Raw genomic sequence first — 144,179 nt, 5'->3', positions numbered from 1 at the left:
CCAAAGAAACAAACATACTATGCACCCTAAACATAAGGTTGGTATCTTAGCACAGATAAAATAGTATCAAGCATACATAATCATAAATTATTAGCTACCAGTACATAAGAGATAAATTAAATTACTAACCCCAAGGGAGGAAGAAAAAAAAAATGGAAAAAGTAGTTATGAAAGGTTCTTACTGGAGAGGAAATTCATTCCACTCCCAAAAGTTCGATATCCACATGACATGTGGCACATACTTGAGCATTATCCATCAATCTTCTCACAATCTGATTCTTCGAATCCATCGATCACCTCCAAGCTTTCCCAAAAATAGAGCAATTCTTCTATCTGAAAGCATCATATATCCAATTGATATTCCAATCACCATTCCACATCCATAGCCCATCACTACGATCTTCCAGAGGCCAAACTCATTTGTTTGCTCATACTCATCACCTCCTTGTTGTGCCTTATCAACATTGCTGCATGCTTCATTCAATGGTTTCCACTGTATGAGGTATTGTTGAACGTCTCAAATTGCTTCCCACGAGGAATTGGTCCAACCAATCTATTTGTAGAAAGGTTTAACACTGCAAGCGATGTTATATCTATCGAGGAATCCCACCAACAAGCTGATTTGAGGAGAGGTCTAACCATTCAAGTCCACTTAGGTTTCCAAATGATTAAGGAATAGAACCCGTCAGTTTATTATGAGAAAAGTTAAGCCCTTTGAGTGATCTGACGTTCCCAAGCATTTTCGGAATCTCTCCTTTGAAATTATTTCTTGAAAAATCAATGGCACTGAAAATTTTTTGAATTTTCCATAGTCCAAAGTAATTACCTTTCATCGTTATGCTCCCATATATTCCAATTTGCAGGTATTTGTTTCAATCATTGACACAAAACTTTCAAAATATTTTGCTAGCAAATTACCATCGAACTCATTCTGTGAGATGTCCAAGATCCGCAACATTCTGAAAGGAAATCTAACCAATGGATCATTATTAGCAATGGAACCATAAAATTTGTTAGATCTCAAAATGAGAACCTGCAGCAATGGAAGAGATTCCAACCAATAGGGGAAGGTACCATTTATCCTATTATTGTTTCCAATGTCTAAAATTTCAACTTCTTACAATCGAGCAAAGAATGTGGCAAGAAGCCTTCCAATTGATTTCCATTCAAGTTTAGATTCTTCAATGAGCATTGCTTTGCAAACAACGTTGTAGGAATCATTCCATCAAACTTATTCATCCAAATATCCAAAATCACAAGATTTCCACTAAGATCTCCAATGCATGGAGGGAGATTGCCATTCAGACTATTATGAGCCAAACCAAGAGCCTGAAGGGATTTGAGGTTGCAAATGGATATTGGTACCTCTCCAGTAAGTTGATTGTTTGATACCAAAAAAATTTCAATGGAAGCTGGTGGAATTGGATCATGTCCTCGAAGGTTGAAGCGAAGATCAAGAACTTGCAGGTTTTGTTTGGAATTTGGTCTATAGATGTGAAAAAGTTGTTACAAAAATGAAGATAATACATAGAATCACTACCCACATACCATAGCCATTTTGGGACATTGCCTCGAATTTGGTTGTGTGAAAGATCAAGACTACTTAAACTAGGCAAAACTGTAAGACTGGCTAAGAAAAGATCAATACTAGGTACAAAACCACTCAATAAATTCCATGAAAGATTTAACCAAGCGAGATTAACCTGCTGGAAGATTGATACTGGAATGGACCCATGTAGTTTGTTATCACTTAAAGAAAGATGAAACAAAGAAGATGTTTGGAATTCTGGGACGTGACCAGTGAATTCGTTTTTGCCAAGGTCTAAATACTGCAAAGATGGGAGAGAAAATAACCAATTGGATAGTGATCCATTTAGCAAGTTATCAAATAAGTCAAGAAATTCTAAATATCATGAATAAGGACTCGACGAAAAAGAAATTTGGGTGGAATTATAAGGATAAAATTTAGGAAGCTCACCCATAAAATTGTTACCTAAAAGATGTAAATAAGTGAGACGATTTGGATTAAAAGACGACCATGGGATCTGGTATTATTGTAGGAAAGGCCTATGGAAGTAAGTTGTGTAAGGTTACCAAACAAAACAGGATATGATCCTATGAACCTGCAGTTGCTAAGGTACAATCCATCCAATGACTTCCAATTTCTAGTTAAATCAAGTATATCTATTGAGAAATTTGTTCCAGAAAGACCCAATTCCCTGAGTGAACTGCTCCAGTTATATTTAGGCAGAGAACCGGTCAGATTTTCATCACCACTTAAGTAAAGGAATTCGAGTTTTGGTAGGTGGCAAATGGCATTGGGTGAATTTCGCAACCCACAATCCCAAAGATAAAGAGATGTCAAAGAAGATGACAAATTCATCAAAGAAGCAAGATCAACACAAGACATATCAACAAAATCTAGAGTGAGGTTTTGGAGGTTGGTCAGGTTTGTGATGATTCTTTTGAAGGTAGATGCGTTTAGTCTCAATTGTTGATTTTCATCATGAACTTCAAGTGTTTGAAGCTTAGATAGGTAGGATATTTCCAGTGGTATATCCCCCGCAAAATTAGCAAACCAAATTTCAAGGTGCAGCAAATCTTCAAACTTACCAAATTCAGGGGGAATGGTGGAGCCTCTGAAATCATTTTTTGATGAGAGGATTAGAATTTGGAGATGGCGAAGGAGGAAAAGGCTGCTGTTGGAATGAATAATTCCCCGAAGCATGCCGCAAGTAAGATCGAGGCCGATCACATGACCTGTTATGTTATTGCAGGTGATTCCGCTCCATCCACAACAATCTGTGCCACTCGTCCAGGAGATTGTTGTAGAAGGCAAATCAAGACCACAAGATAGGGTATGATCCAAGGAAAATGAGTTCTTGAATTGGAGCAAAGCTTTGCTGTCGTCAATGTGACATGATGGAATGGAAGGAAACGGAGAAGGAGCAATGGATAGAGGTACTGATGAAGAAGAGACAGAGGAAGAAATAAAAAAGAAGAGGAGCATATAATAAAGCCTTGAAAACCAACACATGATGATTATTTTTGCTGACAAGTGTAGCTGAGACATAATGCCTTTTAGGACAAGCAATAGTGGGCTTAAACGTTAACCATAGGCTCTGACATTGGAAATATGTGGGTATTTATAAGAATGCAAGTCTATGTAACCGTATGACTTTTATGTCCATGTAATGTAAGAAACGAGCAATCTGGTTTCCATATTTCTGTCGGCCAAAAAAAAAAAAAAAAAAAAAATCTGGTTTCCATATTTCCACAACTTTTTGATATCTCTTACTATTGGTGACCAATTTTCCAAATGACTTTTTGACTTTTCAATTTATTATATTTTCCTAAGGTTGCTTTATGGAATGAATATGGTCATAAACATGCTTGTAAAATTAATTCACCAAATAACACGTTATGACCATTACAGTGATGGTCAGTCAGACAACTCCATTGTAATTAATAGATGGTTCATAAAGCTTACATGTATAACATTATAATGTGAACAAAATATATTACAATACCGCTTCTTCTTTTTTTATTTTTTAACTGAAAAATAAATCTACTGCATATGTTTAATTGTCGTGTGTGTATATATATTCACTATGTGCTGTTGTCGTCCCGTCATCTAAAACGATTTTGTTCATGATTTGGTGTACATTATGCTAGACTTTTAAATTTTTTTTTTTTTCATTTTCCAAATGTCAGTATTCAAGTAGTCCATAATCTAATTAACAAATCAAGCAATTTTGAATTATTAGTTAACTTGACCAAAAACTGGAGTGACAGATGGGTTTAATGAAGTGATATATATGAATAATTTTTGGATAGTAAATAACAAAGGAAAGATTAAAATATTAAAAAAACAAACAAAGAAAACATGGAAAATAAAATAATAAAATGTATTTGTTTGTATACAAGAATAAGTTAGAAAGTGTTATTTCGAAAACATTTTCAAGGGTTTACTAATACGTAAAAAAGTTTTTGGATAACATAAGTGAATGAATTGCAACAAAACTGAAATATAAGGATGATAAAATTAAATATCCACAGACAAAATGACTGATGTGAAAAAATATAAAATAGGGAAGACTATATTTTGTAATTTGCCATATATTTTCTGTTTTTCTGTGTGTCTTAAAGTTGGTGAATACGAGTACTGTTTACACTGAATTAGTGGAATATTATAGTAGATACTGAAACAGTTATTGATATACATGTAGTATGTACCATTGAAGTAAAACCCTCTAAATTATTGTAAATGAACTATAATGTGTGTTACTTTTTAAGCTTGATTTCAAAATTAAATGAAAAATTCTCTTATCTGCATTAATTTATTTATACTAATTCTTGCTCGATAATGCAAGCTAAACCAACTCTACTAACTAGGGAGACATCTGCAATTTGCCTTCATCTAAATTATTTGGTCAATCTTTTTTTTTTTTTTTTTTTTGTGGGTTTAGTCTGCCACTTCAACCTGGGCAGAAAAGGTAGATAGCGGCCTTGCCGCTCTGCCACTTCGAACTTGGGCAGGGACAGTAAAGAAGCCAGGCCTCAGCCAACTCGGATGCGACCGCAGCCGCTAAAGCATCTGGTCATTGGTGTTACATTATGCAGGACTTCAAATGATTCATTTTTTCCATTTTCCAAGTGTCAATAATCTGGTTGGTTATCGATAATCTAATCAACAAACTAAATGATCAGAAGAACATACATCATCCTGGATAGTCAATAGGCCAAGTAGGTCCTTTCTATTGCCAAGTCTCAAACGTACATGCATGAATGAATACTTTGCACCAATTATATATAAGTCTTTAGTTTTTTGCAAAGTTACTTTCCAATTGTGTCCTGATTAGTAGAGAACCGCAAACTTTAATGGATTTGTACCAATTTTGCAATGGCTGGCTTGCATGTATATGTTATGATAGGTTTTTCCCAGTTATATCTACCTATAACTGGGTGGAAATTAATAACATAGATACGTTAATTATTTACATAAAAAAAATACTAAATTTAAAACCATTTCAAACTATTTACAAACTTCTAATATGGGTGGAAATTGGTAAAATATATACGTTAATTGTAAAGGCTTAAAACATAAAGGATGCTGGAATATGGCAAATCCTTTGCGATTGATTAAGCACAATTAAAAAATAAATAAATAAATAAAAATAATAATAATAATAATTAAAGAAAAAAAAAAAGGCCTTTCCGTTCGATAGACAGGACAACGACAAGACAAGACTCACGTAGTTCCAAACTTTATTATTACTTCCGATGATTTTATGACGCAATACATATATGGTATAATGTTATAAAGCTAACGCCTAACAGAAAGCATTTTTCCAAAGAAAAATAAAAAAAACCAAAAATTAAAAGTTTGCTGAATATATATATATGTACACAATTGAAGTCCTCAATCCTACCATTAAGATGTAAATTTTATTTAAAGAGATATCAATGTGAAAAAAATATTATTAATAATAGTAAATTTGACTTTTTCCAACTTTAAAAAGTGAAATTTTATTGTGGCATCCTGATTGTTCACTGTTAGTTAGTGTTATTCCTGTTTTGCATTAAATTAGGATCAGAAATCGCCAAAATTTGACACTCTTTCGAAAAGCTCATTAATGAATCCACTATTTGTATTTAACACATTCAATTCATTTCATGTAATTTAATATTGAACGCACTGTATAAAATGTCTAGTTTATCAATTTGTGTTAAAATAAGAATTACATCTCATGTGTCAAAATACTAAATTGAAAACTATTTCAAACATTTATTTATTTATTTATTTTTGTATGTTTAATCTCTTAAATAAAAAAGAACAAGATATTACCTAAAACACCAAACAAAGGTTCATATTTATACAACCAACTTTTTTATCAGGGGTTACCAGTGGGTTAAGTACTTCACACCTATAAGATTAAAATTGATTTCACTTTACCCAATTAACCATCCCCCCTTGCAAACGAGCAATTAGTGAGCTATTGATCAAACTTCCAATATTAGTGTTCATTGGTAAATATGTACGTTATAGGCTTAGGAACATGAATGATAATATTGCTGGAATAGAGCTGAACAGACTGAACTGATATTTAGTTGATTACACTGAGGTTGAACTACTTCCAACACCGTTAGTTTCACTTTTCAGAGTAAACATTACTCAATTCTAGATGCCCATGAAAAATTTCGATAAAGTAAAAGCTATATATACAACAAATGTTCATGGTTTTGAATTGGAAAGAGGGCTACTTGTGCTTTTGTGAAGCATTGTTTTAGTTGTATGCCCACTTAACAAATTATTAATTTTATTATTTCTTTTATCATGACCACCAAATAAGTTTGAGTTTATGTCTTTCCAATCAATAGATAAATAAAAACAAAAATAAAACAAAATGTATATCCTGTAAGTATTTACAATTTGACTGGTTGAAACATACAAAATGTAACAGAATAAAAGATGTTTAGTATAATACTATTTCCTTTGCAATAATTGTTATTCTTTCCTTTGCAAAAATAAAATTTTAAAAAATATTTATTCTTTAGTATAATTCTATTTATTTATTATTCTTTTTTTTTTTCTGAAAAAAGTTCATGTCGTACGGTTTACTTCCTTTTGAATAAACATGTTTAATTACCGAATTTACAATTAAGAACAAACGGCATGTCGTAAACTATGCGAACTACGATGCCAAGTTCAGTGGAGACCATGACCATCCATGTTCCGTGGCATCTCTGAGACCACGTTTACGGAGACATTGTCTCTGAACCAGCTTCTTTGGCAGGACTTCGTGGACTTCCTTTCGACATGGCCGAGAAGTTTCACCTTCTTGATCAGTTGACCGTCTTTCCTTTTACCATCAGTGCTTTCCAAGCTCATTTCTCACCCGTGAGTGATTTTGTATGCTCTTAGTTTATCAAAATTTGGTTCCTGTCTGTGAAAAATAAAAATGATAGGACTTCGTATAAAATGTACAAAGTTGGTAAGAAAATGGTGGTTTGAATGCTAAAGCTAATGAAAGGGTACGTACCCTTACACATGGAAACCGTGGATGGTTGAATGTTTTGTTGCATTTATTGGGTCTGTTAGCGTATTTGTAATTTTTATTTTTTATTTTTTAATTTTTATTGAATATCTGGGAAGCCTTGGTTGATGTTGAAGCGACTTATAAATTTAAGTCCTTTGTTTTATGACAGTATTTAATCTGTTTTCTTATACAACGTTTTAATTATATCAAAAATCACAAATTCAAAGTCTACTCGTAACAAAATAATAATTATATCCTTGGTTACTCTATGTGGAGACTTAATTTGTACCATGTTCACGGTCTGAACTCCAGAAAAAAAATCTAAATGGGGAAAAAAAGAAAAGTTGAGTGAAGTTGAGTGGAAAAAGAAACAGAAAATAACACAAAAAGTGAAAATTCTTGTTGTGTTTGGTTATTCAAATATTTGAGAAAGAAAAATAGACGAGATATACAAATTTGAATAGAAACAAATTAAAGAAAATAAAAGAGAGGCTAAGATTTACCAAAACTTGAAAGAACGGGGTAGTTTCCTTCTGTTTCAATTTTCTAATTTTTATTTTTACGCCACAATTTTTTGTTTTTCCCCATCTTTTCATTTTCCATACGTCGGTGACCAATATGGATTCTTAGTCCTTGCAAAGTTGATTTTAGTCACTGTCTTTGTTAATTGATGCGGAAAAGTGTTTGGTCATTATTTTGGTGTATATACGTTATCCAATGATTCCTTTCCTTTTAATTTTTCCAAGGGGACGTAATGAATTCGTCCATAAACTAATTAATAAATTTGGATGTAAATAATGTGCACCACCTCTCTAGATTGACTTCCACACCAACTACCTTTCACTAAGTGATAGTTAAGATGACCTAGTGATCAGCATAAAACTAGGATAGGTGTGCTAGGATTTTGGCTCGGCAAGGGCAAATTAAAAATTTAGCATATACTTTAGAAAAATTATAAAATGTAAATACACTATTGTCATTCAGTTTCAATCATGCACCAATAATTATACAGTAAATTCTTTAAAAAAAATTATATATTAACTATATAATTCAATTTATAAACTATTATATATTAACTATATAATTCAATTTATGACAACAAAATGTATATATAACTTAGCTTACATGAAGCAAATGCTTAATAGCGACATGAAAAACCATATCTTAATTAAATAAATAAGATTACACAACAAATGAACTTAAAATTTAAGGATTATGCTGTCGAGATTTCAGGAATATAATAATAAACTAAATATGGTTTAAATTCAAAATAAATGTACGTTATTCTACTAGTGTTGTTTGGTAACGCATTGGTTTAAAATCTATTTAACACTGTTGATCTATGGAGGCAAAAAATGTAAGGCAAAAATATATTAATTTCTCTAATTGAACAATAATCTATTAAAAGGAAAATGGAAAATCAAGATTCCCCCGTGTGCAAAAAAGAAACAAAAAACCAAATGATTAAATAAAACTTGAAAGTAAACAAGTAAAAATTTGAAAAAATATCAAAGGTGATTAACACTTAAAAATACTTTTTTTTTTTTTCGTTTACAAACAATAAAGATGAATCGCAACGAAACTAAAATGTGACAAGAAAAAATTGATTTCCACAGCCGAACAGGCAGAACTAATGGGGGAGTTGTAGGTGCCATTGATAAAAAATGTACAGCTAATTTCCACACGCACTTTTTTTTAACCAAATTCCTTCCCCTTTCCTTGGGAGGCAATTGGAGGACGATTAGTACAAAGGTTGGACTTATAAGATCACATCAACGTGGAATTAATCGATCAGCTGAGCTGAACTGAGGATGAGGTGGTTTTCCAACACCCCACGGTTTCAAAGAATATTGAACATTACTCCTTCCAATGTCTATGTATGTACTAAAAGTTTAGAAATAGTTGCTTCTTTTGAATGTGGTGAGTGAAATGCTATAAATATACAAGCTCAGTACATTAGCAATTTTGTGAGCCCTAGGGGCTGCGAATTAAAATATTGACTACCAAACATTAGAAACTTGCTTGGAAAACAATTTTTCCTATTATCGAGGATATTTTTGTCGGCGAAATGCCCAACCACATCTGTTGTGTTGTGTAAAATTTTTCACAATGCTACACAACCTGTGGTAGGACGTTTTCCGAAACAAATCACAGAAAAAATTAATGGATGATAGAAAAGTTATTTGGAAAACTATTATAATCAACAAAAAATTTGGTTCCACAACCAAGGACTTACTCAGTAGATCCAGTTCAATTACCATTTTTTTTTTTTCCAAAAAACTTAAAATTATTGGGAGATGGTCATTATCACATTTAGATATTCTTTGTCAGGTCCATTCTATAGAGACCTTCTAACAAACACATTGAAGAACCTAATCGAAGCTCATCAAGATTTATTATATAGTCACTATAGACCAGCAACTTGCATCACATGTTCTGCAATTTGCCTGATTCTTATGTAATAAGTTGATGACTAGTTTTCCAATTTTGTTTATTTTATCCAAAGTTGATGACGCTTAGCATTCTTTACTCGTTGATCTGCTTGACTACCTGATCATTAAATATTGTTTTTCACAGATCTTTTGTATTACTCTGTCTGCGCAATCATGTTAGTATTATGCTTGAGATGTTTCATTTCTGTATTTTAGTCCTTGCCCTGTTTCAACTTTTTAGATTTATATTGTGCCACAAAGTTGTAAATTCTGTACAGGGAAAAAGATGGTGACCATACAACTCGATGTTACATATGCAAAAGCATAAAGAATCAGATAGCATGTGATTTTTTGCTGTTGCAGCATTTCTTTTCTTCTTGATCAGAAGAAAGATTAAAATGACCAAGATTCATGGGCCAAGTTTGTTCTTTGAAGCTAACTTGTTTGTATGGTCTCTTTAAGGGACTCGCATGGGGTGTTTTCCTAAATTTTTTCATCTGGGCATATCAAAGGCTTATGCATGAAGAATTTACAAAAGCTATCCATTTAAAAGATAATAAGAACAACAAGAAACTAAGCAAAAACTGTACAATTGCATTAAGTGATTGAACTGACACATGTAGAGAAGATTGTTACACGAGGTAGATTTACAAGTAACAATACACACTCATCTACATAACACAACAGTTAGAGATAATTACAAGAATTACAAATGCTATACCTTATAATGCCCCTCGAGATTAGTGGTGGTTTTCAAACGGTAATCTTGGACCGATTAGTAAGAAAAGGCTGCTTTGACAAAGGCTTAGTAAGAATATCGGCCAATTGATCGCCACTGCTACCTGGACCACACATAAAACACTAGATGCTACTCTTTCACGGACAAAATGAAAATCTACTCCTACATGCTTCATTTTGGAGTGGAAAACAGGACTTGAACAAGGACAAGTAGCACCATATTGTCATAATAAACCAGCGGTGGAGCTTGAAGGTAGATACCAAGTTCCTTAAGTTAGGACCCAACACAATTCAGCAGTAACATTAGCTACCGCCCTGTATTCTACCTCAGTAGATGACCTTGGAACTGATATTTGCTTTCCTTTGATCAAATGACCTGTTATGTTATTATAGGTGACTCCGCTCCATCCACAAAAATCTGTGTTGCTCTCCCAAGAGCTTGTCTTTCGAACAGGAATGATCACAATTGTAATCATAGCTATAATCAATACTGGAAAATGAGTTCTTGAGTTGGATCAAAGCATTGCTTTCATGAATCTGACACAATGGGAAGGAAGGAAACAGAGAAGGAGCAGAGGATAGAGATGTTGATGAAGAGACAGAGGAAGAAAAAGAAAGAGAAAGAGGAGCATAAAAAGCCTTGAAAGCCAACCTATACCTGAAAGTTTCTTTAAGGGAATCAAAATTCACAAGCACTAACAGGTGACCACCCTGTCATGCAGGTAAACATCAGATCAACTATGGTTCTTGCTTTCTGAACTATGTGACAAGAAACACACAGAAAACACACAGAAAATCCACATTATTTGCCTACATATTTTCATGTCACTGATGACTCGATCCTGTGCAAGGGTCAAGTTCAAAAGTGATATATCTCAACCCTTTGTTACCAATGAGTCACAAAGTAAAGGGAAAATAAACGATAGAAAGCAGAAGAGAACAGAAAATGGAGTTCACAGTTCATAGTTCATACAATACTAGGAAGCAAAAAATAATTTTAAATATATATATATATAGTTTAATTAAAAAGACTCTAATAAAGTGTTTATGTCTCCTACTGTAGCACACAGTTTTACCTAACTTCCCTTAACTATAACCAAAGTTTGGTGGACTTTGGCCCAAAGTTTCCAGTGTTTATCAGTTTTTTCCTCTACTCAACCATAGATAATCCTTACTTCCCTCAACTCTAACCAAAGGAGTGAAAAAAAACATTATGTGTTCAGAAGAAGAAAATCAAGCAATCTTAATACATGTAAGAATAAATCACAACACATCGCAGATTAGGACCTTTCTAGGTTTTACAGGGACATCCAGCAGAAATTCTGATTTCTCTAAACAGGTCATGCATCAGAGACCCACTCCAACAACCGGTTTCAAAAACAATGGCTTTCTTACCGTACAAGGTGTTGCTAGAAATCTTAATAGCTATTACCTCCCCACTGCTACGTGACCTGGCCATACAGATCTATAACAGTCGCTCAAAAATGCAGAAGCACGTGGAGCATCCAATTGACAGTAACCAAGTACAAATGCAGCCTCACCATCTTCGCCAACCAGGAGATCAGGTTCCTAGGAAAGCAAATCACCACCAGACAGATACTCTACTCTCAACCCCGCATCGTGTATCAAAGTCATCCTCCTTTTTAATTTGCATCCAACTCTTCAAGGCTTGTACCAATTTTCATGCTTCCAGCAGAAGAGAAAGAAAAAAGAAAACGCAACTTTTACAAAAACACATCATCATTATTATTATTTTTTCCTTAAACACCATTCATAAGCAAACTTTAGAAGCTCATATGTGCAAAATCTATTTACCTTCACCACTAATTCAACAAGTAAAATCTCTATTAGTCTACTCATCTGGGCACTTCTTCGTCAATCCGATATTATAGTATAATTGCTTGGTGAACTTTAAATTCTAGTGAACTATGCTATCTGAGTAATGTAATCAATCAGAGTGAAACTGAGACAAACAATAGCAACCAAGTGGCATTCATATATACATAAAAATAAAATAAAATAAAATAAAAAACAAAAATTTCTTTTTTATGCCCATAAAAGAATCAGAATTCACCAAATGTACACTTCCATCAAACTCAGTTGATTCACAAATTTTTTTTATTCTTTTTTTAACTACGTTTTCTTAGAAACCAAACAGAAAAAATACAAGTAGAACAACAACATACCAGCAGCGCTAGCACCAGAGCAACGCATGGCTTTGTGGACTACCGCGTCGGATAGGTCCGACCCGATATGGAACTGCTGGTCTACGCGATCATTCCATCTCCGATGATGATGACGTCAAAGTGTGATGCGAATTCAAACCGGGTCGTGCAAATGGGCCAGCTCGATTCTGTGGAGCTTTCCGGATTGACAACAGAACCGGTTTTCATGGGAACTTGGACCGGAGGAAGCCCGACTTTAAGGCATAGCTTGAGATCCGAGTTCTGGGCAATGAAACAGCGTCGTATCTATGTATGTTAAGGCTCCGTATTCTATTTTTTTTATTTTTTATTTTTTTGTTTTTAAGGGTGCGGAAGTGTGAGATGCTAATAAACCAATTGACGTTGATTCTGGCACACCACAACGCTCAATTACGAAGAGGTCGTCGTTCCTAAATTCCTATATCTTATATTTAAACATTTTTCTTTAATTTTTAGAGTTATTAACTTATGATTTCAGTTCATGGTAACACAATTTTGTAAGACTTTTGCTAAAACATTCTTTTCTAATCATAATTAGAGATTTCACATTGAAAAAAAAACCAAAATTAACATGTAATTTAAAACATTAAAACAAATTATATTTTTATTAGAGAACAAAAGTAGATTAATTGTCGTGTGGAACAGCTCTACTGGAACAAAAGTAGATTAATGACTTTTAATATTTGAGGTTGAATAACTTCACCTCAGACCAAAAATAAATAAATTAATTAATTAGTAAGAAATTAATGTTAACATTCTTTGAAAATGCAATTAATTATATATATGGCAAAATTTACAATTCTAATCGAAAACAAGGATCAAAATTCAATTAGCATTGTAGATATGAAATAAAATTTCGGCAGATGCCCGATTCCATGAAGTATATCGAATACGTTTTCATCTATTACTATTTGCCGCTATTTGTTCTTTTTTTTTTCTTTTTTCTTTTTTGGTAAATTATTAATTTATGACTGTTTGGTTCAATTATATACAACGAGCTATTACACATTGTTTCGGGAATTCTAAAATTTATTTCCTTACCTATTATTATTATTCTTAATAATTAATAAAAAGGATGATTTTTCACTTTTCATATTTCCATTGTTGATTATATGTAGAGGTATATTGTAATGTTGAATCTTCACAGAGGCAACAACAACAAATTTAAGAGCATTGTGCTATATATAATCTGCAACAACATGCCAACAAAAAAGGTGATTACAAAAAAAAAAAAAAAAAACAAACAAACAAAGGGAGAAAAAAAAAGTTATATATGCACCCAATCTAACAGTTATGGAATGACAAATGAGTTTCATGAACAGAGGTTTTTTTGCCATATTTCATGAACAGATAACGTCAGCTATATATATATGTCTATTCTCTTTGAAGATGGAACCGTGACACATGCCTATCCAATTAAGATATGCATATAAATCAATTCAACGCCTATCCAAAAGAAAAAGGATATGTTGGAAAGATCATTTCTTAATAATTATTAGGTTTTTATTGTTTGGACCATTGATTTTTAATCTAATAATTATCAAGTGTGGACTTTAATTTAACAAAATAAAATTAAATAAATTTTACTTAAAATTGATTATACATATACAGTGAAGCTCAAACAAAATCAACCTTCCTTTATAACTAAGATCCATCATTAATCATCATTGGATTTTTATTTAAAAGTTAAACCTTAATAAATTGATATAGTTTAATATCATTAATTGTAAAGTTTAGTTTAATAAAATAAAATGGATTTTGCTTGAGATTTATTATATATAGGTTCAAATAAAATTTATCTTATTTTATTAAATTAAGATCAACCATTACTGATAATTGATTTTTTATTTAAAAGTTAAGATCCTACCTATTGATATATATAATCTAAAGTCGTTAAACATGGATATTAATTTAGTAAAATAAAATAAATTTTATTTAAAACTTTCTCTCTCTCTCTCTCTCTCTATATATATATATATATATATATTGGCCCAAAATGTTGTAGCAATACGCCTATCTTTTGTTGCATACTCATTCAAATAACTTTAAAGCATATCCAAGGATGCCTATATTGTCATTTAACACAGTAAACTTATCATGTCTATATATGAATAATTTATCAAGTATTTTTATATACAAGTCGTTTTAGTTTTTGTCTTTGCAAAGTCTTTTTGATGGAATTTTTTTTAAAAAAATTTTAATGGAAATCACTAAGTCATTTTAGTCACCAATTAAATATAATACAACTCCTTCATTGACTCAAAATATAAAATATTAAAAATAAAATTTTCTTCAAAACATATATCTTGCCATCCTAAGGTGAATTGCAACGAAACTAAAATGTGAAAAGAATAAACTATGATTTCCTTGTATCTTTATTTTATTTTTTTTTAATATTCCTTGTGTCTTGATTGATAGAGAAATTTTCCTTTAATCGAGTTCCACCAAACACAGTTCATGATAATTTCTTTCTCTCTCTCTCTCTCTCCTCTGGATTTATATTCATTGTGCAGCTTCCATATATCCAATTCAAAATGCTTAGATTAACTATTATTGATGCAAAAATCAATGGTAAAAAATTGTACACCCTACCATCGAAAATCCTCTAGATACGCAAAATAGGTTACACCATTAGAATACCTTTGGGGCACTAGTGAAGCACTAGCCAAAGACGCTCCGATAGTTAAGTCAATAGAGGGAATTCAAATGCCAAAAGTTATTAGGATTGTAGTTGTTATGTACCTTGGTTGAAATGGATTATGATGTATTTATAGCTTAAGCATGAGGTTTTCCTTAGGAACAAGGAAACTGACCCCAATCCTAATGGGCTGGACCACAAGGTAAAATAAAGAAACTAATGGAGTGATTTAATTTACCTCCACGGTTAGTCCCCCACTTCCGAGTTGATATTTGAGTTGAAAAATAGGTCATTGTTGAGAAATATGTTTTGTTGATATCTTTAAACTTCTCCTTTTGGTGCTTTAATGGCTTTCTTTGCTTTATTTTCATGTCAATACTACATTTGACATATCTAGTCTAGGACTAATCGATAGTCCAAGACAAGTTTGCAGTTTTTGTTTGTCATTGCCATTATTTTTTTCTGAGTCGAACTAGTTCAAGACTAGTTTGATGATTTGTTTCCACCAGCTACCCACTTGAAGTAATGCCATGGTTCGAAGCTTCATTGGTCTGAAAATAGGTTATAGTCATTACTAGTTGGAAGAGTTTATACTGATCGTCTTAGTTTGTAGTCCTTCCAGTTCAAGATTGGCTTGTAGTTATTTTAATCCGAGATCCGCTAGTAATCTTACCGTAATGCATATGGTTTGTAACCTTCTTAAATTGTAGGACAATAGTCCCCACTACTAAGTTGTTCTTGCTTGATGCTTATAAGTTTAGAGATGTGCATACAAAATATAAAGCGATATGAATGAATATGAATGACTAATGAGATCGATACCTAATGAATATGAATGATAAATGAAATTAACATCTAATTAATGAATGCTTATACATGCATCAAAAGGAGTTGGTTTGATAGGTACTTGCAATCGAAGTACGTCAAGTCTGAGGGATCACAATGACCCGATAAGAGTCCTCCTAGTTTGGTCCGAGCTTTTCAATATTGACCTCTTTTGAAACGAGATTGCTGATCTAAAGTTGTCTAATTATACATCAAAAAGCTTCCATTTTTTTTTCCACCTTGCTTCGTATAGAGTTTGTCTCATAATTTGATTATTTAACAGGCCAGTAACTCTGCTTGTTTGCAATGTGATCTTTGTAGGTTTAGAAAGATATTTTGATAACTTTGAATGAGCTTTATGATGACTTTGGGATGAACTATTAAGCATATTTTTTATGAGACTTTCGTGATAGAAGTAGGGATGTCAACCGGGGGGGGGGGGCGGGGCCGGTTTTTAAAATCCCGTCCCTGTCTCCGCGGGGAATTTTACATCCCATCCCCGCGATTTTCCCCGTTTCTTTAGGTGCGGGGTGGAATCGGGGATTTTACGGGGCGGGGACGGGGCGGGACGGTTTTCCCCATTTTGTTTTTTAATTGATATTTTTTAAAAAAATTTATATAAAAAAATTATTTTATGATTAAAATATAAAGAAAATGACTACAATGCAATAAAAATATAATAAAATACATCAAGGAACAAATTTACAATTATAATAAAATACATATTTAGAAAAATAAATAAAAAAAAGAAGAAAATGATTTTACATAAATAAAATTCTATAAAAAAAATAATAAATAAATATATATATATATATATATCGGGGCGGGGTTATTATTCCCCGTCCCTGGCCCGTCCCCGACTCGGTTTTTAGGCATTTGCCCTGAGCCCGCCCCGCATTCCCGAATTTTTGGAGAAAAACTATCCCGTTAGGGGCGGTGTGTAACACCCCGTCCCAAATCGCACCGGAATCCGTGCACGTTGACCGAGGTTGATCGTTGACCGTTGACCAAGAGGTCAAAATTTGACTTTTTGATCCAGTTGGAATTTCGAGTTGACCAGGGTACCGTGGCGAAGTGCACGATGCCACGAGTTCGTAGACTGGTAGCACGTCAAAACGGAGCTACGGTTTGAAGGTTTTGAGCAAAACAAGTTGAGGTCCAAACTGTCCAAGGGGTGCCCGAGTTGACTTTTTATTCATGCAAGGTTGAGCGTTGACTCATGCATGGTTGTGAAGTGCTCGTCGATACGAGTCCGTAGACTAGCGGCACGTCCGATTTGGACATATGGTTTGGAAGTTATGGACCTGCAGAGTTTTTCAAATATCGTATTATTTTAATATTATTTTTAACGCGTAACGATGTGCCACGTGTGACTTAATGAAGGTGGCCATGTGTCACCATGGTGAAATGCCACATGTCAACCATGTGTAAAATCAAATTATTTTTATTTTTATTATTAATATTATTTAATTATTTGTATTATTTTATTTTTATTTTATTTTATTTTTTATTTTTTTTGTAACACCCCGTCCCGAACCATGTCGGAATTTTTGCACGTTGACCGAGGTTAACTGTTGACCGTTGACCGAAGGGGTCAAAAGTTGACTTTTTGACCCGATTGGAATTCTAGGTTGACTGAGGTACCGTTACGAAGTATACGTTGGCACGAGTTCGTAGATTGGTAGCACGTTGAAAACGGAGCTACGGTTTGAAAGTTACGAGCAAAACAAGTTGGGGTCCAAACTGTCCAAAGGGTGCCAGAGTTGACTTGTATTCATGCAAGGTTGAGCGTTGACTCATGCATGGTTGTGAAGTGCTCGTCGATATGAGTCCGTAGACTAGCGACACGTCCGATTTGGACATGTGGTTTGAAAGTTATGGACCTGTAAAGTTTTTCAAATATTGTATTATTTTAATATTATTTTTACACGCGTAACGATGTATCACGTGTGACTCAATGAAGGTGACCATGTGTCACCATGGTGAAATGCCACATGTCAACCATGTGTAAAAATCAAATTGTTTTATTATTATTTTAAATAATAATATTATTATTAATATTATTTAATCATTTTTATTTTATTTCTATTTCCTTTTTCTTTTTCTTTTTCTTTTTCTTTTCTTTTCCCCACGTGGGAAAACACTTTCCTTTTTTTCTTTTTTTCTTTTTTTTCCTTTCCCTTTCCTTCCCTTCTTCCCCGAGCCCGTGAGACAAAATGCAGAAAATTTTTTCTCCCTTTCTCTCTCCTTTGACTCCCTCCCTCTCCCTGTTTGACCGGCGTTTCGCCGGATTTCAGTCGCCGGAATGCTACACGCGCTGGCTATCGTCCAAGCCCGCCACCTCGCGACCTCGGCCACCAAGTTTCCCGGCCATCCGCCGCCGGACGCGCCCAGATCGGGTCGGCGAAGTCACGGCCGCGAGGTAAAATATTTCCGGCGATTCTCGCCGTTTCTGACCAATCCAGCCTGTGCCATACCTCTATCCCACTATTTTCGACCCCTCTGAGTCCATTTCCGGGGTTAGTTTGCCCAAAATCCCCACCGTTTGAAAGATCCCTCAAAATCAAAACCGGCCGAAGCTTCCCGACCAAATTCCGGCCATCTCAGGGGAATTGGGGTCGATGGAGACCGGATTTGTGATCCTCGTTCCACGAGCTTCGATTCGGTATATTATTCGACCATTTTGGTTAAAGTTTGCGTTTGACCCCCCGGGTACCGGGTATTATTTACCCGATTAAAATATTAATTTATTTGACTGTCTGTGAATTTTGTTCTAGGAGCACCGGTGAGTCGTGAAATTGATCCCATGGTGGATCTTAGGATTATTGCGTGCTCCAGGTGAGTGACCCACCTTTAAAAATATTTTTGGGGTAATTAATTGTATTTATGTGGTATTAATTTGATATCTGTAATTTGTGCTCATGTGGTGTATTTTAAATACAATCGGGAAAAAATATTATTTTATATATATATTTACCCATTGGTAATAAATGGAAATTTTTGGGTCATTAAGAAATTCCCGATTATTATTTTATTGTGGTTTAATTTATTATTATGCATGAACAAGGTATGTTTCGGTATTAATTGTACGTGGTTTTCAGTATTAATTTTCCGGGCATAATTGGGTTAAATATTTTACGAAAATATTGGTTTAAATTTTATAAATTATGCCCGCGGTATTTTTATGGTTGCATTTCGTATTTCGAGGAAATTGTGGTTTGTTGGTTATCAATTGTTTCGTACCGGGTTGTTAAATAAAAATATGTGGGATGGTGTTTTGTGAAAATCTGGTATACTTCCCACGGTAATTTTGGAAAACGGTACGGTTGGTTATTATTGTTTATTTTTAGACTCACTCATACAGTATTGGTGTTCTGGTGTATGGTGTATGGACACGTGGTAGCACGCGGTTATTATGTGGTTTAGCGTGCGGTTATTACTTCACCCGTGAGTTGCCATTGGACCGTGGGCAGGCAAGGTTATTGTTGTGCACAGCCGCCCCCCTCCTTGGCCGGGTTGATGGTTTTAGCAGCGGTACTGTCGGGACGCCGAAGTGACCGTTACAGGTTTCTCTCTTTAACCCCCCCGCCAGTCGGTGCTCAGGACGCTGGGTATCGGAGGGCATCACCGGTATATGGTGTGGTGCGTCAGGTGTAATTGTCGGTGTAAATTGCAAATAATGTTTTAAACCCCAAAGGTGTTCTAAAATTATTTATTATAATTTATTGCAGTTTATTTATATTTGGGGTATTTATTTGTTTATTTGTTGTTATTAATTTGTTTGGTTCCTTGGTTTTTGGGAAGTACGTACAAGGGTTTTGTGAAAATGTTTTAAAAGGGGAACTTTTCCAACTGAGAGAATTGTAAGGGTTTTGAGAGAAATTATTATTTTCCAATTAATTATTATCTATCTACTGTACTACCGTGGTATTATATTGTATAGTAGATAGGGTCACTCACTGAGATGATTAGCATCTCACACTCTTAAATTCCGTTCCCCTAGGTCCAGGTTGGAGATGTTGGTTGTCCGGGGCGAGCCCAACGTCTCAGTTCGTTGCCGAAGGTTCAAGAAGTTTTTCTTCCCTTTTTCCTCTCTATCTTGTATTGCTTCTTTATCTGTCATTTTATAAATTCCACATTATTGTATAATGCTCTGTATACTGTATTGGACGTGTAGTTGTTTTTATGCACTGGGTTGCCGCTGTTTTCTTTTGAAGTGCTGCAATTTGTGGAATCAATCTGTAGTAACGTGGGAGGAATAAGGGGATGTTTTTAGAAGTGTGTTTTCAGTGCAGGTAATTTGTGGTAAGTAAATCCCTTAGGGGAGGCTCTGCCGGATTTTCCGTTGGAGGGTTCGGTAGGGTTTCCCTGGGATCAGGGCTGTCTAGGGTTCCGGGGAAGGAATTCTGGACGGGTCCTGACATTTTTTTTCTTTTCATTTTCTTTTTCTTTTTCTTTTCTTTTCCCCACGTGGGAAAAAAGGGCCAAGGGGCCCGATCCTGTTCCTCTCCTTCTTCTTCTTCTTCTTCTTCTTCTTCTTCTTCTTCTTCTTCTTCTTCTTTCTTTCTTTCTTTCTTTCTTTCTTTCTCTCCCGTCCGTCTCTCTCTCTCCCGTGTTTTTAAATTCCGGCCACCCATACAGTACACGCGCCGGCCAATGACGAGCGGAGGGAGGAGACGAGCTCAGCCGCCAATTTTCACGGTCACCGGCCGCCGGACGCGTGTCGATCGGGCCGGAGAAGCCGCCGACCGGCAAAATTTCTCTCTCCTCTTTTCTTGTGTTTTCCGGCCAGCCCAGTCCGAATTAAGCCTCCTCTCCCCCTATTTTGGGTCCCCTGAGTTCAAAAATGGCCTCCAATCCCAAAACTTCGAAGCGGTTTGCGAGATACGAGGAAGTGAAAACCGGCCGAAGCTTCCCGATCAAATTCCGGCCACCTCCGGCGGAATTGGGGTCGATGGAGACCGGATTTGTGATCCTCGTTCCACGAGCTTCGATTCGGTATATCATTCGCCTATTTTGGTTAACGTTTGTGTTTGACCCCCGGGTACCGGGTATTATTTACCCGATTAAAATATTAATTTATTTGACTGTCTGTGAATTTTGTTCTAGGAGCACCGGTGAGTCGTAGAATTGATCCCGTAGTGGATCATGGGTTAACTGCGTGCTCCAGGTGAGTGACCCACCTTCAAATTAATTTTGGGAATTTAATTGTTGAATATATTATGTGTGATTTAAATATTTAGAATTTAATTTCTATGCCAAATATTTATTGGATTTATTGTGGGATTATTTATGAATTTATTGGATTTAAGAAAATGTGCATTTTACAAATTTATGCCATGTGAAATTATTTTATGGTTTTGAGGATTTTGAAATTGGTGTGGTTTTAATGGTAAATTGGGCACGATTTGATTTTCAAATATTTTAAGGAAAATATTTGGTTATGTTGGTGATTTCAATTTTTATAAAATATGCCCATGGAATATTATGAGATTTGATTATTATATTTCGAGAATTATTTATGCTATTGGGAAAATGTGGATATTTGAATTGATGGATTTGGGAGTTGGTGGATTTGAAAATCATGGGATTTATGGTATTGATTATAAAGAAATTGTGGAGAATTTTCCGGTTCAAGCGGATGGACTATGCCCGCTGTGTTTATGCAAAATGTGCAAATTGTTATATAAATTAAATTTGTGAGTTTTATGATTTTTAGATGCACCGTGCACGTACTGGTGTTCTGTTTATATGTGATATGGTTAGTGTGCATACGGTTGTGATTAGCGCGCAGGTGGGTGTGATTAGTGCGCAGGTGATGTGATTAGCGCGCAGGTGGGTGTGATTAGCGCGCAGGTGATATTATGAGGTTGTCCTGTGGTTGCCATCGGATGAGGGTAGGCCACCCCCATGACCGGGACACCAGGTTAGCAGCGGCGCAGTGGGATGCCACATGACCGTATGCCGGTTTCTTTCTATAACCTCCTGTCTGGCGGTACCTTGGGACGCTGGGTACTGTTGGCGCCACTGGTATATAGTGGGTGCATCAAATGATTTTCAGAATTGTGTTTTAAAAATAAAACGTTTTGAAACTGTATTGGAATTAAAATTAATTATTACTGTTTCTGGTATTTATTTGATGTCTTGGTTTTCGGGGAATACGAACAAAAGGTTTTGTGAAAAGGTTTTAAAAGGGGAACTTTTCCAACTGAGAGAATTGTAAGGGTTTTGAGAGAAATTATTATTTTCCAATTGATTATTATTTATATACCTATTACCGTGGTATTATATTATATAGTAGATAAGGTCGCTCACTGAGATGATTAGCATCTAACACTCTTAAATTCCGTTCCCCTAGGGCCAGGTTGGAGACGTTGATTGTCCGGGGCGAGCCCGACGTCTCAGTTCGTTGCCGAAGTCCAAGAAGTATTTCTTCCCTTTTTCCTCTCTATCTTGTATTACATTCTTATCTGTCATTTTATAAATTTCACGTTTATCTGTATAATGCTCTGTATACTGTATTGGACGTGTAGTTGTTCTTTATGCACTGGGTTGCTGCTGTTGTTTTCTTTTGAAGTGCTAAAATTTGTGGAACCAACTTGTAGTACTGTGGGAGGAATAAGGGGACAATTTTAGAAGTGCGTTTTCAGTGCAGGTAAATTTTTGGCTAGTCCTACCCTTAGGGGAGGTGCTACCGGATTTTCCGTTGGAAGGTTCGGTGGTATTTTCCTGGGATCAGGGCTTGTCTAGGGTTCCGGGGAAGGAATTCTGGACGGGTCCTGATACGATACACCACGGTTTTAGGGATGGACGGGACAAATTGACATCCCTAGATAGAAGCATATAAATAGACCCCTCTGTCATCGTAAAAATTTTCCGCGTATGTACATAATATTTTTATTTAATTAAAAAGACATACTAAAATGGGAACTGTTGATCCTCCTGTAATAATCATACCTGCCTCATTGTTAGTTTCAATAATTACCTCATAAAATGGAGCGGAAATCCAAGGTAGAAGCATGTTGGGGTTAGTGAAGCCTGCTAGTCTTGCTTACATGTAAATACATATATTATATTATATATTAATAATATATATATAATCTGTATTATTCAGAGACTCGGAATTGCTAGCATAGAGGGAGATATTTTCCATTAAAATTTTAGATAGCTTAAATATATAAACATAAATACTCAAAGAATGTGTAGTACAAAATATGTTTAGCACTAATCATATAATTGAATAGAAGTACAGACAAAATAAGCTTTTTATTTTTTTTTGAAGACATGATAAAAAAAGATTTATGCTAATCAATATATTAATATGCATTTATATATGAATTTTAAAATCAATAAGCATTACAAGAATTAAAATTATACTTATCTTTCACCCGTGCCCAAGCTTTTGAATCTATGAGAAGTGATGATTAATTTCCATCATGAAATACGGGGCCGAAATCTTTTGTTATTGATCATCTCACATATATATTTACAGATGGTCTTATCTTGAAATTGATGGTGGGATGACTCAATGAATTCTGATGATCAGCTGGTGACTGACAGTTTGATATTACAAAGCTTCAACTATGACAATTGCACAAAAATCTTGGTTCCCATTCGGTTTCTATCCTTATTAGGATTTGACCAGCCGATTGTAATCCTTTTTATTTATTTTTTTATTTTTTTTTAATGCAATCATTTTATAGAGCCCTTTTTTTTCCTTGAAATGTGAATATACATTATCGACAGGAATTTCATTTTGGTTGCGGAATATTTAACCTAAAAAAAGAACATGATAATAAACTGAGGATCAAAACTAACTAATATTACAAAGGAAATCTTTCTGCAATTATAAGAAGGAAAGCATATTATCCAATGTAATCCGTGGATGCCCATCATCCTAGAAAGCAAATTATGTCCTAAGTACTGAAATAATGTCATTTAAAATTTTTTCTTTTTTCTTTTGATGTGATTTAAAAATTTAAAAAGATGTAATTCAAAAGTTCAAAAAAGAAAAGTTCATATCGATTCTCCTATTAGAAATTTTATTTAAATCTGATTATATATATATATATATATATAGGTTTAAGCTATTTGATTCCAATATTCAAAAAGATTATTACAATTTATGTGTTGTCTAACATTCTGTAATTATTTTCCTCTCCTAAGTATTAATAAAAAAATAAAAACCGATTGATAATTTCCCACATTTCACATTTGCATTTTGATGTTATAATGCTGTCTTTTCACACAAAGCGATGAGACAGAACAATTGCAAGACACAACTAGATAACGGGGCGACCTTATAATTGCTGTATTCGCAATTAATGCGATACCCTGCTTTATAGCAGTACGAACACCAAAAGGCACATTGTGCAAAAGGTCAAAGTTTAGAGGTCTTGGCAAAGGAAAAATAGTATCAAAAGTTGCTATTCATAACTTATTAGCAAACTGTAAATACAGGTGAGATTTATTAATACTAAAAGACACCAACTTCCTCTTGCACTTAAATGATCATTATCCTCCAATCTTTTCAGCGTCTTACTCTACGCATCCGTTTTCCTCCTCCAAACATTCCCATAAATAAAGCAATTTTTCTACCTGAAAGCACTATGTATCCCAGTAATATTTCAAGTACCATTCCACATTCATACCCCAGCACAACGATCTCCCAGCAATCAAACCCGTTTGTTTATTTATCTGCATATCCAAAACCGAAAGATTGCAGCTAAAATTTCCAATGCCTGGAGGAAGATTATCGTTTAGACTATCGTCAGCCAAACCAAGAACTTCAATGGAATTAAGGCTGCAAATCAATGAAGGCACCTCTCCGGTCAGTTGATTGTGTGCTATCAAAAAGATTTCAATAGAAGATGGTGGAATTGAAAGATGCCCTCGAAGGAGGATGGAGCAAAGATCAAGAATTTGCAGGTTTTTTCCCATGGAGTTTGCTTTATATTTGTCAAAAAGTTGTATGAAAGTAGTAGCAGGTTTTTGCATGGAATTGGGTCTATATATGTCAGAAAGTTGTGAGAAAGATCAAGAAGCAAATTCATAGAATCACTACCAACATTCCATAGCCATTTGGGAACACTGCCTAGAATTTTGTTATATAAAAGGCCTAAGAACTATAAATTAGGCAAAATCCTAAGACTAACCAAGGAGTGGTTGGTATTAGAACAAAATAAAGGTGTATTTAGTGAAAGATCAATGGGTACAAAACCACTGAATGAATTCCGTGAAAGATCTACCCGAATGAGATCCATTCCATTCCCCTGCTTTTTTTGGAAAAGATTTGAGGAGTTTAATAAAGAGCTAAAACAGATAGAGAAAAGAATCACAGAGAGGAATAGAAATCCCAATCTTAATAGCAGAAGAGGCCCTTCTGGTGTGCCTGACACACTTTTGTACCCTGATTCCTCCATTGTTGAACTCAGAGGGGCTATCACAGGAAAAGGAAATCCTAATAATATTTCCATTTAACATGTTTTCACACTTGTTTTAAATCACAATACTGTTAAAAAAAAAAAAAAAAAAAAAAACAGAAACAAAACGAAACACACACACCCAAAAAACAAAAACAAAAACAAAAACAAAAAAAAAACAAAAAACAAAAAAAAAAAAAAAAGGATTGGATTCAAATGAATTTCTAAATTTTGTGCATCTATAGTTATGAGACAAGCTAACCATTATAGTTTACTTAAATAATTCTTTCGTTTTGTCACTTAATTGCATATGTACTTGTTCATACTTGTTAGTTTACAGACTTGAATAAAGAATACGGAGTTGTTCTTACTTGTTAGTTCATTTTGTCACTTAATTGCATATTTAGTAAGAACAACTAAATGAAATACAACAATTATATGTGCGGTTACTCTTGTACGCACTTGAATGTGTCTTATTTACAACATCAGCCTTGACAGCAAAAGATGCAGAATCACTTCTTCCGAATTGCCCGGCACCATATCAGCAACCATTTCGGCAGTCCCCAGAGCCTACAAATTTGTACCACAATAACCAGCAACAGTTACAACATTTGCTGAAACCATATAAACCCATGAGAAGCAATCCTCCATTCTAGCTTAGCCAGTAAAACAGTATGAACAGAATCATGGGTTAACGGTAAAACTAGCTAATATTAGGGACATTGTTATTATAGAAACTTGAGATTGCTTTATATCTTAGGAAAGATAACAAAGAATATTACCACAGAAAGTCCTCCTCCATGAACGGTTGCAAGAGACACATTTGGCAAACCTGGCACCTGCCCAATTACTTGCTTCCTATCAGGCACTGAGACACCAAAGATTATAGAAATTCCTTAATTTCACATTAAAAGACAAACTTCTTATGTAGGCACAAATAAAATATCTATCCAAGAAATCCATTAATCTACATCTGCCTCTTGTTACTTAGGTTCCAAAGAAGATTGGGATTTAGGACTCACTGAAAGGTCACAATCCTGTTCACACTCTTCTGTTCTTGATAAAATCTGAAAAGGGTTGTTCTCTTTGTTTGGGAAAGAATTCTGTGGCTCTATTCCATATGCTATTCAAAATGTATTCTTCAACTTCACTGCTCAATCCAGCAAACTGGCTGCTGCTCCCTAGAAAGAAAAATGATCATTCTTATGGTCAGATATAAACTGTTAGGAAGAGATGGAGTAGATCAAGGATTGAAGCTGAACAAGTATGTGAGACAATCAAGAAGAGAAAGATATGAAGAAAATATAGCACAAAGCCGGCAAATAAAGCCTAAAAATACTTCGAGCTTAATTGCTTGGTCCAGTGAAAGCATGTATTAGGTACTCTGCCGAATTATCTGATACAAAAGACACATAAACATTCATGTTGAATAAACCAAATCATTAGAGAGAGTGTGGAAAAACGCAAGGAAACAATTCTATTCCAGCCAATGTAACAGTATTCTCGGTAACAAATTGAAATATTGGAACAGAGATAGTATATTATTGTAAGGAATAGGCTGCATTTCATGAACTAAAGACACGAAATCATGTATTTCAGTGCATAGAACACAAGTCATTACTGAAGAGAAAACAGTTTTTTTGTCAACCATATTGACATATTGTCCAGAAAATAATTATTAAACTATACCAAGAACAAGGTTCCCCATTGCATCCATAGTGGCTGTCATTGCAATATACAATGTTTGCCCATGATCAAATGCTTCTGAAGTCAAGGTTCTGGGAACTGTAGTTGCAGTTTGACGGTTGACATATCCAGCCTCCATCAGACCATGATTAACTTTAAAAGAATCAAAATTTTCAAGTACTAACAGGTGACCCTGTCATGTAGAACACTATCAATTAGCTATTGCTCTTGCTTTCTGAACTATACTATAAGAAATACACAGAAAATCCACATGATATGCTGGCATATTTTCACAGCAATAGATGACACACTCCTATGACCCTATGTATCTCAACCCTTTGTTACCAATGAGTCAGAAAGCACAAAACTATGCCTAAAAGAAAAGATAGTAAAGGAGTGCAAAAGAAAAGATGGAAAGCAAGGAAACCAGAAAGGTGAGTTCACTATAAATCAACATTAAAATTAAAATATTAAAAAAAAAAAAACTGTAGTAATGTTTTTTATCTTGCATTGTTTGCTTTACCTAAATTGTTTATGAGGAGTTTCACATGAAATTTGACCCAATTTGAAATAAAATTTTGGTGGACCTGGGACCAAAAGAATCAAGTGCTTATCCCCTATTTTTTCTACTCAATAAGGATACTCATTCAGTTCTCTTATAAATCCACACTTTAAGTCATGCAAGAATAAGTCAAGGACACCTTATAGATTCACACCTTTCGAGGTTTTACAGCGGCATCCAGCACATTTTCAGCTTCCCTAAACAGGTCATGCATCAGTGACCCACTCCAGCAACCAGCTGCCACAACAATGGCCTTCTTACTATGTAAGGTGTTCTTGGACGTCTTAACAGCTACAACCTCCTCACTGCTATCACATCTGGCAATTAGGATCAACTGTCACTCCAACAATGCATATCAAAACCTTGACACACTTTCCATTTTTATATTTGGCCAGTCATTGCAGCTTCTAGCACAACCAAAAAGGTTGAGAACGAACCTAAACAAACTTGTCACTGGATCATAAAAGAATTCAACATGTCTGCCTTCAGATGAAAAATGCATGTTAACCTACACATGAACAGTAACTACATTAACTATGTAAAATGTGTAAGTTTGTGTGTCTTTGTATGGATGTGTACGCATATATAAGACCCTCTTGAATATATGCAGTAGCACATTGAACATCCTATTGACGGTCACCAGGTACAAATGCAGCCCCACGATCTTCATCAACCAGGAGAGCAGGTTCCTTTAAAAGCAGTTCACCACCAGACAGATACTGCTCTTAACCCAGCATCCTGACAGATACTCTGCTCTTAACCCAGAATCCCGTAGAAAATTCACTCTCCCTTGGAATGCATCCAACTCTTCAGGGCTTCCACCAATTAAGATGCTTCCTGCAGAAGAGAATACCATATCATAACACGGTTTTAACAATTAGTTTATCCTATAAATAAAGAGAAACAGCAACTTTTATCCTCTAAATAAAAAGAAACAACTTCTAGAGGATCACATCATTTTTTATTTTTTTGCCCTTAAGCAGCATTCATAAGAAAAATTTATAAGCTCATACTTATGTGCATAAACTTTATTCCTTCACCACTTATTCTCCAAGTATAATCTTCTATTAGTCTACTCATCTGGGCAATTTTTCCACAACCCACTATTAACTTATTATTGTTCGATGAACTTTTTGGAGGTTTTAAGCAAAAATAACACACTCTTTAATCTTTATCAAAACAATGTAATCAATAAGAGAAAATAAGCCAAAGAAGTAAAAGTTTTGTGGGATACCTTTATTCTTCCAAACCAAATGTTGAAGAGGATCCAAGCCCTGCTCAGCCAACATCACCCAAAGCCTGTGACCTCTGATTGCCAAATCACAAATATGTGTGCTAGGGGTTTTATGTAACATCCATAAGTGTCCCTGTCCACGAATTACAACCACCTCAAAATTACAAACCACAAAAGGAGAAAACTTTCCTCTAGACATTCAAACTTAACCAAGAGAAGAAGACCCAAAATTAAACCCACTATGTTGTAATTTTCCCTTTTTTTCACTACATTTTCTTAGCAACCAAACAGAGAAATCGAGTAGAACATACGCAACAGCACCAGTGGCACCAGAACAAGGTACGGCTTTGTAGACCACAGCCACGGATAGGTCCGACCCCATCAAGAACTGCCAGGCAACGGTCAACCCGATGATGACGACATTGAAAGTGTGATGCTATTGCGATGCGGATAATCGAATTCGAACTGGGTCGTGGAAATGGACCGGTCCAATTCTGTGGAGCTTTCTGGATTGACAATGGAAATGATTTTCCGGAGAAGCCCGATTGGTAGGCTCGCAGAGAACCGAATTCTAGGACTTAAGACGCCGTCGTTTCTATGAATGTTAAGCTCAGAACAAAACGTTGAAGCTGAAGCCACTGCTTGCTTTCAGTTCCTCCAAGCCTCAGTTTTTTCCGAGAAGTGTGAGTAGCTGTTAAACGAAACATGCAGACATTGAGACGGCGAAGTTACGACGTCGTTTGACCGTAGGCAAATTATAAAAATGTCTCCTCTATATTATTATTTATAATATTTTACTATTATTATTATTTTTTATAATTTTGCAAATTATTAGGTAACTTCATTATATTTAATTTTTTTTTTTTGGGCTTTCATTAGAGTTATCAACTTATAGTGTCAGTGATCATAGAAAACAATTTTGTAAAACTTTTGCTAAAACCTTTAATCTTGTATAAACAGTATTAGAGATATTAAAAAAAAAAAAAATGAAAGAAAAACATAATAGTGAACCTCATTGAATTACTAAAAAATTTTAAAAATATATTTTTATTCGATAACAAAGTTTTATTTATAAATAATGTTAGGAGAAAATATAACTTAAAACTTTTACTTGTTTATATATAATTAGTAGTTGTCAAGAATTAAAATGTACAGGGAATATACAATCGATTGCATTCTCATACAAAATTAAAATGTAAATTTAAAATAGGAACAGAATTTCGATTTCATTCAAAAATATAAAATTCTATAATAAAACAGTATTGTATATTGTGTTGACCATAAACCAAAAAAAAGAAAAAAATGTTTTTTTCTTCTTAATGAATAATTATTCAAGGAATTAGAGTTAGGTGCAATGATTTGTGAATTATAAAATTCTTTAATTAAAAGTTCTTACCAGAGAGGAGATTGAAACCTTACGCAGAAGTTCCACATCCACATCCACATGACATTCGACATCCACATTCACATGACATGTTCAACATGCTTGAACATCATCCATCAACCTTTCCAACGTCTGATCCTTCTAATCCATCGTTCTCCTCCAAGCTTTTTCATAAAAAACAGGGCAATTCTTCTATCTGAAAGCACCATGTATCCAATTGATATTCCAACCACCACTCCACATCCATAGCCAATCACTATAATCTTCCAGATGTCAAACCCATTTGTTTGCTCATACTCATCACCTTCTTTTTGTACCTCGTCAACATCATTGCTACATGTTTTGGTCAATGGAAGTCCACATAACCCCAAGTTTCCACTGTACGAAGTATTCTCAAACGTATCAAATTGCTTGCCACTTGGAATGGGTCCATCCAAACTGTTATTGGACAGGTTTAATACTTCAAGAAACGTTATATCTGTCAACTGTTGAGGAATCCTACCAACAAGCTGATTTGAAGAAAGGTCTAACCATTCAAGACTGCTTAAGTTTCCCAATGATGGAGGAATAGAACCCGTCAATTTGTTATGAGAAAAGTTAAGCCCTTTGAGTGATCTGAGGTTCCCAAGCAATTTTGGAATCTCTCCTTCAAAATTATTTTTGGAGAGATCAATGGTAGTGAAAATAGTTTGAATTTTCACTAGCTCAATAAGGATGCCTTTCATCTCCATCAATACAGAATCTTGGTAATAGTCTTCTCCCATATATTCCAATTTAGTGGTATTTGCTTCCATCATTGCCATCAAACTTTCAAAATATTTTGTTGGCAATTTCCCACTAAACTCATTGTCGGCAAGGTCCAATATCCGCAACTTTTTGAAAGGAAATCTGGCCATGGGACTAGCAACGGAGCCATAAAATTTGTTGGATCTCAAAATAAGAACCTGCAACATTGGAAGAGACTCCAACCAGTACGGAAACGTACCATTTATCTGGTTATTTCCAATGTCTAAAACCTCCAACTTCTTACAGTTGAGCAAAGATTGTGGCAATGAACCTTCAAATTCATTTCCATTCTAGTTCAGATTTCTTAGTATGTTTTCCTTTGCTAACAATTTTGTAGGAATTGTTCCCTGAAACTTATTCATTCTTAGATCCAAAACTGAGAGATTGCCACTTAAATTTCCCATACATGGAGGGAATTTCCCACTCAAACTATTATTAGCTAAATCCAGAACTTTAAGGGAACTAAGGTTGCAAATCAGTGAAGGTACCTCTCCAATCAATTGATTGTGTGATATAGAAAAGACTTCAATAGATGGTGGTGGAATTGGAAGATGTCCATGAAGGATGTTGGAGCCAAGATCAAGATACTGCAAGTTTTTCCATGGAATTCGGTCGATATTTGTCAGAAAATTGTGAGAAAGATTAAGATAATACAAAGAATCTGTATCCGCATTCCATATCCATTTGGGAATATTGCCTCGAATTTGGTTGTGTGAAAGACTTAGATATTGTAAATTTCCAATGCATGGTGGAAGATGTCCGTCAAGGAAGTTGGAGCTAAGATCAAGAACTTGCAAGTTTTTCCATGGAATTCGCTCTATATTTGTCAGAAAATTGTATGAAAGATCAAGCCATTTCAAAGAATCTCTACCCACGTTGAATAGCCATTTAGGAACATTTCCTTGAATTTTATTGTGTGAAAGTCTTAGATCTTCTAAATTAGGCAAAATGCTGTGGCTGGCCGAGTGTTTGGAGGAGGTAGAACTGAATGATGAAAGTGTATTTAATGAAAGATCTAAAGAAGTGAGATTCACTAGCTGAAAGATTGATATTGGAATGGACCCATTTAGTTTGTTATTATTTAAAGAAAGGAAAATCAAAGAAGTTGTCTCGAATTTCGGAATGTGGCCAGTGAATTCGTTATTCCCAAGGTCTAAAGACTTCAAAGATGGAAGAGCAAATAACCAATTTGGAATTGTTCCATTTAGGAAGTTATTATATAAGTCAAGCGATTCTAAATTCCATGGAACAGGACCGAGTGATTTGTTTTTTGAAGAATGAGGTGAGAGAGAAATTTGGCTAGAATTATAACTATCAATTTTAGGAAGCTCACCTATAAAATTGTTACCTATAAGATATAAAAAGGTGAGACCTTTTAGATTAAAAGACGACCATGGGATCTGGCCACTGATATTATTGTAGGAGAGGTCTATGGAAGTAAGTTGTGTAAGGTTTCCAAACAAAACCGGATATGATCCTATGAACCTGCAGTTGCTAAGGTACAATCCGTCCAATGACTTCAAATTTTTAGTTAGATAAAGTATATCTATTGAGAAATTTGATCCAGAAAGACCCAATTCCCTGAGTGAACTGCTCCAGTTATATTTAGGTAGAGAACCTGTAAGATTTTCATTGCTGAATAAGGAAAGGATTTCGAGTTTTGGTAGGTAGAAAATGGTATTGGGTGAATTCCCTCGCAACCCACAATCCCAGAGATCAAGAGATGTCAAAGAAGATGACAAATTCATCAAAGAAGCAGGATCGACACGAGACATATCAACAGAATCCAGAGTGAGGTTTTGGAGGTTGGTTAGGTTTGTGACAATTCTGTTAAAGGTAGATGTGTTTAGTCTCAGTTGTTGATTTTCATCATAAACTTCAAATGTTTGAAGCTTAGATAGGTAGGATATTTCGAGTGGTATATCCCCTGTAAATTTAGCAAACAAGATTCTAAGGTGTAGCAAATCTGCAAACTTACCAAATTCAGGGGGAATGGTGGAGCCTCTGAAATCATTCTGTGAGAGGATCAGAGTCTGGAGATGGCGAAGGAGGAAAAGGCTGCTGTTGGAATGAATAATTCCCCGAAGCATGCCGCAAGTAAGATCGAGGCCGATCACATGACCTGTTATGTTATTACAGGTGACTCCGCTCCATCCACAACAATCTGTGCCACTCTCCCAAGAGATTGTCGGAGAAGGAAAATCAGGACCACAAGATAGGGTATGATCAATGGAAAATGAGTTCTTGAATTGGAGCAAAGCTTTGCTGTTGTCAATGTGACACGATGGAAAGGAAGGAAACCGAGGAGGATCAGAGGATAGAGGTATTGATGAAGAAGAAACAGAGGAAGAAATAAAAAGGACAAGGAGCATATAATAAAGCCATGAAAACCAACCCATGATCATTATTATTACTCACAAGTGTTGCTGGGAAATAATGCTTTTAGGACCTAGGACCTAGGAATAAGGAATAGTGGGCTTAAACATTAATTAATACTCTGACATTGGAAATATGTGGGTATTTATAAGAATGCAAGACTATGTTACCGTATGATTCACCCAAAAAAAAAAAAAAAAGTCTATGTAACCGTATGACTTCTCTGTCCATACATGTATAGTAAGAAATTAGAAATTTGATTTCCATATTTCTGCAACAACTTTTTGATATCACTTTCTATGGGTGACCAATTTTCCAAATTACCTTTTGACTTTTCAATTTTTTTTCTTTTCCTAAGACTGCTTTATAGGAATTAATATGGCTTGAGAAATTAATTCACCAAATTAACACGTTAAGACCATTACAGTGATAGTCACAAATTGACACTAATTAATAGATGGTTCATAAAACTTATATGTATAACATTATCATGTGAACAAAATATATTACAATACCATTTTTGTTTTTTTACTGAAAAATGAATCTACTGCATATGTTTAAACGTGTGTGTGTATTCACTATGTGCCGTTGTCGTCCCCGTCATCGTAAGCGTTTTGTTCATGATTTGGTTACGGTAGACCTTTAATGATACTTTTTTTTTTTTTTTTCGTTTTCCAAATGTCAGAATTCAAGTAGTCCATAATGTAATTAACAAATCAAGCAATTTTGAATTATAAGTTAACTTGACCAAAAACTGGAGTAACAGATGGTTTTAATGAAGTGATATATATGAATAGTTTTTGGATAGTAAATAAGGAAAGAAAAGATTAAAATATTAAAAAATAAACCAAGAAAACATGGAAAATAAAATAACAAAAGGTATTTGTTTGTATACAAGAATAAGTTAGAAAGTGGTATTTTGAAAAAATTTTCAATGGTTGACTAATACGTAAAAACATTTTTGGATAACATGTGGGATTGAATTGCAACAAAACTGAAATATAAGGGGGATAAAATTATAATGTCCACAAACAAAATGATTGATGTGAAAAAATGTAAATAGGGGAGACTATATTTTATAATTTATCCTATATTCCCTGTTTCTCCGTGTGTCAACGTGAGAGTGCTGTTTACACTGAATTAGTGGAATATTATAGTAGATACTGAAACAGTTATTGATATGCCCATAGTATGTACAAAGGAAAACCCTCCAAATCTTTATAAATGGACTATAATGTGTTACTTTAAGCTTGATTTCAAAATTAAATGAAAAATTCTTTTATTTACACTTGTTTATTTATACTAATACTAGCTTGCTCGATAATCCAAGCTAAACCAACTCTACTACTAACTAGGGAGACATCTACAATGTGTCTTCATCAAAAGCATTTGGTCATTTGGTGTTACATTAGGCAGGACTTCAAATGATTCATTTTTTCGGTTTTCCAATTGTCAAAAATCTGGTTAGTTATCGATAATCTAATCAACAAAATAAATTACCAGAAGAACATATATCATCCTAGATAGAGTCAAGAAACCAGGTAGGTCCCTCCTCTTGCCAAGTCTCAAAAGTATATGCATGAATGAATACTTTGCACCAATTATATTTAGGTCTTTTAGTCTTTTGCAAAGTTGCTTTCCAATTGTGCCCTGATTAGTAGAGAACAACCAACTTTTATGGATTCATACCAATTTTGCAGTGGTTGGCTTGCATGTACATGTTATGATAGGCTTTGCCCAGTTATATCTGCCTGTAACAATTATAACTGAGGGACATTCATTTTTATTTTCTGTTTATATAAACAGAGTATTATTCCATTTTTCCATGTGTCAGTTATCATATGGACCAAAATTCTAATCAATATTTAAGACGATAAGAAATCAATGCAATTTGGAAGATAACTATGAAGACCTACGAGTCAACTCAAGTTATTTATGTACAAGTATATTTGGTCTTCGCAAAGTCCATTTCCATGTGTCCTGATCAGTATGTTATTGTTTTGTTACCTCTAATTGACCAACTACTATAGTCAAAGTTGCCCCAATTTGACGGCATTGCTGGACTCCATAATCAACTAACACTGCTGCCTAGTTTTTGTTATTAATTATTTGATTAACATTTATGTTTTTTGGCTTCTTTTATTTTTTTTCGCCCTTCAAATTAAGTTTTTACGTTACTTGAATAGGATTGGATTATGTTTCCTGTGATATATTGTTAGGTATTTCATCTAACTACAAAGTTTAAAAAAAAAAAAAAAAAAAAAAAAAAAAAGGCTACAAGAAGATTATAGGGGCAAAAAAATAAAAAAAAATAAAAATACTAAACTGAAAACCATTTCAAACCATTTACAAAGTAAGGCTTGTTATTTATGCTAAACATTTTTTTTTAATCATAATAGTATTATTTATATATGTATGTTTAACGTCTTGAATAAAAAAGAAAAGCAGATTACCAAAAACACTAAACAAAGGGTTAATGGGTTAATTTCACTCTATAAGATTAAGATTGATTTCACTTTACTCAATTAACCATCCCCTCCTGAGAAAAATTGGAGCAATTAGTAAGCTATTGATCCAACTTTCAATATTGGTGGAAGTTGGTAAATATATACGTTATAGGCTTAAATTATGAATAACATGGCTGCACTAGGGCTGAGCTGACTGAAATGATATTCAGTTCAACTGAGGTTGAACTACTTCCAACACCCTTGGTTTCACGTTTCAAGGAGTAAACATTACTCAATTATAGGGGCCGGTGTGGAAAAAATTTGATAAAGTGAAAGCTGTACAACAAATTAAAGTCCGTGGAAACAGAGCTACTTATGCTTTTGTGAAGCATAGTTTAAGTTGTAGTGACCACTTGACAAATTTTGAGCTTATGTCTTTCCAATAAAAAAACAAATAAATATTTGTGATTATTTACAGTGTGACTGGTTGGAAACATACAAAATGTAACAAACTAAAAGATAAAGAAGGCCTATGTCAATAATCTATGGTGTCAACTTTTAAATCCTGATTATAATGCCATCAGCCTTTTATGTTTGTAATAAACTGATTAATTTAAAAGTTGGTGGAAAATAATTTAAAATATTTGGGTACGTATGAAACAAATTTTTATTGGGTACGTATGAAACAAATCTTTATTGTTTCCTTTGTAAAAATAAAACAAAGAAAAAGTAAAAAATATCTATTCTTTAATGCAGAAACAATTATTTATTTATTTACCTTTTTTTTATAAAATAATTTTCTATTTATCTCTATCCTCCATGATATTGTCTTACCACAATATGTGTATAAGGATAATTGGAGCAAAGCAGTGCTCTCGTCGATGTGACACACCTGAAAGAAATTAGGAAATTGAGGAGGATAGAGATCATATCGATGAAGAAGAGACACGGAGAAATAAAAAGGAAGAGGAGCGTATAAAGCCATGAAAACCAACCCATGATCAATATATTTATTTATAGAATGCATACTGAGATTAATGCCTTTAGAACCTAATAGCAGGCTTAATTAATTAATTAATACTCTAACAGTGGAAATATTTGGGTACTTATAAGAATGTAAGTCGGTGTAATATTTGTTTAATTTAAAAAACAGATGTCAGTGTAACCTGTGTGAGTTCTGTGTGTCCATGCTTGTGGAGTAAGAAACAAGAGAGCTGCTTGCCCTTTCTATTAATTAACATACCAAATTTCTGCAAGAACCGTTTGATGTGATCTCTTTCTAAGGGGACGCACCTCCATATGACTTATTGTAACCTTTGATTTTTTTTTTTTTTTTTTTTTTTGGGGGGGGGTACTACTTCATTGATTGATTAACTATGGTCATTCTTAACAATATGGTCAAAACTCCAAAATAGATAATTCGTTAAACCGTATACCAAGTTATAGAATGTATTTCACATGCATTTTATTATAATGGACAGGTATACACCATTTTCATTTGTTTATGATATACATATATATATATATATATCCAAATATATGTCAAACATGTTTATCTTAAATTTAATTATTAATCTATTAATTTTTTTAAGATAATATGAATTATTTTTTGGGTTACTATTGATAATATGACTTGATTTGATATTAATAAAAATAAACCGATGGAGGATCTAATCTTATTTATATACGAAATGGTAAACAGAATCACAAATAAAAACTTCAATTTAAAAAGAAAATTAGAAGGAATTTGTGAACTCCCATATAAATCATGTCACCAAAACAATATTATATTACACAATCATCTTTCATTTTCCAAACAAACGAATCTAGTGCATGAATAATAACGCAAGCTAGCCGACTTTTAAAAGCATTTGGTCATTTGCAGTCTTCGTCTAAAGCGTGAATATCGGGCAAGACTTTTAACGATTCCTTTTTGCATTTTCCATTTTCCAAGTGTCAGTATTCAGGCGGTCTATTCAACAAATGAATCAATTTTAAAGTAGCTACTTGACCAGTATATAGAATTGACAGATGTGTCTGATGAAGAGATGTTTAGCACCAATTATATAAACCAATAATATTTTATAAATATATATATATATATATATTATATGCGTGTGTATATGCACCAATTATATAAAAGTCTTTTAGTCTTTTGCAAAATTGGTTTATCAGAAAAAAAACAAAAAAAAAAAAAAAGTTGATTTCCAATTGTCTTTCTTTTGTTTTTGGTAATAGATTTCCAATTGTCTTTCTGATTGGCAGAGATGAGACGTCTTTAATTGACGTCCTCCAATTACCCTTCACCAATGTCAGTCAAGTTGCCTAAAAGTGATAATCAGACAATAGAATGTGTGTTCTGTACGTATATGAGGACAAGAAAATGTTATTTTGAAAAAACTTATATATATATATATATCTCAATGATTGACCAACACTTGAAAAAGACAATCTTGTATATATTAAGATACAAAAATGTTTAAAATGATATCTTGTTTTTGAATGTAGAGAGTAAATTGATATGAACACACAGACTCTATACATTAGCAACACTCTAGAGAGCCCTTGGGGGCTGCAAACAAGTGAACTACCCAGCATAACAAGTTACATAGAAAAACCATTTTTAATGAATAAAGAATTTGATCAACACAGCTTATGTTGTATGACTTTACTTTGGCAATATAAAACTAATAAAATTTACTTTTTATTTCTTTCATGAAGTCATGAACAGTCCAGTAAATTTTTTTGATTTTGTTATACGGACCAGTATATCTATACATAGATAGATATGGATATAAATATATTACTCGTGGAATCATGACTAGACCAATATATCTATTTATATATATATAAAATCTATATAGATATATATATATATATATATATAGTAGACTTGTGAACATTTGTTACCGTAGATTTTGCATTCTGTTCATAGACAGAGCATTACTTCATTTTTCCATGTGTCACGTAATTATCAAGTGGTCCGAAATCTAATCAATAAGATGATAAGTAATCAATTTCCATGTGTCCTGATCTCTGTATGTTACTGCCACCTTCAATTGATCTGCCCCATTTACCCATTCACCAACTGCTATACACAAAGTTGCCCCAGTTTGACGGCAATGCTTGACTTCACAATCAACTAATAATGCTAACTAGAAAAAGAAAATTAAAAAAAAAAAAACAAAAAAACAAAATGGAAAGAAATAAGAGAGAGTTTTAGTTATCGTTTTGTTAATATTTATGTAACACCCCGTCCCGAATCGCACCGGAATCCGTGCACGTTGATCGAGGTTGACCGTTGACCGTTGACCGAAGGGGTCAAAGTTGACTTTTTGACTCGGTGGGAATTTCGAGTTGACCAGGGTACCGTGGCGAAGTGCATGACGCCCTGAGTTCGTAGACTAGTAGCACGTCGAAAACGGAGCTACGGTTTGAAAGTTATGGGCAAAACAAGTTGAAGTGTAAACTGTCTAAAAGGTGCCGGGAGTTGACTTTTTCTTGTGATGTAATTGTGAGTTGACTCTTGTATGGTTGTAAAGTACTCGTCGATACGAGTTCATAGACTAGCGGCACGCTTAAATCGGACATCCGGTTAAAAAGTTATGGACGTTTGAAGTTTACCGGATACCGTATTATTTTAATGTTTTTGGGTCGTGAACAGTGAAATGCCACGTGTCAGCTTCTGAGTGGTCCACGTGGCATGAACAGTGTCACGCAGGGTTTTAATTTTGAAAAAACTCTCGGGGAAGAGAGAGAAAGAGAGAGAAGAGAGAGAAAGAGAGAGAGGAGAGAGAAAGAGAGAAAGAGGACCCGCCAGCCGTCGGTCATTTTCACGTTTTTCCGGCCTAGTTACTATACACGCGCCGGCCAGCCAGATTGCCCACCTCATTTCCGGCAAAACCTCCAAATTTCACGGCGAACGGCCGCCGGACGCGCCCGGATCGGACGTCCGAAGTTTGGCGGCGATTTTTCCCCTCCACCGCCGGCCACCGCGAATCGGCACTGTTCCGGCCATTTTCCGGCCACACGCGCCTGACAGCCTTGATCCTCTCCTCAAGTCCGGCCTACCCACCAAAAATCACGACCATCGGACCACCGACGCGCCGGGATCGGAGCGTTTTCCGGCGAGGGGTCGAAAATCTTCAAACGGTGATTTCTCCGCCGTCCGACCTCCGTTTTGCTCACCGTCGGTCCCGTTGGATTGCTCTCCTCACGATCTACAAATCTGCAAAATTTCACAGCAAACGGCCACCGTCGGAAATTACTGTTCCGGCGACGGTTGCCGGTGACGTGGCGGCCCGCTGGAAAGTACTGTTCCGGCGAGTACCCCGAAAATTCCGGCCAGCTCCAGTCCGCAGTGTTCGACCTCCTGAACCCAAATCCGACTTCCGTTTCCACCAATTCGCGACGGTTTGGGAGAATTGCGGAGCCGAAACCCGAAAAGCTTCCCGATAAAATTCCGACCCCGTCGGGTACGATCATCGGAAATTAAGACCGGATCTGTGATTAGCATCACTCGAGCTTCGATTCGGTATATAATTCGTAAATTTTAGTTATCGTTTGGTGTTCGCTCCCCGGGTACCCATTTGGGGATTACCCGAATAAAATATTAATATTTGTGGTTTTGGTACTGTGGATGTTTTAGGTGCACGTGCAAGTAGCGGAGTCGATCCTGCGGAGGATCTTGATTGAGATACGTGCACAAGGTGAGTGACCCACCTTCAAATTAATTTTGGGAATTTAATTGGTGAATATATAATGTGTGATTTAAATAATTGGAATTTAATTTCTATGTGCCAAATATTTATTTGAATTATTGTGGAATTATTTGTGAATTTATCGGATTTAAGAAAATGTGTATTTCACCAATTTATGCCATGTGGAATTATTTTATGGTTTTGAGGATTTTGAAATTGGTGTGGTTTTAATGGTAAATTGGGCACGATTCGATTTTCAAATATTTCAAGGAAAATATTTGGTTATGTTGGTGATTTCAATTTTTATGAAATATGCCCATAAAATATTATGGGATTTGATTATGATATTTCGAGAAATTATTTATGCTTGGAAAAAATGTGGATATTTGAATTGATGGATTTGGGAGTTGGTGGATTTGAAAATCATGGGATTTATGGTATTAATTATAAGGAAATTGTGGAGAATTTCCCGGTTCAAGCGGATGGATTATGCCCGCTATGTTTATGAAAAATGTGAAATTTGTTTTATAATTTAAATTGTGGATTTTATGATTTTTAGATGCACCGTGCACGTACTGGTGTTCTGATTATGTGATATGGTATATGTGATATGGATATTGTGCACACGGATATGATTAGCGCGCAGGTGGGTGTGAGTAGCGCGCGGTTGATATTATGAGGGTGTCCTGTGGATGCCATCGGAGAGGGCGGCCACCCCCCATTGGCCGGGACACCAGGTTAGCAGCGGCGCAGTGGGACGCCACGCGACCGTATGCCGGTTTCTTTCTATAACCTCCTGTCTGGCGGTACCTTGGGACGCTGGGTACTGTTGGCGCCACTGGTATATAGTGGGTGCATCAAATGATTTTCAGAACTGTGTTTTAAAAATAAAATGTTTGGAAACTGAATTAGAATTAAAAATATAATTGTTACCGCTTCTGGTATTTAATTGATGTCTTGGTTTTCGGGAAATATGAATAAAGGGTTTTGTGGAAATGTTTTAAAAGGGGAACCTTTCCAACTGAGAGAATTGTAAGGGTTTTGAGAGACATTATTATTTCCAAATAATTATTATTTATATACCTATTACCGTGGTATGATAGTGTAGAGTAGTAGGGTCGCTCACTGAGATGATTAGCATCTCACACTCTTAAATTCCGTTCCTCTAGGTACCAGGTTGTCGGTGTTCACTCGGAGCGGACTTGATCTTCCTCGCTGTATTTGTTCGTGCAGTACCTTGTTCTTCTTTTACTGCAGTTGTACTATTTCTTTCACTTTTACTGTATTCTGTATTTTGTAGTACTTCATAAAGCTCTGTATACTGTATGGGACACTTAAGTATTTGTATTGCACTGGATTACTGTATTTTTATTTTGGAATGCTGAAATTTGTGGAACCAGTTCGTAGTACTGTGGGAGGAATAAGGGAACAATTATAGAAGTGTGTTTTCAGTGCAGGAACTTTTGTGGTAAGTCCATCCCTTAGGGGAGGTTCTGCCGGATCTTCCACAGAAGGGTCCGGTAGGGTTTCCCTGGGATCAGGGCTTGTCTAGGGTTCCGGTGGGGAACTTTGGACGGGTCCTGACAATTTATGTGTTTGGTTTCTTTCATTTTTTTCTCCTTCAAATTTTTACTTTAGTTGAATAGGATTGCTTTATAGTTTATATTATAGTTACGTTTTTCATTAAACTACATACAAAGTTTTAGAAAACTAGCTATAAGGAGATTAAAGGGGAAAAAAAAAAAATACTAAACTGACAAGCATTTCAAACCATTTATAAAATAAGACTTATTAATTATGATAAACGTTTGTTTTTTATCATCATAGTATATTTACTTACGTGTGTTTAATCTTTTAAATAAAATAGAAAAACAGACTACCTAAAACACCAAATGTATAGGGTTATACAACCAATTTTTGGATTAGGGGTTACTAATGGGTTAACTTCACCCTATAAGATTAAGATTGATTTCACTTTACCCTGTTAACCATACCCTCCTTAGCAATGGGGCAGTGAGTGAGCTATTTATCAAACTACCAATATTGGTGTAAATCGGTAAAAAGAAAATTTATATGCTTTTATAGGCTTAAAGCATGAATAATGGTGGAATAGGGCAGAGCTGAAATAATGCTGGGATATATATGCATTATGGGCTTAAAACATGAATGATGCAGGGATTTTGTCATATTTGGGGACATTGTGCTCCAAAGAATTTTTTTTCTTTTTTGGTTCCTTTATACATGGAGTGAAAACAGTATACGCTTAATGTTTTTGTTGCTTTGGGTGGGTCTATTATTCTGTTTTTATCTTCAATTTTATGAATGGGGTTAGGAATCTTTGGTTGATCCTGAAGCCAATTATAAATATTAGTCATTTGTTTTTATGCTGATTCATAATTTTGCCCTGATTATAAATATTAGTAATTTTTATTTTACTCTATTTAGTTTGCCAGTATAACCACGTACTACACAAAATGAAATTAAAATTCCAAATAACGAAAAAGTTATAAATATAAATGATATAATTATGTATACATATAGTTCATCACATCCATCACTTTTTTTTTTATACAATGCTTCCAAAGACTTCAAATGTCTAGTTAGACTTCAAATGTCTAATCTCATTACTTTGTATTTCCCTCCTATTAGTGGACAAGGATTCACCACAAGTTACTACCCATGGAGTCATGACTAGACCAGTAAATTTCTCTGGTTTTGTTATGTAGACTAGCATATCTGTATATGTAGATAGAGATATAGATATAGTAATGCGCTTGTACGCATATGCTGTTTTGCATTCTGTCCATAAACAGAGTTTTACTTCATTTTGCCATGAATCAGTTAATTATTAGGTGGTCCAAAATCTAGTCAATAAGATGATAAGAAATCAATTGCAATGTGGAAGATGACTATAAGACCTGCCAGTCAGTTCATGTCATCTATATATATATATATATATATATACATACAAGTATATTTGGTCAGATCTTCAAAAAGTCAATGTCCATGTGTCCTGATCTCGGTACGTCACTGCCACCTTTAATTGACTTCCACCAATTACCCTTTCATCAATTGCTACACACAAAGTTGCCCCAGTTTGACGGCAATGCTGGACTTCACAGTCGACTAATAACGATGCCTAGTAAAAGAATACAAAAAAACAAAACAAAAACAAAATGGAAAGAAATTAGAGAGATTTTTAGTTATCGTTTGATGCACGTTTACGTTTTTGTTTTCTTCCATTTTTCTCCTTCAAAGTTTTTACTTTAGTTGAATGGGATTGCTTTATGTTTATAGTTTAGATTTTCGTCTAACTACGAAGTTTAAGAAAACTAGCTATAAGAAGCGATTAAAGGGGAGAAAAAAAATACTAACTGAAAACCATTTCAAACCATTTTTAAATTAAGGCTTATTAATTAGGATAAACTTTTGTTTTTTTTATCGTAATGGTAACATTATTTATTTATGTATGTTTAATCTCCCTTGTTTTCGGAGCTGTTACTGTTCATGCTGAAGTTGCTGGTGGCTTGAGCTTGCTGTTGCTGCTGCTGGTGCATCCATTGTTGCTGCTGGTGCTGCTGTGTTGCTGCAGTGCTACTGCTGTTGGCATGTTTCTGCACCTCCATTGGTACCTCTCCAGTCAATTGACTGTGTGGTAACAAAAAGATTTCAATGGAAGGTGGTGGAATTGGAAACATGTCCACCAAGGATATTGCGGGGGAGACCAAGAATTTGCTGGTATTTCCATGGAATAATTTGGTCTATATGCGACAAAAAGTAGTTAGAAAGACGAATAGAATGCATAGAATCACTACCCACGTTCCAAAGCCATTAGGGAACATTGTCTCTGATTTGGTTGTGTGAAAGGTTTAGATGTTCTAAGCTAGACAAAATCCTAAAGATTGGAGAAGGAATGGTTGGAGTACATAAAACTCGAAGAAAGTAGTCTTTCTAATGAATACTAGCTCTCTGCATTAGAAATCTATATATAGGTGGGCATTTATAGGAATGTCGTGCAAGTTTGTGTAATCTGTGTGAAATCTCTATCAATTGAATTGATGTTAACAAGAAATCTACCTTCCTTTATGTACCCAACGCTGTTTCTATATACGGGCGATCAATTTTCATACGAGTGTAAACTTTTCATTTTGTTTTCACACAATTTCAAATATCATAGATTCAAAACTTTTTTTTTTTTTTGAAACCAAATTCAAATCTAACTGTGTCACTTGGCTATTGCATGGTTCATGGTTGTACTACGTGTCGTGGTCTGAACTCCTATGGCAGTAAGACTTTCAAGATTTTGATCACTCAGGAAGAGCAAATGTGTTTCATGAATAGATAGAAGTTAGCTACAAATATTGATTAATTTTCACCAATTTCCATACAAGGCTATAGTCTTTGCAAAGTTGACTTCCTCGTATCCTTATTCATAAGCAGGGAAAAGCCACCTTTTAAATTGACTTCCTCTCCGGTTAGCGTTTTTTGAATATAACCCAACCACCGTCCCTTACCTTCCTTTCCTAAAATGGAGGCAGCAATTTGAGGGATATTAATCACACTTGCATTGATATCAAATTTAGGCTTTTATGACACGTCAGGGTCCTCTTTGACACCTTGGTTTCACAATTAATGAAACATTACTCAATTAAATTTGATCCTCCCACGCAATATTACATCACTAAAATCTAAAAGGTTTAAATTTTGTTTGTCCTTTCTAAATGTGGAGTGTTAGCTATTTTAACCAACAAACAATTTGATTTCACAAGCTGAGAAATTATTTCAGCAACAGGCTCAAATGCCAAACACAAGCTGAAAAAACTTACTATAAACGATCAAACTTTCCATACCTTCATTTATAATTAACCATGATTCTCTAATATCCAATAGTATTACTGAAATGCGATTTGGGAGTTTAAAAAGTTATTTTTACTATAAAACAAAATAGATCATTTACTTAGTACAGTGTGGATCGAAAGTCGGTGCTCTATGCTTTTCTACATTAATAGGAAAAATGTAAAAAAAAAAAAAAAAAAAAAAAAAAATTCCAAGAGAAAACCGAAGATCAAAATTCAATGAGCATCCGTTTATAGGATAAAATATACACCTTTAGGCCCTTTTAAGATTAGGTTCGATTCTGTGGAGCTTCCAGGATTGACAGCGAAAATGATATTCCGAGGAAGTCCGATTGGTATGCTGCGAAGCTAGAGAACCGAGCTCTAGGAGTTAAATCGCCGTCGTTTCTATGAACATTAAGCTTCGAGCAAAACGTTGAAGCTAAAGCCATTGGTTTCCAATCTTCCAAGCCTCAGTGTTTTTGTTTTTTTTTTTTTTTGTTTTTCGAGGAGTGTGGGTAGCTGTTAAACGAAACCAGTAGACGTGGATTCAGGGACATATACGACGTCGTGCAACCGTAGGCAATTGTAAAAAATCTATCCCCTATATTATCGTTTATAATAATAATAAATATTTTAATTATTATTTTTTATAATTTTGAAAATTATTACATAACTTCATTATATTTATTTATTTTTTTGGTTTCATTTTAAAGTTAAGAGTTATCAACTTATAGAGTTAGTGATCATAGAACACAATTTTGTAAAACTTTTGCTAAAAACTTTAATATTTTATAGACAGAATTAGAGATGTTCACAAAAAAGAGGAAAAAAATGAATTAGAGAACCTTATTGAATTACTAGAATGCAAATTAAAAATTTTTATTCGATAACAAAGTAGATATATTTATTTATAAGTAGTGGTGGGAGAAAATATAACTTAAAGCTTTAGCTTGTTTCTATATAAATAGGAATACTAGTTGTCGAGTACGTGAATATACAATTGATTGCATTTGCATACCAGAATTAAAATGTGAATTCAAAATAGGAATAGAATTTTCAATTTGATTTTATTAAAAAATATAAAATTCCAAATGAAAACAGTATTGAATATGGTGTTGGCAAAAAAAAAAAAAAAGAAAAAAAAGAAAAAAGAGATTTTTTAATGAATAATTATTCAAAGAGTTAGGTGTAATGATTGGAAAATTCTAAAATTCTTTAATTAAAACATGCTTTTCCACACTGCTTTTACATTTTATGTTGTCCATATATATTATAATATTAGAATCTTTACAAAGAGACAAACAAAATACACGCATAGGCAAATACTACTATTAATAATAATAAAAGAAGAAGGAGAGAGAAAACAAACTTGGAACATTCTATATGAAGCAGCAATAAGCCGAACATATTATGCACCCAGATAAAGGAATTGGTATCCAATTCCTGGGCCATGGCATTTGTATCCTGGGGCAAAGATAAAATAACATCAAACTCCTATGTAAGTGCAAATTATTTGCAACCGGCACATAAGGTCTAAACTACTTCTCAAAAAAAAAAAAAAAAAAAAAAAAGAAAAAAAAAAGCAGTTTTGAAGAAGTTCTTACCAGAGAGGAGATCCAAACCTTTCGCAAAAGTTCCACATCCACATCCACATGACATGTTCAACATACTTGAACATTATCCATCATCCTTTCCAACGTCTGATCCTTCTTATCCATCGTTCTCTTCCAAGCTTTCTCATTAACAGAGTATTCTTCCTTTTGAAGGCATCATGTATCCAATTGATATTCCAACCACCACTCCACATCCATAGCCAATAACTACAATCGTCCAGGGGTCAAACCCATTTGTTTGCTCACCCTCATCACCTTCTTTTTGTGCCTCATCAAAATTTTTGCTGCATGATTTGGTCAATGGAGGCCAACATAACCCCAAGTTTCCACTGTATGAAGAATTATCGACTGTATCAAATTGCTTGCCATGTGGAATGGGTCCATCCAACCTATTATTGGAAAAGTTTAATACCTCAAGAAATGTTATAGCTGTCAACTGTTGAGGAATCCTACCAACAAGCTGATTTGAAGAAAGATCTAAACATTCAAGATCGCTTAAATTTCCCAATGATGGAGGAATAGAACCCTTCAATTTGTTATGAGAAAAGTTAAGCCCTTTGAGTGATTTGAGATTCCCAAGCAATTTTGGAATCTATCTCTCAAAATTATTTTTGGAGAGATCAATGGTAGTGAAAATAGTTTGCATTTTCACTAGTTCAATAAAGATGCCTTTCATCTCCACAGATACAGAATCTTGATAATAGCTTTCTCCCATATATTCCAATTTAGTGGTATTTGCTTCCATCATTGCTATCAAACTTTCAAATATTTTGTCGGCAATTTACCACAGAACTCATTGTCGGCGAGGTCCAATATCAACTTTGTGAAAGGAAATCGAGCCATGGGATTAGCAATGGAGCCATAAAATTTGTTGGATCTCAAAATAAGAACCCGCAGCATTGGAAGAGACTCCAAACAATGGGGAAACGTACTGTCACACCCCAAGTCTATATACTTGAAATGTGATAAAAGTCATATCTATAACACTTAAAAGAACTTATAATGCGGTACATAGAAGTCTCCAAACATTATTAATAAATAATATCTAAAATATATCTCCAAAAAATGGACTAAAAATAAATTCCAACACCCAAAAAGTCTTTCAAGCTAACTAATATAAAAATAAAAAAAAACTAAGCACCATTATCATATGCCAAATCCAGCTACCTTGAAACTATGGAGTACTTGAAACCATAACAATAAATAATGAGTATAAAACTCAGCAAGCTTTTCATAATTATAAAATAAGAAAATACTTAAAATCATAACAAATAAATATCCGAAAATAATCTTTAACAATATAAACATGATTTTCATATAAACTCTAATTGTTAAGTACCTAGTAGGACTTTTCATAACATAATATTATCCGTTGGTAATCCGAAATCCGAAATCCGAATAAACTCGTGTGTGAGGCATGTGACAAGTGGGGAAACATAAATTTTAAAAACAAACACTCACACCCGAAGATATGAGCCATACCCCTACTGTGATCATCAGTAGGTCCTCCCACATAAAACAATACATCTAAACCCGAAGGTAAAGAACCATAAATCACTAGGAAATATCCGTTCATGACTCATCTCAACACTCGAAAACATATTATAACATATTCATAAACGCCTACTAAATACCAACAACCAAAGCAAAAACACATATATCAATAATCCAATAATTTCTTTGTACAATACATATATATTTCATAAAACATAAACTTATAGAAAACATAGTAAATCAATAACATAAGTACATATTTGTATGGTTTCAGTTTTAAAAAGTCCAGTAACTTACCTTGATCAGCAAAGTCTACAAAAGATTAACAACCTATGAATAATACCAATAGTCTCTCATCAGTATAAAACAGAACCATCATATACCATAATTATCCTACGTATAAATTTCATAATCAAGCTCTTAAATTCAAACGAAATGAATAAGAGTTGATACCATAAGATCATCACAGCTTAAGCCCCGAATCTTAAAATCATAAGCTTAGAACAAAATCAAATCACCAGAAACCAAATAAAAACCTATTAATCCATAAACAGTCTCTAAACAAGAATTAAATTCCTTATTCAAACGACATCATCTAAATCTGAAAAATTATGAGGGTACTGTGCACATACATAAGTGACTATGATTAAAACAATTTCATAAAATAATAATGAAAAACCATTCAAAACTCATTGAAAATTTAACAAAGAAAAACTGAAACTACTAGATTTTCAGAAACCTTCATTCAATGCTCAAATTGTTTCTCTTTCATGAAATTTTGTATGCATTTGTAATTTTACAGATTAAAACTAGACAATTGCATACACTCTTATAAAATTTTAAAAGCCAAAAAAAGGTCAAAAACATGGTCAAATTAAATTTAGTAACTAATTGACAGAAACTAAAAATTAGCATTTTACAAGGAGCCATGTCTACATAAAAAAATTCATTAAAAATAAAATACAATTCCAAAGGCAGTAATATTTTTCAGTGTTTAACTATATATAGTAATAATGCTATATAAAAATTATTAGGTCAAAAAGAGATTGAAAACTATTTAAAATCAAATTTTATTCTTTACTAAATGAACCAGAAAATAAATTCAGACAGCTGGCTATAGGTAAATTTGAAAATTACCACGGCCAAAATATAATGGATTTGAAGCTAAAATTTTTTATAATAATATTAGACATATATAGGATAAATTATACAAATTTTCAAGCAAAAATAATTTCGTTTGGATCTGTTTTGAAATTTTTTCATACAAACCATATTACAGTTGAACAGAAAAACCAGACAGAATGCATAAATTCAGAATTTCATAATAAATTGAAAACAGATCTAAATTGCCCCAAATAAATTTCTACAGATTTATAAAACATGTCTATTTTCATCCATAAAAATTTTAATGCCAAAATAAACCTTTAAATATTTTAAATAAATTTGAACAATCACTCTGTACAGATCCCAAATAAATTTCTGATTAGGTTTCAACAACAACTCTTCAATTCAACCTTAATCAATATTTCTATAATCCAAAAACTTCTCAAATAATATCATATAACAGAAAAAGATCAGAAAACCAAGTATCTGATATTTTTAGATACTCTTTCAGACCTATTGCTGATACTAAGTAGCAGCCAAAAATTTATACCCATTTTTCATGATATTATGCGTGGATCAGATGTATCATGGCGAATTCTTCAGAAAAAACTGTGTCACTTGAAAGATTTAGGATCTTCCTTCCTATGCACCAAAATTTGTTCAAAAATTTCAAAATCTCCAAAAATACTAGATCCCTAACAACCTTAATGGAAAACCAAAACCCTAAATTAAGATCAAAAGCCCTTAATATTAACCCTAATAGCTTTTAGGGCTAGAGGAAGAAGAAGAAAAAGAAGAAGAAGACTTACCCGATACCCTAGCGGCGCAAATTTGAAAACAACGTAAAAGTAAAACATATTTTTCCTTCCTTTTTATAAAACCAAAAATAGAGTAAATACCCTCTTTTTTTTTTTCAATTTCCTAATAAAATTGAAATATACTTATGACCAAACCTATTAAGATAAAAACTCTATTTTTTTTCTTTAAAAAAATAAATAGTTATAAAACCTTTTTTTTTTCTTTAAATATATATATATATATATATTACCCGTACATTACACGTACCATTTATCCAGTTGTTTCCAATATCTAAAACCTCCAACTTCTAACAATTGAGCAAAGATTGTGGCAATGAGCCTTTAAAATCATTTCCATTCAAGTTCAGATTTCTTAGCATGTTTTTCTTTGCAAACAATTTCGTAGGAATCGTTCCATAAAACTTATTCATTCTTAGATCCAAAACTGATTGGCTTCCACTTAAATTTCTAATACATATAGGAAGTTTCCCAGTCAAACCATTATTAGCCAAATCAAGAACTTCAAGGGAACCAAGGCCGCAAATCAGTGAAGGTACCTCCCCAATTAGTTGATTGTGTGATATACAAAATACTTTAATGGATGGTGGTGGAATTGGCAGATGACCATGAAGGATGTTGGAGTCAAGATTGAGAAATTGCAGGTTTTTTCATGGAATTCGCTCTATATTTGTCAGAAAATTGTATGAAAGATCAAGCTCATTCAAAGAGTCTCTACCCATGCTGAATAGCCATTTAGTGTGCGAAAGACTTAAAAATAATATAAATTAGGCAAAACGCTGTGATTGGCCGAGTGTTTGGAGTAGACCGAGTGTTTGGAGTAGATAGAACTAACGAAAGTGTATTAAATGAAAGATCTAACCAACCGAGATTCACCAGCTGAAAGATTGATATTGGAATGGACCCATTTAGTTTGTTATTATGTAAATGAAGCTCAATCAAAGAAGTTGTCTGGAATTCCGGGATGTGACCAGTGAATTCGTTATTTTCAAGGTGTAAATGATCCAAAGATGGAAGAGCAAATAACCAATTTGGAACTGTTCCATTTAGCAAGTTATTAGACAAGTCAAGCCATTCTAAATTCCATGGAACAGGACCCAGTGATGTGTTTTTTGAAGAATGAGGGGAGAGAGATATTCGGGTAGAATTATAACTATCAATTTTAGGAAGCTCACCTATAAAATTGTTATGTGAAATATCTAAAACAGTGAGACCCTTCAAATTAAAAGACGACCATGGGATCTAGCCACTGATATCATTGTAGGAGAGGGCTATGGAAGTAAGTTGTGTAAGGTTACCAAACAAAACAGGATATGATCCTCTAAACCTGCAGTTGCTAAGGGACAACATTTCCAATGACTTCAAATCTCTAATTAGATTAGGTATATCTATTAAGAAATTTGTCAGAGACAATGCCCTGAGTGAACTGCTCCAGTTACATTTAGGTAGAGAATCGGTCAGATTTTCACTACCATCTAAGGAAAGGATTTCAAGTTTTAGTAGGTGGAAAATGGTATTGGGTGAATTCCCTTGTAACCCATAAGACCAGAGTTTAAGAGATTTCAAAGAAGATGATAAATTCATCAAAGAAGCAGGATCAACACGAGACATATCAACAGAATACAGAGTGAGATTTTGGAGGTTGGTTAAGTTTGTGACAATTCTTTTAAAAGTAGATGTGTTTAGTCTCAATTGTTGATTTTCATCAAAAACTTTAAGTGCTTGAAGCTTAGATAAGTAGGATATTTCAAGTGGTATATCTCCTGACAAATTAACAGACCAGACTCGAAGGTGCAACAAATCTGCAAACTTACCAAATTCAGGGGGAATGGTGGAGCCTCTGAAATCGTTGCTTGAGAGGATTAGAGTATGGAGATGGCGAAGGAGGAAAAGGCTACTGTTGGAATGAATAATTCCCCAAAGCATGCTGCAAGTAAGATTGAGGCCAATCACATGACCTGTTATGTTGTTACAGGTGACTCCGCTCCATCCACAACAATCTGTGCCACTCTTCCAAGAGATTGTTGGAGGAGGAACATGAGGACCACAATAATCAACAAAGGTATAATGAATGGAAAATGAGTTCGTGAATTGGAGCAAAGCTTTGCTATTGTCAATGTGACACGATGGAAAGGACAGAAATGTAGAAGGAGCAGAGGATAGAGGTATTGATGAAGAAGAGATAAAGGAAGAAAAAAAAAAAGAAAAGAAAAGAAGCATACAATAAAGCCATGAAAACCAACCCATGATCATTATTATTACTGAAAATTTTAGCTGAGAAATAATGCTTTTAGGACTAGCAATAGTGGGCGAAAATATTAACTAATACTCTGACATTGGAAATATGTGGGTATTTATAAGAATGCAAGTCTATGTAATTCTATGACTTCTCTGGCCCTGCATGTAAAGTAAGAAATTATAAATTTGATTCCCATATTTCTGCAACAACTTTTTGATATCTTTTTCTATGGGTGACCAATTTTACAGATTACTTTTAATGTTTCCTTTTTTTTGTTTTTGGAATATATATATATATATTTTTGTGGTTTTGTTTTGTTTTTTTTTTTTGTTTTTTTATTTTTTTTTTTCAGTTTCCAGATGTCCGTATTCAGATGGTCCATAATCTAATCAACAAATCAATAAATTTGGAATTATCGGTTAACTTTACCAAAACTGGAGTAACAGATGTGTTTGATGAAGATAAATATATATATATATATATATATATTATATCTTAGCTACATATATGAAATTTTTGCATAGTCAATATGGAAAGAAAAGATTAAAAGATTATAAAAATAAACTAAGAAAACATGGAGAATAAAATAATAAAATGTATTTATTTGTATATAAGAATAAGTTAGAAAGTGTTATTTTGAAAAAATTTTGAAGGTTGACTAATACTTTAAAAAAATTTTGGATATCATATGGGAATGAATTATAACAAAACTGAAATGTAAGGAGGATAAATTATAATACCCATATATAAAATGACTGATCTGAAAAAAAATTGTAAAATAGGGGGGACTATTTTGTAATTTAAATATATTTCTTGTTTCTACATGACTTAAAAAGATGGTGAATAAGATATCTATTTACAATGAATTAATGGAGTATTATGGTAGGCTTGCACCAATTTTATCATGGTAGGTTTACATTTATATATTATGGTAAAACTAGATTTTGACTGGTTATATTCACCTATAACAATTATAACTGAGTGACATTGATGTTTATATTTTGTTCATATAAACAGAGTATTATTCCATTTTTCCATATCTCAGTTATTACGTGGTTTAAAATCCAATAAGTCGATAAGAAATCAATTGCAATTTGAAAGATGACTAAAAGACCTACGAATCAATAGAGTTATATATATATATATACAAGTATATTTCACTACGCGAAAATTAAGTTCTAGCGACACACCATTAGCGACACTACGAAATAAATGCATCTAAAAAAACAAAACCGCGACTCTAAGGTTAATGCGTCAGTAAAAATTCGACCAATAGACCATGCATACGAAAAATGTCGACGTCAAGAAGTCGCTAGAAACAACAACACACGATGCATCTGTTAAGGGTCGCTGAATATTCAGCCCAACAGAGTCGCCTTTAATAGAGTGCGTATATTTTTAATCAATATGATTTTCTTTCAACTTTAAAAATACGTGAAAATATTTAAGAAAAATAACAGAGCTGGATTTTAATTTTTTTTTCATTCCACAATATTAATATCCAGCGACGCATAACAAACTATATGCGTCACCTATTAAATAATTATTTTTTTTGGATTTTTGTAAATATTAATCTGTTGAATTTCTTTCAACTTTAAATAACAAGTGAAAATGTTTAAACAGTATCATAGAGCATTTTTTTTTTGTTTTTTAAAAAAAAATATTTGTATCAGGCGACCCATAGGTGTATTTTGCGTCGCCTTATTCACCTATATATATATATATATATTTTTTTTTTCATAACATATAAATCAATCTGATTTTCTTTCAAATTTAAAAACCAGTGAAAATATTTAAGGAAAATAACAGTGCTGGATTTTTAATTTTTTGGAAAACACATTGTTGATATCAGGCGACGCATAATATTGATTATGCGTCGCCTATTAATTTATTATTATTTTTTTTTGGGTTTTTTTGTAAGTATTAAACAGTTGATTTTCTTTCAACTTTAAATAATAAGTGAAAATATTTAAGCAGCATCACAGAGCTTTCTTTATTGTTTTTTCCCAAAAATATTTGTATCAGGTGACGCATAGGTATATTTTGCGTCGCCTTATTACCCTATATATATTTATTTTTTTTTTCATAAAATATAAATCAATCTGATTTTCTTTCAACTTTAAAAACCAGTGAAAATATTTAAGAAAAATAACAGCGATGGATTTTTAATTTTTTGGAAGACACATTATTGATATCAGGTAATGCATAATCAATATTATGCGTCGCCTATTAATTTATTATTATTTTTTTCGATTTTTTGTAAGTATTAAATAGTTGATTTTCTTTCAACTTTAAATAACAAGTGAAAGTGTTTAAGCAGCATCACATAGTTTTTTTTTTTTCCAAAAAATATTTGTATCAGGCGACCCATAGGTGTATTTTGCGTCGCCTTATTCACTTATATATATTTATTTATTTTTCATAAAATATAAATCAATCTGATTTTCTTTCAACTTTAAAAACCAGTAAAAATATTTAAGAAAAATAACAGTGCTGGATTTTTAATTTTTTGGAGGACACATTATTGCTATCAGGCGACGCATAATCGATATTATGCGTCGCCTATTAATTTATTATTATTATTTTTTTATTTTTTGTAATTATTAAGCAGTTGATTTTCTTTCAATTTTAAATAACAAGTGAAAATGTTTAAGCAGCATCATAGAGCTTTTTTTTTTTTCCAAAAAATATTTGTATCAGGCGATGCATATGTATATTTTGCGTCGCCTTATTCCTTTATATATATATTTTTTCTTTTTTCATAAAATATAAATCAATCTGATTTTCTTTCAACTTTAAAAACCAGTGAAAATAGTTAAGAAAAATAACAGTGCTGGATTTTTAATTTTTTGCAACACACATTATAGATATCAGGCGACTCAAAACATTCATTATGCGTTGCCGGTTAATTTATTAATTTTTTTTTTGGTTTTTTGTAAATATTAAGCAGTTGATTTTCTCTCAACTTTAAATAAGAAGTGAAAATATTTAAGCTGCATGACAGAGCCTTTTTTTTTTGTTTTTTTCCAAAAAATATTTGTATCAAGCGCGCATAGGTGTATTTTGTGTCGCCCTATTCCCTTATTGTTATTTATTTTCCTTTTTTATAAAATATTAATCAATCTGATTTTCTTTTAACTTTAAAAACCAGTGAAAATATTTAAGAAGCATAACTGTGTTGTTTTAAATTTTTTTGTTATATAAGGCGACGCACAATATGGTTGTGCGTCGCCTGTTACAATTTAATTTAATTTAATTTTATTTGTTTGGTTTTTAGAAATATTAATCAATCTGTTTTACTTTCAACTTCACATAACCAGTTAAAATATTTAAGAAGCATAACTGTTCTTGTTTTTGTTTTCTTTGCATTATTTGTATCAGGTGACGAATAATCGTATTATGCGTTGCCTGTTACCCTTTTATTTTTTTTGTTTTCTAAAAATATTAGTCAATCTGTTTTACTTTCAACTTCAAATAACCAGTTAAAATATTTAAGATCATAACTGTGATGGTTTTTATTTTTTTTGTTTCGTTTTTTTTATTTGTATCAGGCGACCCTCAAGCATTTTGTTCGTCTCCTGTTCACCTTTTATTTATTTATTTTTTTTCTTTTGGTTTTGTAAAAATATTAATCAATCTATTTTACTTTTGGCATCAAATAATCTGTTAAAATATTGAAGCACATAACTATGATGGTTTTTGTTTGTTTTTTGCATTATTTGTATTAGGCGACGCTAAAGCTTATTGTGTCGCCTGTTCATCTTTTATTTATTTATTTATTTTTTGGGTTTTGTAAAAATATAAATCAATCTGTTTTACTTTTAACTTCAAATAACCAGTTAAAATATTTAAGCACATAACTGTGATGGTTTTTGTTTTTTTTACATTATTTGTATCAGGCGACTCTCAAGCATATTGTGCGTCGCCTGTTCACCGTTTATTTTAATTATTTTTAATATTGTTTGAATTTTGGTATAATTGGTATGTTTAAAACCAAAGTTCATGCAAAACAAATATTACCTTATGAGCGATTTTCACAAATTTGTCTACGATATTTTATATGTACAAACAAAAGCTATTAACAAAAGCTAGCTATTTCACTACCATGCATAGATATTCATTGGTTTGAGATACTTGTGATCATCGCTATTGCCCATTCATCTCTAAATTCGTTGACATTTTCAGCTTGTAACCAAGTGACACCTTCGTACTGAACATGAGAAACTTATGTTAATACATATACAAATAATCATAAATATTAATTATTACATAATAGAAATATGATGAAATCATTAAATTAATAATAATTTACCATTCCTCTTAAGTCCTGGGAAGGAACTTTGCGCCTAATGATATCTCGCATTATCATCATAATATAGTAACCGCATTCCGTACTCCCCGGCTGCATCGGTGTCTAAATTTGCAAACAGTAAATTATGTGTAATATTAGATATTAATATATACAAGTATTTAAATTAACTAACAACTAATAATTCTAAGTTTATATATATATAATAATTACCTTAGCATTTTGCCACCGAAGTTTCTTTTCAGATGTCTTTCCTTGGTTCCATGCAACGAAGGAACTATATAGAAATATAAATATTGTATAAGATTATATAGTAGCTTCAAAAGTACAAATCCAATATAAGAACAATTAATTAAAAATATTAGAGTTATTAACTTACTCGTCGATCAAAGTTTTTAGATCCTTATCAATTGTATTCTTATGAGTCTTCAAAGAATCAAAAAACCATGCTACTGCTTTGTATAAATCAACAACACATAGCATCCAATGATTCCTAAAAACACCAATAAATATTTTAGTTAATATGATGTTTTTCGAAATTAATATTTTCACAACATAATTCAATTAAAACTAACACAATATTACCTTGCACAGTAGGGAAAGAACCATAGTTGATTATTTCTTGCATCTTGCCATCTACTCAATATATTTATCATCCGTTCATGAGGGTTTGGATGACCAATCGAAACAATAATATCCGGACGAACAAAGCAATAATTCCCTTCGAAGGAGCCCATCAATCCCTCACATAAATGCCTACATAATCCGATTACAAGTAATTATAGTGTATAATTAATTAAATTAAAGAATTAGTTATAAAAGACATCCAAATTTAGTTTACCTTATGTAGAACAAGATGCATTCGGAAGATAATTCTTGCATGTAACAAAAATCGTTTATATTGCTCCTTGCTATGCCCAACTATTGTTCTTTTCCAAAGATCTCTTTTTTCATATTAAAAAACCATAAATGATCGCTATCAACGTCCTTGATCCAACGTAGCAACTCTCGGATTGTTGGGGTAACGACTAAGGGATCAACATTATCATCTTGATCATTCTCAACATTTGACCTGTTAGAGCTTCCCTACAAATATCAACAAACAACATTTAAAATAGAACAAAAACGAAATTATTTTAAACTTCATTAATATATATAGCTGCATCGAACAATACCTCCTCAGATGGCAAGATAACAAGATCTCTTGGGCATGCAACAAATGCACCTTTAGCATCACCGATATGTATGATGTCAAATGACGGAATAGGCAAAGGTGCAAATCCATCAATAACGTCATCAACAGTGACCTTATAATTTGCTGCACCTAGCTTCACACCATGGCACATATCTGTTGGCAGCGAAGGTACCAAAGTGCCACGTGCTACTATATGGCCAACATTGCCTTGTGCAAGATTGCATTTTACACCCTGCAAAGTTTAAAATAAAAAATAAAAAAATTAATATATGTTCACATGACAATATTCCTTCAACTTAAAGACTCGATCCTATGACCTCATGGCGGTAGGTAAGACTCTTCAACCATGGGAGCTATATAGATAATAATAATCCACTTAAACATATATATATATATATATATATGAAATAATTACCTCAGGATAGATCTGAGGAGCATCAATCCAAGATGTAGATTGGGTCCCATGAGCAGCAACATCATCGACTTGGGTCCCATGAGCAGCAATATCATCGGCTGGGGGGGTCCCTTGACCAGCAACATCATCGACTTGGGTCCTAGGAGCAGCAACAGTATCGGCTGGATGAGTGAGTGATGAAATGTCAATACCAAATGCCGATATGAGCGCATCAACTTGGGCAGCGCTGCTGCTACTTGAATTTCTGACAATCGCCACTAGACCTTTGAGCAGCATCTCATAGACTGCATTGTTTCCACTTCCCTCCTACTTGGTCTTTTTTTGTGAACTCGGCTTAGGAGTATGGAAAAAGTTATTCACCGTGTATCCTTTGCCTCGACCCCTAAGCCTACCTCCATACTCCTCTTTTCCCAAAGCTTGTGTGAGGATATCCACCGGAGGTGAAGGCCAAATTTCTCCTTCTGTTGCCTTCTTCTTTAAGTCATTCTACAATATATTGTTTAAATGATTGAATATATTAGTTTATATAATAATGAACTAAGTAATAATATATGCAACAAATATTCATAAAAAATACAATACTCATAATTTTTTCCGCTACATGTTCAGTTTCTTCATTTGCATATTTTCCATCCTTCCCCATACGTGCCCGTATCCATAGGTCATCTCGGTCTACATAATCTTCGGTGCCTCAGTTTATCCTTTAGCGACACAGTTTATCTCAATACATCGCCTGTTTATCCATTTTCTTAAAATTTTTGGCGCATTTTCAAAATTTACGCGGGATTTTGAATACCATTTCTTTTCACAAAATATGTGTTAGTACACTTAATAATAGGTGTTAGAATTGGAAGCAATCTAAAAGAGACTTGAAGAGCAAGATATTTCGTGTTTAATTTTCCATTTGCTTGCGTTGCTATCTGGAAGTTGGATTTCTCTGTGCTGCCTTCGTGGTTAGCTTGGCTTCTTCTTTCTTCGTCTCCATGGTTTCGGTGAGTTTCTTTTCGCTTTATGATTGGCGGTGACATGTGGTGGATTGGGTTATTTTTTATTTATTTATTTATTTATTCATTATAACCGAAGGTTAGGTTCGCTAGGTTTTCTTAATCTTGTTTTTGTGGATAATTTGTTTGCGATGGGTTTTCTTAATCTTGCTTTTGTCAATAATTTGTTTGCGATGGGTTTTCTTAATATTGCTTTTGTCGATGATTTGTTTGTGATGGGTTTTCTTAATCTTGCTTTTGTCGATAATTTGTTTGCGATGGGTTTTCTTAATCTTGCTTTTGTCGATAATTTTTTTTGTGATATTGTTTGATATTGTTCTGCTTAGATTGGTAGGGAAATGGATAAATCGTGGATAACAAAGGATAGAACCTCAAGCGATTTTGCTAAGGGGGTGAGTGAATTTTTAAAATTTAGCATGGAGAATGCCAATGATTGTAATGCCATACGGTGTCCTTGCATGCAATGTAGGAATATGAAAATCCATACTATTAGGGATATTAAAGGCCATATATATTGGAATGGGTTTGATGTCAACTATCGGCTATGGATTTGGCATGATGAGTCATGTGCTGATGGTATTGGACCATCTTCTCATTTTGGGAATATTAATGTAGAATATAATGAAAATGATAGTAGTAGTAAGGAAGACGTGGCTTTCAATAGCTTAGACATGACCCGTGCTGCATTAGAAACTTTTGATAATGATCTTAATGAATTTGCTACCTTATTGGAGGATGCGGAGAAACCTTTGTACCTAGGTTGTACCAAATTTACCAAGTTGTCGGCCTTGGTTAAATTGTACAACTTAAAGGTAAGATATGGATATTCTGATAAGAGCTTTGATGTATTGTTGCAATTGTTATCCGAGATGTTGCCAAATGACAATGTGTTGCCAACCTCTATGTACAATGTTAAGAAGACTTTGAGTGCTTTGGGAATGGAGTACATCAAGATTCATGCATGTCCTAAAAGTTGTATTCTGTTTAGGAAGGAATATGTGGACCTTAATGAATGTCCTAAATGTGGATCTGCTAGATGGAAAATTGATAAGAATGGAGTTGCTAGCAATATTCCAAATAAAGTTTTATGATACTTTCCTATTATTCCGTGTTTTAAATGAATGTTTCGTAGTGTTGAAACGGCTAATAATTTGACATGGCATGCCAATGGGAGAAAGGTTAAGACAGGGGAAATGCAACACCCTGCGGATTCTCCATCTTGGAAGTTGGTTGATCGTTTATGGCCAAACTTTGCATCCGAAGATAGGAATTTGAGACTTGGGGCCGCGGCCGATGGAGTTAATCCATATAATATGTTGAGTAGTAGGTATAGTTGTTGGCCTGTGATGACGGTTGTGTATAATCTTCCTCCTTGGTTGTGTATGAAGCGGAAATTTATGATGTTAAGTCTTCTAATTTCTGGATCGAAGCAACCCGAAAATCAAATTGATGTATACATGGAGCCGTTAGTTGAAGACCTGCAGCGGTTGTGGAATGAGGGTGTTACGGTCTTCGATGCTTACCATCAAGAGAAATTCACTTTGAAGGCAGTGTTTCTATGGACAATAAATGATTTCCCAGCTTATGCTAACTTGTCCGGTCATGCGGTGAAGGGATATTATGCTTGTCCAATTTGCAGTGAAAATACTTTTGCTACAAGGCTAAAGCATGGAAAAAAATGAGTTTTACCGGGCATAGAAGATTTCTTCCTCCAAATCATCACTATAGAAGGCAAAAGAAGGCTTTCAATGGATTTCAAGAATTTGGAGTGCCTCCAAAACCGTTGACTGGAGAAGAAATCTTAGATAAGCTTAATGCAATGAGATTTGATAACTCAAACAAAAGGAAAAGGACTGTTGATTCTGAAGAATGCTGGAAGAGGAAGTCCATTTTTTTTTTAATTAGAATATTGGAAATTTCTCCATGTGCGACATAATTTAGATGTCATGCATATTGAGAAAAATGTTTGTGAGAGCATATATGGTACATTACTCAATATTCCTAGTAAGACGAAGGACGGAGTTAATGCTCGCTTAGATTTACAAGAAATGGGTTTGCGGAAAGACTTGGCCCCTAAGCCTCAAAAAAATCGAACTTTCCTACCACCGGCCTGCTATACATTATCAAAGCATGAGAAGAAATTGTTTTGTAAGTGTTTAGCGCACTTAAAGGTTCCAGATGGTTATTCTTCAAACTTTAGGAATCTTGTTTCAATGGAGGACTTAAAGATGGTAGGATTGAAATCTCATGATTGTCATACATTGATGCAACAACTCTTACCTCTTGAAATTCATGCAATCCTTCCTAAACATGTGAGACATGTGATTGCAAGACTTTGTTTTTTCTTCAATGCAATTTGCAAGAAGTCTATAATTGTTGCTGAATTGGAAAATATTCAAAATGATCTTGTTACAACTTTGTGCCTTTTAGAGAAATTCTTTCCACCATCGTTTTTTGATGTAATGGTTCATTTGACTGTACATTTGGTTCGAGAGGTAAGATTGTGTGGACCAATACATTTCAGGTGGATGTACCCATTTGAGAGGTACATGAAAGTATTGAAAAGTTATGTTCGAAACAAAAATCGGCCAGAAGGTTGTATTGCCGAGGGTTACATATGTGAAGAACTGATTGAGTTTTGTAGTGAATTTCAGAGAGGATTAGATGCAGTTGGAAACCCAATTGGTAGATATCAAAAGTTAAATGATAAGGATGATGTTGGTGCCCCCATTAAAGGTGGAAAAAATCAATCAATTATCAACAACTTTGGGAGCAAGTCTATGGATGTGTACTTTCGAATACACCAGAAGTGGAACCGTATGTCAGGTGCGTATCTACATGTTAATGTATAAATTAGTTGATATTTTTAATATATATATATATATATCAACATGTATAATTTAGTTAATATTTTGAATATATTAATATGCATCAATAAGTTGATATGTTGGATATTTTTATTAATTACAACAACTTTTATTTGTTTTAGTATTCATTTTGAAGTCTTGAAGCCAAGCAAAAAAAAATCAAGGAAAATAAGCAAAATGGTTTCAAGACGAACACAAATGTACATTTATGTACTAGTTACGTGATAAGGTATGGGAAAGTTAAATATTCAATATATAATATCATTGTTTTAGCTTTAATTTTTCATATTTTTTTTTCAATTGACTAGATTGCACAAGAGCGAAGTCAACGTAATCACATAGTTTCTGAAACATTAAGATGGTCAGCCCATGGTCCGCAATGGGTGGTAACAAAACATGAAGGATATGTCATTAGAGGGGTTAGATTCAACACTATAAATATGGATAATAATAGGGTCACCCAGAATAGTGGTGTCAAAGTTATTGCCAAAAGTGAGCATTTTGCTAGTACTAAGGATAATAACCCAATTTTAGCTGAGATGGCATACTATGGGATCATAAGAGAGATTTGGAACGTCGATTACACTATGTTTCGAATTCCAGTGTTCAAGTGTGATTGGGTTGACAGCATTGGTGTAAAAGTTGATGAGATGGGGTTTACATGTGTTAACTTTAGTAAAATTGGATATAAATCTGACCCATTCATCATGGCTTCACAGGTTCAACAAATATTTTATGTTGAAGATCAACTATATTCGAGATGGTCTGTTGTTTTAACTCCACCACGACATTGTACTTTTGTTGAAGAAGAATTGGTTGAAGAAGATGTTCTTGGCGATACTACAATGGCTCACAATCCATTTACCATACAATTGCCAAGTGTTGATGAAAATGATCATGAGGATGAATGTGAGAGTGGCTATGTTCGTAATGACTGTGAGGGGATATGGATAAACAATATCTTCTAAATAAAATGGTACGTATATTTATTAACTTATGTTTTAAGTAATATTTATTTATTCATTATGTGTTTTCCACTTTAATTAGGAGAAATGTGCCACGCCAAATCTTAAGAAGGTAAATATTCATTAAATTTTCATTTACCAAATTACAAATTAATTTATTAATGATTAAGTTTTTATTAATTTATTTTGCGTAAGTGTTAATAAATTTTTTTATTTTTCCATATGCAATATGAGGGTGTAATATCGTCAACACGAGGACATCAACTTCCATCTCAATGAGTATGCATATGTAAAAATATGTCAATGAGATGATATTTAATTATATTGATAATTTTTTTGTTATGAACAAGTATTTATTTTAAATTTTTATATTTTAATTATTTTGGACGAAGCTAGTTTGGATTTTTTGGTATTATAATTACTTTTATATTTTAATAAAATTTTAAAAATTAAAAAATATAAATCTAAAAAAATATAAAAGAAATGGCGACTCATTAAGATACTAAAAAGTCGCCTAAAATATATAACGACATATAATAAGATCAATTTAGCGACTCATAAATTTCGCGACTCCACACAAAATGTTGCTAAAAGTATTTTTCAAATTTTAGCGACATAAATATATAGCGACCCTAAACGAAAATGTCACTAATAAATTTTTAACGACTTTTCCTTAAAGCGTCGCTAAATCCATGAGTCGCTTTAAGTTAATTGCTGCATATGTCGCTAAATGAGAAAATGCGTCGCTAAAAATTCATAAATATGCGACTCTTATAATTTGTCGCTAAAACACGGATAGTAGCTAATTTGGAGACACTAAAAAATAGTCGCTAAAAATATATGGGTCGCTAAAAAAGAGACTCACATAATTCACGCTAAAACATAATGCGTCGCTAAATAGGTGACAAAAAAATGGGTCGCTAAAAACGCATGAGTCGCTATTCAAAATGAATTTTTAGCAACACAAATATTTCGCGACGGTTTATGAGAATGTTGCTAAACAGTTTTAGCGACAATATTCTAAAGCGTCACTATTTTATGCGTCGCTATAAGTACATTATTGTATGCGTCGTTAAAAATTAAATGTGCGTCGCTAAAAATTGTTAATAGGCGACTGTTATGATACGTCGTCCGTTGTCTTAGATATTTTGCTACAGGATATTTGGCGACTCCGTCGAATGCGTCGCTGTTTATTTAGTGCGATGCAGTACTTGCGTTGTGTATCAGCTCGATTCTAGTAGTGTTTGGTCTTCGTAAAGTCCATTTCCTAATTAGTATGTTAGTGTTTGTTACCTTTAATTGACCAAGTGCTATAGTGAAAGTTGCCCCGGTTTGACGGGGTTTGCTGGACTTCATAATCAACTAACAACAACATTGCCTAGTTTTTGTTATCGTTTATTAACGTTAACGTTTCTTTCCTTTTTTTTCTCCTTCAAATTCAGTTCTGACCTTTACTGAATAGGATAGGTTTATGTTTCATATGATATAATTAGGTTTTAACTACAAAGTTTTTTTTTTTTTTTAACCAAAAGAAAAAGACTAAACTGAAAACTAATAGAACATGTTGGCATTGTTAGTTGCAGATCATCATGAGAAACAGCAGCTGTTGGTAACTGATCTGGGCTCATCACAAAGGATTGAAGTTGTTGGTAGCTGATCATCACAAGAAGGGCATAAATTATCTGTAAGGATATAACAATGGAGTATGTAAAGATAAGAGTTCTTGTCAGATAAGGAGTTTATCATCCTTGGTTATCTACTAGTATACATAAGTTTGTATAAATAGCCAAGAGGGTCTACGAATGTATGTGAAAGGCAAGTCTTTTAATAAAAATTAATATTGTTTATAATTAAAAGTTCTCTTTCAAATTGTTATTTTCATCAAAAACCATTTCAAAGAATTTATAAATTAAGGCTTATTAATTATAACAAACATTTTTTCTTTTGTCATAATGGTATTATGTATTTATGTATGTTCAATCTCTTGAATAAAAAAGAAAAACAGATTACCTACAACACCAAAGAAAGGGTTATACAACCAATTTTTGGATTAGGAGTTACTAATATATGGGTTAACTTCACTCTATAAGATTAAGATTGATTTCATTTTACCCAATTAACCATCCCGCGTCCTTAGCAATATTGGAGCAATTAGTGAGCCACATATAGATCCAACTTCCACTATTGGTCCAAAATGGTAAATATGTACGTTATAGGCTTAAAATATGAATGAGAATATTGTAGGAATAGGGCTGAGCTAACTGAAATGATATTCAATTCAACTGAAGCTGAACTATACCAACACCCTTGGTTTCAAATTTGAAAGCGTAAACATTACTCAATCATAGAGGCCTTTGGAAAAACTTTGATAAATTAAGCAAAAGCTATACAACAAATTAAAGTCCATGGTTTTGAGTTGGAAACAGGGCTTGTCATGCTTTTTTGAAGCATGGTTTAAGTTGTAGTGATCGATTGACAAATTTGAGCTCATGTCTTTCTAATCAAAAAATAAATAAAAAAAAATAAAAAAGAAATTGTATATCCTGTGTAATTATATATTTTCAATTTGACTGGTTGGAAGCATACAAAATGTAACAAACTAAAAGATAAAGATGGCTTATGTCAATAATCTCGGATGTCTACTTTTATATCCTAATTATAATACCATCAGACTTTTATTTTTTGTAATAGACTAATTAAATTAAAAGCTGGCGGGAAAAAGAAATTAAATATTTGAGTACGTATGAAACAAATCTTTATTCTTTCCTTTATAAAAATAAAACCAAAAAAGGTAAAAAAATCTCTATTCTTTAGTACAGAAACAATTATTTGTTTATTTACTCTTTTTTTTTTTTTTAAATTTCTGTTTATCGCAATCTTCCTCCAAGATATTGTCTTAGGAGGACTACAATATCTATAAGGATAATCAATAATCGAAAATGAGTTCTTGAATTGGAGCACAGCATTGCTCTCGTCAATGTGACACAATGGAGAAGGAGAGGATAGAGATATTGATGGAGAATGCAAGTCTTTGTAATCTTGCTTAAATATTAAATTCAATCTGTAGAATCAGTTCTGTGTGTCCATACATGTGGAGTAAGAAACAAGAAATCTGCTTTCCCTTTTATTAATTAACATGCCGAATTTCTAGAAGAACCATTTGATATCTCTATCTATGGAAACCGATTTTCGATATGACTTTTCTAAGTTCATGTTGTTTTTTGTTTTAGACAGTATACTTCATCAATTAATTGTGGTCATCCTTAATAGTATGGTCAAAACTCCAAAATAGATAGTTTGCTGAACGGAAATGTTTTCACATGCATCTTATTATATGGACTTAGTATACCATCTATGATATATTTATATAGATCTAGATGGAAATATATATCAAACATGTTTATTTTTAATTCTTAATTGTTCTATTAATCTTTCTTTATCATAATATGACTTCTTCTTTTTTTGGATGAATTAATGATAATATGATTTGATTTGATAACAAAAACAAGCCGACCGAGGATCTAACGATATATACGTAATGGAAAACAGAATCACAAAGAAACTTCTTTTTAGAAAGAAAATTAGAAGAATTTGTGAACTCCCACATAAATCATGTCATCAAAATAATATTATATTATACAATCATTTTTTATTTTCCAAGCAAATGAATCTAGTGCATCTATATCATTATCATATGAAGTTGTTCAATATTAATAACACTGGCTAGCCAACTTTTAATTGACTATTAGATAGGTTTCTACTGTGAAGTCCCACATCGGTTGGAAAGGGGAACGAAACACTCCATATAAGTGGGTGTGGATACATTTTCCTTGCGAAACCTTTTAAAACCTTGAGGGTTAGGTTGTAAGAAGATTCCTCAAGCCCAAAGAGGACAATATCGCATACGGATGGTCTGGGCTGTCACAGATGGTATCAGAGCCGGATCCGGATCGGTGTGCTAGCGAGGACGTTTGGTCCCAAGAAGTCCCACATCGGTTGGAAAGGGAAACAAAACACTCCATATAAGTGGGTGTGGATACCTTTTCCTTGTAAGGCCTTTTAAAACCTTGAGGGCTGGGTTGTAAAAAGATTCTCCAGGCCCAAAGAGGATAATATCGCATGCAGGTGGTCTGGGTTGTCACATCTACAATGAGCCTTCATCTAAAGCATTTGGTCATTTGCAGTCTTCGTCTAAAGCGTGAATATTATGCAAGACTTTTAACGATTCCTTTTTGCATTTTCCATTTTCCAAGTGTCAGTAATCAGGTGGTCTATTCAACAAATTAATCTATTTTATAGTAGCTAACTTGACCAATATATAGAATTGACAAATGTGATTGATGAAGAGATGTCAAGCACCAATTATATACACCATTAATATTTCATCAGATATATGTGTGTGTGTATACACTGACTAGATAAAAGTCTTTTAGTCCTTTGCAAAGTTGATATTCCAATCATGTACTGATTAGCATAGAAGAGACATCTTTAATTGACTAGCTTCCTCCAATTGCCCTTCACCGATGTGAGTTAAGTTCCCTAAAAGTGAGATTCGGACAATAAAATGTGTGTTTGTACGTATATGACGATGGGAAAATGTTATTTTGAAATATATATATATATATATATAGGGTAAGGTTATGGTAAGGTTGATCCGCATGCGGATCCGCATCAAAACTAGCGTTTTTAAAAAAATGCGCCTACTTTGCTGTGTACGTGTAACAGCAAAACCGATGCTTTTTTGAAAAAAATGTCGGCTTTGGTACTGGCCCGCATGCGAACCGTTCACACCGTAGTCTTATCTTATATATCCATATCAAGGATTGGCTAACAATAAAAAATAATTTTTTGACAAACCATAAGGGATGAATTTCAACAAAAACTAAAATGCGAGGAAAAGATATTATAATTTCACCAAAAGAAATGACAAGTATGCAGAAAATGTAAATAGAGAAAATATTCTGTAATGTACCTTTTATTTCCTCTTCTTTATGATAAATCTGTTTGTACAGAATTTGTGCAGTATGCTAGTCTTACATATATATATATATATACGCACACCCCACCCCTAATCAGGTCCTTTGATGAGTAATTCTGGAATAGGGCTGAGCTGACTGAACTAAGGTTGAACTGGATCTAACACCCTTTGTTTCTTACGTACAATGAATGTTACTCAACTAAATTTAACATTCTAGTATATATTTAGATACTAAAATGTTTAAAACAATTAATTACTTGTTTTTGAATGTGGAGAGTAAAATGACAAAAATATACAGACTCAACATATTTGCAACACTTCCATAGAGCCATTGGGGGCCCAAAAAAAGTGAACTGCCCAACATAACAACTTAACAAGTCACATAGAAAACCATTTTAATGAACAGAGAATTTGATCAACACAGCTTATATTGTATCACTTGACTTTGGTAATATAAAACTAAATTCTCTAATCCCATTACTTTGTATTTCCCTCCTATTAGTGGACAAGGATTCACCAAAAGTTACTACTCATGGAGTCATGACTAGACAAGGAAATTTCTCTAATTTTGTTATGTAGACCAGCATATATATACATATAGAGAGAGAGAGAGAGATATATAGATATAGTAATTTGTTATTGTCACACCCCAAGTCTATATACTTAGGATGTGACAAAAGTCATACTTAAAACATAATATAAATTATAGTGCGGAACATAAAAAGACTCTCCAAACATCACTTATAGAATAATATCTAATATATCTCCAAAGAAAAAGAACAAAAAAAAATCAACTCCGACATCCAAAAGTCCTTCAAGCTAACTAATATAAAAATAAAAACTAAACACCATTATCATATGTCAAATCCAGCTACCTTGAAACTATGGCGTACGCGAAACCATAACCATAGATAATGAGTATAAAACTCAACAAGCTATTGGATTTTTCATAATTATAAAATAAGAAAATACTTAAAATCATAATAAATAAATATCCGAAAATAATCTTTAACAATATAAACATGATTTTCATATAAACTCTAATTGTTAAGTACTTAGTAGGACTTTCCATAACATAATATTACCCATCGATAATCCGAAATCCGAATAAACTCATATGTGAGGCATGTCACAAGTGGGGAAACATAAATTTAAAAAAAAAAAAAAAACACTCATACCCGAAGGTGTGAGCCACACCCCTACTGTAATCATCAATAGGTCCTCCTACATGAAACAATACGTCTAAACCTGAAAATAAAGAACCATAAATCACTAGGAAAAACCCACACATGATTCATCTCAACACCCGAAAACATATCATAACATATCCATAAATGCCTACTAAATACCAACAACCAGAGCAAAAACACATATATCAATAATCCAATAATTTCTTTGTTCAACACATATATATTTCATAAAACATAAGCTTGTAGAAAAACATAATAAATTAATAACATAAGTACATATTTTTTATGGTTTCAGTTTTAAAAAAGTCCAGTAACTTACCTTGATCAACACAATCCACAAAATTTAAACAACCTATGGATAAAACCAACAATATCTCATAAGTATGGAGTAGATCCATCATATACCATAATTATCTTACGTATACATCTCATAATCAAGCTCTTAAATTCAAACTAAATGAATAAGAGTTGATACCATAAGATCATCATAGCCTAAGCCCCAAATCTTAAAATCATAAGCTTAGAACAAGATTAAATCACCAGAAGCAAAATAAAAACCTATTAATCCATAAATAATCTCTCAACAAGAAATTAATTCCTTATTCAAACGACATCATCCAAGTCTGAAAAGTTATGGGGTACTGTACACATGTATAAGTGACTGTGATTAAAACCATTTTATAAAATAATAACGAAAAACTATTCAAAAGTCATTGAAAAGTTAACAAAGAAATATTGAAACTATTAGATTTTCATAAACCTTCAATTAATATTCAATTTGTTTCTCTTTCATGAAATTTTGTATGTATTTTAAATTTTACAGATTAAAACTAGACACTTTCATATACTCATATAAAATTTTAAAAGCCAAACAAAGGTCTAAAACATGGTCAAATTAAATTTAGTAACTAATTAACAGAAACTGAAAATCAGCATTTCACAGGGAGTCCGGTCTACATAAAAATTCATTAAAAATAAAGTAAAATTCCAAAAGTAGTAATATTTTACAGAGTTTAACTATATATGGTAATGATTCTATAAAAAAAATTATTAGGTCAAATAAAGATCAAAAACTATTTTAAATCGAATTTTATTCTTTACTAAATGGGCCTGAAAATAAATTCAGCCAGCTGGATATAGGTAATTTAGAAAATTACCAAGGAAAAAATATAAGGAATTTGAAGATGAATTTTTTTATGGTAATATTATACATAAGAGGATAAAGTATATAAATTTTCAGATAAAAATAATTTCTTTTGGATCTGTTTTGAAATTTTTATTTACGAACCATACTGCAGCCGCACAGAAAAACCAGACAGAATGCGTAAATTCAAAATTTCATAATAATTGACAACAGATCCAAATCAACCCAAATAAATTTCTACAGATTCATAAACATGTATATTTTTATAAATATAAATTTTAGTTCCAAAATAAACATTTAAATATTTTAAATAAATTCGAACAGCACTCTGTACAGATCCTCATATAAATTCCAGATTAGGGTTTCAACAATAATACTTCAAATTAGCCTTAATCAATGCTACCATAACCCTACAAATATCTATCTCATATAACATAAAAGAGATTAGAAAACATCCTTGAGAAAACTTCAAAGTTTCAAAATCTTCCTTTCTATGCCCCAAAACTTGTTCAGAAATCGAAATCTCCAAAGATACTGGATCCCTAACAATCTTAAATGGATACCAAAATCCTAAATTAAGATCTGAAACCCTTAATGTTAACTCTAATAGCTTTTAGGGTTAGAAGAAAAGAAAAAGAAGAAGAAGAAGACTTATCCGAAACCTTAGCGGCGCAAAGTTGAAAACAACGTAAAAGTAAAATAAATGTATTTTTTTCTTCCTTTTTATAAAACCAAAAATATAGAGCAAATATCTTTCTTTTCTTTTTTTTTTTTTTTCAATTTCCTAATAAAATTGAAATATACTGATAACCAATCCTATTAGGATAAAAACTCTATTTTTTTTTTCTTTTTACAAAATAAATAGTTATAAAACCTTTTTTAAAAAAAAATATATATATATATATATATATTAGCCGTATATTACAGTTATAGTGGGCTTGTACACATATGTTATGGTAGGTTTTGCATTCTATCCATAAACAGGGCATTACTTCATTTTTCCATGTGTCAACTAATTATTAGGTGGTTCAAAATCTAATACGATGATAAGATTCAATTGCAATATGGAAATGACTGTAAGACCTACTTATCAATTCATCTTATAAATATATACAAGTATATTTGGTCAGATCTTTGCAAAGTCCATTTCCATGTGTCGCGATCTCGGTATGTTACTGCTACCTTTAATTGACTTCCACCAATTACCCTTTCAACAACTGCTACACACAAAGTTGCCCCAGTTTGACTGCAATGTTGGACTTCACAATCAACTAAAAATGCTGCCTAGTGAAGAAAACAGAAAAACAAAAACAAAAATAAAATGGAAAGAAATAAGAGAGACTTTAAGTTATCGTTTGATGCACGTTTACGTTTTTGTTTTCTTCCATTTTTTTCCTTCAAAGTTTTTACTTTAGTTGAATGGGATTGCTTTATGTTTTATATGATGGTTTTCATTTAACTACGAAGTTTAAGAAAACTAGCTATAAGAAGCGACTAAGTGGAGAAAAAAATACTAAACTAAAAACCATTTCAAACCATTTTTAAAGTAAGGCTTATTAATTATGATAAACTTTTCTTTCTTTTTTATTGTAATAGTATTATTTATTTATGTATATTTAATCTCTTAAATAAATAAAAAAAGAAACAGATTACCTAAAACACCAACCAAAGGATTATAAAACGAATTTTTGGTTTAGGTGTTACTAATGGGTTAACTTAACCCACAAAAGTAGACGTAGACAGATTAAAAGGGTTATTTTCTAGGTGACATGGGGATAATCCGCAAGTTTTAAGGAACTGTGATGGTGGCGATGGTGGTTTGGTAAAGGGAAAGAAATAATAAAATGAGAAGTTGGAGTTGCTTCTCTCTCCTAGGCAGGTTTGCTTCTACACACACTCTTTCCTCTGTTATTCTAACTTAGATATGGTTACTCTTCTTTGGCTTCCCTTTTCTCTCATCTGCGAATCCTTCTCTCATAAAAAATGTCAATTGCCACTTAAAGTCATAAATCACCATCATCAAAGTTTGAGCTCTCCCTCTGCACATTCTTGTTCCATAGATTGTTCATTTTCGTCATCCACCCTCCCCACAAAGCGAAAGCTTAAAAGCAGACAAGGATTATTTCTAATCACTATAAAAATAATCAAGATTTTACAAATTGCTATTGAAACTTTGAAATGATGATAACTCACAAGCATTGAGGGAAGGATATGACTTATGGTGGTGCTGGTGGTTTGAGTAAAAGGGAAAAATGAATGGGATGAGAAATTGGAGTGTCTTCTACGTAAATTTACGAAGGAAATCAGTGTTCTTTTCCCAATAAAACTCTCATTTTTTAAAAAATATTTTTAATTTTTTTGCCAGAAACCCACGTGACTACTCAACTCTCTTTTTCCTTTTTTTCCCTTTTTTTTTTTATAATTTGGTGCCACGTCACCAAGCGCTTGGACTTCCGCAGCGCCAACGCTTACTACAGCATTTCCCTATATATATTTTGTCTGCGTTCTATATCTTCTACTTATTTATTTATATATTTATTTTTTAAATACATAATTTCATCACATTTTTATATTTCTTTTAATTTATAAAGTCAGAGTTTTTTTTGGTAAATAAATTAGAGTTATTATAATAACATCTTTGATGGCTCTCTTGTTTATTATTATATTTTTAACATATCATAAAAATAAGCAATTACTGAAAAAAAAATGTTAATGAATCTGTCTAAATATGTTATCATATGGTTAAAAAAAAAAAAAAGAAAACCCGTTCAAAGTAATTTTCTATTTCAAAAAATTCTATTAGATATTGTGATTTTTCCTTGAAATAAATTTTTTTTTTGAAAGCCATTTTTTAAAAAAAAAATAGTATATTTATAATTAATTAATAATTATAATTAATCTTTCTTATATTACTATTGAAGAATAATTTTAAAATTAATGAATATTTATGCATAACTTAACCGATGTTAATTTTTATACCACATAGACAATCAATAATCTACATTTATAATTAAGAGTTCTAACTAATGGTTTTAATGTTCATCCAACCTTCTTTAACGGCCACAAGCAGCACTTTCTATATAAATAGCAAAAACTTGAGCCACTTTAGGAGAATTAATATCTTATGGGTAACACAATTTTGTAAGACTTTTGCTAATAACATTCTTTTATATCATGATTGGAGAATCCTCTTGAATTACTAACATGCAATTTAAAACTTTAAAACAATTATTTTTATTAGAGGACAAATTATAGATTTATTTATTTATAAGCAATGTTATGAAAAAAGCAATTTAAATCTTTACAGAGTACAGTGTCTTTACCATTTGCTTGTTAAACATGAAAAGGAAAAGTTGTCCAAAGTTAAAATGTGAATATATATATATATATATGAAGAGAGGGCAGGTATTATTACATATTGTTTTGGGAATTTTAAAATTTCTTACCATACCCAATATTATTATTATTATTATTAATTAATTAATTAATTAAAATGACGATTTCCCACTTTTCACATTTCCATTGTTTTTATTGTGTAGGGTGTCTTTAGCATATGCTAGTTCTACATGAACAGGAAAAGATGTCCAAAATTTATATATATATATATATATATATTGTAATTTGATTTTGATTGCTTTTCAAAATTTACAATTCCAACACAAAACATTAAAGAAAAACATTTTATCCATTTGGACAGCTCAAAATTCGGTATAAGAATCTCCATTTCCAATTTATCAAAAATTGAAAACATTATAAATAACGAAGGAAAAAAATTCAATGAGCACAGATAGGGAATCAAAATATCGGCAGATGCAGTTCCATGAAGTATATGGAAAATATTTTCATCTATAACCATTTCGTTTTTCTGGCTAAAATATTAATATATATATATATATATGTATACAAAGAGGGCACGTATTACATACTGTTTTGGGAAATTTAAATTTCTTCTCATACCTGATTATTATTATTAGTAATTAATTACAGTGACGATTTCCCACTTTTGACATTTCCATTGCTTTTTACGTGCAGGGGTATCTTACAATGTTGAATTTAATCAAAGGTTGGTATCTTGGCAAAGGTTAAAAACTTATCAAATCCAAACTAAGTTTAAATTATTTGCTACCAGTACATAAGGCTAACAACATTAATAGAAGAGGGGAAAAAATAAAAATAAAAATTGAAGAAAGTAGTCTTTCTCATGAAAGATCACCAGGTACAGAAATACTCAATTAATTCCATGAAAGATCTAAATCGGTGAGATTAACTTGCTGAAAGATTGATATTGGAATGGACCCATGTAGTTTGTTATCACTTAAACAAAGATGAATCAAAGAAGTTGTTTGGAATTCCTGGATGTGACATGACTAGTAAATTCGTTTTCATCAAGATATAAATATTGCAAAGATGGAAGAGAATGTATCCAATTTGGTAATATTCCATTTAGCAACTTATCAGATAAGTTAAGATATTTTAAATCCCATTGAGCTGTACTTGATAATTTATTTTTTTGAAGAATATTGAGGGAAAAAGAAATTTGGGTCGAATTACAACTCTAAAATTTAGGAAGTTGACGTATAAATTTGTTACCTGCAAAACTTAAATACGGGAGTTGTTTTAGATTCAGAGATGAGCATGGGATTTGGCCACCAATATTATTATAGGAAAGGTATGTGGAAGTAATTTGTGTAAGGTTGCCAAACAACACAAGAAATGATCCTATGAAAATGCAGTTGCTTAGGTGCAGTGTGTCAAATGACTTCAAATTTCTTGTTAGAATAGGTATATTTGTTAGAAAGACTCAATTCCCAAAGTGAATTGCTCCAGTTATATTTAGGTAAAGTACCAACAAGATTTTCATTACCTTTGAAATAAAGATTTTCGAGTTTTGGTAGGTGGAAAATGGCATTGGGAGAATCCCAGCGCAACTCACAATGCCAGAGCTCAAGAGATGTCAAAGAAGATGACAAATTCATTAAGGAAGTAGGTTCAACATGAGACATATCAACAGAATACAGAGTGAGGCTTTGGAATGGAGGTTGGTTAGGTTTGTGATGATTCTTTTAAAGTAGATGTGGTTAGCCCAAGATCAAGAATGCAACGTGTCTGCAGCTTATATAGGTTATGCTATTTCTGGTGGTGTGTCTCCTGAAAAATTAGCATACCTGATTTCAAGGTTGAGCAAATCCACAAGCTTGCCAAATTCAGGTGGAATTGTGGAGCCTCTAAAGTCATTTCCTGAGAGGATTAGACTTTGGAGATGGCCGAGAAGGAACAGGCTACTGTTGGAATGAATAGTTCCCTGAAGCATGCCACAGTTAAGTTCAAGGCTGATCACATGACCTGTTATGTTATTACAGGTGACTCCACTCCATGCACAACAATCTTTTCCAATTTTCCAAGAGATTGTCATAGGAGGAACATTACGACCACAATATTTGTTGTTATAATCGATAATTGAAAATGAGTTCTTGAATTGATGCAAAGCATTGCTGTCATCAGTGTAACATAATGGAGGGGAAGGAATCGGAGAAGAAGAAGAGGATAGAGATATTGATGAAGAAGAGACAGAGGAAGAAAGAAAGAGCAAGAGAAGCATGTAAAGCCATGAAAACGAACCCGTTTGATATTAACGAGAAAATTGAATACTAGCTCTCTGCCAATTGAAATATACATATATGTGGGTATTTATAGGAACCTCATGCAAGTTTGTGTAATCTATGTGAAATCTCTGTCAATTGAATTGAATGCTAACAAGAAATCTGCCTCCCTTTCCATACCCAACCCTGTTTTCATACTACTTCAAATACCATAGATTCATTTTGCGATCCATTTTCTTGCGACTGTAAATTTTTCATTTTGTTTTCATACTACTTCAAATACCATAGATTCAAAACTATTTTTTTTTTTGCTTCTTCTTCTTCCTTTTAGAACTCAAATTCATATCTGTGTCACCTTGGCTATTGCAGGGTTCATGGTTGTACTACGTGTCGTGGTCTGAATTCTTATGGCAATAGAACTTTCAAAATTTCCAGCAAATGTGTTTCATGAATAGATAGAAGTTAGCTACATATATTGAATAATTTTCACCAATTTCTATACGAGGCTATAGTCTTTATAAAGTTGACTTCCTCGTGTCCTTATTAATAAGTACGGAAAAGCCACCTTTTAAATTGACTTCCTCTCCAATTACCCTTTTTAGAATATAAACCGAACAACCGTTCCATTTTTAGATTTTATTTACATTGGAATTTTTTATATTTATTTAATTTATATTGGATTTATATATTGGACTATTGCAGATTGTGTAGATTGGATTCCTTTCCTAAAATAGAGGTAGCAATTTGAGGGATACTAATCACACTTGCATTGGTTCTACTTGGTACAGAAAAGTTAGGCTTATATAACACATAAGAGTCCTCTTAACACCTTTGTTTCACAATTAATGAAACATTACTCAATTAAATTTAATCCTCCCATGCAATATTACGTCACTAAAATCTGAAAGGTTTCAATTTGTTTGTTCTTTCTAAATATGGAGTGTTAGCTATTTTAACCAACAGACAATTTGATTTCACAAGCTGAGAAATTATTTCAGCAGCAGGCTCAAATGCCAAACACATGCTGAAAAACCTTACTATAAACACATTTATAATTTAACCATAAGTTTCTAATATCCAATGGTATTGCTGAAATGCAATTTGGGAGTTTAAAAAGTTATTTATACTATAAAATAAAATAGATTATTTACTCAGTACAATGTGGATCGAATGCCGGTGCTCAATGCTTGTTCTACATTAATAGGAAAAATGTATTAAAAAACAAAAATCTGAGAGAAAACCGAAGATCAAAATTCAATGAGCATCCATGCATAGGGTAAAATATACACCTTATGGCCCCCTTTAAAATTAGGAATAGAAATCCTAATCTTAAGCACGGAAGGGGCCCTTCTGTTACTCCTTACACACTTTTGAACCCGGATACGCCCAATGTTGAACTCAAAGGGGGTATCACTGGAAAAGGAATTCCTTATAGTATTTCCATTTGACATCTTTTCATACTTGTTTTGTTTGTATGTTCAACACAATCCCATTAAAAAAAGGATTGGATTCAAATGAATTTTCTAAATTTCATGTATCTATGTTAACGAGACAAGTTATCCATTCTAGTTAACTCAAATAATACTTTCATTTTGTTACTTGACTGCATTTGTGGTTATTCTTAATTGTTAATTTACAGAGAAAATATTTGAAAATGACTACACGAAATAGAACAATTATATGTGCAGTTACATATGTGCAGACTCGATTGTTTATTAACAATATCGGCCTTGAACAGCAGAAGTTGCAGAATCAACTTTTTCCGAATTGCCCAGCACCATATCAGCTTCCATGTCAGCAGTCCCCAGAGCCTAACAATTGGGACCAGAATAACCAGCAAAAGTTATGACATATGCTGAATTCATGTAAACTCATGAGAAGCAACTGTCCCTTCTAGCTTGGCCAGTAAATAGGACGGACAGAATCATAGGTTAACAGCAAAACTAGCTAACATTATGCATATTGTTATTATAGAAACTTTAGGTTGCTTTATATCTTAGGAAAGATAACAAAGAATATTACCATGGAAAGTCCTCCTCCTTCATGACCGGTTGCAAGAAACACATTTGCCAAACCTGGCACAAACCCAATTACTGGCTTTCCATCAGGCACTGAGACACCAAAGATTATAGAAATTCCTTACTTTCACATTAAATGATACACTTCAAATGTAGGCACAAATAAAGTATCTATCCTAGAAATCCAATAATCTACATCTGCCTCTTTTTAATGAGGTTATAAAGAAGTTTGATTTAGAACTCACTGTAAGGTCGCAATCCTGTTCGCACTCTTCCGTTCTTAATTAAATCTGAAACGGGTTGTTCTCTTAGTTAAGGAAAGAATTCCATGGCTCTATTCTATATGCTATTAGCAATGGATTCTTCCACTTCAGTGTTGAACCCAACAAACTGGCAGCTGCTCCCTGGAAAGAAAAATGATCTTTCATATGGTGAGATATAAACTGTGAGAAAAAGATGTCGGAGTAAATTAGGATTGAAGCTGAAACAAGTATGTAAGGCAACCATTAAGTTTTAAAAAGAATGATATGAAGAAACTATAGCAGAAAGCCAGACACTTCGGCCAAAAAACACTTCAAGCTTAATTGTTAGGTCCAGTGAAAGCATGCATTAGGTAGTCACTGTCAAGTTACCTGATACACAAGAAACTTAGAAACAAACATATCGCATAAATCAAGTCATTAGAGAAAGTGCGGAAAAAGGTGAGGAAACAATTCTATTCCTGCCAATGTAACAGAATTCTTTGTAACCAATTGATATATGGGAATAGAGATAGTATATTATTGTAAGGAATTAGTTAAGTACATTTCATAAACTATAGACATGAAATCATGTATTTAATAGCAGAGAACAGAGGTCATTAGCAAAGAGAAAAAAAGATTTTACCTCGATCATGTTGTCCAGAAGGTAGCTATTAAATTATACCAAGAACAAGGTTCCCCATTGAATCCATGGTGGCTATCATTGAAATAGACAAAATTTGCCCATTATCAAATGCTTCTGAAGTCAAGATTCTGGGAAGAGTGGCAGTTTAATGGTTGACGTATCCAGCCTCCATCTGACCATGATTAACTTTAAGGGAATCAAAATTCTCGAGCACTAACTGGTGACCCTGTCAGGCAGAGTAATATCAATTAGCTATTACTCTGGTTTTCCGAACCAAGCTATAAGAAACACACAAAAATTCAACGTAATATGCTGGCATCTTTCAATGTTAATAGATGACACAGTCCTACGACCCTATATATCTCAACCCTTTGTTACCAATAAGTCAGAAAGCACAAAAATATGCCTAAAAGGATGGGAAATTAAAAGATGGAAGCCAAGGAAACCAGAAAGAACAGTTCACTATCCAAGTGTGAAATTAAAAGATGGAAGCCAAGGAAACCAGAAAGAACAGTTCATTATCCAAGTGTTCATACAATGGAAAAAATCAAAAGTAAAATTAAAATATTCAAAAAAAAGTTGCAGTAATGAGTTATACCTTTCATTGTACCCTTTACCTAAATTGTTTAAAAGGAGTTTCACATGAAATTTGACCCAATTTAAAAGAAAACTTTGTTGGACTTTGGACAAAAGTTTCAAGTGCTTATCCCTTCTTTCTCTACTCATCATGGATAGTCTTTCAATTCCCTTATAGATTCACACCTTTTGAGGCTTTTCAGGGGCATCCAGCACAATTTCAGACTCTCTAAACAGGTCATGCATCAGTGACCTACTCCAACAATCAGCCGCCACAACAATGGCCTTCTTACTATATAAGGTGTGCTTGGAATCCTTAACAGCTATGACCTCCTCACTGCTATGATATCTGGCAATTAGGATCAACAATCGTCACTCAAACAATGCATATCAAAACCTTAACACACTTTCCATTTTTATATTTGGTCAGTCATCACAGCTTCTAGCACAACCAAAAAGGATGACAACAAACCTTAATAAACTTGTCACTGGGTCATAAAAGAACTGAACATATCTGTCTTCAGATGCAAAAATTCCTGTTAACCTACACATGAACCGTAACTAATTAACTATGTAAAATGTGTAACTGTGTGTGCCTTTGTATGGATCTGTACATATATATAAGAATCTCTTGAATATATGCAGTAGCACGTTGAGCGTCCTATTGACAGTCACCAGGTACCAATGCAGCCCCACTATCCTCATCAATAAGGAGATCAGGTTCCTTTAAAAGCAAATCACCACCAGACAGATATTCTGCTCTTAACCCAGCATAAAAACAGATATTCTGCTCTTAACCCAGCATCCCGTAGCAATTCTACTAACTCAGATGCTTCCTGCAGAAGAGAATACCATATCATAACACAGTTTTAACAATTAGTTTATCCTATAAATAAAAAGAAACAACAACTTCCACACAATTATACTCTAAATAAAAAGAAACAACTTCTACACAACCATATCATTCTTTACTTTTTTGCCCTTAAACTGCATTCATAAGGAAAATTTATAAGCTCATATATATGTGCATAAATTTTACTCCTCCACCACTTATTCTACAAGTATAATCTTCTATTACTCTACTCATCTGGGCACTTCTTCCATGACCCACTATTAACTTATTACTGTTTGATGAACTTTTGGACATTTTAAGCAAAAATAAGCAAACTCTGTAATCTTTATCGAAACAATGTAATCAATAAAATGTTTTGTGGGCTACCTTTATCCTTCCAACCCAAATGTTGAAGAGAATCCAAGCCCTGTTCATGTAGACTCTCAGCCAACATCGCCCAAAGCCTGTGACGTCTGATTGCCAAATCCCAAATATGAGTGCCAGGGGTTTTTTGTACCATCCATAACTATCCCTGCCCTAAAATTACAACCACCTCAAAATGCCAAACAAATGAAGAAAACTTGCCTTTAGATATTCAAACGTCACCAAGAGACGAAGACCCAAAATTAAACTCGCTATGTTCAAATTTTCCCCCTTTTTTTTCACTACATTTTCTTAGCAACCAAACAGAGAAATCAAGTAGAACATACGCACCCAGAACAAGGCACAGCTTTGTCGACCACAGCCACAGATAGGTCCAACCCATCAAGGACTGCCATGCAATGGTCAACCCGATGATGACGACATCAAAAGTGTGACGTGATTACCATGCAGATATCGGATTCGAACAGGGCCATAGAAATGAAGTTGTTCGATTCTGTGGAGCTTTCCAGATTGACAACAGAAATGATTTTCTGGGGAAGCCCGACTGGTAGGCCACAAAGTTAGAGAAGCAAGTTCACAATGGAGTTTAAGTGCCATCGTTCCTATGAATGTTAAGCTTTAAGCAAAACATTGAGGCTGAAGCCATTGCTTTCAATTCTTCCAAGCCTCAGTTTTTTCTTTCGAGAAGTGGGAGTAGCTGTTAAACAAAACCAGTAGATTTTGATTCAGGGACATATACGATGTCGTGCAACTTTAGGGAATTCAAAAAATGTCTCCTCTATATTATCGTTTATAATAATAATAAATATTTTATTACTAATAATTTTTTTTATAATTTTGAAAATTATAATATAACTTCAGTATATTTATTTTTTTTTTTTTTTTGCATTTTAAAGCGTTATCAACTTATAATGTCGGTGATCATAGAACACAATTTTGTAAAACTATTGCTAAAAAATTTAATATTTTTATAACCAGGATTAGAGATATTCACCAAAAAAAAAAAAAAACTAAATAAATAAATATATATATATATATTAAAGAACCTTATTGAATTACTAAAATGCAATTTAAAAATTTTTAAAAATATATTTTTATTCGATAACAAAGTCGATATATTTATTTATAAGTAATATTAGGAGAACATCTAACTTAAAACTTTAGCTTGTTTCTATATAAATAGGAATGGTAGGTGTCAAGAATTAAAATGTTCGTGAATATACAATTGATTGCATTTGCATACCAGGATTAAAATATGAATTTAAAATAGGAACAGAATTTTCAATTTAATTTCATGGAAAAATATAAAATTCTAAATGAAAATAGTATTGAATATTGTGCAGACCAAAAAAAAAAAAAAAAAGAAGACGTTTTTTTTAATGAATAATTATACTAAGATTTAGGTGTAATGGTTTGTGAATTCTAAAATTCTTTAATTAAAATAATGATTTCCCACATTGCTTTCACATTTTACATTGTCCATATATATTATAATGTTAGTCTTCAGAAAGAGAGAAACAAAATACAATTATAGTCAAATACTAATAATAATAATAATAATAATAATAATAACAATAAAAGAAGAAGAAGGAGAGAGAGAACAAACTTGGAAACATTCTATATGAAGCAGCAATACGCCAAACATATTATGCGTCCAAACAAAGGAATTGGTATCCTGGGGCAAAGATGAAATAACATTAAACTCCTATGTAAGTATTAGCTACCAGCACATAAGGTTTAAACTATTTTTAAGAAAAAAAAAAAAAAAAAAAAAAAAAAGAGGTTTTGAAAAAGTTCTTACTAGAGATGAGGTTGAAACCTTCCGTAGAAGTTCCACGTCCACATCCACATGACATGTTCAACATACTTGAACATTATCCATCAACCTTTCCAACATCTGATCCTTGTGGCCCGTCGTCATTATCCATCAACATTTCCAACATTTGATCCTTCTAAGCCATCGTTCTCCACCAAGCTTTCTCATAAACAGAGCAATTCTTCTATCCGAAAGCACCATTTATCCAACTGATATTCCAACCACCACTCCACATCCATAGTCCATCACTACAATCTCCAGAGGTCAAACCATTTGTTTGCCCATCCTCATCACCTTCTTTTTGTGCCTCATCAATATCATTGCCACATGTTTTGGTCAATGGAATTCCACACAACGCCCCAAGTTTCCACTGTAGGAATTATTCTCAAATGTATCAAATTGCTTGCCACATGGAATGGGTCCATCCAAACTATTATTTGAAAGGTTTAATATTTAAGAGATGTTATATCTGTCAAACCGTTGAGGAATGCTACCAACAAGCTGATTTGAGGAAAGGTCTAACCATTCAAGACAGCTTAAGTTTCCCAATGATGGAGGAATAGAACCCATCAATTTGTTGTGAGAAAAGTTAAGCCCTTTGAGTAATCTAAAGTTCCCAAGCAATTTCGTAATCCCTCCCTCCAAATTGTTTTTGGAGAGATCAACGGTAGTGAAAATAGTTTGAATTTTCATTAGTTCAATAAAGATGCCTTTCATCTCCACAGATACAGAATCGTGGTAATAACTTTCTCCCATATATTTCAACTTGCTGGTATATGTTTCCATCATTGCCATCAAACTTCAAAATATTTTGCTGGCGATTTCCCACAAAACTCATTGTTGGCGAGGTCCAACATCTGCAACTGTCACTTAAACAATGCATATATCAAAACCTTAACACAATTTCCATTTTTATATTTGGCCAGTCATTGCAGCTTCTAGCACAACCAAAAAGGATGACAACAAACCTTAATAAACTTGTCACTTGATCATAAAAGAACTCAACGTATCTGCCTTCAGATGAAAAATGCCTGTTAACCTACACATGAACCATAACTATATTATGTAAAATGTTTAACTGTCTGTGTCTTTTATGGATGTGTGCATATATATAAAAGAACCTCTTGAATATGTGCAGTAGCATGTTGAGCATCCTATTGACAGTCACCAGGTACAAATGCAGCCACACTATCTTCATCAACCAGGAGATCAGGTTCCTTTAAAAGCAATTCACCACCAGACAAATACTCTGCTCTTAACCCAGCATGCCTTAGCAAAGTCACCCTCCCTTTCAATGCATCCAACTCTCCATGGCTTCTACCAATTAAGATACTTCCTGCAGAAGAGAAAAACATATCATAACAAAGTTTTAGCAATTAGTTTATTGTCTAAATAAAAAGAAACAGTAACTTTTACACAACTGTCCTCTAAATAAAAAGAAACAACTTCTAGATAATCACATCATTTTTTAATTTTTTGCCCTTAAACGGCATTCATAAGAAAAATTTATAAGCTCATACATATGTGCATAAACTTTATTCCTTCACCACTTATTTTACAAATATAATCTTCTATTAGTCTACTCATCTGGGCACTTCTTCCGCAACCCACTATTAACTTAATATTGTTTGATGAACTTTTGGATGTTTTAAGCCAAAATAAGCAAACTCTTTAATCTTTATCAAAACAATGTAATGAATAAGAGAAAATAAGCCAAAGAAGTAAAAGTTTTGTGGGATACCTTTATTATTATTCCAACCCAAATGTTGAAGAGGATCCAGGCCCTGTTCACGTAGACGCTCAGCCAACATCATCCCAAGCCTGCCATTTCTGATTACCAAATCCCAAATATGTCTGCCAGGAGTTTTATGTACCATCCATAAGTATCCCTGCCCTAGAATCACAACCACCTCAAAATGACAAACCACAAAAGGAGAAAACTTTCCTCTAGACATTCAAACTTAACCAAGAGAAGAAGACCCATCATTAAACTCACTATGTTCTAATTTTCCCTTTTTTTTTCACTACATTTTCTTAGCAACCAAACAAAGAAATCGAGTAGAACATACGCACCAGCACCAGTGGCACCAGAACAAGGCACGGCTTTGTCGACCACAGCCACGGATAGGTCGGAGCCCATCAAGAACGGCTGGGCAAGGGTTAACCCATTGATGAAGACATCGAAAGTGTGATGCAAATGCGATGCGGATAATCGGATTCGAACCGGGTCGTGGAAATGGACTGGTCCAATACTGTGGAGCTTTCTGGATTGACAACGGAAATGATTTTCAGGAGAAGCCTGATTGGTAGGCCGCGGAGCTAGAGAACTGAATTCTAAAAGTTAAAACGCTGCCGTTTCTATGAATGTTAAGCTCCGAGCAAAACGTTGAAGCTGAAGCCATTGCTTGCTTTCAGTTCTTCCAAGCCTTAGTTTTTTCCGAGAAGTGTGAGTAGCTGTTAAACGAAACAAGCAGACACTGAGTCAGCGACTACAACGTCGTTTGACCGTAGGCAATTATAAAAATGTCTCCTCTATATTATTGTTTATAATATTTTACTATTATTATATTTTTTTTTAAATAATTTTGCAAATTATTACATAACTTCATTATATTTATTATTATTACTTTTTGAGTTTCATTTTAAAGTTAGAGTTATCAACTTATAGTGTCAGTGAGCCTAGAACACAATTTTGTAAAACTTTTGCTAAAAGCTTTAATCTTGTATAAACAGAATTAGAGATATTCAAAAAAAAAAAAAAAAAAAAAAAAAGAATAGAGAACCTTACTAAAGTGCAATTTAAAAATTTTTTAAAATATATTTTTATTGGATAACAAAGTAGATATATTTATTTATAAATAATGTTAGGAGAAAATATAACTTAAAACTTTTACTTTTTTATATATAATTAGTAGTTGTCAAGAATTAAAATGTACAGGGAATATACAATTGATTGCATTCTCATACAGAATTAAAATGTGAATTTAAAATAGGAACAGAATTTCCATTTCATTCAAAAATATAAAATTCTAAATAAAACAGTATTGTATATTGTGTTGACCATAAACCAAAAAAAAAAAAAAAAAAAGGTTTTTTCTTCTTAATGAATAATTATCCAAGGAGTTAGAGTTAGGTGCAATGGTTTGTGAATTCTAAAATTCTTTAATTAAAATGATGAATTCCCACGTTACTTCGATATTTTACAATGTCCATATTTGTTATAATGTTAGAGTCTTCACAAAGAGAGAAACAAAATACAAACATAGGTAAATAATAATAATAATAATAATAATAAAAGAAGAAGAAGAATAAGGAGAGAGAAAACAAACTTGGAGACACTCTTAATGGAGCACTAAACATATTATGCACCCGGACGAAGGAATTGGTATCCTGGGCCAAAGGTAAAATAACATCAAACCTACTTAAGTATAAATTATTAGCTACCAGCACATAAGGATTAAACTATTTATAAAAAAAAAAAAATAAAAAAAAAATGCCATTTTGAAAAAGTTCTTACCAGAGAGGAGACTGAAACCTTACGCAGAAGTTCCACATCCACATCCACATGACATTCTACATCCACATTCACATGACATGTTCAACATGCTTGAACATCATCCATCAACCTTTCCAACGTCTGATCCTTCTGATCCATCGTTCTCCTCCAAGCTTTTTCATAAAAAACAGAGCAATTCTTCTATCTGAAAGCACCATGTATCCAATTGATATTCCAACCACCACTCCACATCCATAGCCAATCACTATAATCTTCCAGATGTCAAACCCATTTGTTTGCTCATCCTCATCACCTTCTTTTTGTACCTCATCCACATCATTGCTACATGTTTTGGTCAATGGAAGTCCACATAACCCCAAGTTTCCACCGTATGAAGTATTCTCGAACGTATCAAATTGCTTGCCACGTGGAATGGGTCCATCCAAACTGTTGTTGGAAAGGTTTAATACTGCAAGAAATGTTATATCTGTCAACTGTTGAGGAATCCTACCAACAAGCTGATTTGAAGAAAGGTCTAACCATTCAAGACCGCTTAAATTTCCCAATGATGGAGGAATAAAACCCGTCAATTGGTTATGGGAAAAGTTAAGCCCTTTAAGTGATTTGAGGTTCCCAAGCAATTTCGGAATGTCTCCCACAAAATTATTTTTGGAAAGATCAATGGTAGTGAAAATAGTTTGAATTTTCACTAATTCAATAAAGATACCTTTCATGTCCACAGATACAGAATCTTGATAATACATTTCTCCCATATATTCCAACTTGCTAGTATCTGTTTCCATCATTGCCATCAAACTTTCAAAATATTTTGCAGGCAATATACCACTGAACTTATTGTCGGCAAGGTCCAGTATCCGCAACTTTTTGAAAGGAAATGGAGCCATGGGACTAGCAATAGAGCCATAAAATTTGTTGGATCTCAAAATAAGAACCTGCAGCATTGGAAGAGACTCCAACCAATGGGGAAACGTACCATTTATCTGGTTGTTTCCAATGTCCAAAACCTCCAACTTCTTACAGTTGAGCAAAGAACGCGGCAGCAAACCTTCAAGTTCATTTCCATTCAAGTTCAAATTCCTTAATAAATTTTCCTTCACAAACAATGTTGTAGGAATTGTCCCCTGAAACTTATTCATTCTTAGATCCAAAACTGAGAGATTGCCACTTAAATTTCCCATACATGGAGGAAGTTTCCCAGTCAAACTATTATTAGCCAAATCAAGAACTTTAAGGGAACTAAGGTTGCAAATCAGTGAAGGTACCTCTCCAATCAGTTGATTGTGTGATATAGAAAAGACTTCAATGGATGGTGGTGGAATTGGAAGATGTCCATGAAGGATGTTGGAGCGAAGATCAAGATAGTGCAACTTTTTCCATGGAATTCGGTCTATATGTGTCAGAAAGTTGTGAGAAAGATTAAGATAATGCAAATAATCTGTACCCGCATTCCACATCCATTTGGGAATATTGCCTCGAATTTGGTTGTGTGAAAGACTTAGATATCGTAAATTTCCAATGCCTGGCAGAAGATGTCCGTCAAGGAAGTTGGAGCTAAGATCAAGAAGTTGCAAGTTTTTCCATGGAATTCGCTCTATATTTGTCAGAAAATTGTATGAAAGATCAAGCCAAGTCAAAGAATCTCTACCCACGTTGAATAGCCATTTAGGAACATTTCCTTGAATTTTATTGTACGAAAGTCTTAGAAATCCTAAATTAGGCAAAATGCTGTGGTTGGCCGAGTGTTTGGAGGAGATAGAACTGAATGACGAAAGTGTATTTAATGAAAGATCTATTTGTGGAAAACCACTTAATGAATAGGATGAAAGATCTAACCCAGTGAGATTCACTAGCTGAAAGATTGATATTGGAATGGAACCATTTAGTTTGTTATTATTTAAATAAAGGGAAGTCAAAGAAGTTGTCTCGAATTTCGGAATGTGGCCAGTGAATTCGTTATTCCCAAGGTCTAAATACTGTAAAGATGGAAGAGCAAATAACCAATTTGGAATTGTTCCATTTAGGAAGTTATTAGATAAGGAAAGCGATTCTAAATTCCATGGAACAGGACCGAGTGATTTGTTTTTTGAAGAATGAGGTGAGAGAGAAATTTGGGTAGAATTATAACTATCAATTTTAGGAAGCTCACCTATAAAATTGTTACTTGCAAGACTTAAAAAAGTGAGGCGCTCTAGATTAAAAGACGACCATGGGATCTGGCCACTGATATTATTGTAGGAGAGGTCTATGGAAATAAGTTGTGTAAGGTTACCGAACAAAACAGGATATGATCCCTTGAATGTGCAGTTGCTAAGGTACAATCCATCCAATGACTTCAAATTTCTAGTTAGATCAGGTATATCTATTGAGAAATTTGTATAAGAAAGACTCAATTCCCTGAGTGAACTGCTCCAGTTATATTTAGGTAGAGAACCGGTGAGATTTTCATTATCATCTAAGTAAAGGATTTCGAGTTTCGGTAGGTGGAAAATGGTATTGGGTGAATTCCCTTGTAAGCCACAATGCCAAAGCCGAAGAGATTTCAAAGAAGATGACAAATTCATCAAAGAAGCAAGATCAACACGAGACATATCAACAAAAGACAAAGTGAGGTTTTGGAGGTTGGTTAGGTTTGTGACAATTCTTTTAAAGGTAGATGTGTTTAGTCTCAGTTGTTGATTTCCATCATAAACTTCAAGTGTTTGAAGCTTAGATAGGTAAGATATTTCGAGTGGTATATCCCCTGCAAAATTAGCATAATCGATTTCAAGGTGCAACAAATCTGTAAACGTACCAAATTCAGGGGGAATGGTGGAGCCTCTGAAATCATTGTCTGATGAGAGGATTAGAGTCTGGAGATGGCGAAGGAGGAAAAGGCTGCTGTTGGAATGAATAATTCCCCGAAGCATGCCGCAAGTAAGATCGAGGCCGATCACATGACCTGTTATGTTATTACAGGTGACTCCGCTCCATCCACAACAATCTGTGCCACTCTCCCACGAGATTGTCTTTGGATCACGAACATTGTATTTCCTATCACAAAAATCAACAGAGGCATAATCAATGGAAAATGAGTTCTTGAATTGGAGCAAAGCTTTGCTGTCGTCAATGTGACACGATGGAAAGGAAGAAAACGGAGGAGGAGCAGAGGATAGAGGTATTGATGAAGAAGAAACAGAGGAAGAAATAAAAAAGAAGAGGAGCATATAATAAAGCCATGAAAACCAACCCATGATCATTATTATTACTCACAAGTGTTGTTGAGAAATAATGCTTTTAGTACCTAGGACCTAGGAATAAGGAATAGTGGGCTTAAACATTAATTAATACTCTGACATCGGAAATATGTGGGCATTTATAAGAATGCAAGTCTATGTAACCATATGACTTGGGTGCAGTTGTAGCCGGTTTGACCAAGTCCATGCTTCTGCCCGCTCCCTGCCCCAGTTCAAGTGGCAGTGCAGCAAATGCTGCGAAACTACCAAAAAAATAAAATGTAACCGTATGACTTGTATGTCGATGCATGTAAATGAGAAACAAGCAATCTGGTTTCCATATTTCTGCGACAACTTTTTTGATATCTCTTTCTATGGGTGACCAATTTTCCAAATTACTTTTTGACTTTTCAATTTATTCTTTTCCTAAGACTGCTTTATTGGAATGAATATGGCTTGAGAAATTAATTCACCAAATAACAAGTTATGACCATTACAGTGATAGTCAGACAACTTCATTATAATTAATAGATGGTTCATAAAACTTACATGTATAACATTATCATGTGAACAAAATATACCTTTTTTTTTTTTTTTTTTTTTACTGGAAAATGAATCTACTGCCTATGTTTAATTGTGTGTGTGTATATATATATATATATATATATATTCACTATGTGCCGTTGTCATCCCCGTCATCGAAAATGTTTTGATCATTATTTGGTGTGCATTATGCTAGACTTTTAATGATTCCTTTTTTTTTTTTTTTTTTTTTTTTGCTTCTTTTTTTTTTTTTTTCTCTTTTTCGTTTTCCATATGTCAGTATTCAAATAGTCCATAATCTAATTAACAAATCAAGTAATTTTGAATTATTAGTTAACTTGATCAAAAACTGGAGTAACAGATGGGTTTAATGAAGGGATATATATATAAATAATTTTTGGATAGTAAATAAGGAAAGAAAAGATTAAAAGATTAAAAAAATAAACTAAGAAAACATGGACAATAAAATAGTAAAAATGTATTTGTTTGTATACAAGAATAAGTTAGAAAGTGTTATTTTGAAAAAAATTTCGTAAAAACATTTTTGGATAACATATGGGAATGAATTGCAACAAAATTGAAATATAAGGAGATAAAATTATAATATCCACAAACAAAATGACTGATGTGAAAAAATGTAAAATAGGGGAGACTATATTTTGTAATTTACCCTATATTTTCTATTCCTCTGCGCGTCTTAAAGATGGTGAATAAGAGTGTTGTTTACACTGAATTAGTGGAGTGTTATAGTAGATACTGAAACAGTTATTGATATATGCCCGTAGTATGTACCATTGAAGTAAAACCCTCTAAATTATTATAAATGGACCATAATGTGTGTCACTTTAAGCTTGATTTCAAAAGTAAATGAAAAATTCTCTTATCTGCACTAGTTTATTTATACTAATACTAGCTTGCTCGATAATGCAAGCTAAACCAACTCTACTACTAACTAGGGAGACATCTACAATGTGTCTTCATCTAAAGCATTTGGTCATTTGGTGTTACATTATGCAGGACTTCAAATGATTCATTTTTTCCATTTTCCAAGTGTCAATAATCTGGTTGGTTATTGATAATCTAATCAACAAACTAAATGACCAGAAGAACATATACCTCATCCTAGATAGAGTCAAGAAGCCAAGTAGGTCTTCCTATTGCCAAGTCTCAAACGTATATGCATGAATGAATACTTTGCACCAATTATATATATATATATATATATATATATAAGTCTTTAGTGTTTTGCAAAGTTGCTTTCCTATTGTGTCCTGATTAGTAGAAAACAGCCAACTTCAATGGACTTATACCAATTTTGCAATGGTTGGCTTGTATGTACATACTATGATAGGCTTTGCCCAGTTATATCTGCCTATAGCAATTATAACTGAGTGACATTCATGTTTATATTTTGTTCATACAAACAGAGTATTATTCCATTTTTCCATGTGTCAGTTATCATATGGTCCAAAAATCTAATTAATATATAACATGATAAGAAATCAATGCAATTTGGAAGATAACTATGAAAACCTACGAGTCAATTCAGGTTATATATATACAAGTATATTTCGTCTCCGCAAAGTCCATTTCCATGTGTCCTGATCAGTATGTTACTGTTTTGTTACCTTTAATTGACCAACTGCTATAGTCAAAGTTGCCCCAATTTGACGGTATTGCTGGACTTCATAATCAACTAATAATGCCACCTAGTTTTTGTTATTATTTGATTAACGCTTATGTTTTTTGGTTTCTTTTATTTTTTTCCCCCTTCAAATTAAGTTTTTACCTTAGTTGAATAGGATTGGATTATGTTTCCTATGGTACATAGTTAGGTTTTTCGTCTAACTACAAAGTTAAAAAATAAAAAAATAAAAAAAAATAAAAATCTACAAGAAGATTGTAGGGGAAAAAAAAAAATACTAAACTGAAAACTATTTCAAACCATTTATAAAATAAGTCTTATCAATTATGATAAACATTTGTTTTTCTTGTCATAATAGTATTATATATTTATGTATGTTTAATGTCCTGAATAAAAAAAAAAGGGATTACAAAAAACACCAAACAAAGGGTTATACAACAAATTTTTGGGTTAATTTCACTCTATAAGATTACGATTGATTTCGCTTTACTCAATTAACAATCCCCACCTTAGCAATATTGAAGCAATTAGTGAGCTATTGATCCAACTTCCAATATTGGTGGAAATTGGTAAATATATACGTTATAGGATTAAAACATGAATAATGTGGCTGGAATATGGTTGAGCTGACTGAAATGATATTCAGCTCAACTGAGGTTGAACTGCTTCCAACACCCTTGGTTTCACGTTTCAAAGAGTAAACATTACTCAATTATAGAGGCCACCCATATGGAAAATTTTTGATAAAGAAAGAGCCATACAACTAATTAAAGTCCATGGAAACAGGGCTACTCATGCTTTTGTGAAGCATGGTTTGACTTGTAGTGACCACTTGACAAATTTGAGCTTATGTCTATCCAATACGCAAATAAATAAATATAAATAATAATAAAAAGAAATTGTATATCCTATGTGATTATTTACAATTTGACTGGTTGGAAACATAAAAAATGTAACAAACTAAAAGATAAAGATGGCCTATGCCAATAATCTCTGGTATCAACTTTTAAATCCTGATTATAATGCCATCAGACTTTTATTTTTTTTAATAAACTGATTAAATTAAAAGCTGGTGGGAAAAAAAATTTAAAAATTTGAGTACGTATGAAACAAATCTTTATTCTTTCTTTTGTAAAAATGTAAAAAAAAAAAGTAAAAATAATATCTATTCTTTAGTGCGGAAAAAAAAATTTGTTTATCTACTTTTTTTTTGTAAAATAATTTTCTATATATTTATCTCTATCCTCCTCCAAGATACTGTCTAAGGAGGACCACAATATGTGTGTGAGGATAATCGGACCATAACATTGCTCTCGTGGATGTGACACAACTGAAAGCAATTAGGAAATTGAGGAGGATAGAGATCATATCGATGAAGATACAGGAAGAAATAAAGAGGAAGAGGACCATATAAAGCCTAGAAAACCAACCCATGATCAATATATTTATTTATAGAATGTATACCGAGATTAATGCCTTAAGAACCCAGGAATACCAGGCTTAATTAATTACTCTAACGCTGGAAATATTTATTTATAAGAATGCAAGTCGGTGTAATCTTTGCTTAAATTTAAAAAACAAATGTCAGTATAACCTGTGTGAGTTCTGTGTCCATGCTTGTGGAGTAAGAAACAAGAAATCTGCTTTCCCTTTTTATTAATTAACATACCAAATTTCTACAAGAACCCTTTGATGTCCCTTTCTAAGGGATCCATTTTCCATATGACTTTTCTAACTTTTATTTTCCCTTTTTTTTTTTTTTTTTTTACTGCTTCATTAATTAACTATGGTCATTCTTAACATTACGTATGGTCAAAATTCCAAAATAGATGGTTCATTAAACCTTATACCACGTTATGAAATGTATTTCACATACATTTTATTATAATCCCATTTTCGTTTGTATATGCTATATATATATATATAGATAGATATGTCAAATATGTTTATCTTAAATTTAATTATTAATCTGTTAATTTTTTTAAGATAATATGACTTATTTTTTTGAGTGATTATTGATAATATGACTTGATTTGATATTAATAAAAACAAGCCAATCGGGAATCTAATCTTATTTGTATATGTAATGGTAAACGGAATCACAAATAAAAACTTCAATTTAAAATGAAAATTAAAAAGAATTTGTGAACTCCTATATAAGTCATGTCACCGAAATAATATTATACTATACAATCATTTTTCATTTGCCAAACAAAATGAATCTAGTGCATGTATATCGTTATATCATAGGAAGTTGTTCAAGTTAATAACGCAAGCTAGGGAACTTTTGATTGACCATTAGAGAGACTTCTACAATGAGCTTTCGTCTAAAGCGTTTGGTAATTTACAGTCTTCGTCTAAAGCGTGAATATTAGGCAAGACTTTTAAAGATTTCTTTTTGCATTTCCAAGTGTCAGTAATCAGGTGGTCTATTCAACAAATTAATCAATTTTAAAGAAGCTAACTTGACTAATATATAGAATTGACAGATGTTTTTGCTGAAGACATCTTTAGCACCACTACATACACCAATAATATTTTATAACAATATATGCGTGTTATACACCAATTATATAAAAGTCTTTTAGTCTTTTGCAAAGTTGATTTCCAATTGTCTACTGATTGGCAGAGACGAGACGTCTATAATTGACTTCCTCCAATTACCCTTCAACAACGTCAGTCAAGTTGCCTAAAAGTGTGAATCAGACAATAGAATGTGTGTTTGTATGTATATGAGGACAAGAAAACATTATTTTAAAAAAAAATATATATATATATATCAAGGATTGACTAAGACTTAAAAAACACTCTTTTGACAAACAAATCCGGATGAATTGCAACAAAACTGAAATATGAGGACTGAAAGTATATTATAATTTCACCAAACAAAATGACAAGTGTGCAAAAAATGTAAACAGAAGAAAATATTCTGTAATGTATACCTTATATTTCCTCTTTCTTTGGGTTTATTTCTGTTTTAAAAGATGGTAAATAATAAATCTGTTTGTATAGAATTTGCGGAGTATGATGGTAGGCTTATATATATATATATATATATATATGTATACATACATATATATATATATATAAGTGATATTCAGGATCCTATGATGAGTGATTCTGGAATATGGCTGAGCTGCTGACTGAACTGAGGTTGATATGGTTCTAACACCATTTGTTTCTCACATCAAACATTGCTCAACTGAATGTAACATTCTAGTAAATATTTAGATACAAATATGTTTAAGATGATATCTTGCTTTTGAATGTGAAGAGTAAATTGATATGAACATACAGCCTCAATATATTAGCAACACTCCAGAGAGCCCTTGCGGGCTCCAAAAAAGTGAACTACCCAACATGACAAATTACATAGAAAAACCATTTTAATGAACAAAGAATTTGATCAACACGGCTTATGTTGTATGACTTTACTTTGGCAATATAAAACTAATAAAATTCTCTAATCCCTTTACATTGTATTTTCCTCCTATAAGTGGATAAGGATTCACCACAAGTTACCCATGGAGTCATGACTAGACGGGTAAATTTCTCTGGTTTTGTTATATACACTAGTATATCTATGTATAGATAGATATAGATATAGATATATTACTCACGGAATCATGACTAGGCCAGTATATCTATTTATAGATATAGAATCTATATAGATATATGAACATATATATAATGCACGAAAAAATTAGAAGAATTTTCAGTACCTATATGTATGAAATTGAGTGATTGATACGATACCATAGTCTTCTTAAGATGAATTTCACCCCACAAATCCAGATGGCTATGTGATATTCGTCTAAAGCATTTGGTCATTTGCAGTCTTCCTCTAAAGCGTGAATATTAGGCAAGACTTTTAACGATTTCTTTTTGCATTTTGCATTTTCCAAGTGTCAGTAATCAGGTGGTCTATTCAACAAATTAATCAATTTTAAAGTAGCTAACTTGACTAGTTTATAGAATTGACAGATGTATTTGCTGAAGAGATCTTTAGCACCACTTACATACGCCAATAATATTTTATAACATTATATGCGTGTTATAAACCAATTATATAAAAGTCTTTTAGTCTTTTGCAAAGTTGATTTCCAAATGTCTTTTGATTGGCAGGGACGAGAAGTCTATAATTGACTTCCTCCAATTACACTTCACCAATGTCAGCCAAGTTGCCTAAAAGTGAGAATCAGACAATAGAATGTGTGTTTTATACGTATATGAGGATTAACAAATATATATCAAGGATTGACTGACACTTAAAACACACTTTTGACCAACAAATAGGGGTGAATTGCAACAAAACTCAAATGTGAGGATTTAAAGTATATTATAATTTCACCAAACAAAATGACAAGTGTGCAAAAAATGTAAACAGAAGAAAATATTCTGTAATGCATACCTTACATTTCCTCTTTCTTTGCTTTTATTTGTGCTTTAAAAGATGGTAAGTGATAAATCTGTTTGTATAGAATTTGTGGAGTATGAGGGTAGGCTTATATATATATATATATATATATACGAGTGATATTCAGGTTCCTCTGATGAGTGATTCTGGAATAGGGCTGAGCTGCAGACTGAACTGAGGTTGATATGATTCCAACACCATTTGTTTCTCACATCAACTAAATGTAACATTCTAGTAAATATTTAGACACCAAAATGTTTAAAATGATATCTTGCTTTTGAATGTGGAGAGTAGATTGATATGAACATACAGACTCAATATATTAGCAACACTCTAGAGAGCCCTTGGATGCTGCAAAAAAGTGAACTAACCAACATAACAAGTTACATAGAAAAACCATTTTAACGAACAAAGAATTTGATCAACACAGCTTATGTTGTATGACTTTAGTTTTGCAATACAAAACTAATAAAATTCTCGAATCCCACTACATTGTATTTCCTTTCTATAAGTGGACAAGGATTCACCACAAATTACTCATGGAGTCATGACTAGACGAGTAAATTGCTCTGGTTTTGTTATACACACCAGTATATCTATGTATAGATAGATATAGATATAGATATGTTACTCACAAAGTGATGACTAAACCAGTATATCTATTTATAGATATAGAATCTATATATATATATATATATAATGTAAGAAAAAACTAGAAAAATTTTCAGTACTTGTATGTATGAAATTAAATGATTGATCCAAGACCTATGTAATACAGTCTTTTTAAGATGAATTTCACCCATCAATGTAGATGGCTATGTGACATTCATCTCCCAAAATACAATAGATTGACTTATATTTCAAATACGTCACCATCAAATTTTTTTGCTACAAATTTAATATACCTGAGCCTTACCATACTGGACCAGTATATCTATTTATAGATATAGAATCTATATAGATATATATATATATATATGTTAGAGTTTGTGACCCGAATTCTTGTTGACCTGACCCAAAAAGCTCGCGGTGCGACCCATTTGGTGAAACTAAATTTTGGAGAAAAATTTGGGGCTCTGTGGTGGAAGCGGAGGTCTCGGGCCGATAGGCCCGAGACCGTAGCCCACCACTGAGCCCGATGGGGGTGCGGGGGACCTGTTCAATTTTAGGGTTTCTTTTGTACTATATATATATCTGTATTTTTTGTTCGGCCGTAATTGGGGTTTTTAGGGTATCTTGAAATTTGGCTCACCTTGTACAAATCTTTCGATATTGGATTTGCTTCTCCCTGCCCGTGGTTTTTCCCGTCAAGGGTTTCCACGTAAACTGTGTGTTTGTTCTTCGCTTTCTTTGTTTCCGTTGCTATTTGTTTTTCTCCCAATTCCGTAACAATATAAATATAAATGTAAGAAAAAACTAGAAAAATTTTCAATACCTGTATATATGAAATTAAATGATTGATCAGAGATTTGTGTAATACCACAGTCTTCTTAAAATGAATTTCACCCACCAATGTAGATGACTATGTGACATTCATTTTCCAAAATATAACAGATTGACTTAGATTTCAAATACGGCACCATCAAATTTTTTTGCTGCAAATTTAATATACTTGAGCTTTACCACACTATGCACACAATACAAGCTAACCAAAACTCCTCAAAATTCTTCTATTATATCAAATAAGAGCTTCAAAAAGCCTCATAATATGAATAAGTCCAAGGTGGATAGGTAGGAAATCTGAGAATGAAAACTTCTGTTAATGAAAGCATTCATACCATCATCTCTATCCCTTGCTCCTCTCAAAACCCAAACAGAAGGAAGGAAAACTAAAGGTCATGCCATCAATTATAAAGGAAATCCAACCATGGGATTAGTTCAAGAACCATAAAATTTGTTTGATCTCAAAATAAGAACCTATAGCATTAGAAGAGATTCCAACTAATGAAGGAAAGTACCACTTATCTTATTGTTTCCAATGTGTAACATTTCCAACTTCTTACAATTGAGCAAAGATTGCGGCAATAAGCCTTCCAGTTGATTTCCATTGAAGTGTACATTCCTCAATGAATTTTTGTTTGGAAACAATGTTGTAGGAATTTGTTCCATGAAACTTAATCATCTTCATGTCCAAAACCGAAAGATTGCCACCAAGACTTCCAATGCACTGAGGAAGTTTCTCATTCACACTATAATTAGCAGCCAAATTAAGAACTTCAAAGGATCTAAGATTACAATCAGTAACTGTACCTCTCCACTCTGTTGATTTTGTGATGCAAAAAAGACTGCTTTGGAAGGTGGTGGTATTGGAAGATGCCCTTGAAGGAGATTGGCATGGGGTGGATATCAAGAATTTGCTAGTTTTCCCGTGGAATTCGGTCGATATTTGTCAAAATATTATCAAAAAGTTCAAGAGAAGTCAAAGAATCCCTACCCACATTCCATAGCCATTTCAGAACATTTCCTTGAATTTGATTGTGTGAAAAGTTTAAATGTCCTAAATGCTGCAAAATCCCATGATTGGCTAATGAGTTATTGATGTTGACAAAAGTTTATTAGGTGAAGAATCAATATGTACAACACCAATTAGAAAATTTGATGAAATACCTAATGACTGCAAATTCAACTGCTGAAAGATTGAAAGTGGAATGGATCCATGTAGTTCGTTAATACTTAGACCAAGTTCCAAGAAAGAAGTTGTTTGGAATTTGTGGATGTGATCAGTGAATTGGTTATATTCAAGGCTTAATGACAGCAAAGAATATAACCAATGAGGTATTGGTCCATTGAGCAAGTTATCAGATAAGTCAAGAAATTCTGAGTGCCATGAAACAGGACCAAGAAATTTATTTTTTTGGAGAATGAGGTGAAAATGAAAATTTGTGTGAATTATGACTATGAAATTGGTGGAAGCTGACCTGTAAAATTGTTGCCTGCAAGACGTAAATGAGTTGCATGTTCTAGATAATTCAGAGATGACCATGGGAACTGGCTACCAATGTTGTTTTAGGAGAGATCCATATAAATGGTCTGCGTAAGGTTAAGTAAGCAGTATAGGATATGATCCTATGAAAGTGCAGCTTTTGAGATACAACGCTTCCAAAGACTTCAAATGTCTAGTTAGACAAGGTACATCTATTAAGAATGTTGTGCCAGAAAGTCTAAATTCCCTGAGTGAACTGCTCCAATTATTATATATTTAGGCAAAAAATCTGTAAGGTTCTCATTTTCACCTAAGTAAAGCAGTTCAAGTTTTGGTAGGTGGAAAATGTTATTCGGTAAATTCCCTTGCAATCAACAAGAAAAAGGCAGTAGAGATGTCAAAGAAGATGACAAATTCATCAAAAAAATAGGTTCAACATAAGACATATCAACTTCGAACAGAGAAAGGACTCTGAGATTGGTTAAGTTTGTAACAATTCTTTTAAAGGTAGATGTCGTTAATATTAACTTTTCATGACATGAATAAAGACCAAGCGTCTGCAATTTAGAGGGGTACGAAAATTTCTGGTGGTATGTACCCTGAACGTGATTTCAAGGTGCAACGAATTGTTAAACTTACCAAACTCGGGTGGAATTTTGGAGCCTTTAAAATCAATGAATGAGATGGTTAAACTCTGGAGATAGCGAAGACGGAAAAGGCTGCTGTTAGAATAAATTATTCCATGATGACATGCCCCAAATAAGATGGAGGCCGATCACATGACCTCTCATGTTATCATACATAACTCCACTCCATGCACGGCAGTCTGTGCCATTCTCTCGAGGGCTTGTCAAAGGAGTAATATCAGGACCATCAATGTAACTATAGTCAATGGAAAATGACTTTTTTGCATTCGAGCAAAGCATGGCTCTCGTCAATGGACACAATGGAAACGAAGGAGATGGAGGAGATTTAGAGGATAGAAAGGTTAATGAAGAGACAGAGGAAGAGGAGCATATAGAAGCACGAAAACCAAGCCATCAATGTTAATATGTGAAAAGTGTAGTGAAATAAAACTAATGGTGTTACGTATACTCAAACCACTTGAAATCTGTGGGTATGCATAAGAATGCAAGTCTGAGACTAATTTGTGTGAGTAGTTTTGTGTCCGTGTATGTCAAGTAAGAAACAAGAAATCTGCCTTCCCTTCCAAATTTCTTTCTAGAAATTACACAATAACCTTTTGGATATATTTTTCCATTGTGAACGATTTTCCATATCACTTTATGACCTTTTGGATTTGTTTCCTTGGACTATCCATGGATTATATAGGGTCATGCTTGGTTAACTGGATTTGTTTCCTTGGACTATCCATGGATTATATAGGGTCATGCTTGCCAGTTAACCAAACGCCAATTTATGGCGATGGTCGACAAGTCCATAATAGATAGTTCTTAAAACCTGCATATAACACTTATCAAATGTATTTCACGAATGTTTTTATTTGAAACGGGAAAAAAAAAAAAAAATCCTTTTTTGAAGAAAAAAAAAATGTGTGAACTATATATGTACCATAGAACCGAAATAATAATATTTCAATATATAATACCAGTTTTTTACTATACAAACGAATCTACTGTATATATATATATAATTGTTGTAGCATCTTAGCTACTATATACGGAGACCTTTAGCATATGCAGTTATAGTCATCCGAAGTGTTTATGTCATTTGGTGAACTTTATGCAAAGACTTTCTAACAATTGCTCCTCCCACATTCCAAGTGTGAGTAATCAGGTGCTCCAAATCTAATCAATCAATTTGAAATTAGATGACTAATACGCAGCGACAGATGTTTTGATGAAGAAATATTATCTGTACATATGAATGATTTCCACCAAATTAAACAAGTCTAAGAAGTTGATTTCCATGTGTCCTGATTAGCAGGGCACATCCACCTTTGACTTCCACCAATTACCCTTCACCAAATGTGTTACTTTGTACATGAAGATAAGTGTTATTTCGAAGAAGTAAACAAGTAATAAAAATAACATATAAATAGTTTCAAGGGTTGAATAACACATGGGGATGAATTGCAAATTTGCAATAAAACTGAAATATAAGGAGGATAAATTATATCTTCCACAAATAAACAAAATGGCTGACGTATAAAAATGTAGAGTAGGGAACGCTATTTTTTAATTTACCATATATTTCCTTTTTCTTTTGGTTTTAAAAGATCCCCTCGCCCAACCTTCCCCTCCTTTCTCAATGGGGCAATTGGAGGGCTATTTCAAACTTCCGCTGGTGTTAATTGGTACATTAAGTTATAACACATCAGGGTCCTATGATGAGTAATTTTGGAATAAGGCTTAGCTGACTTAACTGTGGTTGAATGGTTTTAACACCCTTGGTCCACACAGTGAACATTAATCAATTGATCTTCCCACCATACACCGAAATACTCAAAGTTTATCTTTGAAAATAATTTCTTCCTTCTGTATGTAGAGAATAAAATAATATAATCATACAGGCCCTATCAACAACACCTTAGAGAGAACCCCTAGAAGCTGAAAACATCTAGACTTCCCAACATACGAAGTTTGAGGACCATTCTAATGAACAAAGAATTTGATTACCACAGTTTCATAAGGTATGAGTTCCTTCTTGCATATGAAACTGCATTCATAACTCATTACTTCAATATTGACACGAACCATTCTCTTATCTGCATTAGTCTGTATTAAAACTGACCTCACTTTCAGGAAACTAGCCTGATGTCAAAGCTCATCCAAATTAATCATGGAGTCATGACTAGACCAGTAAATTTCTCTGAGTTTTGTTTCAGGGTTAGCTTCCACTAGGTAGTCAGGGTCTTCATCCATGGCTCTGACCATGGATTCTGTTAAATCAGCCTCCCAAATGCCCAATCTACATACTTTCTTGTAAGCCTCAAAAGACACTGCTCTCAGACCCTCCGAGATCATCTCTTTTAAAGCTCCAAAAACCTCTTTGCCATTCATGACATCCAGAAAAATTGTGGATAAACCTGGTTGCCAAAAAACAACAATGGCACAGCTCTTATCAACTAACCTAACATCAAATTCTTCAGAGAAAACATCGTGTGACCTATGTAGCATGCTCTTCAGTTTTCCAGCAGTCGTTCCACTTCTAAATCCCCACAAGAGGACTAATTGCTCACAGCTGACTTTTCTTGTGTTCTTCGTCCAGACTTTGACATCCTCATCAATTCGTCGGGTGCTGGTGGAGAATTCATTGAAAACATTTGTACACTCTTCGAGAGCTGGTGGTAAAACTTCATTATCAGATACAGTAGAGCTGTGGGGAATTTTAAGTACGGAGCAGAGCTTTGCAAACAAATGGCATATTCTTACAACATTGTACCCGTGCAGTTTGCCTTCATTTTCTGTGGCTGGTAACCCCAAACAAACATGGTATACAAAAGTCAGGTAATGTGGTTAAAAGCAACCTTACAAACTTAATACAAATAACCATGGTAAATTTTTTGAAATAATTAAATATGTAAAAAAAAGTAGAATTTGGAAAGTTTACATTATTTTTCCATGAATTGAGCATGCAAGTTGAACAAGTTTTGCTCCCAAATCAACCTCAAGCAAAACCCATGCAAGCACAAACCATGTAAGCATGAATGGGTTTCCTATGTGTGTGTGTACTTGTGTGTCTTAGATAAAAACTATGAAGAATGGCTGACCTTGGTGTGGGATTTCAATATCAACTGGTGCGAAGAAATGATTATTCAGGTAGGAAATAGCGACAGGTATGTTGGTCACCTTTCGCAGAGGGCCAATAATTTGCATCAGATAGCTGACATCAAGAACAACAGGAAAAACCAACCGCAAGGAGCTTGCAAACTCATCTATGTTAGGAGGTAGAGGACCAATGAATTTTGAATGAATAAATGTAAAGTCTGCATAAAACAAAAACGTACCATAAGATGAAAAAAAAAAAAAAAAAACAAAAAAAAAAAAAAAAAAAAACAAAACAAAACAAAAGGAAGAAAGAAAGAAAAATAAATATAAATAAAAAAATAAGAGGTACAAAAAAGCAACTAGAGATACACCATTAAGAGAATTGTGTGAGACAACAGGTTTCTGTGAAGCAGAGATCAAATCGATCACCTCCCGGAAGCCACGGACCTTCTTATTTTGTTCCTCTTCTTGGCAATGAAGCTCCGTCTGATAATTAAAATGAAAAAGAGTTTTACACTAAGCTTGACCATTTCATTATCCACAAACATGGATAATTGCTCACTACCTCAAAAAAGTTCTTATCCTCTTTAGAACTAGTTAAAACCACACGGACTGCCTGTGTTCCTCCACTCTTTCCCGGTATTATTAACGGAACAAGTTCATCAGAGAACTCTCTCAACATCTGCAGTCAAACAAGGAGAGAAAAGAATAATAATTAGTTACTTGCATTAATTACACACTAGTGTACCCATAGTTGCATCAAGGGTGCTTCACATAAAGTGTCTAAACTCTAAAGCTAAATAACAACAATCTACCTCTAGTACAAGCTGCACTTGACGTTCACTGCAGACATCTACAGACATGCTTGGTCTAGATCCATAAAATTCACTGGCTGTAATAAGCTTCCTTAATGTACTCACCAGAGGATCTTCCAATGAAAAGTAAAAGACATTTCATAATATAACAGAAATGAAAAGAAGGAAAAAAACAATATGCCTTAAGAAGCATCTAATACAGCGTTTTTCTTACCATCTGTCCTTGAATTTGAACTTTTACATGAATTTTTCCAATTCTTAATCCGTGATTTAATTCTTTCAACAAAAACTGCATCGGCAACAGTAGGAGTAGAAGAAGAATTCATTTGATAAGTGATGGCAGTTGGATTCCCTATCCGAACTTTAGCTGCAGATTCTTGTACTCTAGATAAGTATGATATGCCTAAGGAATAAACAATAGGAACTCTCAGAAATCATAAGAAATGTTTCATGAAATTTCTATTAAGTAAAATTTCCAATGTTTGGTATTCATATGAGGGAAAAAAATACATTTCCTTATAATAAATTTCTACTTTTTAATCATTCGTCTGATTTCTGTAAAAATATTTATTTTATCATGCTTTTGATGAAATGATATTATTTATCATCCATTTTCCATATACACAAAATCAGTAGTTAAAGAGTCAAATGATTCAGGATAAGGCTTACCATCATATATGCAAGCATTAAAATCAAAACCTTCCTGAGCCATGGACGCCAAATAAGATGTTTGACACGAAAAACTGTAAGAAGGCATCCCTATATTCATTTCATCCCTAGGAAACAAGAGAAAGTTATATCTGCAACAAAAGACACAGAGCAAAATTACCAATCAGAATTTTTCTGTCCATAATACAAATCACTCACATTTATGAAGCATACAACCCGCACGATCTTCAATCCACTCATCCTTAGACTAACGGTCAGCATACCTTTGATTATCTTCCACGTTCAAACCAAACAAGAAACTTTTTTTCAAACACAACAATCAAATATAACTAATACCAAATCCAATTTCTCATTCCCGAACTTTTTTTTTTTTTTTTCCCAAATTTGTAAATTTATACAAGTTAAACTGTCTCTTTTGAACAAGGGCATAGAAAGCACTCATGAATGAGCAATGAGCTAGTAATCATTTACAGTAAAAGGACATTCAAACCAAACAAGAAACTGTTTTTGAAGCACAACATTCAAACCAAACAAGAAACTATTTTTGAAGCACAACATTCAAATATAACCAATACCGAGTAAAACGCAGTATCCAATTTTCTCATTACCCACAATTTTTTTTTTTTTTTCTATCAAGTTTGTAAATTCATACAAGTTCAATTTTGGCATAGAAAGCACTCACGGGTGAGCAACGAGCTTGGAATCACTTATAGTAAAAGGACAGACAGCAAACTGAAGCAGCTGGAACTTCTCGGCGGCGTACTTGGCCTTGCAATAGGCAGTCTCGGCGGTGTCGAACGGAAGGACTCGCTGCCACGGCGCCGAGAAAGAACCGGTCTTCTGCAGCGAGACGGCAATGAAGTCGGAGTCCGAGATGCGGGTCTTGATCTCCTCCAAGGACTCGGCAAAGTTGGACTTCATGACTTGCTTTACGGACCATTTGTCGTGAAGCTTGGTGCAGAGACAGCGTCTCTGTAACAGTGGTCGCAGAGACACCATGGATGGCCCTCAGCTGAAACTTCCTCTGGGCGGTACTTTCACGGCGCAATTTGTGTGCATAACTAAGCCTAAAACGTCGGGTCGTAGCTAGTTACCAATATACGACATGACGTTTTCCATTAATTACATAAATCCGTCATTAAACCTTGTTAAACGTGGTTAAAAGGAAAGTGATACATTACAGAATAAAAGATTTGTTTCACATGCCCAGTTAAAAAAAAAAAAAAGGATGTCTTTGTCTATTTAGCTTTGGTTTTAATTTTTAAATCAGTTTAATACAAAAACATACTTTCTAATCCTACTAAATCTTCTCATTTGGTATGTTTCCAATCAAAGGAAGGGCATAAAAAGTAAATTGTTACACTTTTTATTAATTAGTACAAGGGATTACATATTATATACATTTTGTTTCTTAATGAGAAAAAACTGAACTTCTGTTGGGTAGCCTTTTATCTTTATTCCCCTCCTCACAGCAAGCCAAGCAACATACATGGTTAATAACATAGTGAAACTTTTAGGCTTAAAAAAAATATATATATATATATATATATATATACATGGTTACTTTTACAAATTCAACTGACAAAATTTTACAACTATACTAGGGTGATAGAACAATATACACTAAAAATAGTTTGAATAAAAAAAAAATTAAATGTTAAAATGTAATCAAAGTTTCTAAACTGTTATATCACAAATTATACAATACATTTTTATAGCTTTGATCAAGTGGGAAAAAAAAAAGCTTTAATTTTTTATTTAAGCACTTATCTATCTATAACAGAAACATTTATTTGTATTTTTATTTATTTATTTTTAGGATCAGGCCCAAAGGAAAAAAGGGGAAAAGACAGAAAAAGGAAAATGAGGATGTAGGGTAAGGGACAGGTACACAAATAGGCCCATATAAAAAAAGGAAGGGTATGCCAGTCCAAGAAGAAAACGGGCCCCCAAAACGGTAGAATACGTGGTGTTATGTTAAAGGTTTTGTGTGTGTGTGTGTGTGTGTGTGTGTGTGTGTGTGTGTGCGTGCGTGCGTGCAGCTTCCCCTACCGTCCTCGGCTTTCATGTAATTTTCCAAAATAGAAATAGAAATAGAAATAGAGAGAGAGAGAGAGAATTAGGGCATAATTTCATATTTCTATCATTTCTATGATATAGAGAGTCCATTATATATGCCAAACGCACCCTCTCTCTCCACCATCTCCGGCCGGCGAAGATTTCTTCTTCTTCGTCTTCTTTTCTTTCACCACTCCATCCACCCTCCTTCGCCATCTTCTTTTTGCCTCCTCAAGGTTCGCTTTTCTCTTTTTCCTTCTTTTAGGGTTTCTTCTTCTTCATTTTTATATTTTTACTTATGTATGTATGTATTTATGTGCTTGTGCTTGTTGGATGTATTTATTTTCCATCTGAACTTCACGATGCTTTGATTATCAATTTTCTGATGCATATTCTTCTCCAATTGAGTATCTGATCATGAACTTAAAGCTTATGCTTCTCCATATTCCTGTTGATTTTTTTTTTAATTTTTTTTTTTTTGGGTCGTTTCTGTTTGATCGTTTTCGTTTCATGGTTTTTTTTTTGGATTGGGCAAGTGTTTGGTAGATTGAGCAAGTTACGAGGTTAAAAGTTTCTGGAAATTTATTATTATTTTAGTGAATCGATAGTGGAGATACTGTTTGTGTATATGTGTTGGCCTTCCAGATGGTTAAGCTTGGCCAAGTTATATTGGATATTTGTATCTGAGGTTCTATCATAATTTTCTTTCTTCCTCACTTTCTTTTTTTTTTTCTTTTTTTTTTTAAATGTTTAGGTACTTGATTGTTCGTCATCATATGGGTTTCTTAAGAAATTATGTTAGTCTAGGATTATTTTTTTTTTTTTTTTATTTTAAGGGATGCGAGGTTATTAATAAAGTATGTTTTAAGAAAGAAACGTTTTTGAATAACCTCATGTATAAGTTGGATCAAGCAATGTCATGTCTGTGATGGTAGTTGTCTGAGTTTACTTTTAACTTATAAATATTTTCAGCATGTTTATTGTTCTTTGAAAGCACTTTGATGCTAAAGCTTGGCATGTGCTGAATATTTAGTTCATTCGTTGGATTATAGACACTTATGGTAGGAGTCATGTTCTTAAGTCTTATGATTAATTAGTATGGTGCTCTGAAACATATCTCTTCCTTTAAGCTTGAATGCTTCTACTGATGTTATAATGTTATTACTGAATTAATTAAACTTCCTACTTAAGCCTCTGTTATTTTAGAACAGAAAGAAGACCATGAAAATGGTAAAGCATACTTGAATGGCATTTGAATAATGTTAAGTGACTGTCTTAAGCATAACTTCGTTATTCTTGTGATTTATGGCTTGAGAAATTGCTATATGTACGGTTTCTGCATAACATGCAGCTTTAGCATATTTTTCTGATTGTGTGGCAACATTTACTAAGCTTGTTATATGGCATGGTATACCATAGAGATAGATTGTTAGACTTCATCAAAACACCACTACTTAAAGAACAATAATGTTAAACCTATGTTTTTGGTGAAAGGCATAAGAAATCATCATTGAATTATTATTTTGATGTGGTTATTCAATTGTTTATTGAACATTTTTAGGCTCTTCATTATTCCTGTGAACTGGCCAACTTAGTGGTAGCTACAACTTGTGGCCAAATGCTTACCGGTTTGAACCTATGCTCTTTATCACCAATATAATACCGTATTGTTTGTCTTTTATAATATACTAACCTGCCTTTGATGGTAATTCCTGCTGTTTCAGATATGGTATACCATGTGCTTAATCACTTTTGCATGAATTATTCTGAAAGAAGTTTGTTTGTTTTTTCAGTGTGGACCTTGTTGCCAGGGCATTGAACTAAGCAAAACCTTTCCCGGATACTGAATTTAGTGGTTATATTATTCTTCATCTTAGAGGTTTCATAACCATAATGGGTGTCCAGTCCAAATTTCAGCTTATTTCCTACTCACAAGAAATTGTTGATGGAAAGCCAATCCATGTTTCTTCAAATTGCCTTCCCATCAAGGCCTTGAGGTTTGAACCAGCTGGGCGTGCCTTCCATTCTGCTGCTATCAAACTTCTTGGTTGTGTGCAGGAAGCTGAGGATGGTGAAGATCAGAAACCGGCAGGTGATAAGGAGCAGCAATATCTGCCATCATTTGATTCTTATAGCAGTAAAGGTAAAAAGAAATCTGGTGCTGAAGGCAAGCAACAAGATCATTATGCATTATTGGGTTTGAGCCATTTGAGATATCTTGCTACTGAGGAACAGATAAGAAAGAGCTATCGTGAGACTGCCTTGAAGTATCATCCTGACAAACAGGCTGCTCTTCTTCTTGCTGAGGAAACCGAAGCTGCCAAACAAGCAAAGAAGGATGAGATAGAGAGCCACTTTAAGGCCATCCAAGAAGCATATGAAGTGTTAATGGATCCTACAAAGAGAAGACTTTATGACTCCACTGATGAGTTTGATGACGAGGTTCCGACGGACTGTGCCCCACAAGACTTCTTCAAGGTGTTTGGTTCGGCTTTTATGAGGAATGGCCGCTGGTCAGTTAGCCAACCTGTTCCTTCATTAGGTGATGATAAAACCTCATTAAGTGAAGTAGATAGTTTTTATTACTTTTGGTATAGTTTTAAAAGCTGGAGAGAGTTTCCACATGCTGATGAATTTGATCTTGAGCAAGCTGAGTCTCGTGATCATAAGAGGTGGATGGAGAGACAGAATGCAAAACTTTCAGAAAAGGCTAGAAAGGAAGAATATGCAAGGATCCGTTCTCTTGTAGATAATGCTTATAAGAGAGATCCAAGGATACTAAGGAGAAAAGAAGAGGAGAAAGCTGAGAAACAGAGGAAAAAGGAGGCCAAATACCTCGCAAAGAAATTGCAGGAGGAAGAAGCAGCCAGGGCTGCTGAAGAGGAGAAACGCCGGAAGGAGGAGGAAGAAAGGCGAGCTGCAGAAGCAGCATTACAGCAGAAGAAGGTGAAAGAGAAAGAGAAGAAACTATTACGTAAAGAGCGAACTCGTCTTCGGACACTTTCAGGGCCTGTGACATCACAGCATTTGCTTGATCTCTCTGGGGATGATGTTGAAAGTCTTTGTATGACACTTGATATTGATCAACTTAGGGACATATGTGACAAGATGGAGGGCAAAGAGGGGCTGGAGCTAGCAAAAGTTCTTAAAGATGCGCGTGGATATAGTAATGATTTGGAAAGTAAAAAGGAAGATAAGAAGAAAACTGAGCAGCCCAATGGATCTGTGCAGACTAATGGAAGTACCCCTTTGAACAGCTCCGCGAAGAAGGAAAAACCTTGGGGCAGAGAAGAGATTGAGCTTTTGAGAAAAGGAATGCAGAAATATCCAAAAGGAACATCTCGGAGGTGGGAAGTTATTTCAGAGTACATTGGTACTGGAAGATCTGTGGAAGAAATATTGAAGGCAACCAAAACAGTACTTCTTCAGAAACCTGATTCTGCCAAAGCTTTTGATTCATTTCTCGAAAAGAGGAAGCCTGCACCCTCTATTGCATCTCCCCTCACTACTAGGGAGGAAATAGAAGGGGTCTCAACTCCTCAGAAGAGTGAAAACAATTCTGTGCAGACAGACATTCCACAAGATTCTGCAAACAAGAGTGCAAACGACCAGAGTCCTAATGATACAAATGCTGATGGGGTATCTTCTAGTTCGGAGCAAGATGTGTGGTCTGCTGTACAAGAAAGAGCCCTGGTTCAGGCTTTGAAAACCTTTCCGAAGGATGCCACTCAGCGATGGGAGCGAGTTGCTGCTGCAGTTCCAGGTAAGACTGTGAATCAATGCAAGAAAAAGTTTTCATTGTTGAAAGAGAACTTCAGAAACAAGAAAAATGCTGTTTAGTTTGCTCTTGAGGTTGCTTCTGACGTTGCATGAAAATAGATAGATGCACTCGAGTTCTTGATGAAATTCTCTTTCTGAGCATCTGTTTTTTTAATATTAAATTCTTTGAAGCTACGAATTTATGAAGCTACATATAGTTATAAATCAGAGTAGTTACTTGTGCCGGTTGCTGCCATCCGGATTTTGATGTAATGCCGTTATAGGTTTATAGCTAATTTGGAAGAGGGAGATCTATTTTGAGTTAGTTTTCCATGAGTATGATTTGTACTACAGTATCCCAGTTTAATTACATTCTAATGGGAGATATGATGGCCCAATTTAAAGATGGAATTAAAAGAGAGAACAAGTGAAAATCAGTTGATAGTTTGTGGCTTGATTGGCTGAATTAATCTTCATTTTGTTGCCAAAAATATGATAATGTTGGTCGGCATTTATTGTAGTTGCACCAAGTCGAGCTCGTTGAATATCGTGAACGTAAACTGAAAGGATTGTCTTTCAGCTGTCTGGTACTAGAAATAATTGTCAAAGTACCGAGTTTCTTCTCATTGTAGCCAAAATAGGCAACCAAGTAGTTCTTTTTTTATTTATTCATTTATTTTTTATTTTCTTATTAGGGGGCTAAGAATCAAGTTAGAGTGTAAAAGGTATCTGGCCGAAGTATTTAACAAACCAAATATATTTCTCATCAGCCTGCTGAAAACAAACCGACAAAAAAAAAAAAAAAACAAAAAGACCTGGAACGAAGCACCTTATCCGTAACCAGAGTTAATAAATTTAACAGTTAAAAAGGTTAAATCACATTAAAATTTAAACAATTATCTACCCATCAGGTTGGTTTGTCAAAAACATTTGTTAAATTTTTTTTTATTTTTTTTTTATCATTATTATTTTTTGGGGGAATGACATTTGTCAAATACGTTGGAGTAAAAAGGACCCCTCGAATAAATGGCATAAGATGCTAACATTGATTTTATGGGTTTGCATTGCAGCAAGGTTTTCTCCTTGTGCGAAAGTAGCAAATTCTAAGATATGCTCAACTATGGGTGGGTAAAATGATGCATTCACATTCAAGGAAACTCTTGCTACTGTTGCTTTAAAACCAAATTATTATTCAGTTCATGTTTAAATATCATATAGCCATGCAAATTAATCATACATTGTGAGCCTTCTTTTTTCTTATTCTTATTGATAATCAGGCAGGCACTTCTTTCTTTCCTTCGCTGTGTTACTGATAATCCGGTAGGCACTCTATTGTAACTGACATATTTGGTTTATATTGGTTGTCCGGCCAAAAACCGGCTGTAAAAATCCAATGCCTCTCGTGGCTTGTATTCCGGAACAGTATGTCCAGCTCCCTGCAACCAATTCAATAATCATAACTTAAATTATAAGAACGCTAAAATTAACATACAAAATTTATTAAATCTCTTTTTTTTTTTTTTTTTTCCTCCTCCTTTACTAAAATTTATTTAGTCGAATTGCGAGTTTAAGGACCTTTATGGTTACAAAGGTGAGGTTGTATTCATAACCCTGGATAAACCTGCAACCAATGATGTCAAAGAATCAATAACAAGCGAAATTGGCGTTTCATTGATGTAATGAAATTTCACGAGACAAACTATTGAATTCTAAAGAAGTTGCAAACATAGTTTTCCTTAGAGAAATTACCCGGCAACTTGTCCATTGGAATTCCAAGGTCTCCATTCATCCACAATATTATAACCAACTGATCTTGTCCATGCTTCACTACCAGTGTATGGAACACACATATCATGATCGCCACTGCAAGAAACAAGAACAGGAATTCACATCGGTTCTAAAAGTTAGCAAATGTTACAAATATCGTTTGCTTGAAGTATAATAATGGTCATTGCTAAGTTCCAATTTAATCCATTCCATGCTTGGAACCAAAATTTTAGTAACCATTCCTGTCATACTGTAAATCATCTAGCAGTTTTCAACTTGACATACACTTTACAGAAGCTCCCTTCGCATATCACTTATTAGGCTAGTTGTAAGACAGTGGATGCATGACCAGTATGAAGCAGCTAATAGTTCCATTATTCATATTTCCATCGTAAATCATGTTTGCTTTCCTTTTCCTTTCTTGAGAATAATTACACAAACTTCTGGTTTTTTAACCACAGGATCTGACTCAGAGAAAGAACACTACAATCTTACAGAGACCATTTCAACTCATACAACTGAGAAACTTGGAACATTTTTCTTCTAATTGTTTTTTTCCCTTTCATATTTAAATTTTTATTGTATTCATGGAGAACTGAAAAATAAAACAAAAAACAAAGTCTCTTAACAATCACTGGTACAATCAATGAGATTTACCTGTATATAAGTGCCCGATATCCCCTGGAAGTAAGGTTCTTGTGGTAATTGATCATACTCCCAGCATCATGACTAAAAACAATGTTGCCTGTACACAACTCCCAAGGACCAATTATGCTTTCCTATTGCGCAACAAGAAACATATAATTAGTGCATTCCCAGTCTCTTGGATCCAACAAATTTCCGATTATGATTAAAGTAATTATATGAAATCCTTTACCTCTTCCGCATGAATTGCTTTCCTAACTGTTTCATCATTCAACCATGCAGTTGCAACTTCATCATCCTACAGGCGACAAAATTTTTAGGAGCATCATATGAAACAAATTACAACAGAATGAAATAAACCACAGAACTAATTAATCACATTTGTAAATAAGTGATTGACTTTGTTTTTTTTTTTTTTTTTTTTTTTTTTTTGGTAAATAAGTGATTGACTTTGTTGATCCTGGAATCATGACAACTTCAAATCTGCAAGGAGCTGAGGAAATTAAAAGGAAGGATGAAGAAAAATCAAAGCAATAGCAACCTAAACAACTTACGGTACATGGGACAGTCTGGCCGTTAAGAAGCTGTGGCCAAGTTGGAACAATTCCATCTCTAACAGGAGCTCTAAAAGGCCAGGCACGACCGAACATTCTTGTTCTTACAGCAAGTGGCCTTTCAGTCTCACCTAACCGTCGGAAGCTGGATGGCAGTTTTAATTCAATAGTTGGAGTCTCCCATATGCTTGGGTCGTGATAACATGGTTCTAGGATGTCATATATGTTCAGTCCTTCTATGTCCTGTGATTAAAATGAATTTTTAAGTTGACCAAAGAACATATTATCCACATTATCCAAATTAATCTATTCACATTCAGTATAATTTGTTACCTCGTCAACTTTTGCAAGCTTGTTCTGACAACTTTCAATGGCTGAATTATAAAAGTTTCCATTACATTCATTAGTAACCTCCTGTAAAACATAGCATGAATTATCAGAGCTGTGATTTAGGGGGAGAAAACAAAAAGGAACTCTGGAAAGGCATAAGAACAGACTCTACTATAAGTTTTAGCTCCTGGAAAAAAAAAAATTGCAAATTACAAGGTAAAATCATTGTTATTTGGGTTGAATAACACATATTAGCATTAGATAGAATGCTTAATGCTAAAGAAACATTTTGCACCTACCTCAAACAGGTCATCTGATATCAGTCCCATTCCATGTGCAAATGGAACCAAAGCATTGCCATCAATCACATCATCAGTAACTCCATTGCCCACCAAATAACCCTGCATGTAATGACTTTAGATTCAAGCAATATATTTGAAAATTTAACAAAGGTAAGAAGCGATTGGATACCTTGAAGTTGAGTATGGGCTTTGCACCTGCATCAAGTCCTGCCAAAGATCCAGAGTCGAGCTTTTAGCTTTGATTTCAACATTAGTTTAAATATGTCGAAGCAAAAACAATCAGTTTAAATATTAGAAGAACTCTTTAGTTCTATGCATTATTAGTAGTTATGAGTCATAAAGAATACCTTTGACTACTTCATAAGCTAGAGTTGGCACATAAATTCCAGCATATGACTCTCCAGCAATAAAAAATGGATTGGAGACAAACTCCGGGTACAATTCAAACCACTGGAAGCAATTTGCATATCCATTATTATAATCGGAGACAGGAAAATTAGCAATGCAATTAGTATGCTAACTTCAAAGTCAGTTCCCCTTTTACCTTCAGAAGAAATGTATGGCTATCAGAAGCAGTCTTTAAATCGCCAGTTCTGTAGTCAGTTCTGTTTTTTGAGTAAGAAAACCCCACACCAGCAGGAGAATCCAAATATATAACGTTGGATACCTATTATATGAAGCATAACCCTATTGTCAGGTGAGGATATTCTTGAATAACATTCCTCATATGATATTATACATAAAAGGCTTTTTTTTTTTTTTCCTTCCTTAAACTTTCAAAATTAAGTTTTAAAGTTCCAACCTTAGACCAGCTGTATGGATTAAGGTGCAATTGGGGAAGGCTTCCCTCAGTCTTTGCCGCTTCAAAATTGAATGGGCCTGTAAACATGATGGAATTGAAGGACCCATTAAATTTTAATGACAATTAAGCAGTGCCCAGTGAGTTAGAAAGCATAAAAAGTACTTCAGACAGATTCAAGAACTACTAAATCCAGGCCATCTTAAGTAAACTCAAAATCCAAAAACTTAGCACACTTCTTACAGGAAACAATATGGAAAGGGAATGGTTTAAATATAAACGTCTTCTCTCATAATCCTGAAAACAAATAAATACTCGAATTCAATTATATTGGAATTTGGGATATCGGATTCGGCAAACTTAGAGGAAGAAGACAAAATATATACACCGGCTCTGTTGGTCAGTGATGTCTTTTTCATGAGTCTCCATTATCACAAGAATATTTAACACTTCTTACAAACCCACATATGAAAATGTTTGATTAGATGGAGATTAATTTCGCTTTACTAGATTGATCGGAACTTATAACAGATAAAATGAACAAATATAACAACTCAAAAATGCAAATACCATGCTCATAAACGAATCCATCAAAGCTGGAGCATCCAGGTCCACCATTAAGCCAAAGAACCACTGGGTCCTCCGTCGGCTTTCTCTCTGATTCAACGAAATAATAGAACAGATTCCTCCCATGGTTTTCATCAATTGTCACATACCTTCAAACGCAACAACCCATTACAGAAAAACCCACCAAGATCGCATTTTGTTAACATAAAACCCAAAAAAAAAATCAAATTTGACCAAAATTTGGAAACAAAAACAAATGGGTATTAATAATTACTATCCACTTACCCAGAGTAGTGTTTTGAAGGAAAAGTGCCAGTGAAACCAGGAAGCTGAGTAACTAGAGCAGCTTCGGGAGCTGATTGAGTTGGTACTACAAAACCCAGGAACAAGCAAGCTATGGACCCCAAAACTAATCCTCTGTAGAAGATAAGACTGGTCTCAGCCATGGCTTCTCTCTGACTCTGATTAAATGAAGCAGTAAGACAGAATCCAATAAATCATATCAAACACAGTTAAAATAGACAAGCACTCTATTTATATGGATTCCCATAAAGTGTTTATACCAAATATAGAATGCAACTTGCTGATAGGCGTTGCTTCCAAGCCAAGAGAAAGAGAGACTGGAAAGGAGAGAGAGAGAGACGCACACACACAGAGTCACTGAGAGGGGTAACAAATTGTGCTTTTGTAGTGCAATTCATCAAACAAACAAAAAAAAAAAGACCAGAAAAAGGTGATAAAATGATGATGGTCAATGGGTAACAAACTGGTTAAGGTAAGGTTTAGTAAGGCCCAATAGCTGCATTACACGTTAATAGTAGAATGCTTATTTGGTATACTCGCATGTGAGTCACCATAGCCGTATGAAGACAAAGTATTCAGGTATAACAGTTGTATCACGTCAGTAGGGTACCACGAGTGTGTGTTGAGTGTAATACTGTGTCGCAATTATAACTGAACCAATAAAGATGTGAAATAATATTGTCACACAAAGCTTGTGAATTTTATATCCAATAAAAATTTGTACTCCTATATTATTGCATTTTATAATATTAAAATTCTATTTTTGGAAATTTGTACGATTAGAACTACACTAACAAAAAACAACTACATTTCATAGTTTAAGATGAAAAACATGCTACAAAAGGTTGATAGCCACCCTATTACCATGATAGAATAAAAATAGTTTCTCCCCAAAAAAATGATAGAATAAAAATAGTTTGTACACAATTTATTATTATTATTATTTTGGGAAGTCTATGTTTTAGACTTAGACATGACAATTCAATACCGTGTATTATATATAGTTTTTTTTTTTTTCCCCTCTGAAAAGATAAAAAATTTTATAAACAATTCTATATACTATGTCATTATTATAAAAAATAAAAATAAAAAAGCCAATTCCATATATTATGTCACTATTATAAAAATTAAAAAAAAAAGGCTATGTACATGTCATGCATTCTATACAATAATTTAAATAAGTTTTTATTTTCTTATAAAAAAATTAATTAAGTTTTTTTTTTCTTTTTTGTAAGATAAATAAGTACTTTTTTAAGTGTTGGATTATTGACATTGTTAGTGATTAATTTAATTTGTACACAATGATGTACTGCGCAGTACCATAATGGTACAATAAAATTAATTGACAAGTTATCACAAAATAAATAAATAAATAAAATTGAAAAGTTTGACTGAGGAAGTGAGCAGCCATTTGATGGGTTTTCCACTTGAAGGGTGTCATTCTCATCAAGAATGACTTTTTTCTTAGCAAAGTCTCATCAAGAATAGCTTTTGATTCTGGAATGAGAATGATAGTATGAATAACTGAACTTTTACTCACAGCAAAAGAAGTAAGATTAATAGAAAATGAGCTTTTACACCAAGCTACTTTGGTCCTATTAGAATACGCACGTGTTTTACCACCTAAAAATATTTGTACTTTCTTCAGCAAAAAGTTTGGATCCTATTGTGAAAGATTTTCGCAAAATCTGAAAATCTATCTAATTATTATTAATTTGAATTTCACCAAGCACTTACATTACTAATATTAAATATCTAAATATTTTAATTACCAAGTAAAGTGACAGAATATTTACCCCAAAAAAAAAAATTAACTGACAGAATGATAACACCAAAAAAATAAAATAAAATAACAGAATTTTAATTATTAAAAATTGTTTAATTAATTAAATGAGATTAAATATAATTCAACTAAGCATTTTAGTTTATTGTAATTTGGTCAAAATTTTAAAAAAAATGTCTTTTTAATGAATAATTAAAAAAATGAATTTTTTTTCCCGAAAAACCAATAAAAATTGTTATTCATGATAAACTTTAGAACATATTCAATAGCATTCTTTATTCTAAAAAAAATAATTTTTAAAAGAAAAAAAATATGTGGAAGAATTTTAAAAAATAAAAATTAAATTTTGTATCAAACACTACTCGCTGTTTTTATAATTTTTTTTCATGAATAATTAATGATTTTGCTTCCTTTCAGTTTCTCCCCAGAGCAAAATAATATTTAAAGAAATTGAAATACGAAATTATAATAAATAATTTAGTTATAGTTATGCATAAAAATTTGTAGAGCAATAAATAAATTTATTAAAAAAATTTATGTAGAGAATGAGTTTGACTAAGAGTCAAATCACGTTTTTATTTTAGTTTTTCAATTTAAAAAGCATAATAAAATTATAAAAGTAGATATATGGTTCTTTAAAGTAGAGAGAAAAAAAAAAAACTTTTAAAAATGCTCTTAATCATTATAGAGATGTGGTAGAATATTACAGATTTTTCTATTTAGAGTTTAATTCTAATGCATTAGAAGAAGTAACTTAAAAATAAAATCAATTAATAATGTTATTGTGTCAACCGCAATTGTCATGGATGATTTTTATCAATGATTTTAAATAGCAATATTTAAATAATTATAGGAGATTTTCAACATTTTTATTTATTTATTTTAGTATAATCAGGATTTTGCATACATGCCATTACTTTCATAAGATTAACGACAGAGACATTTTGTTTTTTTTATTTTTTAAATAGGATATATGAAGAGCCTGTGAGAATACTATTTACAGTCGTCTATATTTGTGGTCTGAAAGCTAAGAAAAAAAAAAAATATATATATATATATATATATATATAAATATGTGGGTATAAGGACAAATTATATATATAAATATGTGGGTATAAGGACAAATTACCAGTTTGCTTTCTTTTTTTAGTTGAAGTATCAAACTAGATGAATCTGTATTGGTCCCCGTGTTACCTTTAATGGCCAAAGCAACAGTTTTCTTTTGTCCCAATTTAAGTTTTGGTTTTACCCCACCAAAAATATTTAATGCTTCTTCAAGTTATTGTTCTCGACTCCCAAGTCCCAAATATGATTTAATTTTCTATTCCATCAATTTCTCACTTTTTTAGATTTGTTTTTAACTTCCATGTTACCAAAGCAGGTTTGATTGTTTAAATTTGCATGATATCTTGATCTAAAGCAATCCTGTTTACTTTTACAAGGAAGTTTGAATATATACCAAAAATAAAAAAGGAAGTTTGAATTGTGTCATTTTTAGTTTCATTTTTCTTTTCTTTCAAGTAATTCTTTAAATTCTTACAAGCACACTTGAACATAAAGGTAGAAAGAAATGCTTTATGATTCATAATCGTAAAAGTTGGAAAAGCATGTGTAAAAATGATTCTGCATCATACCTCACATATACGCATGGTACATAAAAAAATGAAAAAGTGGAATCCGCACTTGACAAAATTGTCCCAATCCAACTACAAAAAGGCCAAAAAGAAAGGGGAAAAAGAATCCCCAAAAAAAAAAAAAAAAGTGAAAAAGAAAGCAACCAAACCAAAATTAGGCATTGAATATCTATTTTCAAGGTGCCCGATTGACAATTTTTTTCCCAGTTGGTTTGTTCCATTTTGGTTGATAATTTTTCCCCTCCAATTACAATGTTTGCAATGCTATCAGCTACACCCCTCTTCCAGTTCTATACAGATCTTTCAAAACACAAAGTGCAGTTTTAAAAATTATAATAATACATACTGGGAATTACAGTAATAAATGCTGTTATATGCTACAAATAGAAGGATTCAGGTTGGTTTTCATTCCACCAAAGATTTTCTGAGCTCGTCCTACTCAGTGATTTCTTTTTTGCATCATGTAAATGGAATCCCACATCAATGGACTATACTTGCGTGTAATCCCTGTTTTGTTCCGTGAACTAGATCATAAGACTGCATTGTCATTCTTTCCAACTCGATTACCAATTGAAAGTTCCATATATCAAGATCAGCATGATCAATATTGTTATACTTGTGCTGGAAGATAAGGATGGTGCACCAGAAAATTTGACTCTCAGTGCCTGGTCTCTGCAATTGAAAAAAAAGAAGAAAATGAAGTATTAGCAGAGTTTGGAATGAGGGAATTAAATAGTGTCATGCAACCATTTGAATTGTATAATAAGATATGTGGCTAGGAAACTCTTTTTGCTTCTTTTTTTATTTTTTATTTTTTTATTTTTTTATTTTTTTAAATTGAATACTTCTCAGCCTTTGCTTTTAATTGAGAATTTCACAAGTTTTCTATTGAGCTGTATATCGTTCGAATTCTATATTTATATGAAGTCCCCGAGTCAAGAGAACTGAACAAAATTTCTAAAGTTAGAGTGGCGTTTCTGAGTGGCGTTTCTGAAAACTTACTTCTGTAGAGATGAAAGTAAGCCACAATATATGGCATTTTCAGGGAGAGGAAGCTCATTTTTGTCGAGCTCAGGATTTACAACGCTGATATAAACTTCCTGGCCTAGATACCATGAATTCAAATTTTCCGCACGAAGATTCCAAATGCCAGAATTGTCAAGAGAAACCAAAATTGCTGTCCAAGCTCCAGGAAAGACCTGTTAACAGTGAAAAACCAGCAGTCATTATCATATGATTAACCTGAACATACATTGGAAAACAGTCACGAATAAAACAACTAAACTTTGAGAAAATTTGATTCAATTTGCCAGCAAAAGCATAAATATACGTCACAACAAGTTTTTCATGGTATACAAGATCAGAATCAAAATCATATCGAGTTATACCATATGACAGGAATACCTGTATGGTGCAGCGAGCAACACCATCCCATTTGTTGTAAATGCCTCTACTATTTTCAGTCCACACTCCAAAATCCATACTACAGTAAAAATAGGAAACTGTCTACTTATGTAACTTCTTCCAATATCATAATAAGGAACAGAAATAGAATAATTTTAAAACCAAAAGCTCACCCTACAACAAAAAATGCGTAGCCATCCAAATGGTAGTTCTGAACAGTTGTGTCATTGTTTTGAAAGATGATTTCCATGAAACCTTTGAAAGTACCATTAATTAAAGATGCATCGACTTTTGCAGGTCTGTCCATTAGCTTAGTAGGGAAATCAAGCTTGTAGACCCCGGGAATGTTAAATTGTTGGGCAAGCTTTAGAGGTGTTGAAGGTGGTAAGTATGAAATACCATTAAGCGTGGTACGCCATTTTCCATTTATAAGCTCAGGAGGTCTATTGAGAATAACATACACATCTGTGACAGTAATTTCCCCATATCTAAATGATCCTTGCGGGTTTGGACGAGCAGCACCAGCAGAGACATTCCATCTAAAATAGTTTTACCACCATGACAAAAATAAAACAGTAGTCAGATTGGGCACAAGAATCCCTGAAAGTAAATGTATCGACAATAAATAAACCAAAAAATAATCACTAGGACAGTATCTAGTATCATTTTAGTAAAAACTATTAAGCAGTTGAGAAACATAATTGTGCAGATTGAAGTGATATACATCCGAGTGGCTGGTGATCAACATAGAAGTTATTGGAAAAGTCCATTTCTTTTTCCATTTTGAAACATTGGTATTAAGCAGCGCACCCCCCCCACAACCAAAAAAAGAAAAAAAAGAAAAAAAAGAAAAAAAAAATGTCCAACCTTATGGATCTTGCTTGATTCATTGAGAAATATGTGTCGAAATCATTAGGAGGATCAGGGAGAGGACCTACAGCGGGCCCCTGAGAATTAGAGTAGTGCAAGATGGCAACTCCAGTAGCTCTTGCCCAAGAAGATGAATTGACAAAACGAGGACTGGCAACAATGTAGTAGTCACTGCTGGCATTTTGATCCATTGTTACCAAGAATGAATATGACTGACCCACATGAATATCCATGTTTGAGTAGTTTTGCTGAACTGTGTATGATCCCTCAGTCTCAACAAGAAGTAGGTTATGATTCTGTATTCTGAAATTCAAACTAGTTGAGATGCCAACATTGTGAACCCGGAGACGGTATGTTTTTCCTGTTTCATATAAAATTATCAACTATAAGCTACCAAAGATATAATGAAACAAAAATTTAAATGTTTATTATTTAAATCATACCAGAAAACCATTATATGATAATTGCAATATATGCCTCAGAGATTACCTGGTTCAACATTCATTGTGAGGAATGAAATGCCATCTGGAATAAGTGCCTGGTCAAAACGAAAGGGACCCAATCCATTTATTAGGATACCATCAGGAACTCCAAGGTCTTTTCCATCTTCAACTTCTTTCCTTAGTTCCTGTTTCCCCATAAGCATGGTTCACATCCAAGAAACCTAAGAGAATACACTCAATGTAGCTAGTGTGTGAAACAAGCAATGGGCCAATCAAGATATAAACTGACCTTATGACTCTTTGTATACCAGTCACTGATAAAGATTGTAATATCTCCATCCGGCAATAGAAAAGGTACTGGAATAACATCTCTGTTGTTAATCGTGATTCCCCCGTATCCACCTGCAGCTCTTTGGAAGTTTAGGGAAGGGAAATAAAAGAAACTTCCAATCTGATCTTTCACTTGGAATTCATATGTCCAGTTCCAACCAGCAGGAATCGGACAATTAGTCCCCGACACACCATCTTGCCAAGAGTCCTTCCGGTGCTGTATTCCATCCCTGCATCAAGTTAATCAACATTAGCAATCATTTTTTCACCACTTCAAGAGGTTCTTATGTTGATGATACATGCATATTATACCATGTAAGAAGCAGCGCCTCATCCAGGTCATTCTTGACATTGACAACAACATTCCAGTTTGTAGTGATATTTAGAATTGGTCCCGGAAACTGTCTATTGATCCCAATCACCTGAAATGATGAGAGGCAGATGGAGGAAGCGGTAAACATCACTTTAGTTGTAAACCTAGACGATAAACTAGACCCATACAGGGAAAAAACAAAGAAGAAAAAACATAGATTGCACTGTGGCCAACATTCAGGACATAAGCAAGAAAGCTAGGGAGACACTGGGTCAAAGAACAAATGTGGTAACAAGTGAGCTTACCTTCTCTTTGGTTAACAATATTGCAGACACCAACACTTCCAAACAACCACAGAAATGAAATAAATTGAAACAGGCTCTATTTTTATGACAAGTACATAATTAAAGGGGAATGTTTTTTTTGTGATGTTTACAACGAAAAAAATAATAAATAAATAAAAAGTGCCATCATAGTTAGAACATTATTACATTAATTCAGAGAGAAGTCAGTAATTAAATAATTTGAATATCTTTCATATTAAAATTTACTGGTGCTTACTTTTTAGGCTGAGAATCCCCTTTGCTATTTCACTTATGGGTCTTCAGAAATTATCATTGACAACTAACCTGAGATATTAAGCAGATCTTGGAGACAAGTTAACTCTATGTTTTGTATCTTTCCGTTCAATCGCTTTTTCCACATCTATTCTAGAAACTTTCATATCATTTGTGAATAAGATTAGGCAAAAGCGAACCCAAATTCTTCAGGACAAATCATGTAAAGGACTAAACTATAGACTGCACTTGCAAATAACAATCAGAATAGCCTTTCCATCCAACTTTAAACATCAAATAAGAGCAACAAAAGGTACAAACTTTAACCAGAAAATTCACTAAAAAAGCTGCATTTTCATTCGAAAATTCAGAATCACAGATAAAGAAGGTCCCAAGCTAAGGATCCAAAATTGAGAAACAGAAAGGGAAACAATACAAAGAACCAAAAAATAAAAAAAATAAAAAAAGAACCTGCTGTTTAACTCCAAGTGGAGAGGCAGTGAGGTATGAGACCGTCCAATCATAGAACACATAAGGGTCACCGGCCAAAGCAACTCCAAAATAGCATACAAAAACAAGCAAATAGGAGAACCAAGAACAGTGGAAGTCTCTGGGCATTGGATTCTTTCCCTGATTCCTTTCTGCGTATTTTTGTTTTCTCAAATAATATGCTAAAAACTGGAAATTTAGAATTTTCTAGCTCGAAAGAAAGAGAGAAGAACAGTTTGCTGAGCTTGCTTTAGCAAATAAAAAGTGGGAAATGTATAGCAGAGAAGCAAAAAACAAAAAATGATGGAGGAGAGTGATAAACTCTCACGTGGCAATGTGAAGAAGCAAGTATTGGTGCAGTCAGAGTCAGACTGTATCACTGTCCCTGATGGGGTGGGACCCATCTTAAGCTTCTTTTTTTTTTTTTTTTCAATTTCATTTTCTGGAGAACTGAGCCAGTGCATTTTTTGCCAGCTTCTTTTCTCTTTTACAATCACTGTGTGTCTCAGTCAGTGTCTCTGTGTGTGGACCTCTATATAGGGTGGCAAATTGTCTCCTTGAAGCTGGATCCAAGTAAGCAAATCTGTTTTTGCTCCTTGATTTCACACTAGCAATGATGGATTGGGATAAGAAAACAATGAACATATATATGCATATATATGTATAACTATTCTATTTATTCACCCAAAAAAAAAATATTCTATTACCAAAAATATATGTATAAATATACTTGGGGGTAATATATTCTTTAACCTGTCACAAAACAAAAAAAAAAGGCCAAATTTTTACTTTCCACTGCCAACTTCCTATGACGCTTTTACTAAAAAATTCTTCTTAGGATAAAATTAATATATCGTTTTTTTAAAAATAATTTTAAATTTTAATTAAAAAAAAAGGGTATCTTAAAAGTTATAGATGAGTTACATTTTATGCAGAGAACAAAGCAAGTAAAATGGAAATAAAAATGTGATTGATGGAAAATGTGAACTTTATTTTCTGCAACCTGAATTTTAATCTTGGCAATTAAGCCAAAAAGAAGGGAACTTGATCTCTATTTATACATTTTTCGCTTTATTGCCATGTTAAATGATTAAGCACTTTTCACAAAGCTGATTAAAGTTCGAAGCTAATAAATGATTACATAAAGTAATATGAAAATTGAATAATGCAAATAATAAAAGATGTACGTACATGATTGAATGGAAAGTGGAACAAAAATTTACCCCAAAGAAAAAAAAAGGAAAGTGCAACAAAGATTGAAATTGTATTAAGAATTGCGATGTTCACAATGAAATTTTTTAAAGAACATTATATATACGCCTTATCCATTGCTAGGGAAATTTGGGCTGATGTCTTTAGTGGGCCAAATCATATATGTATTAGGTTCACTCTATTTGGGCCATTTAATTCCTTCAACCACAACAAACTAGCGCCGAGTAGGTTGCCTAAAAATAGGCGGTTCACCAAATGATTACACAATATCATGCAGGAAAATTCTTTTTTGGTTTTTGTTTTTTGTTTTTTTGTTTTTTTGTTTTTTTGTTTTGCTCAAAACATGCAAGAAAATTCCCTGGTTGTGAGGTTTTTGTTTTGCTTTGATTTTTTTTCACATTGATATGTCTGTGGGAATCATTAAAGAGATTATAACAAAAATACACTATGGTTAAAAATTAGGGGAGAAACTAAAAATGCAAAACCATAGAATAAAAAAAAAAGAAGAAAATTTTGGTGCAAAAATTCTATGATTATACATAGAAGGTCATTGACAGGGAAATCCCAATCTATTCTGTTTTTGATATATTAATTATTTAACAAGATGATTTCCAATGGACCCCCAAACAAAAACCAACAGTGCGAAATATAGTATGAACGTTTTATTTAAACTACTCTTTTATTCTACTCTATCTTTGACCTTGACAAGGACTTGATTCGATCCCCTTTCATTTAATTTCCATAGAGTTTATCTCTGTTCTAGATGCCACACTTGAAATATGCCACTAAGATATTTTTTTCATTTTTATAATATCATTTTCATATTCTTTGGACCTTTTGAAATTAGATCTTTCTGAAATACCATCTTTAATTGAGAACAAATATTTTGATTTCCTTTTCTAAAAGTCGACATCAAAAAATTGACATCATCTTTTTCTTATTGGATCCTCCATGGTAGAGATTGCCTACAATTCAGTCTAGCATTGGCCCACTTGTTTAACAATTTTTTTGATTTTTTTAGATACATCACATTATTTTATTAATTTGTACTAAATTTGATTTACCCATTGCAAAATTCAATTATTCATTATCCTGTCTCTATTAAATTTTAACTATTAAAATAATGGATATTAAGTGATAACTAAAGTTTGTATTTATGAAATCAAAATTATTATATATTTTGTATCAGTAATTCTATAAATATCAAAATTTTTATCAAATATTTTTACTAAATAATACATATTTAAATATTATTGATTGATATATTTTTATAATTTAAATATAAAAAATTAATTTTAAATGGTTAAATGAATTAAAAAAAAGATTAATTAAATAGTATTCCATCTTTTACTATATTATTTAAATAAATTTTATTAACCTTTTGATAAGCTTAGCATGGTATATTAATTTTGTATTTATAACTTATAGTTATGGAGGGCTCAAAAAATAGATGAAAAATGAACAATAATTGAGGTTATTCCCCGCCCAATTTGGCAGTGCAGAAGAACGTGACGTGCCCTTTCAATTGAATGGCTGCAATCTTCAGATGGCTTTTTGTCTTCTTGCTATCCACAAACCTGTTCAAATGGATACGTCAAAACTTCTTTATGCGTAAGAATATTTTAGAATCTATTCCAGAATTTTTATCTTTTTCATAGCAAAACGCTTATTTTAAAAGCAGGCTTTTTCTATGAAACAGAAAATTAAAAAAAAATAAATAAAAAAAAAGAAATGAACTAGAACAATATTACGTTTTGTTTTTGTGGATTTTAATTTTTAGATGGTTCCAAAAGTAACAAACACACGCGGCTATGTGATGCAGAATTGGTTAGCATGCACGTACATGCACAGCCTTAATCCTTGACAGACTTTGATCACCAAAAACTGACCGACCTTTCCTTACCCATACCCAATCCCATTCCTCCATCTTTATCTCCTATTCTAGACATGTTTCATATATGTGTCACTCTTATAACACTTTTGAGTTCCTTCTTTATTTATTCTACTATTTTATGTTATCCCCAAAACCTATGGTTAATTTTTGTGATTGAGTTCAAGTTCAACAATTTTTTTTATTTTTTTTTTGGCCAGTAAGAAATTTTAGGAACTTTATTTAATAATCTCATAATAATGATTTGGTTTTAAATAAATTAAATTCAATTAAACTTAGAATTATTAACTAAAAAAAAATCAAATAATTAAACAATATTCATGAATAATATGATATTTTATCAAAATTTACAAAACAAAAAGCTGAAAAGAGTTTTTATAAGGGAAAAAAAAAATCGAAACACAAGGAAATTAGAAAAGACAACCAATGGTTATGATTCTCACCGTCCATCAAACACCAACCAAAACTTCCAAAATTGTTTACTTGGACTTTTCATGATTGCAAGTTTACAACATCTATTGTACAGTCATGTGGTGTGAAGCACATGAATAATTCCTCTCAAAATCTCTCAACGAGAAAAATAAAAAATAAAAAAAACAAAAAAACAAAAAAGAAAAAAAGAAAAAAGTATTTATATATATAATTAAAAATCAGACTGTCTATCTCCTCATCTGTTCCGGAGTTGGACACTAGCCTCTGCTTTCTTTTTCTTTCTTTCCAAAGCTCGCCGGAAGACCACCATTTTCCGGGACCACCCTCCGGCGAGCATGTCAACAGTACTCCGGTCATCTTCACTGCCTTCAATTCCTTCACTTTCACTCTCACCCCCAACCACAAAGCGAAAGCTTTGCAGAGTTCCGGACTTTCATTCCCTCTCTTTCAATATAAAACCATTTCCTTCTTCTTCTTCTTCTTCGTTCTCTTGCTTTTCGACCTCCAACAAGAGCTTCAACAATGGGGTTTTTTCTATATCCGCTTGTTCTACTTCTTCGTTTATAGGAAGAGTTGGGTCGCAGAGAAGAGAAGGCAACGTGTCGTTGCTTTCTTTTAGCATAAACCCACCAGCGGCGATATCGGAAGGTTCAGAAAAGAGTAACGATTCGTCTCAGATTTTGTCCGCAATGCTTCCCTTCGTGGTTGCTTTAACCGCCATTGCTGCTCTTGCTCAGCCTTCGACTTTTACATGGTGGGTTGTTCTTTTATTTATTTATTTATTTTTAATTGATTCATATGGATTGGAATTCTGGGTTTCTAATCTTGCATGTTGAATTTTTGAGCTTTAATGTTTTGCATGTAAGTTATTGCCCTTTTTTTCAAATGGGGTTTATTATAATAGATGGACTATTTAAGCTTTTGGTTCTGTTTTGTAATTCTATTATTATAATATACAGATAGACTTTCTTATTATATTTATATTATATTGTTATCTTGGCAATCTTAAACTCATTTTCTAAAAGTTATAAATTTTTTTAACTGGTTTTCAGAAATAAAATACTTATATGCATTTACCTTTCAGTTCAAGTTAATACCATCTTATAAGAATAATGTTTTGAGTATGCATCAATGGGTATTTTCTTAATTTTTAATTGGAAAATTTTTCATTTTTCTGTTTGTTCGTGTTCATGATAAAAGATGGATGGGGGGATTTTTGAAATATGGGTGTCAGAAATTAGAATATCAAGGTCTATAGATAAAGACCATGGAAATTGTATTTCAGAAACTGGGACTCTTTTAGGTGTTTGATATAAGGTTCACGAGAGACTCATGTGTAGCTTCTTCTTTCTTATTCACGTGTTTTTGCTTTTAGTAGGCAGTTGGCTAGGGAAAAAGAACTTATTTCAAAGTCTTACATGGAAATGATGCTTGTTTGCTTAACAATTTTCCATTGTTTAAACTTTTGCAGGGTATCTAAGGAACTATATGCCCCTGCTCTTGGTGGGATCATGCTGTCGATTGGCATCAAACTCTCCTTTGATGATTTTGCACTTGCATTCAAACAGTAATATCTTGTTTAGCATTGTCTATATTTTCTACCAATCTCTCTGTGGGACTTTGTGAATTTGCTCTTGAAGTTGTTTGTTTTTTTTTCATCTTTTGCAGACCTTTACCATTATCTGTTGGGTTTATAGCTCAGTATGTGCTGAAACCGGCTCTTGGGGTTCTAATTGCTAGAGCATTCGGAATGTCTCGGATGTTCTATGCAGGCTTTATCCTTACTGCTTGTGTTTCAGGGGCTCAGCTATCTAGCTATGGAAGTTTTTTGAGCAAAGGTGATGTGGCTCTGAGCATTCTACTCACCAGCACTACCACTATAGCATCAGTTCTTGTTACACCTCTACTGACTGGCCTTCTGATTGGGTCTGTTGTTCCTGTTGATGCCGTTGCAATGTCAAAGTCAATATTGCAAGTATGATTCTTCAAGGATGGTATTTGTTTTCTAATAATGTGCTATATTCTTGTAATATTTCTTGATTGATACGAGATTTCTTGGAAATTTTTGATAGGTTGTTCTTGTCCCTATATCTCTTGGTCTTGTTCTCAATACTTATGCAAAGCCTGTCGTGAATGTCGTTCAACCAGTGATGCCGTTTGTTGCTATGATTTGTACTTCATTGTGCATTGGCAGCCCTCTTGCAATAAATCGCACCCGAATTCTGTCTACAGAGGGGTTCCGATTGATTTTTCCAGTGTTGGCATTTCATGTGGTGGCCTTTACACTGGGATATTGGGTCTCCAAAATTCCTGGTTTAAGGTAATTCCTCACTTCTATTCTAAATTGCTATACTTCATACTTAGAAGTCATCTTTCACAGTGAGGATTTGGTTGAGTTCTGGAATGATATCATGAGAAAATATCCTCTTAACTATTCCTCTACTTTTGTTGACTTTGGTTTCCGTTGGATCATCTATTAAGCATCTGTTTCAACATCTAAATTTCCACTAGAGGCTTGCCCTGTATCTGACATTAATGCTTCAGGCAGTTAGATCTAAATTGCTGGTATGATGGAGTAGATACTTGTTTGCTTAGTCTAGAGGATTTGTTATTCATGGTTTTGTTCCTTAACATAAAGATTTAGGATTCATAAGTTTTTGTAAATATAATTTAGATGAAGGAAATGCAAAGGTTATTCCCAAAGGTTGGGTTGGGGTTTACCATAAACTTTTTTTTGTTGGTGGTAGGTTTGGGGGAAGTTGAAGGGATTGGAATGAAATTCATGGAGTCATTTGAAGAAAATGAAAACAGATTTTCATTTCTCATCTCTATATTTAAGATTGGGAAATTATAATAACAATGGTGTGACATTATACTTTGACTAAGTATATGTTAAAATCTGGGTGTAATTAGTTGAACTCAAGATTATGATAAATTTGCTGTACTTCTCGATATTTATGGTTTGTAATTACCTTTTAAGCAAATTTACTTATATATCATATCATATCATGTCATATCATATGTTTGGCAGTTTCAACTTTGTTACTTGAGCCTAGAGCCAATTTTCCACAGTCGTTAGCCAGTGAAGCACTTGGATTGTGTGATTTCCTTTACCTGTTGACGACATCATATTTTGATCTTGCTGATTAACCTCACGTATTAAATTCCGTTTTGAAAACCTCCTTTCATTAGTAAAAAGAAACAGAGTAGGATGCTGCTCAGTATCTTCTTTGCGTTCTGTTTGTGCTCTAGCATTCATAGTTCCAACTTGTCCTTTATTTACCCTTATCAAACATCAATTTCATATCAGACCTCATTTCCCTTCCTTTATTTGGAGAATAAAGGAAAAAGAAACGATTCTCAATGATTCTAGTAAGAACAGGTAGTCTAACTCGGGCTACTATGTATTGGAGTTTTACACCATAAGCATCACTTTGCAAAACAATTTTCTAGTTCTCTTATAGATTAACTTATAATTGTGACAGGCAAGAGGAGGAAGTCAGCAGAACACTCTCAGTGTGCACAGGGATGCAAAGCTCTACTCTGGCAGGGCTCCTTGCAACCCAGTTCCTCGGGAGCAGTCAGGCAGTTCCTGCAGCGTGTTCGGTAGTGGTCATGGCAATCATGGGCCTTTGTCTGGGATCTTTCTGGGGCAGTGGTGCTCGAATCAGAGACTTACCTTCCCTATTATTTCGTCGCCAAACAGGTTCCACCATAGGGGCTTCATAAAGGTGCATTCCATGGGAAAGTAGATCAGAACTGGTTTGATATAAAACTAATGGTGAGAGACAATGAGATAGGGACATTCGGAGAATGTATATCATAGAAGATCCGCTGATGCTCTGAGTTTGAACCGCCTGAACTGAGTTAAATAGGAATGTAAATTAGAGGATCAAAAAAAAAAAAAAAAAAAAAAAAAACAACCAAAGGAGCCAAAATATTGAAAGCGGGAACCTTGGGGTAGATAGTTGTACAGTTGTAGAGCTCTTTGTACAAGCACTACCTTCAAGTTTATGTTGTATATACACTAAAAAAGTGTATAAGCATAGATATATATATATATATATATATATAGGTCATAGATTATAGTGGATAAAGGTTGCTTAAAATTGTAAGCTTAATTGTTCATTATCTCTCTCTGGAATGTGGAAATTAATTCAGTCACTTGGAACTTGAGGGGCTTATGCAACATTAATGGTGCCAATTATGCAAGTAAATTCTAAGATACAGTATATGAAATGCTCTCTCTATTATAGATAAACTTTTCATGATCTTTTTTCCCCTCAACGGGTTTTTTGTGCATTAGAGTTACAAAATCATGAAGGTGACCGTGGTTGATCCAATCCAACTTAATCAATCCTGAATCGTGGAAAAGTGTGATATTAACTTTGCCATTGAAGCTGTATGGTTAAGATAAAAACATAGAACTTCTGAAAGACTAAATGTGTTCATGAAGAACCATAATAAAAAATTTAAAGAGTACATATAATTTTCAAGAAAAAATCTATGATTTAATTAATAAAATTTGTAAAAATATTCTAAACAGGAAGATCATATAGGACTAGTCAACAAGAAGAAAGTATTCAACTGGTCCAACTTTTTTTTTTTATTAATTCAAAGAATTTTTTTATTTTTTATTTTTTTATAATTAAAATGGCTCAAACTCTCGATCACTGTGCGAACAATAAGAAAACTGTCTTCGAAAAGACTGGTCATCTTTGCAATGCACCTCTATACAGAAAAAAAACAAACAAAAAGCTTGGTATTTTGCTTTAAGGACAGCCACCAAAATACTTAGCCCATATATTTTGCTTTGAATTGCCAAGTCAAGTCCACATATCCTGCTTTAATTGCCAAGTCAAGTCGCATGCGAGTGAGACAACCACTTACCTTACAAAGACACAAAATACTTTGTTCTGTTGATTAAAATAATTTGGTGACAGAAATATAGATACTGTATTAGTAGGATTCGTATATTTCTGTTAATTAAACAACCTTAGTTTAATGATGTTTTAGTTGGAAAAGCACTTTGAGGTGTCCATATATTTCGGCACAATTGCAATTATAAGGTGTAAACATATTCCCTCATATTAGAACTTATATATATATATATATATATATATAAAGAGAGAGGAGATTATAAGGACGGTCCTAATAATTTATCTTTAATATAATAATATTACTAGATCGAAGTGTTTGACTATATGTGGATAATGATTACCGAATCTAAATTTTATAACCTATTAATTAGCAAGAGAGAGGAACTAATTAATCTACTATTTTGGTGATGAATTTTCACTTAATTAGTTTTATTTGTCATGTGATTAATTCAATATTGCCTTGGAAGCCCATGCAGTGTTGTTATCTGTAGAGTATAAATTATAATAGCCATATCAAAAGAGAGAAGAAAAAAGAAAAAAGAAAAAAAATGTAGATATTTAATCGCAAACAATATATAATGCTTGTAAATTAATAAGTGGACTACATCCTTTAATTATTATTCACAGATCACAATTGTTTTAACACTTTGTAATTATTTACTGCTTGGATTTTAAGGTTATTACTTGTCTATTCTTTTGATCCATCCTTCCAGCTGGAACAGCTAGCTAGTCAAGAACTTGCTGCATATCTCTGGCTAGGCTATGTTGCATGTACCGTCTTTTACCTTTCAGATTTTGTTTAGGAAGGCATTCTAAATTATGCATGTGGCATTTTGCTTTAGCGGCGGGGAACATCATCCAACAATATACATTCCATCAATATAACTTGGTGACAAAATTTTCTTTTACATCTCAACAAAATTACTAGTATGCATATACATATCTATAGTCCTAACCACATTAGGATATTTGATTTTAAATAGTACAAAGTAGTTAGTTAGGGTATATATTGGTTATTTATATTAAATCCTAACTTATTTGTATTAGATCTAATGTTATAAAGTTAGATATTCTCATGTGATAATTGTTATATAGATATATGAATTTATATGGGGGTATACTTATATAAGGTCCATTATGTTGACATGAAAACTTTAGTATCAGGTCTTATTTTATTACTTTTTATATTACTTCAAGAATTGGTATATGTAAAATCAATTAATGATTTAATGTGGATTGATCACATTTTAAAATCTTATTTGATATAATTGAATTTTGTAAAAAATTAATAAATTATAAATGCATTATTAAATCTTAACTTTAAAGTGATTTAATAGTTAATAAAAGAAGTCTTGATGATAACTATCAAATTGATATGATATAAACTTAGTTATATATATATATATATATATATATGGAGGATTCTATGGTCAGGACTGTCATGATGGAGTTGCGTGTGGACTAGGAGCAAAATCGACGTTTTTTTCTCGTGTAAAGTCGGCTTTTTCTTTAAGTGAAAAGCCGAGTTTCTTTTTTTTGTGTAGCATTGGCTTTTTTCTGGTCCACATGCGATTCCATTCAGACGGTGCTGATTCCATTCAAACGGTGCTGACTGTAGAATAACTCATATATATATATATATTATATATATTAATATATATAATATATATATATATATAAATAAATATTAATCGTTCGGAACTATTTTGTTTATTTCAACTTGGTAGATTGATGTATGCATTACCAGCTTTCATTCTTCAAAAAATATCTGTTTGATAAACTTACCAACTATATACAATATTAGTAGTACAGCAAGCTTGCTCAACATGAATTATATATATATATTGCATATATTATCTATATATATATATATATATATTTAATCATATTGATCTCAGAAATTTTGGATGACCAGAAGAATAGGATAGAAGTAAAGAAATCAACCATATGGTTAATTTTTTCCAAGAATTAGAGCGCATATAAAATGGTGAATTTCTTGTACCTATATAAGTACATATACTAATTTTCTTTAAATTTTTTCAAAACGAACAAAGTACAAAACTCCATTGAATCTTTAACAATAAACAAAAACAACCTCTTCAATTATTTCATTCTTTTATTTCGGAGAGGATTTGGAATATAAAGTTTATCAACCATGCATTAACTGACACATCAAAAAAAAAAAAAAAGCAGCAGTCCACATTACATACATATAAGTCGAATAAATCCTTTGTATGGGTGTATTACATTTCTTTCTTTTCCCCTTCACTCAAATCTTTGCTAAAATTTTTTCATAGAGAAATTAAATTGAAAACTTATTGCACTAATAATCTTAATATAAACTTCCAGCATATATCATATATATTTTAGAACCGTCTCAACTAATTTGAAGAGTAAAAATCTGCAATTCTTCTCATCACCTTTACCTGGGTGGATAGGCACTTAATGTAATGTGCAGTCTCATCCAACAACTTGCAGATTTCCATGGCTTCTCCGCCCGGCACGAGCTTCCGAAGCTCCATGGCTTTCGGATTCCCATCCTCCTTCTCATTTGACTCTTTCTTCTTCATTCTAAACCTGGTTCTTCTTCTTACTTTCACACAAGTACTTTGGCTTCGAATCTTCCTCAGCATAGCTCGGCTCCAAGCTCTTCTAGACCCAACAGCACAGGCCATGGATGCATCAGCAGCAACCTTAACTTTCAGATATCGTTTACAGATCTCTCGAGAAGAAGAAGGAGGAGGAGTTCCAGTTCTGGGTTTTTGTCTGTTTATTCTTTTGAGGGCTCTGAGAAACCCTTGTGTGAACCTTGATTTGATAGTGCTGGTAATGGAGGTTGAAGATAAAGGCTTTGGATTCATGGAGGGGGGTTAGAGATAAAGTTTAGGGTTTTTTTAGGGGGGTTGTGGTGGGTTTAGGTTTGGAGGCAGAAAGAGTGAGAAAGTGTTATTTTGGAGATGGAAATGGAGATGGCGATTTTGTTTTCTGACACAAAGAGGAGTCAGCTTTGCACACCGCTCACAAGGACAAAAGGAGAATCCAGTTCTGACATAAATGTCTGTTTATTTGTAGAGAAAGGGAGAGATTTATTTATTTATTTATTTTTTTACTCTTTTGGTAGGGATGGAAAGAAAAAAAAAAAAAAAATAAGGGAAAAAAAGAGAGGTTGAAAATGAGAGGTGTAAAGAGGAAGACTAGTTTAATTTGGATTTCTTTTTATTTAAAAATAAATAACATTAAACACTTTTTATGAGTTTTAATATATATAACTTAACTTCTAAAAATGTTAAAAATACTCATATATATTCCAATTATTACTATACCTGTTTTGCAAAATGGAGGATGATTAGAAAACAGATATATTGTATTGTTTTGTTCTAAAGCTCATTTGTTTTATATATGTCTAGGTTGTATATTAATTTGTCAAAGTACTATTAATGCCACATCAATGAATTCTTGTAAATTTAATATACCAAGAAAAAGTGTGTAAATTCTATTCGTTCAAAATTTTAATGAGTTCTACACGAAAGATTGACAATATTCCAATAACAAACAGAAGGTAAAGAAATTTCAAATAATAATTTTAAAAAAAAAAATACAGTTGTTAATTGGAACATGCCGGTGTGGTTTTCACCTTTATTTTTCATGAGAGAGATGATTGAATGGTTTGGGGGGCCTTCCCTTGAGGCTTTCTAGTTTTTGGGAAGGAAGAGGTAAAAAATGGGGCAATGTGGGGCTTACAAAAAGCCAACCACCATATGTGAGCACATGGTTCCATTACCCACTTGGATTGTTTGTGGGACCCGTTTGATTTTGGCTTAATTAATTTGTTGTTTTATAAGCTTAGAATATTATTTTGCTGTCCTTAAATTAATTACTTTAACTTGACAATTAATCAAAAATCAATAATTTATTATTATTTTATTTTCTGTTGTTGGTTTAGTGACCGAATTGTGGGGCCCAGGAAATGGCTAGCTAATCATTGATGGTGATAGCCAAATAGTATATGATGGTGTGGCGGCGCTGGGAAAAAAGTATTTGTTGAGGTTAATATTCTTTTTTCTTAAATAATTTAAAAAATATTCCTACTATAAGAATATATGGTGCAAAAAAAATATATATTAAATATATTGCAAATGAATAGAAATATATGCAATAATTAAAAATATTTAATAATTCAAGTGTATCTAGAAAACAAAATGTGTCTAGTAAAAATTGAAATTTGGTGCGTGTTTAATTATGTAATTATCTTATACATACAATATGTAATGTTATATATAAGCAAATTATGTTGGTTTAATGCTTATCTTTATTTCTGTATGCCATTCTCTCTAGATTTTTGGCTCTGTATCCATTGTGCATTACCTCTATGAAAGCAAAACATCCATCGATTTCTTCTGGTAGGATTCAGGAATTGGTCAGTTGGTTACCATTTTCTATGACACTTAAATAAATAGTTAGTCTTTCGTTAGGAAGAAATATGTACCAGCTGACCTGCTACCACTTCAAATGATTTTCTTGCTCTTTATAAAAAACTTATCACGTCATGTCCCAATTCATATCTCAACTGTTTTTTTAAAAATAAAAAAATAAAATTTTAGACCCTTTCTTGTTCTCAGATCTTCAAAGTTTTAAAATTTTGAAACAGACCTTCAATTTTGAATCATTCCCATTACGGGTTTAGGTTAGATACATAGACAATGCATATGAGGCCTTTAGAGTTCTTGCGCATATGTGAATTTACTACCATAATAGCTCTCGATCTGCAACCTTTCATGGCCGTTTATATTGAATATGAAATTTTTATGGTAGTTCACTTTCTCTCTAGTGCTTCTAAAATAAATATTGGGAGAGGACTTGACAGTTTTTGATAGATGATGGTTTTATATTTATGTTTCAATTATTATTATTATTATTATTATTTAAAAAAAAAAAGAAAAAGTCTTTCTAACTCTTGTTCACAATGAAGTTGGAGAAGGGAGTTGTAGAGAAGGAAAAGGGTTGCATTGGAAGGAAGCTCAAAGGTTCTGAGGAAGACGAAGGGCTTTGCTAAAAAAATTTAAAGGAGATATTTATAAAGGAGATATTTATTTATTACTTAAAATTTAATCTATCAAATCTATCTTGATAAGAGCTTTAATGTTGGTTAAAGCAGTCTAAATTAAAACAATTTACTTCATTACAAAGCATGGTTTCCAAATTTAGGACCACAATCAAGTGGCATTAATTGAAGTGACAACTTTTGCCAACTTTTAAAAACCAAGTAATTTGAGTGTACAGTTACTCTTTCCTTATTTTGATGTTATTATACCTTTCCAACCACATCTTGAGGAGGTTTGCCTAGTTGCATGCAGCATATGTACCACTGGCTGCTCTCTTTTTTAACTAGCTATTTGTGCTACTGAGGAGCCTAGCTATTTATAATTTTGTAGATTAGCTATAATTTGCCTATAACATGCTTTTGGACCATGCTCTAGAAAGCAATTGAGTAAGGTGAATAATACAGAGAAAGGCCTCCTTAATTAGTTGTACATTTTATTCTAAATCTTGTATATACCCAAAATAAATAAATAAATAAACACACACACACACACACCACCCCCACCCCACACCCCCCCCCCCCCCCCCCCACAGACACACTTTAATTACTTTAAGAATGACCAATATTTTCATTGATTATTTTCATTAATTTATATATCAAAGTCCATTAAAAGTACATATATAAGCAACGATGGGATGCATACCTTACACATAGACCTTATTGGAACTTTTAATATTAAGATTGATTAATCTTTAAATCGAATCTAATGAATAAGTTTAGTTTCAATGAAAAATTGAGTTAGTTGCAGATGTTAAATTTCATATTGGCAAGGACCTCTATATTAATTTACAAGTACTTGAAATGGTCATAGAGTCAAACATATATTATAGATATTAATAATTGTACGTATGCATATATGCCTAAATGAGAACTATAGCTAGGTTGGAAGTTTGTAATAGATATATGGTTAGTTACATAGGGATGTCGGTGTCCTATAATATTTGCACAAGAAGCAGAGGTGGGCCTAATTTGCCTCAAAGATTACATATAGGAACACAGCTTTAGGAATTAAGACTTTTTAACTAACTCAGAAAATTAATTAGTAAAAGTAAATTAGTTAATTAATTTAATTTGAATAATATTGGATAAGGTGTGCATCCCTAATTCAAATAATTATATAGCTTACTATCATGGACCCCGCACCCAAAAATGGATTCTGACTTGGCGTTTGCATTCATTTTCTTTAACATTATAATTAATCTTAACAGTACATATATTAATAAAGTATGTAAATTCCTATATATATATATATATATATATATGAAGTAGCTAACTAGGGTTGGCAAGGATTGGGTTGGTTCGGTTTTGGACCGAAATACAATTCAATCCATACATATCGGTTTTTTTAATTTACAATCCAAACTAAATCATTAAAGCATTAAATCCAAACCAAACCAAACAATTTATGATCGGTTTGGTTTAGATTGGTTGATCGGTTTAAAACTTACTAATTTATAAATATATAATACAAATAAAAAAATTTTCAAATTTAAAATATAAATAATAAATTATAATTATCCAAACATAAAATACAATTAGAATAATACAACATAGTCTACAATGGAAAATAAAGAAGAAAAAGTAGCAAATGATACACATCATGCACTTTTTAAATAACAAACGTTAATGTCATCATCTCACTCCTATAAAATCAAATTAAAATTGTTAGAACAAATAATGTAAAATAATACATTTGTCAAAATTCATTCACTCAAGAATCAATGCATAATTCTTTTTTTTTTAACCTTAAAATTTTGGTAAATCATAAGTCAATCAACGTTGACAGATTCACTAATTTTAGTTGATTCTGTAAGTTTTACAAAGATCAAAACAATAAAATTAGCAATAAATTATATTTAAACATTTATATATATATATATATATAAGTAACAATTGGATACAATATATATAAATATATATATATATATGATGGGAATGTAAAAATATATATATATATTATGGTGATAGTGATGAACTGGTGGCAGGCAGTAACAAAGGTAAATGTTTAGTTTAGGATTATAATTTACAATTTGATTTGGAATTTGGGATATGGAAATGTAAAAGGGAAAAAATATATATATATTTATATATATATATATATATTAAAAATCAATATATAAAAATGAAAAAAAAATTAAAAATTAATAAATAAAAATGAAAAAAATGAAAAATATATAATTTTTTAGTTATATAATATATTATTTGGATTGGATTGGATTTATATTTCCAACCCATAACCAATCCAATCCATACAATTTATAATATTTTGAACACAATCCAATCCAATTGATGTAAAAATCCAATCTAAACCGTTAAAAATGAATTGGATTGGGCTAGTTGAACGGGTTGCATTGGATTTTGCCCACCCCTATAGCTAACTAATTAACCCTCAATTGTACTAATGAAGAAACTTTAATTATATAGCGCATATATACATATATATAGGGATATATATACAGTCCGTCTATGGTGCGGATGGTTCTCATGCGGACCACAGTATTGGTGACGATTTTTCATAGTATTGGTGACGATTTTATAAAAAAACCATCATTAATACTATAAAAAACCGTCACTAATACTGAGGTCCTCACTATAAAATTTCCAGATATATATATATATATATGTGTGTGTGTGTGTGTGTGTGGGTGTAAATAATTCATTTGGATTAATACTGTTTAATTCTATATATACCGTATCGTTAGATCTCATATGACTTCTTCTTTTTCCCCTTTCTTTTCAATTTGGTCTTGGTGCATGGATTTTCAGAATTATTTACTATAAATCGCCACTATGCTCTTCGTTTTAATATGCTTTTCTGCTGGTGCTGGTACGTGGTTGTGACAAGCTTCTTAAATCGCGGCACAAACTGGTAACGTATAGCTTATAGAAGAGATTTAGAAGTGGGCTTACAGTTGAGGTCAACAACTCGTGAATGTAAATGAAATATTAGGAATGACAAGCCTGGTGACTTGGGCTTGGTAGCTTCTCAAATAGGTGCTTAATTTATTTCCAATATTTCTTTTTCCCCCTTTTTATATTAGAGATATGGAAATTTGAACTTAAGAGTTTTTTGGCGAATGATTTGAACTTAGAGCCATTATTCAAGAAAATAATAAATTTTATAACAGGTTTCCATAGGAACTAATATAAAATAGACTTGAGTTAGGGAAAAAAGAAAGAAAGAAAGAAAAGGAAAAAGAAAAGGGAATTGAAAGTGAAATATTTCAAAATGGAATAATTTATACAAATATATACAAAATATATATATATATATATATATACTGCAAGGAAAATAGATAAGCGAAATGTATTTAGAAGAACAAAAACTGAGAGGGCCTATCTTCTCGGTTTCTATTTTAATTGTTGCTTAAAACCAATAGTTCATATGATGATTATTAAACGGTGCTGAAGAGTAACAAAAAGCAATATTTTTCTTTTAAATGTACTTTCAAAGATTTAGACATGGTCCAAAACATAATTTTCAAAAGGTCCTATTGTGTAAATTAATAATTTTTTAGTGTTTAAATAGTGTGATTTACCATCTGCCGTATGCATGATATATACCGTGGTTTATACTTTACAGAAGAAAATACACGCTTTAACTAATTTTTGAAACTGAAAAATAATTTACATAAAGGGAAATACTGTTGTTTTGTTTTATCAATTTATATATGTCCTAAAGATCTTCAGTTTTAAGAAAATTATTATTATCATACAGACTATCTACATGCATATGCAAGAAGACTAAGTTCGTGCAATTAATGATTTTTAAAATGTGCACATTAAATTTTACAATGGTGTGTAGGCGAGGATATTCCTAATGGTTAAAGTTATAAATAAATGAATTTAGTTATTAAAAACCATTAAACTATTTGTATTTGATGTGATATGTAAACTAAGGATTTTAAATAATCAAGTACACTTATATATCCTTAATTTAAATCCTCACTTGAATTGGAAATTTGAATCTTATATACATAGCCTATGATTAACAATATTGATTTAAAACACCCTAAAAGGTTTATGATCATATGATTCATATATGAATCTGAAATATACATACATACGTACATACATATATCTATCTATATATATATATATATATATATATTTAGACACAACAAAAATAGAACTTTTCCAATTATATCTAAATGAATTTATCACAAATATATTTATGTATCAATCCAAACGATCTCTAGACAAATTTGAAAAAGAAAAATGCGCATATATTTTGATTAAAAGACAAGCACATATTGGACAAATGAATAAGTTTTATGAAACTATAGATTCGTACTTCATGTCTTCAATTCTCAAGCCAACATAAAGTCATAAAAGATGTGACAAAAATATAAGAAGACAATCCCCCACCCAATTTCACAAAGCCTTACAATAATTGATCATTTTAGTTACATATTTCTACATCTAATGTCTTTGTCTAGAATTTTGATATGTTAGGAATATATTTTCACCTTATACTAAAAATTATAAATTTTTAGATTTAAATATTTTCAATAAGGTCTTCGTACTCTTTATCATTTATCACTTCAGCATGGTTCCCCAATATATCGAAACTTTATCCCTATGTAATATGCTAGCTTGCCATGCATCATATCTCTACCTACATTGCAATTCACTGTACACACATCAATTAATGAAGAATCTCTATTTTTGCCCATAAAGTAAGCAACTTGGATGTAACTCGCCAGGATATTCCAAGGTCAAAACACAATAATTAATACTCTTCAATTTATGTGCATATATATATATATATATATGTATGTATATACATAACTACAACACTATATGAACCAAAAACACTATCTAGTAACATGTATATGGTAATGGTTTCTTACAGTACTTATTAAGAATAAATAGTTGATCATGTCAATCAACATCAACACATGAAAATTAACATAATTTAAGGATGAGTGGTAACAAGATATATCTAAAGAACAATTATTTCATCACTACTTTTGAAGCATTATTTCTGATGATAAGCCAAAAGGAAAGATGAAAGATACATTAACTTAAGAAGCAAATGGTTATCATTGCTAATTTTCATGATAGAATTATACATACATATATGTATATGGTATTTTGAAAATCGTACTAATATAATAACTATTAGAGATGCGATCTTAATTAAGTAATAACTGTTAATATTTATCATATTATATGACTTATAACACATTAAAATTGTGTATATATATATATGTATATATGTGTGTATATATATATATATATATGGATCCCTTTGTCTCTCAAAGAAACGAATGAAAGTGACTTGTACTCTTTTTAGTCTTTGATACAAGTTCCTTTTGTTTCAAACATATCCTTCAATTGCTCTACATATGCATATATCACAACACACCCCCCCCCCCCCCCCCCCCCCCCCCTCTCTTTTTTTTTTTTTTGGGTGGAAAAAGCAAATATACACTCCAAAATTTTTAACAGTTTTCTATTCATTAAGCATCACCGACTATGGCTAGTTGGAAAGATTAGTTCAACTATTGCAAGAACCTTACTGAAAATGATGAAGAGAAGATTAGATTATTTTGTCACCAATTTGTAGAATTATCAAACACAAACAAGACATCAATTTTTCCAAAAACACACAGAGACAGGAATAATACAATAAGAATCTATCAGTTACTACACAAATATATAGCAAACATGCTCAAAACACAAAACATTTTACAACATAAATTTTTCTGTGGCTTTTTTTTTCTTTTCTTTTTTTTTCCCCCTCTCTCTACGATTAAAATCTGCAATTTAAAACATCCTTTTTTTCCCCCTCTTTTATTCGTGGCTATAACACTCAGAACAACAAGCACTTTTTTTTTTCACTCTTTTTTTTTTTTTTCACTCTTTTTTCTTTTCTTTTTTCTTTTTTTTTTTTGGATTTTATGTCCAAAAGAATACTTCTAAAGCAAATATGACTCAAGTAGAGTAAATTTCCGCAATTCTCCTCATCATGTTTACCTGAGTGGTAAGGCACTTTACATAATGAGCAGTCTCATCCAACAAGCTGCAAATATCCATGGCTGCACCACCCGGAACCAGCTTCCTGAGCTTAATTTCTTGGTTATCATAACCATCAATTAGATCATGATCTTCTTCCAATTTCTTCCCTTTCAGAGATCTTTTCTTGACACGAAGACTAGTGCTAATTCTTTTAACAAAAGCGCGGTTCCTGGCCTGGCTTCGAATCCTCCACAGCACCGCCTGACTCCAAAGTCTCCTCGTCCCAACTGAGAAAGCCATGGATGCATCAGCAGCAAGCTTTACTCTTCGATATCGTCTCCAGATCTCTCTCGGAGAAGATGATGACGTTTTGGATTTATGCCTGTATATTTTCTTCAAAGCTTTAAGGAACACTTTGGTGAACCTTCGTTTGAGTGAATTAGGGTTTGAAGGCGGGTTCCGAGGAGGATTCATGGAAACCAAACCAAGTATAGGAAAAAGAAAAAATTAGGGTTTTTATTTTTGGCAGTTAAGAATTGTGGCAACAAACTAACTGTTTGAAGGGTCAGAATTAAGCTTTTCAATTATGATCTTAGGAGGACAAAGAAGATTTGTAGATGAAAAAAAAAAAGATTTGGTTTTCTGACACAGAGGGTCCTCCTTTGTTCAAGACTCAAAAGGACAAAAAGATAGGATTTTAGCTTCTCATCTCTGACACTATTGTCTAAACACAGGTACACCCAGAAAATAAAACATATCTATCCCCCAAAAGAAAAAAAAAAAAAAAAAAAGGGAATAAAATTAGATTAGGAAGGGAAATTATATAAAGGAAACCAAACTTGTGAAGATGGAGGAATTGATGAGATTGAAAAGGGAAGATGTTAAAGAGGAATTGAAGGAGAGAGTTGGGGAATCAAGCTTTTTTAATATATATGTAAATACAGAAAAGTTAGAAGAGAATGTGGAATTGAATAATAATGAAATTTCCTCTTTCATTTTCAAAATGAAGTTTTTATGGAGATGAAAAAAGGGGGCTTTGTGGGGCTGCATAAAGGACCAACCACCATATGAATGCACATGCTTCCTTTGCCCACTTGGATTACTTGTGGGACCTTATTATTTTACCTCTCTTTATCACTTATTTTTATAACTAACTTTTTAATTAATTGATTAAAATATTAACTATTTTATTTGTTGGTGTTTGATGTTAATGTATATATATGTATAATAAGGTTTGAATCCTATTGGTGGATATATAAACGCAGTAGAAGAGTGAGGAAAACAGTGATGATGTGTGTGGCTGGTGACAGCCACGTTACAGAGAGTGACTTTTTTTGTTTTTTGTTTGTTTTCTTCGAATTCTATGGAAAGAGTGATTTAGTGAGGCCCTCGGGTACAAATTTGGTTCATTGATAGAATAAATTTTAATTTGAACTTAGACCAAAAGAAATAAAATTAAGGGCAATGAAAAAAATAAATTTTAATTTGAACTTAGACCAAAACAAATAAAATTAAGGGCAATGAAAGAAATATATATATATATATATATATAAACACACTGCAAT

At 33.0% G+C, this 144,179-nt stretch overlaps 13 protein-coding genes across 41 annotated transcripts; 2 read left to right on the top strand and 11 right to left on the bottom strand.

Moving 5' to 3' along the window:
* Window positions 1-265: 265 nt before the first annotated feature.
* Window positions 266-6,892, bottom strand: LOC132799432 (receptor-like protein Cf-9 homolog). The gene is made up of 5 exons (XM_060811254.1): window positions 6,721-6,892; window positions 2,124-2,964; window positions 1,122-1,486; window positions 919-971; window positions 266-493 (listed from the first exon to the last, which is right to left on the bottom strand). The coding sequence occupies exons 1-5, from the start codon at window positions 6,890-6,892 to the stop codon at window positions 266-268; spliced, it is 1,659 nt and encodes a 552-aa protein (XP_060667237.1).
* Window positions 6,893-25,515: 18,623 nt separating this feature from the next.
* On the bottom strand, window positions 25,516-33,418 carry LOC107427718 (uncharacterized). Of its 9 annotated transcripts, none has more exons than XR_009640909.1 (9): window positions 30,178-31,200; window positions 29,093-29,472; window positions 28,782-28,914; window positions 27,985-28,384; window positions 27,702-27,864; window positions 26,989-27,178; window positions 26,322-26,480; window positions 26,082-26,167; window positions 25,528-25,913 (listed from the first exon to the last, which is right to left on the bottom strand). XR_009640909.1 is itself a non-coding variant. In XM_060820475.1 (8 exons), the coding sequence occupies exons 4-7, from the start codon at window positions 28,047-28,049 to the stop codon at window positions 26,341-26,343; spliced, it is 558 nt and encodes a 185-aa protein (XP_060676458.1). In that variant the 5' UTR covers window positions 28,050-28,384; window positions 28,782-28,914; window positions 29,093-29,472; window positions 30,178-31,200; the 3' UTR covers window positions 25,530-26,167; window positions 26,322-26,340. The 9 variants fall into 9 exon arrangements, 1 of the variants encoding a protein (XP_060676458.1); XR_009640908.1 differs by having other exon boundaries at window positions 25,531-25,869; window positions 30,178-31,199; XR_009640907.1 differs by having other exon boundaries at window positions 25,516-26,167; window positions 28,188-28,384; window positions 30,178-33,418.
* On the bottom strand, window positions 30,282-31,061 carry LOC132799238 (receptor-like protein 9DC3). The gene has a single exon (XM_060811253.1). The coding sequence runs from the start codon at window positions 31,059-31,061 to the stop codon at window positions 30,282-30,284; it is 780 nt and encodes a 259-aa protein (XP_060667236.1).
* An 18,162-nt stretch (window positions 33,419-51,580) lies between the features above and the next one.
* Window positions 51,581-76,243, bottom strand: LOC107427707 (receptor-like protein Cf-9). Its single transcript, XM_060811252.1, has 2 exons — window positions 75,810-76,243; window positions 51,581-52,265 (listed from the first exon to the last, which is right to left on the bottom strand). The coding sequence occupies exons 1-2, from the start codon at window positions 76,241-76,243 to the stop codon at window positions 51,581-51,583; spliced, it is 1,119 nt and encodes a 372-aa protein (XP_060667235.1).
* Window positions 76,244-77,807: 1,564 nt separating this feature from the next.
* LOC107427736 (receptor-like protein Cf-9 homolog) lies at window positions 77,808-89,852 on the bottom strand. 19 transcript variants are annotated; one of them, XM_060820474.1, is made up of 15 exons: window positions 86,979-89,852; window positions 86,273-86,720; window positions 86,085-86,145; window positions 84,829-85,209; window positions 84,497-84,649; window positions 83,877-84,091; window positions 82,741-83,794; window positions 82,546-82,614; window positions 80,943-81,636; window positions 80,196-80,559; window positions 79,910-80,072; window positions 79,148-79,373; window positions 78,508-78,666; window positions 78,267-78,355; window positions 77,808-78,055 (listed from the first exon to the last, which is right to left on the bottom strand). In XM_060820474.1, the coding sequence occupies exons 1-2, from the start codon at window positions 89,506-89,508 to the stop codon at window positions 86,377-86,379; spliced, it is 2,874 nt and encodes a 957-aa protein (XP_060676457.1). In that variant the 5' UTR covers window positions 89,509-89,852; the 3' UTR covers window positions 77,808-78,055; window positions 78,267-78,355; window positions 78,508-78,666; window positions 79,148-79,373; window positions 79,910-80,072; window positions 80,196-80,559; window positions 80,943-81,636; window positions 82,546-82,614; window positions 82,741-83,794; window positions 83,877-84,091; window positions 84,497-84,649; window positions 84,829-85,209; window positions 86,085-86,145; window positions 86,273-86,376. The 19 variants fall into 19 exon arrangements, with proteins under 19 accessions (XP_060676457.1, XP_060676440.1, XP_060676446.1 ...); XM_060820457.1 differs by having other exon boundaries at window positions 80,943-81,092; window positions 81,270-81,636; window positions 86,273-89,849; XM_060820463.1 differs by having other exon boundaries at window positions 80,943-81,087; window positions 81,270-81,636; window positions 86,273-89,849.
* Window positions 77,960-81,536, bottom strand: LOC132799431 (uncharacterized). Its single transcript, XM_060811251.1, has 9 exons — window positions 81,383-81,536; window positions 81,270-81,327; window positions 80,943-81,087; window positions 80,468-80,559; window positions 80,196-80,267; window positions 79,910-80,072; window positions 79,325-79,373; window positions 78,267-78,355; window positions 77,960-78,055 (listed from the first exon to the last, which is right to left on the bottom strand). Exons 1-9 carry the CDS (start codon window positions 81,534-81,536, stop codon window positions 77,960-77,962), a joined length of 918 nt encoding a protein of 305 aa, XP_060667234.1.
* An 11,574-nt stretch (window positions 89,853-101,426) lies between the features above and the next one.
* On the bottom strand, window positions 101,427-105,300 carry LOC107427712 (poly(A)-specific ribonuclease PARN-like). 2 transcript variants are annotated; one of them, XM_048481412.2, is made up of 8 exons: window positions 104,910-105,300; window positions 104,228-104,358; window positions 103,773-103,961; window positions 103,559-103,671; window positions 103,309-103,425; window positions 103,115-103,229; window positions 102,746-102,961; window positions 101,427-102,439 (listed from the first exon to the last, which is right to left on the bottom strand). In XM_048481412.2, the coding sequence occupies exons 1-8, from the start codon at window positions 105,224-105,226 to the stop codon at window positions 101,793-101,795; spliced, it is 1,845 nt and encodes a 614-aa protein (XP_048337369.2). In that variant the 5' UTR covers window positions 105,227-105,300; the 3' UTR covers window positions 101,427-101,792. The 2 variants fall into 2 exon arrangements, with proteins under 2 accessions (XP_048337369.2, XP_015893574.3); XM_016038088.4 differs by having other exon boundaries at window positions 101,427-102,445; window positions 104,910-105,299.
* A 985-nt stretch (window positions 105,301-106,285) lies between these two features.
* LOC125424379 (uncharacterized) lies at window positions 106,286-110,488 on the top strand. Of its 2 annotated transcripts, XM_060820265.1 has the most exons (3): window positions 106,286-106,521; window positions 107,847-107,913; window positions 108,079-110,488. In XM_060820265.1, the coding sequence occupies exon 3, from the start codon at window positions 108,179-108,181 to the stop codon at window positions 110,123-110,125; it is 1,947 nt and encodes a 648-aa protein (XP_060676248.1). In that variant the 5' UTR covers window positions 106,286-106,521; window positions 107,847-107,913; window positions 108,079-108,178; the 3' UTR covers window positions 110,126-110,488. The 2 variants fall into 2 exon arrangements, with proteins under 2 accessions (XP_060676248.1, XP_048317661.2); XM_048461704.2 differs by lacking the exon at window positions 107,847-107,913 and having other exon boundaries at window positions 106,287-106,521.
* Window positions 110,489-111,167: 679 nt separating this feature from the next.
* Window positions 111,168-115,732, bottom strand: LOC107427732 (serine carboxypeptidase-like 20). The gene is made up of 15 exons (XM_016038113.4): window positions 115,572-115,732; window positions 115,294-115,469; window positions 115,012-115,157; window positions 114,445-114,521; window positions 114,187-114,309; window positions 113,990-114,092; window positions 113,812-113,849; window positions 113,640-113,741; window positions 113,344-113,424; window positions 113,011-113,253; window positions 112,689-112,754; window positions 112,469-112,590; window positions 111,794-111,907; window positions 111,620-111,665; window positions 111,168-111,480 (listed from the first exon to the last, which is right to left on the bottom strand). The coding sequence occupies exons 1-15, from the start codon at window positions 115,707-115,709 to the stop codon at window positions 111,397-111,399; spliced, it is 1,659 nt and encodes a 552-aa protein (XP_015893599.3). The 5' UTR covers window positions 115,710-115,732; the 3' UTR covers window positions 111,168-111,396.
* A 3,131-nt stretch (window positions 115,733-118,863) lies between these two features.
* Window positions 118,864-123,593, bottom strand: LOC107427720 (monocopper oxidase-like protein SKU5). Its single transcript, XM_048461706.2, has 9 exons — window positions 123,117-123,593; window positions 122,088-122,197; window positions 121,735-122,005; window positions 121,492-121,630; window positions 121,000-121,363; window positions 120,306-120,671; window positions 120,133-120,211; window positions 119,731-119,927; window positions 118,864-119,400 (listed from the first exon to the last, which is right to left on the bottom strand). Exons 1-9 carry the CDS (start codon window positions 123,261-123,263, stop codon window positions 119,292-119,294), a joined length of 1,782 nt encoding a protein of 593 aa, XP_048317663.2. The 5' UTR covers window positions 123,264-123,593; the 3' UTR covers window positions 118,864-119,291.
* Window positions 123,594-126,888: 3,295 nt separating this feature from the next.
* On the top strand, window positions 126,889-130,597 carry LOC107409058 (probable sodium/metabolite cotransporter BASS3, chloroplastic). The gene is made up of 5 exons (XM_016016489.3): window positions 126,889-127,423; window positions 128,141-128,236; window positions 128,338-128,644; window positions 128,742-128,989; window positions 130,155-130,597. The coding sequence occupies exons 1-5, from the start codon at window positions 127,005-127,007 to the stop codon at window positions 130,396-130,398; spliced, it is 1,314 nt and encodes a 437-aa protein (XP_015871975.3). The 5' UTR covers window positions 126,889-127,004; the 3' UTR covers window positions 130,399-130,597.
* Window positions 130,598-133,528: 2,931 nt separating this feature from the next.
* Window positions 133,529-134,626, bottom strand: LOC107427721 (transcription factor IBH1). The gene has a single exon (XM_016038097.4). The coding sequence runs from the start codon at window positions 134,408-134,410 to the stop codon at window positions 133,931-133,933; it is 480 nt and encodes a 159-aa protein (XP_015893583.1). The 5' UTR covers window positions 134,411-134,626; the 3' UTR covers window positions 133,529-133,930.
* Window positions 134,627-142,249: 7,623 nt separating this feature from the next.
* Window positions 142,250-143,631, bottom strand: LOC125418375 (transcription factor IBH1). The gene has a single exon (XM_048461801.2). The coding sequence runs from the start codon at window positions 143,086-143,088 to the stop codon at window positions 142,591-142,593; it is 498 nt and encodes a 165-aa protein (XP_048317758.1). The 5' UTR covers window positions 143,089-143,631; the 3' UTR covers window positions 142,250-142,590.
* Window positions 143,632-144,179: the final 548 nt, after the last annotated feature.

The sequence above is a fragment of the Ziziphus jujuba genome, chromosome 9, assembly GCF_031755915.1.
Source record: "Ziziphus jujuba cultivar Dongzao chromosome 9, ASM3175591v1".
NCBI lineage: Eukaryota > Viridiplantae > Streptophyta > Magnoliopsida > Rosales > Rhamnaceae > Ziziphus > Ziziphus jujuba.
The sequence above is the reverse complement of the archived record's forward strand: the minus strand, read 5'-3'. Positions and strand labels throughout refer to the sequence as shown.

Excerpts from the sequence above, each read along its gene's own strand:
- LOC107427736 (XM_060820458.1), bottom strand. The coding sequence starts at position 89,508 with ATGATCATGGGTTGGTTTTCATGGCTTTATTATATGCTCCTCTTCTTT.
- LOC107427707 (XM_060811252.1), bottom strand. The coding sequence starts at position 76,243 with ATGCTTCTCTTGCTCTTTCTTTCTTCCTCTGTCTCTTCTTCATCAATA. Across the intron at positions 52,266-75,809 it reads TTGCTCAACCTTGAAATCAG|CATGCTTTGGGGAATTATTC; the intron begins GTATGCTAATTT and ends TCTTACTTGCAG.
- LOC107409058 (XM_016016489.3), top strand. The coding sequence starts at position 127,005 with ATGTCAACAGTACTCCGGTCATCTTCACTGCCTTCAATTCCTTCACTT. Across the intron at positions 127,424-128,140 it reads CAGCCTTCGACTTTTACATG|GGTATCTAAGGAACTATATG; the intron begins GTGGGTTGTTCT and ends AAACTTTTGCAG. Across the intron at positions 128,237-128,337 it reads TTTGCACTTGCATTCAAACA|ACCTTTACCATTATCTGTTG; the intron begins GTAATATCTTGT and ends CATCTTTTGCAG.
- LOC107427718 (XM_060820475.1), bottom strand. The coding sequence starts at position 28,049 with ATGCATTTTTCATCTGAAGGCAGACATGTTGAATTCTTTTATGATCCA. Across the intron at positions 27,179-27,701 it reads CCGCTGTAAAACCTCGAAAG|GGTCACCTGTTAGTACTTGA; the intron begins GTGTGAATCTAT and ends TCTACATGACAG. Across the intron at positions 26,481-26,988 it reads AATGGGGAACCTTGTTCTTG|GGAGCAGCAGCCAGTTTGCT; the intron begins GTATAGTTTAAT and ends TTTTCTTTCTAG.
- LOC107427732 (XM_016038113.4), bottom strand. The coding sequence starts at position 115,709 with ATGAATTGCACTACAAAAGCACAATTTGTTACCCCTCTCAGTGACTCT. Across the intron at positions 113,850-113,989 it reads AGCTTATGAAGTAGTCAAAG|GACTTGATGCAGGTGCAAAG; the intron begins GTATTCTTTATG and ends GATCTTTGGCAG. Across the intron at positions 113,425-113,639 it reads TATCAGATGACCTGTTTGAG|GAGGTTACTAATGAATGTAA; the intron begins GTAGGTGCAAAA and ends TATGTTTTACAG.
- LOC132799238 (XM_060811253.1), bottom strand. The coding sequence starts at position 31,061 with ATGGCCAGATTTCCTTTCAAAAAGTTGCGGATATTGGACCTTGCCGAC.
- LOC125418375 (XM_048461801.2), bottom strand. The coding sequence starts at position 143,088 with ATGAATCCTCCTCGGAACCCGCCTTCAAACCCTAATTCACTCAAACGA.
- LOC107427712 (XM_016038088.4), bottom strand. The coding sequence starts at position 105,226 with ATGGTGTCTCTGCGACCACTGTTACAGAGACGCTGTCTCTGCACCAAG. Across the intron at positions 103,962-104,227 it reads TAATGCTTGCATATATGATG|GCATATCATACTTATCTAGA; the intron begins GTAAGCCTTATC and ends TTTATTCCTTAG. Across the intron at positions 103,672-103,772 it reads TTCAAATTCAAGGACAGATG|ATCCTCTGGTGAGTACATTA; the intron begins GTAAGAAAAACG and ends TTTCATTGGAAG.
- LOC132799431 (XM_060811251.1), bottom strand. The coding sequence starts at position 81,536 with ATGGCACTTAAACTCCATTGTGAACTTGCTTCTCTAACTTTGTGGCCT. Across the intron at positions 80,268-80,467 it reads AAGAGCAGAATATCTGTCTG|GTTAACAGGAATTTTTGCAT; the intron begins GTGGTGATTTGC and ends GTTCATGTGTAG. Across the intron at positions 80,073-80,195 it reads CCAGTGACAAGTTTATTAAG|ATATCATAGCAGTGAGGAGG; the intron begins GTTTGTTGTCAT and ends CCTAATTGCCAG.
- LOC125424379 (XM_060820265.1), top strand. The coding sequence starts at position 108,179 with ATGGGTGTCCAGTCCAAATTTCAGCTTATTTCCTACTCACAAGAAATT.
- LOC132799432 (XM_060811254.1), bottom strand. The coding sequence starts at position 6,892 with ATGAGCTTGGAAAGCACTGATGGTAAAAGGAAAGACGGTCAACTGATC. Across the intron at positions 972-1,121 it reads GCCACATTCTTTGCTCGATT|ATTTCCTTTCAGAATGTTGC; the intron begins GTAAGAAGTTGA and ends TCCATTGGTTAG. Across the intron at positions 494-918 it reads CTCACAGAATGAGTTCGATG|TGGAAACCATTGAATGAAGC; the intron begins GTAATTTGCTAG and ends TACCTCATACAG.
- LOC107427721 (XM_016038097.4), bottom strand. The coding sequence starts at position 134,410 with ATGAATCCAAAGCCTTTATCTTCAACCTCCATTACCAGCACTATCAAA.
- LOC107427720 (XM_048461706.2), bottom strand. The coding sequence starts at position 123,263 with ATGCCCAGAGACTTCCACTGTTCTTGGTTCTCCTATTTGCTTGTTTTT. Across the intron at positions 122,006-122,087 it reads GAGGCGCTGCTTCTTACATG|GGATGGAATACAGCACCGGA; the intron begins GTATAATATGCA and ends AACTTGATGCAG. Across the intron at positions 120,212-120,305 it reads TACGCATTTTTTGTTGTAGG|TATGGATTTTGGAGTGTGGA; the intron begins GTGAGCTTTTGG and ends TTTTTACTGTAG.